Raw genomic sequence first — 144179 nt, 5'->3', positions numbered from 1 at the left:
CAATTGAAAACATTTGCGAAGTGGTTCAGAGCTAAATCTGGGTCAGGTATAGATGCAATACAATTAAAGTCACCAAAATATTATGTTGTTATTATCTATGCATAGTCACTTTAATAACTCTACCTACATGTACATATTACCTCAACTAACCGGTGCTCCCTGCACATTGCCTCTGTATCGGTACCTCCCTGTACATAGTTAGGATCACATACAATTCATCACGGCATGGACTCTACAAGGTGTCGAAAGTGTTCCACAGGGATGCTGGCCCATGTTGACTCCAATGCTTCCCACAAATGTGTCAAGTCGGCTGGATGTCCTTTGGGTGATGGACCATTTTTGATACAGATACAAAGTGTTGAGCGTGATAGACCCAGCAGCGTTGCAGTTCTTGACACAAACTGGTGTGCCTGGCACCTACCACCATACCCCGTTCAAAGGCACTTAAGATAAATGTTTTGTCTTGCCTATTTAACCTCTGAATGGCACACACACAATCCATATCTCAAATCTCAATTGTCTCAAGGCTTAAACATCCTTCTTTAACCTGTCTCTTTCCCTTCACCTACACTGACTGAAGTGGATTTATCAAGTGACATCAATCAGGGATCATAGCTTTCACCTACAGTCTTAATGTTTGTACACTCATTTTATAGGGAACACATTTGGGACATACCCTAACTCTCAGGAATATTGATAGTGATCTAAGGATTATTATGATGAAAACACATTACACTCCTTAGATACAGAATCAAGTATCACAGAATCATCAAGGTACTTCCTTGAGTGGAGATACTTCCTTGAGTGTATTAGTTTAAAAGCAGGCACCTGGTGCCTAACGATATCAGTAGGAACAGGAAGAGTACCTGACCAGGTGGACCAGGACGACTCGTTACTAGAACCATCATGGCACTCCAATGGGTGAAGCCGTGGATCGCTCTGGTCTTCGGACTATCTGCTGCACATTCTGAGACTGGTAAGAAAAGATATGATGAAATACATTTTAATATCACTTTAGGATAAGTCATGTAGCCTAGTTGAGGAACTAAAGAGGAGCTGGGTTAGAAGGAAAATAAGACTTGTTCCCTGTCTATTTCCAGTTATGATTCCAGTCATGACTTCCATTAGGAGTCAATATGATTACAAACTGCAAATCGTATCAGGTAATTTGTGTTGTTGAATATATGTCACCAAATACTCAAATATCTATATTCTACTCTACTGTTGTATTATACATCTTATATTCAGACATGAATGGTGCAACTATACTGTACATTTCCCCCCATGCAGCAGGAGTGAGTCCCACTCATAACGGGCAGGTCTGCAGCACATGGGGTAACTACCACTACAAAACCTACGATGGAGACCTCTTCCAGCTGCCCTACACCTGTAACTACGTGCTGTCGTCGTTGTGTAAGAGCAGCAGCGGCTACGAGGCCTTTAACATTCAGCTGCAGCGCGGGGAGGTAGATGGGCTGCCCACCATCACCAAGGTATTCCTTTGTGATCAGTCCTTTGATTGTTTTTAAATTTCACTATTGATGAATTGCTTTAAATTTCACTATTGATCAATTGTTCTTAAATTGCAGTATTGATTCATAGTTTGTATTGCTCTATGATCTTAATGTAAGGTGACCTTGAGGGTCCTGAAAGGCGTCTGTCAAATAAAACTACTATTATTATTATGAAGGTTTCTTTGAAGCTGGATGGAACCTTCGTGGAGCTGGCCAACGGTAACGTCAGTGTCAACGGATTACAGTGAGTTCCCAGTCTAGTCAACAATGGATCTCAGATGTGGAAAACCATTGGCTCTTAGATGTGTAAAATACATAGTAATACAGGAAGTAAATGATACGGGGGTTTGTAATCACTTAACTACATCCAATGAGATTTCATTTTATTCAGAGAGTTCACTTGCATTTATCATATGTAGGAAAAAAAGAATGGAAAGTATTTGATTTTTCACTTCATTCAGTTGCTACATTTGTGCGAAGACTTGAGGTAAAATTCATAACAAGTTTGATAAAAAATGCATTAATGTCATGGATGCAGTGTTGCATCATCATTAATCTCATCTTGAGATCAATCTTTTGCTGTTTTAACATAATCTACATGATGTCAGTTTCAACGGGCAACAGTGAGTTCATCAGTGATCTAAAAGCATTCAGAGGTCAAACTCTTATTCTGAAGTTCAGTTGATGTGCATTTACAGATGAAAGTTACCAAGCTGAAATGCCATTTGATGAAATCCTATACAGACATTATTACCTGGTACAGTCTCAACAGGGGAGGAAGAAAAATACAAAGAAAATACTGTAAAGGACCATTTTGACCCTTGTTGGAATACAGACTCTCCTCTCTGATGAACACTATTGTTTTGTCCCTCTAGGGTCACCATACCGTTTGGTCAGTCTAACGTCTTCATTGAGAGGACTGTTTCCTATGTGAAGATCACAGCCAAGCTGGGGTTAGTCATCATGTGGAATGAAGATGACTCCCTCTGGGTATGTGTTTAGTTTGCTTACTCATTTCCATACGTCTTCTGTTACACTACAGTTAAATGTGGTTCACTCTGGATGAGAGTGTCTGCTAAATGTCAAATGTAAATGTGATGCTTTAATGCAATATTCTGGTCCAGATGAAAATGGTCTGTAGTTAGCTAGTGACTTTAGGGAACACCAGTGTTAGGGGAACTGTTGGGATAAGAGTGGGAACATCAGTGTTAACCTCTGATGGGATAAGAGTGGGAACATCAGTGTTTGGGGAACTGTTGGGATAAGAGTGGGAACATCAGTGTTAGGGGAACTGTTGGGATAAGAGTGGGAACATCAGTGTTAGGGGAACTGTTGGGATAAGAGTGGGAACATCAGTGTTAGGGGAACTGTTGGGATAAGAGTGGGAACATCAGTGTTAGGGGAACTGTTGGGATAAGAGTGGGAACATCAGTGTTAGTGGAACTGTTGGGATAAGAGTGGGAATATCAGTGTTAACCTCTGATGGGACAGGACAGACCAATAATCAATGTATATTTCTGCACGGTTACATACAGCATTGCCTCACTATCTATTGACATTGTAGTGAGTAAATACTGTATGTATTATCGTTCACCTTCGTGTGTACGTAAATTACCCCAGTGTACTCAGACATCATAACCTCAGACTGAAACTAACTTGCAAAGCAGACAGACCAGTTTTCAGACAACTCACATTCAGTTTAATGATGAAAACATCATCAATATGATGCTTCATTTTGTTATTTTCCAAGAATGCACACAAGAAAATACAAAACATTATGATGAGAGTTTAAACGGTTTTAACAAAAAGATGAGAGTTTAAAAGATTTTTTTTATTTAACCTTTATTTAACAAGTCAGTTAAGAACAAATGATTATTTACAATGATGGCCTACCCTGGCCAAACCTGGATGACGCTGGACCAATTGTGCGCTGCCCTATGGGACTCCCAATCACGGCCGGGTGTGATACAACCTGGAAACACGATGAGAGTTTAAAAGTTTTTAACAACATGATGAGAGTTTAAATGGTTTTAACAAAAAGATGAGAGTTTAAAATGTTTTAAAGGGAAGAGTGCATGTGCAGGAGAGGTAAAAAACAGAGGGGATTGTAAGAAACCTCCCCCTGTCAGATGTTTATAAAACACAAACCAACAAAAAATGAAATCCTGATTATAAAGACAGAGAAACAAATAGTGATATGTACCCTTTAAAAAAAATGTAGGTATCTAATGCTCAGTTTTGATCCTATCTGTACATTCCTAGCCTGAAAAACACTGCCTTTTGTGCTAACATCACACTCCTTGTACTCAGTGTCATTCTATTGGTCGCACACATATTTAGCAGATGTTATTGCGGAAGTAGCGAAATGCTTGTAGCACAGGGGGTGGAATGTTATTATTAACAGACTGGTACCGAGGCTAGAACAAGGAGTGGAATGTTAGCATAAAGAGACTGGTACCAAGGCTAGAACAAGGAGTGGAATGTTAGCATAAGGAGACTGGTAACCAGGCTAGAACAAGGAGTGGAATGTTAGCATAAGGAGACTGGTACCAAGGCTAGAACAAGGAGTGGAATGTTAGCTTAAACAGACTGGTAACCAGGCTAGAACAAGGAGTGGAATGTTAGCTTAAACAGACTGGTACCCAGGCTAGAACAAGGAGCGGAATGTTAGCATAAAGAGACTGGTACCAAGGCTAGAACAAGGAGCGGAATGTTAGCATAAAGAGACTGGTACCAAGGCTAGAACAAGGAGTGGAATGTTAGCATAAACAGACTGGTACCCAGGCTAGAACAAGGAGTGGAATGTTAGCATAAGGAGACTGGTACCCAGGCTAGAACAAGGAGTGGAATGTTAGCATAAACAGACTGGTACCGAGGCTAGAACAAGGAGTGGAATGTTAGCATAAACAGACTGGTACCCAGGCTAGAACAAGGAGTGGAATGTTAGCATAAACAGACTGGTACCAAGGCTAGAACAAGGAGTGGAATGTTAGCTTAAACAGACTGGTACCAAGGCTAGAACAGACTCATCTCAGGATGAAGAATGTGAAATGTCAGTACATGTGAACTGCTGTAGGCACATGGCCAGCTAGCTGTATGTGAAATGTACATATATATAAACTGCTGTAGGTGTATGGCCAGCTAGCTGTATGTGAAATGTACATATATATAAACTGCTGTAGGTGCATGGCCAGCTAGCTGTATGTGAAATGTACATATATATAAACTGCTGTAGGTGTATGGCCAGCTAGCTGTATGTGAAATGTACATATATATGAACTGCTGTAGGCAGCTAGCTTGCAATGCATTAACCCTCAGTCATGTTCCATTGGTTTTATAGGTGGAGCTGGACTCAAAGTTCCAGAATCATACATGTGGGCTGTGTGGAGACTTCAACAGAGTCCAGAACGAGTTCAATAGGAATGGTAAACAAAATCACCAAATGTCTTAGAGGGGCGGATTACGCTCCTGTTCTGTTTATGAATGTGAGGGTTCAATCTATGGGTTAGGAAGGGGTTATAAAGTATTTTTCTAGGTACCATTTTAAGAAAGGGTTATCAAAAACACAAAACACATGATGACAGAGGCTGTTTGTAAGGGGAAATAAACAGGTAAGATAAAACTATGTTTCTTTTCCCACAGATGATTATCTGAAGATAATCGACTATGCTGATATTTGGAAGATGAATGGCCCAACAGAAACCTGTACAGAAATCCCTGTTCACACTGAGCAGTGTGAAGACCAGGTATTTACAAGTCTAGAGCTGAGCTGAACATTTAAGATTTCTTATTCATTACATTTAAACATGACTGTTAGTTTAAAATATCACTATGGCTGACATTTGATCAGTACAGTCCCTCTGTTGCCTCTAGTAATTCTTCTTCTTCTTCATCCTTTCAGACCAAACTTTGTAAACAGCTTCTCACCAATCCTGCCTTCAGTAGCTGTAAGGACCTGATTGCCACAGACTCCTTCATCAAGGCCTGTGCAGAAGACATGTGTCACTGTGGCAACAGCAGCAGCAGTGTCACCTGCGCCTGTCCCACCATGTCAGAGTACTCCCGCCAGTGTGCTCACGCAGGGGGGAAACCCCAGGAGTGGAAGACCGACCAGTTCTGCTGTAAGGGAACATTATTTGCATTACACATCCTTTTTGTTTTGATACTGGATTGTTTGTTTGTATTGCTCTGTTGGTAGTTTGGATGTGGGTATAAAACAACCTCAGCCACAGTTATGTTGTAACTCAAAGTAAACACGTTTGATATGCAATAATGCTTTGCCTTAGGTAATCTATAGTGTCTTCTTCTTTGACATGCTTGTATTTACATTTATGTGACTGAAAACTGAGGAGCAAATCCCAATTTTCACTTCCAATGATATGAATAGAAGAATATGTGAAAATGTGAAGTAATGAAGCCTCAGAAACAGATCTGTGACTCTGGTTATTTGTGTTGAGCAGTGGAGACGTGTCCTTTAAGCATGCAGTACCAGGAGTGTGGTAGTCCCTGCACTGATACCTGCTCCAACCCAAAGAGGAACCAGCATTGTGAGGAACACTGCACCGACGGATGCTTCTGCCCTGCTGGTACATGCACTCATTACTGAATACAACATCATATATCAGCTATGTAACCATTTTAAAGTAGCTGAATACAACATCATATATCAGCTATGTAACCATTTTAAAGTAGCTGAATACAACATCATATATCAGCTATGTAACTATGTTAAAGTAGCTGAATACAACATCATATATCAGCTATGTAACTATTTTAAAGTAGCTGAATACAACATCATATATCAGCTATGTAACTATTTTAAAGTAGCTGACTACACCATAACAGGCTGCCTAAGTATGATTCCCAATCAGAGACAACGATAGACAGCTGTCCCTGATTGAGAACCATATCCGTCCAAAACATAGAAACAGAAAACATAGAAATAAAGAAACTAGGATGCCCACCCTAGTCACACCCTGGCCTAACCAAAACAGAGAATTAAAGCCTCTCTATGGCCAGGGTGTGACAGCAATGCTCTTAACCAATAAGCTACCTGCCGCCTAGGTATTCAGATATTTTCGAAACAGGTCACATGGTTTTAAAGAAATTCTGGAAAAAATCCTGACCCTTGGGTGGATGAAAAACCTGTCAAACTTCAGCAACCTATTTTAAATCTTCTTTCCTGTACACAGACACAACCACAGTGATTGGACAACAGAACTCACAGGGCTGAGCTTAGCATCATATAGGCCTATACAACTGCAATTAAAAATGGACTCACACGGTCCATTTATGTAATCAGTTCTGTGTTGTTTGATTCATTTCAGTTAATCATTCTGGATTGAAAAGGTCAAGGTAGCCTAGCCAGCCAGACCAAGTTTGAATATAGCCTTAACCACATTACCATGTGGTTTACCCTGGTCAGAAGGGACAGGGCGCATTGGCTGTAGACTATGCAGCTCCAGGCAGCGGTTGTTATCAGTAGCATAGTCAGACTGAGAAATCCTCTAGTTTTCTTCCCAGACAGTTTAAGTGTAGGCTGCTGAAACATTTCCGTGAAGAGTTCTTGCTTGGGTATGTCAGGAGTTATGTGTTATCATGTTTGCTAAATACATACCGGAGGAAAGCGGAGCAGAGTTTTGCTAGATTTTGTGATTTGCGCCTGACCTGCGCAACCTGTGATTTCTGTGAATCTGATTGGTCAAGACACAGTACAAAACGCACAAAACCTGCAGCACTTTGATTAAAATAATAGATAGGTTTACATGCGCAAGGTGACAAATTGAGTCATACAGCTGCCCTTGTGAATTGATCGCCCCCCATCTAGCTTCAGAGTTCGTTCAGTTCGGTGACCTAAACTGGGATATGCTTAATTAACACCCCGGCAGTCCTGCAATCTAAGCTAGATGCCCTCAATCTCACACAAATCATCAAGGAACCCACCAGGTACAACCCTAAATCCGTAAACCTGGGCACCCTCATAGACATTATCCTGTCCAACTTGCCCTCCAAATACAACTCCGCTGTTTTCAATCAGGATCTCAGCGATCACTGTCTCATTGCCTGTATCTGCAATGGGTCCGCGGTCAAACGACCACCCATCATCACTATCAAATGCTCCCTAAAACACGTCTGCGAGCAGGCCTTTCTAATCGACCTGGCCCAGGTATCCTGGAAGGATATTGACCTCATCCCGTCAGTCGAGGATGCCTGGTCATTCTTTAAAAGTTATTTCCTCTCCATCTTAAATAAGCATGCCCCTTTCAAAAAATGAAGAATTAAGAACAGATACAGCCCTTGGTTCACTCCAGACCTGACTGCCCTCGACCAGCACAAAAACATCCTGTGGCGGACTGCAATAGCATCGAATAGTCCCCGCGATATGCAACTGTTCAGGTAAGTCAGGAGCCAATACACGCTGTCAGTCAGGAAACTCTACTCTACAGCTACTCGCCCAAGCTTCCCCAGCTTCTCCTTCACCCAAATCCAGACAGAGCTGGTAAACCTGAACCCGTACAAATCAGCTGGGCTAGGGGCGGCAGGGTAGCCTAGTGGTAAGAGCGTTGGACTAGTAACCGGAAGGTAGCAACTTCAAACCCCCGAGCTGACAAGGTACAAATCTGTCATTCTGCCCCTGAACAGGCAGTTAACCCACTGTTCCTAGGCCATCATTAAAAATAAGAATTTGTTCTTCACTGACTTGCCTAGTTAAATAAAGGTAAAATAAAATAAAATATCTGGACCCTCTCTTTCTAAAACTATCCGCCGCCATTGTTGCAACCCCTATTACTAGCCTGTTCAATCTCTCTTTCGTATCGTCTGAGATACCTAAAGATTGGAAAATGCCGCGGTCATCCCCCTTTTCAAAGGGGGTGACACCCTAGACCCAAATTGTTACAGCTATATCCATCCTGCCCTGCCTATCTAAAGTCTTTGAAAGCCAAGTTAATAAACAGATCACTGACCATTTAGAATTCCACCGTACCTTCTCCGCTGTGCAATCCGGTTTCTGAGCCGGTCACGGGTGCACCTCAGCCACGCTCAAGGTACTGAACGATATCATAATCCATCGATAAAAGATAAAAGTACTGTGCAGCCGTCTTCATCGACCTGGCCAAGGATTTCGACTCTGTCAATCACCACAATCTTATCGGCAGACTCAATAGCCTTAATTTTTCTAATGACTGCCTCGCCTGGTTCACCAACTACTTTGCAGACAGCGTTCCGTGTGTCCGGACCTCTGGCAGTCTCTATGGGGGTACCACAGGGTTCAATTCTTGGGCCGACTCTTTTCTCTGTATATATCAATGATGTCTCTCTTGCTGCGGGTGATTCCCTGATCCACCTCTATGGAGACGAAACCATTCTGTATAGATCTGGCCCTTCTTTGGACACTGTGCTAACTAACCTCCAAACGAGCTTCAATGCCATACAACACTCCTTCTGTGTTCTCCAACTGCTCTTAAACGCTCGTAAAACCAAATGCATGCTTTTCAACCGTTCGCTGCCCGCACCCGCCCGCCCGACTAGCATCACCACCCTGGACGGTTCCGACCTAGAATATGTGGACAACTATAAATACCTAGGTGTCTGGTTAGACTGTAAACTCTCCTTCCAGACTCATATTAAACATCTCCAATCCAAAATCAAATCTAGAATCGGCTTTCTACTTCGCAACAAAGCCTCCTTCAGTCACACTGCCAAACTTACCTGAGTAAAACGGACTATCCTACCGATCCTCGACTTTGGCGATGTCATCTACAAAATAGCTTCCAATACTCTACTCAGCAAACTGGATGCAGTCTATCACAGTGCCATCCGTTTTGTTACCAAATCACCTTATACCACCCACCACTGCGACCTGTATGCTCTAGTCGGCTGGCCCTCGTTACATATTTGTCGCCAGACCCACTGGCTCCAGGTCATCTATAAGTCTATGCTAGGTAAAGCTCCACCTTATCTCAGTTCACTGGTCACGATAACAACACCCACCCGTAGCACACGTTCCAGCAGGTATATCTCATTGATCATCCCCAAAGCCAACACCTCATTTGGCCACCTTTCCTTCCAGTTCTCTGCTACCAGTGACTGGAACGAATTGCAAAAATCACAGAAGTTGGAGACTTTTTTTCCCCTCACCAACTTTAAACATCAACTATCTGAGCAGCTAACCGATCGCTGCAGCTGTACATAGTTCATCTGTAAATAGCCCACCCAATCTTCCTACCTCATCTCCATACTGTTTTTATTTTATTTACTTTTCTGCTCTTTTACACCCCAGTATCTCTACTTGCACATCATCATCTGCTCATTTATCACTCCAGTGTTAATCTGATAAATTGTAATAATTTATTCCTATGGCCTATTTATTGTCTCCTCATGCCTTTTGCACACGCTATAAATATACTTCATTTTTTCTACTGTGTCATTGACTTGTTTATTGTGTTATTGGCTTGTTTGTTGTTTACTCCATGTGTAACTCTGTGTAGTTGTCTGTGTCACACTGCTATGCTTTATCTTGGCCAGGTCGCAGTTGTAAATGAGAACTTGTTCTCAACTAGCCTACCTGGTTAAATAAAGGTTAAATAAAATAAAGATACTTTTTTGTCAAGTCTCAAATTGCAAGTCACATGACTGGAGTCCACGTCCCTGTATTTTAAACCAGGAAGACTGAATTAAACCTCATGTCAGATATGTTCTGCAGGAAGTAGGGGTGTCCTGCAGCACCCCCTAAAAAATCATAATTTAATTTTTTTTTTTTTTTAAATGTACACTGGGCCTTTAATATAACATATTACATTTATTAGTAATGTCATTTATGGGATCAGGTGACTAAATGTATTGCTTTTAATGTAATTTACGGAATCAGTTGACTAAATGTGTTGAATGTAATTTAAGTGGTTTTAGTTGACTAAATGTAATGTTTTTAATGTAAGTCATGGGATCAGCTGGCTAAATGTGTTGAATGTCATTATGGAACCAGGTGACTAAATGTAATGTATTGAATGTAAGTCATGGGATCAGCTGGCTAAATGTGTTGAATGTCATTATGGAACCAGGTGACTCAATGTAATGTCTTGAATGTAAGTCATGGGATCAGCTGGCTAAATGTTTTGAATGTCTTTCTCATAGGAACCGTGTTTGATGACATCACTCAGACTGGCTGTATAGCTGTGAACCAGTGCTCTTGTCTCCACAACGGACAATCTTACCAGCCTGGACAATCATTCTCAAGAACATGCCACAAATGGTAAGAGCTGCATTGCGTTTATATTCACTGAATTGTTGTGTGTGTTGATCCGGGTGTGATGAGGCTAAACTGACTGTCTCTCTCCGTTAGTACCTGTATCCAAGGCCAGTGGAGCCAGATGTGTTGAGGCTAAACTGACTGTCTCTCTCCGTTAGTACCTGTATCCAAGGCCAGTGGAGCCAGATGTGTTGAGGCTAAACTGACTGTCTCTCTCCGTTAGTACCTGTATCCAAGGCCAGTGGAGTCAGATGTGTTGAGGCTAAACTGACTGTCTCTCTCCGTTAGTACCTGTATCCAAGGCCAGTGGAGTCAGATGTGTTGAGGCTAAACTGACTGTCTCTCTCCGTTAGTACCTGTATCCAAGGCCTGTGGAGTTGTATGTGTTGAGGCTAAACTGACTGTCTCTCTCCGTTAGTACCTGTATCTAAGGCCAGTGGAGCCAGATGTGTTGAGGCTAAACTGACTGTCTCTCTCCGTTAGTACCTGTATCCAAGGCCAGTGGAGCCAGATGTGTTGAGGCTAAACTGACTGTCTCTCTCCGTTAGTACCTGTATCCAAGGCCAGTGGAGCCAGATGTGTTGAGGCTAAACTGACTGTCTCTCTCCGTTAGTACCTGTATCCAAGGCCAGTGGAGTTGTATGTGTTGAGGCTAAACTGACTGTCTCTCTCCGTTAGTACCTGTATCCAAGGCCAGTGGAGTTGTATGGATCTAGATTGCCCTGCTACCTGCTCCATAGTGGGAGGTTCCCACATCACCACTTACGATGGGAAAGCCTACACTTTCCATGGCGACTGCTCATATGTCCTGTCCAAGGTAGGGATCTAACCTACTGTATGGAGACTGCTCATATGTCCTGTCCAAGGTAGGGATCTAACCTACTGTATGGAGACTGCGCATATGTCCTGTCCAAGGTAGGGATCTAACCTACTGTATTTAGTGGTATTAGTGCCAACAGAAATATTGAATAAAAATGTGGTCTCTTTCATACAAATTCAAAGTGAATCAATTCAGATTCCATGTCATTTGGCACTAATATCTCCATGATGCCTCCATGATGACTGTATGTTTAGTAGATTTAACTCCTAAATCGCTAGCGAACATGTAGATTGCAGCCGACAGCTTGCATTGGAGGTGTTTATACATACCATTAGCATCACTATCCATATTAATCTCATAAATACTTTTCAATCAAGTTGAACCATAATATACAGTGCCTTCAGAAGGTATTTACAAAATATTTTAAAAAATTAAACATTTTAAAAAAACTACAAATGGCTTTAAAAGATAAATCAAAAAATGTTGAGTCAATAGGTATTCAACCCCTTTGTTATGACAAGCTTTATGTTCAGGAGTAAACATTGGCTTGACAAATCACATAATACATTGCGTGGACTCGCTTTGTGTCCACTTACAGTCTTTAACATGACTTTTGAATGACTACCTCATGTCCACACGTAAAATTATCTCTAAGGTCCGTCGAGTCGAGCAATGAATTTCACAAACAGATTCAACCACAAAGACCAGAAAGTTTTTCCAATGACTCGCAAAGAAGGGCACCGATTGGTAGATTGGTAAAACGTTTAAAAAGCAGACACTGAATACCCCTTTGAACATGGTGAAGTTATTAATTACACTTTGGATGGTGTATCATTACACCCAGTCACAACAAAGATACAAGTATCCTTCCTAACTCAGTAACCAGACAGGAAGGAAACTGATCGGGGATTTCACCAATGGTGACTTTAAAACAGTTACAGAGTTTAATGGCTGTGATAGGACAAAACTGAGGATGGATCAACAACATTGTAGTTACTCCACAATATTAACCTAATTGACAAGTGAAAAGAAGGAATCCTGAACAGAATAAAAAACATTCCAAAACATGCATCCTGTTTGCAACAAGGCACTAAAGTAATACTGCAAAAAATGTGGCAAAGAAATTGACTTTTTGTTCTGAATACAAAGTGGACCTCTGGCAGTCTCTATGAGGGTGCCACGGGGTTAAATTCTTGGGCTGACTCTATTCTCTGTATACATCAATGATGTCGCTCTTGTTGCTGGTGATCCTCTGATCCACCTCTACGCAGATGACACCATTCTGTATACTTCTGGCCCTTCTTTGGACACTGTGTTAACTAACCTCCAGACGAGCATCAATGACATACAACTCTCCTTCCTTGGCCTCCAACTACTCTTAAATGCAAGTTACTCTTAAATGCATGCTATTCAATCGATCACTGCCCGCTCCTGCACGCCCGTCCAGCATCACTACTCTGGACGGTTCTGACAAAGAAAACGTGGACAACTTCAAATACCTATGTGTCTGGTTAGACTGTAAACTCTCCTTCCAGACTCACATTAAGCATCTCCAATCCAAAATTAAATCTAGAATTGGCTTACTATATCGCAGCGAAGTATTCTTCACTCATGCTGCCAAACATACCCTCGTAAAACGGACCCTCCTACCGATCCTCGACTTCGGCGATGTCATCTATAAAATAGCCTCCAACACTCTGCCCTCGCTTCATACTCGTCGCCAAACCTACTGACTACAGGTTATCTACAAGTCTCTGCTAAGTAAAGCCCCGCCTTATCTCAGCTCACTGGTCACCATAGCATCACCCACTCATAGCACGCGATCCAGCAGGCATATTTCACTGGTCACCCCCAAAGCCAATTCCTCCTTTGGTCGCATTTCCTTCCAGTTCTCTGCTGCCAATGACTGTAACGAACTGCAAAAATCACTGAAGCTGGAGACTCATATCTCCCTCACTAGCTTTAAGCACCAGCTGTCAGAGCAGCTCACAGATCACTGCACCTGTACATAGCCCACCTGTAAACAGCCCATCTATCTACCTCATCCCCATACTGTATTTATTTATTTATCTTGCTCCTTTACACCCGTGTCTCTACTTGCACATTCATCTTCTGCACATCTATCACTCCAGTGTTTAATTGCTATATTGTAATTAATTACTCCATAACTTTACTGTCATACCTTAACTTTACTGTCATACCTTGACTTTACTGTCATACCTTAACTTTACTGTCATACCTGTTGCCGATTGTCCCCAGCAAACCAACAAGACTGCTTTCACAGTCCTGGGTGACATAGTGAAATGTGGGAAGACGGACATTGAGACCTGCCTAAGATCTGTAACCCTGGTGACTCCAGAGTCCAAGGTAAGTTAGCCAGTCAGTGACTCGTATCACCACTTCAGGGTTGGAGTAAATTACATTTCATTTCCAGTCAATTCAGGCAGTCCACTGAATTCCAATTCCAATGCTCTTCATTGTTTTTCAGTGAGGAACATTTGGAATTGGAATTAGGTTTTCTTTCTGAATTGACTGGAATTGACTCCAACCCTGTTCCACACTCCTTATCACCAGGGGAGTCGCTTTAACTCAAGTTGTAATTTGTCACTTGCAGATGATCGTCATCGATGCCAGTGGAAGGGTCTTTGTCAACAAGATGTTTTCTCAGATGCCACTTTTCATGGGTGAGTGACTGATTGATGGCTGCTTGAGAAAAGAGATACAGAGATGTGACATCTGTCTATTTTTGTAGTCATTGATCAGTATAAATGTATGTTTGAAACCCTTCCCATGCAGTACATTCTGTACCAGAAGTTGTCTCTTTCTTTCCTCTTTCTTTCCTTGTCTAGCAGCATGTAACACCATAAGCATCCCATAATAGGGAAGTGGGAGGTAAAAGTTCATGGTAAACCAGATTGTAACTAGAACTTGTGTATATTTTCCACAGCTGATGTAAGCATCTTTCAGCCCTCTACGTTCTACATCGTTGTGCATACCTCTTATGGGCTCCGTCTAGAGGTCCAGCTAACACCTATAATGCAGGTCTACATCGTAGCTAGCAGTTCACACAAAGAAAAAACCCAGGGTATGTTTCCCTCTGCTCATTTAACGTCTTTGTGAAAAGATAAGCGTTTTTGGGTTGTTGAGAAGCGCTATATAAATCTCATGCATTGTTATTATAAAAGCTGATTGGTTATCAAACTACTGTTAATGTAACGTGTGTCACTATACCGCTTGTTTGAGGGGTTCGGTCAAACCTCACCTGAAACAATTATTAATAAACTAATGATACTTGATGCATTGCATCTTCAGTCAATGTTAGTTCAAAACACCTGTTATAATGTTTTGTACCTCTTATCCAGGTCTTTGCGGAGACTTTAACAGCGTCCGCACTGACGACTTCAGAACCATCAATGGACTGGTGGAAGGAACCGCTGTGACATTCGCCAACACTTGGAAGACCAAAGCAAGCTGTCCTGATGTGGCACAGAGCTTTGAGATCCCATGCAGTCTGAGTGTGGAGAACGGTACTCCTTCAACCTCTTTAAAAGCACTAACATATGTCTAATGCAGTAGTTCTCAAACTAGGGGTCACTACCCCACGTAGGGTCACTTTATATGAAAATGGGGTCACGGGAGAATTTCCAAAATACCAAATAATATATACACAAATTTGTTTACATCCCTGTTAGTTAGCATTTTGCCTTTGCCAAGACAATCCATCTATCTGACAGGTGTGGCAGATCAAGAAGCTGATTTAACACTATGACAATTACACAGGTGCACCATGTGCTAGGGTAAAAAGAAGGCCACTCTAAAATGTGAGGTTTTTGTCACACAACTCAATGCTACAGATGTCTTAATTTTGAGGGCGCATGCAATTGACTGCAGGATTCACCAGATCTGTAGCCAGGGAATTGAATGTTAATTTCTCTACCATAAGCCATCTTCAACGTCATTTTAGAGAATTTGGCAGAACATCCATCCGGCCTCACAACCGCAGCTGATGTTGTGAACAAAATGTCCCATGGTGGCGGTGGGGTTATGGTACGGGGCTGGCATAAGCTACAGACAATGAACACTCTTAAATTGCATTTTATCAATGGCAATTTGAATACACAGAGACACCGTGACAAGATCCTGAGGCCTATTGTCATGCCATTCATCCACCGCCATTACCTCGTGTTTCAACATGATAATGCACGGCCCCATGTCGCAAGGATCTGTACACAATTCTTGGACGCCGAAATTGTCCCAGTTCTTCCATGGCCGCACTTGACCGTTGCACTTGAATCATTCCCACGTTGAACGGCTAGTTCCACTACGGAATGAAACCACACACTATTACAGAGACTTTGATATTACCGTCCGCAATCGATGTGGAGGAATAGAGGCACATGTTAAACAAAGAATCTATGCTATTTCTCGCAATCAAGAGGAAACTCTGACTGAACGACTCACAAACTCCCCAGCTTTTTATGGGACTGAAAGGTGGACTCGCACAAATGGGGCAAATCTATTGTGGGACAGCGGGCAGGCCTCTTCACCAGTCTAAATGGGGTCGTGGGCCAAAAAGGTTTGGGAACCCCTGGTCTAATGAAACAATACCCAAATGCGCTTCAGCCCAGCTTGAACAAAAAGGGAATCAGGTGCTCGACTGAGGGACTTGATAATACCAAAACTATTCCTTACTAGTAGTAGAAAAAGGATCCTCTGTATAGATTTTCTAACTAACTTTTATAATTAAACTGTTTCATTATGTTTCGAGAGCCTTTATCAGAGCCTTGGAATACTTTTTGGAGATTACATTTACATATGTCTACTGAGATGCACAGTAAAGCCTAGATTAAAACTCTTTGTACTTTGTGAAATGTTGCTAATATCTCATATGTTTTACAGAGAGATATGCCAAGCACTGGTGCTCAATGCTGTCAGATAGTGAAGGAATATTTTCCCAATGCCACACTGAGATCAACCCAAATTACTACAAGGAAGTAAGTATGATGATATTAACTTCTCAAATGCTCTTTAATTACAGAGTTATCCCAAAGCTCTAAGAATATATATTTATTTAAACAATCATTTAAGACGTTCTATATCAAATAATTAATATAACATTATTTTAATTTATCTCAAAACATCTAATCAGATTTTTGTAGTACTATTGTCCTGTGCTTGTGTGTGATTTCAGAAAACAGAATATTTCTTCATTAACACATCTCATAACTGAACGTTCTTCTTCTACTGTTTCTTCTTCTCTCCCTGTAGATCTGCGTATTTGACAGTTGTAACTGTGAGAGGAGTGAGGAGTGCATGTGTGCTGCGGTCTCCTCCTACGTCCATGCATGTGCTGCTGCAGGCGTCCTGCTCAGTGGATGGAGAAACACCACCTGTGGTAAGATAAACATCAGAGATACTGAATGTATTTATTAATTAATTAATGAAGGGTTCCCCTCCTATTAACCCACGTTGTCCAGGGTTTACCCTCCTATTAACCCACGTTGTCCAGGGTTTACCCTCCTATTAACCCACGGTGTTCAGCCTTTACCCTCCTATTAACCCACAGTGTCCAGGGTTTACCCTCCTATTTACCCACAGTGTCCAGGGTTCACCCTCCTATTAACCCACGGTGTTCAGCCTTTACCCTCCTATTAACCCACAGTGTCCAGGGTTTACCCTCCTATTTACCCACGGTGTCCAGGGTTCCCCTCCTATTTACCCACAGTGTCCAGGGTTCACCCTCCTATTAACCCACGGTGTCCAGGGTTTACCCTCCTATTAACCCACAGTGTCCAGGGTTTACCCTCCTATTAACCCACAGTGTCCAGGGTTTACCCTCCTATTAACCCACGGTGTCCAGGGTTTACCCTCCTATTAACCCATGGTGTCCAGGGTTTACCCTCCTATTTACCCACAGTGTCCAGGGTTTACCCTCCTATTAACCCACGGTGTCCAGGGTTTACCCTCCTATTAACCCACGGTCCAGGGTTTACCCTCCTTTTAACCCACAGTGTCCAGGGTTTACCCTCCTATTAACCCACAGTGTCCAGTGTTTCCCCTCCATTAACCCACAGTGTCCAGGGTTTACCCTCCTATTAACCCATGGTGTCCAGGGTTTACCCTCCTATTAACCCACGGTCCAGGGTTTACCCTCCTATTAACCCACAGTGTCCAGGGTTTACCCTCCTATTAACCCACAGTGTCCAGGGTTTACCCTCCTATTTACCCACAGTGTCCAGGGTTTATCCTCCTATTAACCCACGGTGTTCAGGGTTAACCTTCTTATTTAAAAACAAAATACCCCAAAACATGTCATTAAATGTTGAATCACGATACTGTTTTCCACAGGGAAGTACTCCTCCAGCTGCCCTGACACGATGGTCTATGACTACACCATGACCAGCTGTGACCGCACCTGTCGTTCACTGAGCCAGACAGACTTCACCTGCCAGGTACATTTACATGGACATCTCATTTCTATTCACGTTACTTATTTAATATTATTTTTATTCTCATAATTATTGTTATTATTATTCATTTTTTAAATGTTTTGTGGTCTATGACGAGTTTATGATGATGTGAATGGTTGTGTGTGGTATTGTCATTGTGATGTGGGTGTGTTTTGTTGTTGTGTAGGCTGTTGTTGTCTTGTTGTTGTTGTGTAAGTTGTACAACCGAATGCCTAAACTGAAATGTGTCTTCCGCGTTTAACCCAAACCCTCTGAATCAGAGAGGGTGCTGCCATAATCGACATTCACATCTTCGGCGCCCGGGGAACAGTGGGTTAACTGCCTTGCTCAGGGCCCGGGGAACAGTGGGTTAACTGCCTTGCTCAGGGCCCGGGGAACAGTGGGTTAACTGCCTTGCTCAGGGCCCGGGGAACAGTGGGTTAACTGCCTTGCTCAGGGCCCGGGGAACAGTGGGTTAACTGCCTTGCTCAGGGCCCGGGGAACAGTGGGTTAACTGCCTTGCTCAGGGCCCGGGGAACAGTGGGTTAACTGCCTTGCTCAGGGCCCGGGGAACAGTGGGTTAACTGCCTTGCTCAGGGCCCGGGGAACAGTGGGTTAACTGCCTTGCTCAGGGGCAGAACGACAGATTATTACGTTGTCAGCTCGGGCATTCGATCCAGCAATCAATGCTCTAACCAATAGGCTACCAGAGCCCCAATATATAGTTGTTGTCTTGTTGCTGTTGTCTTGTTGTTGTTGTTGTCTTGTTGTTGTTGTTGTTGTTGTCTTGTTGTTGTTGTCTTGTTGTTGTTGTGGATGTTGTTGTCTTGTTGTTTCTGTTTTGTTCTTGTTGTGGATGTTGTTGTTGTTGCAGACATGCCCAAAGTAATTTCCCCTCATGGAAAAAAATGTTTTAATTGAATTGAACAGTTAGACCATGTGTCTGTGGACGGCTGTGGCTGTGCCGAGGGAACCTACCTGAATGACCAGGGAGAGTGTGTCCCTGCCTCACGCTGCTCCTGCTACAATAAGGGCACAGTAGTACCCCCTGGAGAGGTCACCAGGATCTATGGGGCTACATGGTGAGGACTTGGTTGGCATGTGAAAGAAAATCTCTGAAAATCTGATGGTCTTCTCTGTTGTGGCTCTATTAAAATATTTATAAATCGACTGTCTTCTTCAGAAATCTTGTTTTACTGCAAGAGGCATGCTAAACCATGCTTAACCCCCCCCCCTCTTATACCCCTCTTAACCACCCAGCTCTTGCAGACAAGGGAAATTAAGCTGTACTGGAGAACCACAACATTTATGTGAGTACTCTGAAATTCAGAACACATAGTTATTTGCCAAATATAGCAAATCACTTCACAACCAAGACTCTGTAGTTTAATCCCTACTAACCTATAAAGCCTACTTTTGTTCCCTACAGCCTGTGAAGAACCAATGGGTTTCTTCAACTGTTCTAGTGCAGGGCCCGGAGCCAAGGGCTCAGAGTGCCAGAAGAGCTGTCAAACACTAGACAGTCACTGTGTAAGTCTACAATGGGACATGCCTTACAACACGTTAATAAAACATGCCTTACAACACGTTAATATAAACATGCCTTACAACACGTTAATAAAACATGCCTTACAACACGTTAATATAAAACATGCCTTACAACACGTTAATAAAACATGCCTTACAACACGTTAATAAAAACATGCCTTACAACACGTTAATAAAAACATGCCTTACAACACGTTAATAAAAACATGCCTTACAAACGTTAAAAACATGCCTTACAACACGTTAATAAAAACATGCCTTACAACACGTTAATAAAAACATGCCTTACAACACGTTAATAAAAACATGCCTTACAACACGTTAATAAAAACATGCCTTACAACACGTTAATAAAAACATGCCTTACATTACGTTAATATAAATATGAAAATGCCTCACAACATGTTTTAATTTAAGATGTGGACATACAGCCAAATAATGTCCACATCTTATACACTGGAGGGTGGAGGGACATTCAGGCACATAATGTCCACAACTTATATCCTGGAGGGTGGAGGGACAAACAGGCACATAATGTCCACATCTTATATTCTGGAGGGTGGAGGGACAAACAGGCACATAATGTCCACATCTTATATTCTGGAGGGTGGAGGGACAAACAGGAACATAATGTCCACATCTTACACCCTGAGGGTGGAGGGACATTCAGGCACATAAAGTCCAAGTTAAATTCATGTCAGTCCTTCCCTGATTCATTGTGTTATAGATCAGTGCAGAGTGTGTGTCAGGCTGTGTATGTCCTGATGGTCTGCTGTCTGATGGAAACGGAGGATGCATCAAGGAAGACCTATGTCCCTGTTCTCACAATGGAGTCTATTACCAACCTGGACATGTGCTCAAAGCAGACTGCAATACCTGGTAAAATCATCTTCTATCCTTCTTCTTCTTCTTCTTCTTTGGATATGTCAAATGCTTCCCTCTAAAATCTTCCCATGTGATTATGTTTGCATCATTGTAGCACTTGCGAAGGCAGAAAATGGCAGTGTACCAATAAGCAGTGTGATGGGATGTGTGCCATATATGGAGATGGGCATTTCATCACTTTTGATGAGGAAAGGTTTACTTTCAATGGAGATTGTGAATACATTCTTACTCAGGTAGGGCAATAATCATTTGCATTCATGATTTTCTCTGTATTTTTATTAAAACCCCTACCTTATGTATGATGCACATATTTTCTCATTTTGATTAAGATGAGGTAATAATAATAATAACTAAGATGTTTTCTGATTGTGAATTTGAAAACATCCTGCAGGACTACTGCAGCAACAATCCAAAAGGTACCTTTAGAGTGATCACAGAGAACATTCCCTGTGGAACCACCGGCACCACCTGTTCCAAGGCCATCAAGCTCTTCTTGGGGGTAGGAACTACTGTTCATAAACGGCTTCATAAGTGAATTAAAGGTACAATAGACAAGTCTGGACATTTGGCACAATGTCGACGCCGGTGGCAGTGAGCGGAATTGCATGCTGAACTCTGGATTGCGCTTATCTCGTCCCCCCCATGCATTTAGCTACAAAACCTACAGTCTTCTCATGCATCTCCCAGTCGAGGACGGTAGGAGTATTGTACCAGCATCTGTTGCAACACAGCTTGCTAAACAGTGTCTTAGACCATTGTGCCACTTAGGCGCTGTACAACGTGACTGGTCGAGAGTAGCCTACAGTACTACAGTAATACCAAAACAATCCTAACAAAATGAAATAATAAAAACCTGTGTAACAACAGTTTTAGTAAGTAATACTGAAGTCGTGCACAATTATCAGTTTCTATTTAGGTTTATGTCACCCATTCATTGTCAGTTAGAGACACAGTTGGAACCAAAATCATAATCATTGCTCTAACTCCCCCTTGTGGTGGTCTGGAGCAATGAAGTGGTGACACAGGGTACCGGTATCTAAATCCCGCAGCATAATCACAACAATATTAGTGGAGCAACCACTGTAGCTAGATTGACAGGGCTGTCTGATGGAATGCCTGCTTAGAATTCTCTATGAGCAGAATTGATAGCAGGACCCCCCCCTTGTTTTTGGGTTAGGGAAGAGATGAGTCTTCAGTAAAGACTTAAAGGTTGAGGCTGAATTTGAGTCTCTCACATGGGTAGGCAGACCAATCCATAAAATGGAGCTCTATAGGAGAAAGCCCTGCCTCCAGCTGTTTGCTTAGAAATTCTAGGGACAATTAGGAGGCCTGCGTCTTGTGACCGTAGCGTACGTGTAGGTATGTACGGCAAGACCAAATCAGAGAGATAGGTAGGAGCAAGCCCATGTAATGCTTTTTAGGTTCGCAATAAAACCTTGAAATCAGCCCTTGACTTGACAGGAAGCCAGTGTAGGGAGGCTAGCACTGGAGTAATATGATAAAAATTGTTGGTTCTAGTCAGGATTCTAGCAGCCGTATTCAGCACTAACTGAAGTTTATTTAGAGCATTGCAATAGTTTAACCTAGAAGTGACAAAAGCATGGATGAATTTTTCTGCATCATTTTTGGACAGAAAGTTTCTGATTTTTGCAATGTTACGTAGATGGAAAAAAGCTGTCCTTGAAACAGTCTTGATATGTTCTTCAAAAGAGAGATCAGGGTCCAGAGTAACGCAGAGGGCCTTCACAGTTTTATTTGAGACGACTGTACAACCATTAACTTCTTGCGTCGAGCCATCCCGGATTCGGTATCGTGACTACAGCGTCAAGCTCATTACCATAACGCAACGTTAACTATTCATGAGAATCGCAAATGAAATGAAATTAATCTTTTGTTAACAACACTGTCATCTCAGATTTTCAAAATATGCTTCTCAACCATTGCAAAACAAACATTTGTGTAACAGTATTGATTGCTAGCGTAGCATTTAGCGTAGCATTTAGCGTTAGCATTCAGCAGGCAACATTTTCACAAAAACCAGAAAAGGATTCAAATAAAATCATTTACCTTTGAACAACTTCAGATGTTTTCAATGAGGAGACTCTCAGTTAGATAGCAAATGTTCAGTTTTTACAAAAAATATTATTTGTGTTGACAAATTGGTCCGTTTTCTGCGTCACGCTTAGCTACGAAAAAAAACTGTATCCAGGATTGTGTAAATCTATCCGCACGCTCATTAGCATAACACAACGTTAACTATTCATGAAAATCGCAAATGAAATGAAATTAATCTATTTGCTCTCAAGCTTAGCCTTTTGTTAACAACACTGTCATCTCAGATTTTCAAAATATGCTTTTGAACCATAGCTAAACAAGCATTTGTCTAACAGTATTGATAGCCTAGCATAGTATTATGCCTCTTTCACCATGCAACATTTTCCACAAAAACCAGAAAAGAATTCAAATAAAAGCATTTACCTTTGAAGAACTTCAGATGTTTTCAATGAGGAGACTCTGTTAGATAGCAAATGTTCCGTTTTTACAAAAAATATTATTTGTGTCGACTAATCGCTCCGTTTTGTTCATCACGTTTGGGTAAGAAAAAGGGCAATTTTGGGGCTTCACCATGTTTCATTGAAATGTACAGCTGTGTGTCATCCGCATAGCAGTGAAAGTTAACATGATGTATTAGAATGACATCCCCAAGAGGTAAAATATATAGTGAAAACTATAGTGGTCCTAAAACGGAACCTTGAGGAACACCGAAATTTACAGTTGATTTGTCAGAGGACAAATCATTCACAGAGACAAACTGATATCTTTCCGACAGATAAGATCTAAACCAGGCCAGAACTTGTCCGTGTAGACCAATTTGGGTTTCCAATCTCTCCAAAAGAATGTGGTGATCGATGGTATCAAAAGCAGCACTAACGTCTAGGAGCACGAGGACAGATGCAGAGCCTCGGTCTGATGCCATTAAAAGGTCATTTACCACCTTCACAAGTGCAGTCTCAATGCTATGATGGGGTCTAAAGCCAGACTGAAGCATTTTGTATACATTGTTTGTCTTCAGGAAGGCAGTGAGTTGCTGCGCAACAGCCTTTTCAAAAAATTTGAGAGGAATGGAAGATTCGATATAGGCCAATAGTTTTTTATATTTTCTGGGTCAAGGTTTGGCTTTTTCAAGAGATGCTTCACTACTGCCACTTTTAGTGTACATACTGGATAGTGTAAAACTCAGCACCACCCCAGTGTAACCCTGGATGGTGTAAAAGCCAGCACCAACACAGTGTAATAGCCAGCACCACCACAGTGTTACCCTGGATAGTGTTAAATCCAGCACCACCACAGTGTAAACCTGTCTACTAGTATTACATTAGCAATGAACACTTTCTGTTTCTGTCTTACAGAACAATGAGATCATACTAGCAGATGAATCTGTAAAAGTGATCAAACAAGAGAACGGGGTGGACGTACCATACCAGGTCCACTCTATCGGTCTCTATGTTGTTGTTGAGGCTGAAAATGGCCTGATCCTCATGTGGGACAAGAAGAATAGCCTGTTCATCAAACTCAGCTCTACCTTCCAGGTGAGTGACTAGAATAGGACATTTTGAACCACTGATGGCACTGTATCTTTGTTTAGCATTTGCATTGGCTTACAAAACAATGTGATGTTTGATTATCTACTTCGAGTTATTATTTTTAAATGTTTAATTTCCTTCCAGGGCCAAGTGTGTGGTCTGTGTGGTAACTACGACGGTAATGGAAAGAACGACTTCACGTCCAGAAACCAGGAAGTGGTTGTTGAAGCTCTGGAGTTTGGGAACAGCTGGAAAGTGTCACCCAGTTGCCCCAACGCTGATGTCATAAAAAACCCATGCACTTCAAGATCATACAGGCAGTCCTGGTCTCTGAAACGCTGCAGCATCATCACCAGTAACGTTTTCTCAGCCTGCCACTCACAGGTACAGTACACAGCAGATACTATTCAATGTAGATTCAATACCAAAGTTGTTAGGAAGTCGTATACATATACGTATGTACTAGTCAATGTACATTCAATAGAGACTACAGCAGATACATTCAATAGAGACTACAGCAGATACATTCAATAGAGACTACAGCAGATACATTCAATAGAGACTACAGCAGATACATTCAATAGAGACTACAGCAGATACATTCATTAGATACATTCAGACTACAGCAGATACATTCAATAGATACATTCAATAGATACTACAGCAGATACATTCAATAGACAGTACAGCAGATACATTCAATAGATACTACAGCAGATACATTCAATACAGCAGATACATTCAATAGAGACTACAGCAGATACATTCAATAGACAGTACAGCAGATACATTCAATAGATACTACAGCAGATACATTCAATAGATACTACAGCAGATACATTCAATAGACAGTACAGCAGATACATTCAATAGATACTACAGCAGATACATTCAATAGAGACTACAGCAGATACATTCAATAGACAGTACAGCAGATACATTCAATAGACAGTACAGCAGATACATTCAATAGAGACTACAGCAGATACATTCAATAGATACTACAGCAGATACATTCATTAGACAGTACAGCAGATACATTCAATAGACAGTACAGCAGATACATTCAATAGACAGTACAGCAGATACATGCAGTCGGCAGGTTAAAACAAGCTGTCTGTACAAAGGCTATGACTTGTGTATCTTGGCTATGTTGGTAATTACATTTGGTGAAAATGGTCCATTTCGGTTAAAAGCCGTTGAGGGAGTTACATATGGAATGGTTTTCAGATGGTCATACAGTGCCATTTAGCATTTAGCTATTACATTTGGAATTTTAGGACACCTTTAGGTTTCAAAAATATATCCCCCCAACGATATTTTATAAGATATTAAATGTGGCCTTTACTGCTATAACATAACAACACATTCATAAATGGCAAAACAGACAGTCAACAATAAATCATAAGGAATAGGATGTTGAAGTGTCTGTTGTATATTTAGGAGATATTTAACTTTTTTTGGACACATACTTAATCCCTTATTTTTGTTGGCACAAAGCTACCTCCATACTTCCTGAGCTACCTCCATACTTCCTGAGCTACCTCCATACTTCCTGAGCTACCTCCATACTTCCTGAGCTACCTCCATACTTCCTGAGCTTCCTCCATACTTCCTGAGCTACCTCCATACTTCCTGAGCTACCTCCATACTTCCTGAGCTTTCTTAAAGAAGCAGTAAAAAACCTGATATCGCTTAAATTGACAGATTGTGAGGGGGATTTTTTGGTGATGTTACTTAGATCAACGCACAGGGTGCATCAATGTACTCTTTAAGTATTAATAGCCTCAATCACTCTGGTTGTTGGAGCTATCTGCTGTATGGGAAACTTGACCTTCATCAAGGTTTATTTGTGAGTAAATCTGGCTTTGAAAATAACCCGTTGTTACCCAGCCACTGACCTCTCTGCACCTCACTGCAGTACAGGTCGTAGAAAAGTTCATCTGTAATATAAATAAGGACCTGAGATGTGGGGGATCAACTCTAAAAGGCTAGATTCCCATACTCATCTCTTCCCATCATTCTAGTACAAGTTGATCCTTGTCTCATCTGTCCATAGGATGTTGTTACAGAACTTTACAGGCTTTTTAAGATGTTGTTTGGCAAACTTTAATCTGGTCTTCCTTTTTTACTCTGTATTTACTCTGGTTGAGTCTTCTCTTGATTGTTGACTTTGGCACAGATAATCCTACCTCCTGGAGGGTGTTCTTGACCAGCTGTTGTAAAGGGGTTGTTTTTCACCAGGGAATTCTTCCGTCATCCACCACAGTTGTTTTCCGTGGTCTTCCGGGCCTTTTGGTGTCCCTGAGCTCACCAGTGCGTTCTTTCTTTTAAGAAAGTACCAAATATTTGATTTGGCCACACCTACTGTTTTTGCTGTCTCTCTGATGGGTTTGTTTTCATTTTTCAGCCTAATGATGGCTTGCTTCACTGGCAGTGGACTTCAAGTGTAAATGCCACACTTGCCACACTTGCCAATAAACTCTAGGCATTTTATCTGCTTACTTGTAAATGAAGTAATGAGGGAATAACACACACCTGGCCATGGAACAGCTGAGCAGGCAATTGTCCAATTACTTTTGATCCCTTAAAAAAAGGGGGGCGGCATATATAAAAAAGTCCTGTAATTCCTACACAATTCATCCGATTTGGATGTAAATACCCTCAAAATAATGCTGAAGTCTGCACTTTTTAATGTCAACTCCAATATGCTAAAATAATAATAACTTAGTCAATGTCCAAATATTTATGGCCCTGACTGTAGTTTTAATGTAGGCCATATCAGATTGGCGCATTAACACTGATGTAGATTCTGAAGTAACAGATGCAATGCTCATTTCCTGTCCTTTACATTTTTGGGTGGTTGTCATGGTAATGGCAGGTCATGTGCCCCCCAAAAAAATTTAGAGCAAAAACATCAGATCTGAGCATCCAGACAGAGATCACACGGAGAATTGGGTTTGAATCAGGATTGAGATCCACATATGGAAGTGGTATAAATCAGAGCTCAAAAGATCAGATTCCATTTTTGTTGTTGTTGCTGTTTATACATTAAGGGCAATATCAATTGGTGTCAGATATGCAAATAACTGGTGAATGATCTGAATTGGACTGCCTGTGTAAACACAGCCAAAGTGGCACTGCATAAGTGCAATAATATGGTTAATGCTTCAACAAGAGTTCATTTACCTCACAGCCTCAGGGTCAATAAGGTTAAGGCTTCAACAAGAGTTAATTTACCTCACAGCCTCAGGGTCAATAAGGTTAAGGCTTCAACAAGAGTTCATTTACCTCACAGCCTCAGAGTCAATAAGGTTAAGGCTTCAACAAGAGTTAATTTACCTCACAGCCTCAGGGTCAATAAGGTTAAGGCTTCAACAAGAGTTCATTTACCTCACAGCCTCAGAGTCAATAAGGTTAAGGCTTCAACAAGAGTTAATTTACCACACAGCCTCAGGGTCAATAAGGTTAAGGCTTCAACAAGAGTTCATTTATCTCACAGCCTCAGGGTCAATAAGGTTAAGGCTTCAACAAGAGTTAATTTACCACACAGCCTCAGGGTCAATAAGGTTAAGGCTTCAACAAGAGTTCATTTATCTCACAGCCTCAGGGTCAATAAGGTTAAGGCTTCAACAATAGTTAATTTACCTCACAGCTTCAGGGTCAATAAGGTTAAGGCTACAACAAGAGTTAATTTACCTCACAGCCTCAGGGTCAAAGTTATTGTGGAATTTATAACAACCGATAATTTTGTAGCACAAGTCTTGGGCTAACAGGTTTCCTATAAGGTACACAATGACAAGCAGAGTTGCATGATGGTACATGGCAATCTTTTGAATACAATCGGTTTGTCAATAATCATGTGAATGACACCAAAAACATCCACCAACGAAAGTAGGAATAAAAAGATAACAAAAACATGAAGTCAGCCATCCAACCCAATAATACTCATTGTCAATAATTCATCTGTAGTCTCTTCAACAAGCTGAGCAATGCATGAATAAATAAATGATGGCTTAATGCATCTTCCTAAAAGGTGGACCCCACGCCATTCCATGATGCCTGTGTGAGGGACTCGTGTGCCTGTGACACTGGGGGAGACTGCGAGTGTTTCTGTACAGCTGTAGCAGCCTACGCCCAGGCCTGTAACGAGGCAGGGGCTTGTATCAAGTGGAGAACACCAGATATCTGCCGTGAGTCATTTGCTTTGAGTGGGACAATTGATTGATGGATAGGTGGGATTGTTTAGCTATCGGGACAAAATACCAATTTATGATTTCAATGTGTAACTGTTCAATCAATCCTCTTTTAGAACCCTGGTTCAGTTAAAATGTGACATGTTTTAATTTCACCAGCTCTGTTCTGTGATTTCTACAACCCTATTGGTGAGTGTGAGTGGCATTATAATCCGTGTGGATACCCCTGTATGAAGACCTGCAAGAATCCCTCAGGAACATGCTCCAGTCAGATCCCTGCACTGGAAGGTAACTAAGAGCCCTTCATAACAGCTTGGCCGTTTGATTTGGACAATTTACAATCCAAGTTGTTAAACAATGTACAGTATAAAATATGTAATAACTCCTCCCTCCCTTGTTCATCTACACTGAAAACTAAATACAAATATTGAAATATCATATCCATTACAGCTTTGGTGTTAGAACTAGATACCATGAGGATGATCTAATCTGTGCAGGTGTCCTGGATTAAATTGACAGTTTCTATCTTAAAGGTTGCTATCCAAAATGTCCTTCGGCCCAGCCTTATTTGGAAGAAAGTACCATGAAGTGTGTCAGTAAGAAGGACTGTGGTTGCTACGATGGAGATGGAACTCATTACAACGATGGAGAGGTTATACCTTCCAAGGAGAACTGTCAGACATGGTATGTCTTCCGATCAACATTTTGATAAATTTATAGATACTGTATTTACTTTACATAGGATTTAATACGGTTGGTATAAGCCTTAAGGTAGCCTGTATTTCTGGTCAGATAAGGCATGGTCAATAGTACACCTACAAAGAGGCTTTCCTACCATTCAATTGATTTTGATTTTCAAAGATTGGGATTTGACCTGTTAATACCTTATTGGGATTTGACCTGTTAATACCTTATTGGGATTTGACCTGTTAATACCTTATTGGGATTTGACCTGTTAATACCTTATTGTGATTTGACCTGTTAATACCTTATTGTGAATATAACATATAACATTGTTTTGTACTTCATAGCAAATAGCTCTTCATATTTTATTTGACTTTGAAAGGTACTGTAACCTCCTTCTTTCTTTTTCAAGTCGTTGCTCATCAACTGAGGTCAGATGCAGCTATGATGTCCAAGGTAAGGAAAACCACTACAAACTGAAACATCAGCCTACATTATTACCAAGAAGTAACATGACAAGATGATTACATGATAATAACTGAAACATTAGCCTACATTATTACCAAGAAGTAACATGACAAGATGATTACATGATAATAACTGAAACATTTGCCTACATTATTACCAAGAAGTAACATGATAAGATTATTACATGATAATAACTGAAACATTTGCCTACATTATTACCAGGAAGGTAACATGACAAGATGATTACATGATAATAACTTGTGTTCCTTGTGAAAATCCTATTGCAGCTTGTTATTGTTTCTACAACGGCAGAACATACCCGTATGGAGCGACCATATATCACACATCTGACGGTGACGGGACCTGTATTACTGCCACCTGCAAAGAGAATGGAACTATTGTCCGGATTATGAACCCCTGTCCCAGCACCCCAACTCCAACAACTACACCAAGTGTTACAACAACACAGATTTACACTCAAGCACCAACCACAACAGTATTTGTTTTCTCATCTCCTACCACAACCACAACCCATACCCCTACCCCCACAACAACCCCGACTTCACCAACACCCACTTCACCCACTACTACTCCACACTGCCTGACCAAGACTGTCTGTGAATGGTCAGACTGGATTAGCAAATACTATCCCTCTGTTGGACCAGAAGGAGGAGATTATGAAACCATAGAAAATATAAGGAAATCTGGTATGGATATTTGTAGCAAACCTAAGGATGTAGAATGCAGAGCCAAAGACAACATCCATGTTCCTTTGTCCGAACTAGGTCAAAATGTTGAATGCAATCCCTCAGTTGGACTGATATGCCGCAACAAGGATCAAGGCATCCTACCAATATGCTACAACTACGAGATCAGAGTCAGATGTTGTGTTGATGTTGTTGATGTTTGTAGCAATGGGACAACTACCACCTCAGTTAGGCCCACAACAACCATTACAACAACAACTGCTACCACTACCCCAACATCAAAACCAACAACTACCCCAACAACTACCACAACTACCCAAACAACTACCACAACTACCCCAACAACAAAACCTTCCACTACCCCAACAACTACCCCTACCTCTACCCCAACCACAATCCCTACCACTGCCCTCACAACAACCCCTATTTCACCAACAACCACTTCACCCACTACTACTCCACACTGCCTGACCAAGATTGTCTGTGAATGGTCAGACTGGATTGACAATCACTATCCTACTCAAGAAACAGGAGGAGATTATGAAACCATAGAAAATATAAAGAAATATAGAAATGATATTTGTAGCCAACCTAAGGATGTAGAATGCAGAGCCAAAGACAACATCTATGTTCCTTTGGCCGAACTAGGTCAAAATGTTGAATGCAATCCCTCAGTTGGACTGATATGCCACAACAAGGATCAAGGCATCCCACCAATATGCTACAACTACGAGATCAGAGTCAGATGTTGTGTTGATGTTGTTGATGTTTGTAGCAATGGGACAACTACCACCTCAGTTAGGCCCACAACAACCATTACAACAACAACTGCCACCACTACCCCAACATCAAAACCAACAACTACCCCAACAACTACCACAACTACCCCAACTACCCCAACAACAAAACCTTCCACTACCCCAACAACTACCCCAACAACTACCACAACTACCCCAACAACAAAACCTTCCACTACCCCAACAACTACCCCAACTACCCCAACATCTAAACCTACCCTACCCCAACAACAACTCATACCACTACCCCAACAACTACTACAACTACTTCAACAACTAAACCTACAACTACCCCAACAACAACTCCTACCACTACCCCAACAACAACTCATACCACTACCCCAACAACTACTACAACTACTTCAACAACTAAACCAACCACTACCCCTGCAACTACTTCAACTACTTCAACAACTAAACCTACCAGTACCCCAACCACTCAAAACTAAACCTCAACAACTAAACCTACCCCACTCTCCCTTCAACAACAACTCCTACCAATACCCCAACAAACTACCCCCAACCACTTTAACAACTAACTACCCCAACAATCAAAACCTACCACTACCCCAATCACTTCAACAACTAAACCTACCACTTCCCCAACAACAACTCCTACCAATACCCCAACAACTGCTACAACTACCCCAACATCAAAACCTACCACTAGCTCCCCAACACTAAACAACAACAAAACCCACTACCACAACTACCAACCTACCACTACACCAACCAACTTCAACAACCTAAAACTTACACAACCCCAACATCAAAACCACAACCCCAAAAACATCAAAACCTACAACCCAACAACAGCTACCAACATCAAAACCTACCACTACCCCAACATCTACTACAACTACTTCAACAACTAAAACTAAACCTCCTACCACTACCCCAACAACTACTCCTACCACTACCCCAACATCAAAACCTACCACTACCCCAACATCTACTACAACACTTCAACAAAAACCTACCACTACCCAACAACAACTCCTACCACTTTAACAACTAAACCTACCACCACCCCAACAACAAACCACTACCCCAACATCAAAACCTACCAACCCCAACATCTACTACAACTACTTCAACAACTAAAACCACCCAACAACAACTCCTACCACCCCCCAAAACAACTCCTACCACCACCTCAACAACAACTCCTACCAACCCCAACATCAAAACCTACCACTACCCCAACATCTACTACAACTACTTCAACAACTAAACCTACCACTACCCAACAACTCCTACCACTACCCCAACAACAACTCCTACCACTACCCAACAACAACTCCTACCACTACCCCAACATCAAAACCTACCCCAACATCTACTACAACCTTCAACAACTAAACCTACCACTACCCAACAACAACTCCTACCACTACCCCAAAAACAACTCCTACCAACATCAACAAAACCTACCACTACCCCAACAAACCTCACTTCAACAACTAAACCTACCACTTACCCAACAACAACTCCTACCACTACCCCAAAAACAACTCCTACCACCACCTCAACAACAACTCCTACCACTACTAAAACACTACTCAACATCAAAACCTACCACTACCCCAACATCTACTACAACTACTTCAACAACTAAACCTACCACTATACCCAACAACAACTCCTACCACTACCCCAAAACAACTCCTACCACCACCTCAACAACAACTCCTACCACTACCCCAACATCAAAACCTACCAAAACCTACCACTCAACAACAAACCTACCACTACCCCAACATCTACTACAACTACTTCAACAACTAAACCTACCACTTACCCAACAACAACTCCTACCACTACCCCAAAAACAACTCCTACAACATCAACAACAAACTCCTACCACTACCCCAACAACAAAAACCTACCACTACCCCAACAACTACTACTACTACCCCAACATCAAAACCTACCACTACCCCAACATCTACTACAACTACTTCAACAACTAAACCTACCACTTACCCAACAACAAACAAAACAACTACCACCACCACAACAACAACTCCTACCACTACCCCAAACAAAACCTAAACCACCACTACCCAACAACAACTACCACTACCCAACAACAACTCCTACCCCACTACCCCAAAAACAACTCCTACCACCACCACAACAACTAAACAATACCACTACCCCAACATCAAAACCTACCACTACCCCAACATCTACTACAACTACTTCAACAACTAAACCTACCACTTACCCAACAACAACTCCTACCACTACCCCAAAAACAACTCCTACCACCACCTCAACAACAACAACAACAACTAAACCTACCACTACCCCCCAACATCAAAAACCTACCACTACCCCAACATCTACTACAACTACTTCAACAACTAAACCTACCACTACCCCAACAACAACTCCTACCACTACCCCAAAAACAACTCCTACCACTACCCAACAAAAACACTACCCAACAACCTACCCCAACACCACCACCAACAACAACAACTCCTACCACTACCCCACCCCAACAACAAAACCTACCACTACCCAACAACAACTACTACCACTACCCAAACAAAACCTACCAAACCTACCACAACAACAAACCTACCACTACCCCAAACAAACTCCTACAACTACCACTACCCCAACATCTACCACTACAACTACTTCAACAACTAAACCTACCATACCCAACAACAACCTACCACTACCCCAAAAAAACAACTACCACCACCTCTCAACTACAACTACCCCTACATCTACTCAACAACTAAACCTACCACTACCCCAACAACAACTCTACTACCCCAACATCAAAACCTACCACTACCCCAAAACCTACCACCCCAACAACATCAAAACCTACCACTACCCCAACATCTACTACTTCAACAACTAAACCTACCACTTACCCAACAACAACTCCTACCACTACCCCAAAAACAACTCCTACCACCACCTCAACAAAACTCCTACCACTACCCCAACATCAAAACCTACCACTACCCCAACATCTACTACAACTACTTCAACAACTAAACCTACCACTTACCCAACAACAACTCCTACCACTACCCCAAAAACAACTCCTACCACCACCTCAACAACAACTCCTACCACTACCCCAACAACAAAACCTACCACTACCCCAACAACTATTACAACTACTTCAACAACAAAACCTACCACTACGCCAACATCTACTACAACTACTTCAACAACTAAACCTACCACTACCCCAACAACAACTACTACATCTACCCCAACATCAAAACCTACCACTACCCCAACATCTACTACAACTACTTCAACAACTAAACCTACCACTTACCCAACAACAACTCCTACCACTACCCCAAAAACAACTCCTACCACCACCTCAACAACAACTCCTACCACTACCCCAACATCAAAACCTACCACTACCCCAACATCTACTACAACTACTTCAACAACTAAACCTACCACTTACCCAACAACAACTCCTACCACTACCCCAAAAAAAACCTCCTACCCCAACATCTACTACAACTACTTCAACAACTAAACTACCCTACCACTACCACCCAAAACAACCACCACCTCAACAAAACCTACCACTACCCCAACATCAAAACCTACCACTACCCCAACATCTACAACTACTTCAACAACAAAACCTACCACCCCAACACATCAAAACCTACCACTACCCCAACAACAACTCCCCACTACCCCAACATCAAAACCTACCACTACCCCAACATCTACTAACTACTTCAACAACTAAACCTACCACTTACCCAACAACAACTCCTACCACTACCCCAACATCAAAAAAACAACTCCTACCACCACCTCAACAACAACTACCACTACCTACCACTACCCAACAACAACATCAAATCAAAACCTACCACCTACCACCCCAACAATCTACTACAACTACTTCAACAACTAAACCTACCCAACAACAACTCCTACCACTACCCAACAAACCCCAACAACAACTCCCACTACCCCAAAAACCAACAACATCCTACAACACCAACAACTAAACCAACACTACCCCAACACAAAACCTACCACTACCCCCCAAAAACTCTACTACAACTACTTCAACAACAAAACCTACCACTACAACTACTTCAACAACTAAACCTACCACTACCCCAAAAACAACTCCTACCACCACCCAACAACAACTCCAACATCTACTACAACCCAACAACATCTACCCCAACAACAAAACCCCAACAACACCTACCCCCAACATCTACTACAACTACTTCAACAACTAAACCTACCACTACCCCTTACCCAACATCTACAACATCAAAACCTACCACTACCCCAAAAACAAACTCAACCTAAACCACCACCCCAACAACAACTCCTACCACTACCCCAAAAACAACCCCAACATCAAAAACATACCCCAACCACTACCACCAACAACTACTACAACTATTTCAACATCAAAACCTACTACTAACCCAACATCAACTGCAACTACTTCAACAACTAAACCTACCACTACACCAACAACACAACCTACCACTACCCCAACATTTACTACCACCACTACCACTACTCCAACATCTACTTCAATTACTTCAACAACTAAACCTACCAGTAACCCAACATCTACTACAACTACCCCAACATCAAAACCTGCCACTACCCCAACGTCTACTACAACTACTCCCACAACTAAACCTACCACCTCCCCAACAACAAAACATTTGACAACAGTATCTACCACAACAACAGACTTCAATGTAGTCACAAATCCCCCATATACATCGCAGTCACCCGCACCTCAAGTGCAAAATACAACTTTGACCATACAGACAGAAAAAACTATGACATCAAACCCTACCACAACCCCTATCACTACCCCAACAACAACCCCTACCACCACCCCAACAACAACCCCTACCACTACCCCCAAAATAACCCATATCACTAGCCCAACGCCCCCTACCACTAGCTCAACCACAAGCCCTACCACATTATGTTTTTGCACATATAAAAATCTAAATTTCCCTGCTGGTAAGTGAAAGCTTCCTTCATTAAAATGATTAATTCTGACTACATATTGCATTCATACACTTCATTTAATATCTATTTATTACTAATATTATGTTTATGTTTAGGTTCCTTGATATATAATGAGACTGATGGGGCAGGCTGGTGTTTCACATCCTACTGTAACTCAAGTTGTGTTGTTGAGAAACAAGCCAGACCATGTCCCTCTACGACCCCAGCTACAGTCAGCACTGTCTCAACTACAGTCAGCACTGTCTCAACAACAACAGAAGCTACACATTCTACAACATCTACATTGTCCCCGACTACACCTTACAAGGGCTGTGAATATGTCATTCCACCAAGAAAGGTAATGAAATAAAATAAACAGAATTATTGTGTTTCTTAGTTCGTAGTGTTGTGTAGTTTATATAGTTGTGTAGTTCGCAGTGTTGTGTAGTTTATAGTGTTGTGTAGTTCATAGTGCTGTCTAGTTTATAGTGTTGTGTAGTGCATAGTGTTGTGTAGCTCATAGTGTTGTGTAGTTCATAGTGTTGTGTAGTTTATAGTGTTGTGTAGTTTATAGTGTTGTGTAGTTCATAGTGTTGTGTAGTTCATAGTGTTGTGTAGTTCATAGTGTTGTGTAGTTCATAGTGTTGTGTAGTTTATAGTGTTGTGTAGTTCATAGTGTTGTGTAGCTCATAGTGTTGTGTAGTTCATAGTGTTGTGTAGTTCATAGTGTTGTGTAGTTTATAGTGTTGTGTAGTTCATAGTGTTGTGTAGTTCATAGTGTTGTGTAGTTCATAGTGTTGTGTAGTTCATAGTGTTGTGTAGCTCATAGTGTTGTGTAGTTTATAGTGTTGTGTAGTTCGTTGTGTAGTTTATAGTGTTGTGTAGTTCATAGTATTGTGTAGTTTATAGTGTTGTGTAGTACGTAGTGTGTTTACTTTCAGGACTAAAACATACATTTTCAACTTTAGGATGGTGAGACTTGGAAGACAGACAACTGCACTACTCAGACTTGCCACAGGGGTGTAATTACCACAACGTTTGTGGTTTGTAAGCCTGTAGAAAAGCCTGTGTGTGAAAATGGATTCCCACCAGTGAAAGTCTATGACGAATCAGGTTGCTGCTATCACTACGAATGTGAATGTAAGTTCAAAACGTAATGTTTTTAATTATCTTCTGTTCTCACCTTCTACAAATACGTATTACCCCCAATTTACTTGTTTTAAAGACGTCTTTTCAGTGATTTTTTAACTTTTCCTGTTGAAAGTGATATCCCAAGTATAAATACAGTAAAGTACACAAACTAAAGGGTAAAGAAATACAATATGTTTTTTTTTTTACACAACTGCAAACTTCAAGGAGTTGTCTGGTCCAGTGGCGCAACTTTGGTTTTAGAAGTGTGGGGGGGACATAATCATTATCATTATTATTTGTATCCAGTCGCATAAACACTCCAAACAGCCTACTGGACCACACAGAGACGTCCGCATGGTCCTAAAGCGCAGCGTTGCCTTGTTTTGTATCACATTACACTGATACAACTGGGGGGGAACAAAACTGCAATTTCAGAAAGTGGGGGAGACATGCCCCCGTCCACCCCCCGTCCCCAGTGAAAGTTGCACCCTTGGTCTGATCTGATAGTGACATTGTGATGTTATCAGCTTGTGCCATTTCATGAGGATACCTAGACCAGCTGCTGTGTTCAGTAAATCAGGTGTTAAATGAGGTGAAAAGGAGACTGGAGTAGGACTTTAAACTCTTGTATTGATGAGAGATCTATCTATTTGTTACCTTCTTCTGTTCTATCTCTCAGGTATATGCTATGGATGGGGAGACCCTCATTACGTCACATTTGATGGCCAATATTACAGTTTCCAGGAAAACTGCACCTACGTTTTGATTAAAGAAATAGTTCCTCTACAGAACTTCAGTGTCATCATCGACAACTATAACTGCGATCCGTCTGGACATGCGACCTGCCCTCAGTCTCTGATTGTCAATTACAAGTCTTACAAAATCGTTCTTACTCCGAAGAGATTAAATGTGACAACAAATATGGTAATTATAACTCTGCTATTGTAAACATTTATACACTTTAAAAAGTGCACTTTGATGTAGACATTCTTTGATACAGACATTATTTGATACAGACATTCTTTGTTATAGATATTATTTGATACAGACATTCTTTGTTATAGATATTATTTGATACAGACATTATTTGATATAGATATTCTTTGAAATAGACATTATCATACCACTTTAAGACTTAAAATAATCTAGCTTCATATTTTATAATCTATTATTTACTTATTTACTTTTTGTAATGTGGTGGTATTGATTAATAAGGAGATCTGATCTTGCCGACTACAGCAAATGTAATTTGCAGTACTACACTACAGTAGTTACAAATAGTTATTTAGCAACATTACATATTGGTTAACCACTTTGATGATGCCATCACATTAACTCAACACCATCATCAAGGTATCTGAAACATTCCCATGACATTTCAAAGAATTTCATTATATTGACAAATTATTAACAGACTACCAACTCTTCTTGTGACTTCATTTAGTTCTGGAAACTGTTCATATCTTAGTTACATTATTGTAATGTTATTCTGTTCTCTATTCTCATTCGTAATGTAATGTTTTTCCTTATCATTCACCAGGTTTATATCAATGGAAATCAGATCTTCCCGACCTTTTCTAATGAAGACCTCATGATCACCAGCACTGGGGTAGAGTTACTGTTGAAGATCCCTGCCATTAAAGCAACAGTGATGTTTAAGTCCCTTATGTTCAGTGTAACCCTGCCAAACTCCCTATTCCACAACAACACAGAGGGGCAGTGTGGTAAGTATGTAGGCTTTTCTGCATCCCAAATGGGACACTGTTCCCAATGTAGTGCACTCCTTTTAACCAGGGGGAATAGGATCCCATTGTAGTGCACTCCTTTTAACTAGGAGGAATAGGGTCCCATTGTAGTGCACTCCTTTTAACCAGGGGGAATAGGGTCCCATTGTAGTGCACTCCTTTTAACCAGGGGGATAGGGTCCCATTGTAGTGCACTCCTTTTAACCAGGGGGAATAGGGTCCCATTTGGGATGCATCCATTGTGTAGACCAAAAACACATTAAGCATGATTCAGATGAACAGCTTGTAGTACTCTGTGAGTAAACGGAACATTTGTTGCAATGATTTAATGTTATTTTGTTGCGTGTTATTGCATTTCTATGGCCTTAAAGAGTTCACTGTACAGTTACAATGATAGCATTACCAATTAAAATATACTGTAGGTAGGCTTAAAGTTATGAGCAGCTGTTTCTGACATAAAATAACTTGTTTTTTCTCATTCCCATATTTATTGTAATAAAAAGGTACCTGTGACAATATCAGGAAAAACGATTGCAGATTACCGAATGGAAAGATTGACCCATCATGTCCTGGGATGGCTCATGAATGGAAGATTCCTGATGTTAAAAAACCCTACTGTGAATGGCAACCCCCTACCCTACCTATCCCTACGCCTCCAACCTGCCCGTCAGGAAAGACATCAATCTGTGACATCATACTTAGCCCGTAAGACGTGTAACCTTGTAATAACACAAAGAGACAGCTATATTACAAAGACAAGGGAATCTGATTGAGGTTGCTGTGACACTGTTTACATACAAGTCTGTAAACTCTCCGGTAAAGGCAAGGGTTGTTGTTCCATAACTTAGAACCAAACTTATCTTACAGACTGTTTATGCCGTATAAAATATGTCATATTCATAAGAACTAGATGCTTCACAAATCATTTAGCGTGTAAGGCATACAGTAATCAATATTTGTAAGTGATCTGTTGTGACATGTTAAATGCCCCTTTTGGTTTATAATAACTTAAATGGGTTCTTTATTTTGGAAGGGTCTTTAAGCATTGCCATGACGTTATCCCACAACAACCCTTCTTCGAGGCCTGTAAGTTTGATGTCTGCAACATGCCAAATATCTCAATCGGCTGCTCCAGCATGGAAGCCTACGCCGTGAGGTGTGCAGCAGCTGGAGTCTGTATCGACTGGAGGAAATCAACTAATGGAACATGTGGTAGGGAAGGACTTTCATATCCAATAAGGATCTGTGTCCCCAATGGGATCCTATTCCCTACATAGTGCACTGCTTTTGACCAGGCTCCGGCCATAAGTAGTGATCTAAGTAGGGAATAGGATCCAATTTCGGATGCAGGATAGATGTTAACACGGATTTAAATAATTCTAATAACTTTATGATTTACATTAATTATTTGTATTTTGACAACCTGCATTTACAAATTGTGTACATACTGTTTTGTCTTTCATTCCATCTTGACCATAATATAGATCTGACATGCCCTAAGACCAAAGTGTATAAGGCATGTGGCTCTACTATCCAGCCAACATGCAATTCAAGGTATCCATCTCATTCCCATCTCATCTCATTCTCATCTCATTCCCATCTCATCTCATTCTCATCTCATTCCCATCTCATCTCATTCTCTTCTCATCTCATTCCCATCTCATCTCATTCTCTTCTCATCTCATTCCCATCTCATCTCATTCTCTTCTCATGTCATTCCCATCCCATCTCATTCTCATTCCCATCTCATTCTCATCTCATTCTCATTCCCATCTCATTCCCATCTAATTTCATTCTCATCTCATCTCATTCCAATCTCATTCTCAATCCCATCTCATTTCATTCCCATCTCATATCATTCTCATCTCATCTCATTCCCATCTCATCTCATTCCCATCTCATCTCAATCTCATTCCCATCTCATTTCATTCACATCTCATTCCCATCTCATCTCATTCCCATCTCATTCTCATCTCATTCCCAACTCATTCCCATCTCATTCTCATTCCCATCTCATTCCCATCTCATCTCATTCTTATTCTCATTCCGATCTCATCTCATTCTCATCTCATTCCCATCTCATCTCATTCTCATCTCATTCCAATCTAATTCTCATCTCATTTCAATCTCATTTTCATTTTCATCTTATTCTCATCTCAACTCATTCCCATCTAATTTCATTCCCATCTCTTTCTCAATCCCATCTCATTCTCATTCCCATCTCATCTAATTCCCATCTCATCTCATTCCCATCTCATCTCATCTCATTCTCATCTCATTCTCATCTCATCTCATTCCCATCTCATTCTCATTCCCATCTCATTTTCATCTTATTCTCATCTCATCTCATTCCCATCTCATTTCATTCTCATCTCATCTCATTCCAATCTCATTCTCATCTCATTTCATTCCCATCTCATATCATTCTCATCTCATCTCATTCCCATCTAATTCTCATTCCCATCTCTTTCTCAATCCCATCTCATTCTCATTCCCATCTCATCTAATTCCCATCTCATCTCATTCCCATCTCATCTCATCTCATTCTCATCTCATTCTCATCTCATCTCATTCCCATCTAATTCTCATCCCCATCTCATTCTCATTCCCATCTCATCTCATCTCATTCTCATCTCTTCTCATCTCATTCCCATCTCATCTCATCTCATTCTCATCTCTTCTCATCTCATTCCCATCTCATTCTCATCTAATTCTCATTCCCATCTCACCTCATTCCCATCTCATTATCATCTAATTCTCATTCCCATCTCATTACTTTGCACTTGTAAATACACCACTTGTTTCCATTATATTCCAAAGTTTCTAGTCTGTAATTAATTGTTTTTTCTTATCTTAGATACAATGACAAATATGTACATTCATGTCAGGGAGCACAAATGACCCGTGACATTGTATGTGACTCATTCATGGAGGGCTGTTTCTGCCCTGAGGGTACTATCTTGTTCAACACATTCTCTGACACCTGTGTTCGTGACTGTGGTAAGGATGTGTCAGTTTAAGGAATACATTGTTTAATTGTGTCTCAAAGTACCAGCATGTATGACCTAAGATCTTATTTTCCCTTCAAGGATGCACAGGACCTGATGGAAAACCCAAACAGGTAATAATGTGGATGTATACCACAATGAATCTGTCAGAAGAAATGGTTCAACAGCTCACTTCACATTATGGCCCACAAAAAGGTTCTGTATAGAACCCCCATTATTTTAATCAGTTTACTAGTTTCATTGGGGATTGTAAGTTGTCCAGCCCTGAAGAGGCTGGAGCCCTATTGTTATAATAATCAATCAAATGTATTTGATAAAGCCCTTTTTTCATCAGCAGCAGCAACAAAGCCTTTACACATACTCAGCCTAAAACCTCAAAGAGCAAGAAATGCAGAGGCAGAAAGACAGTGGCTAGGAAAAACTCCCTAGAAGGCAGAAACCTAGGAATAAACCAAGAGAGGAACCAGGCTCTGAGGGGTGGCCAGTCCTCGTCTTAATAAATTTGAAGTCTCTGCTAACAGTGTTTGTTTTCTCCCAACACAGTTTGGTGAGACTTGGTACAGTAACTGCCAGAAGTGCACGTGTAATGCTGACACACTGAGTGTCCAGTGTGAACCAGTGAAATGTCCGCCCCAAGAAATTGTTACCTGTAAGAAGTACGGTGAGGTGTTGGTCAACGAGACGGTGGACTGCTGTCAGAAAAATACATGTGGTGAGTAGAGACAGGATAGAGAGGCACCTTAACGTGCTACCAGGTAACCTGGGTACAAGTCTGCTTGTGCTAAATGTTTGGCATATGACAAGGAGTGGAATGTTAGCACCAAACAGCTCTTCATTCTAGCTACTTCATAAAGCCTTCATAGGCACTACATAAATGTGTTACAAAGCATCTATAACGTGCTTTATAAAGGGTTCATAAATGTGCCATAACTCTGTGACATAATCACCAGACTGTGATTAGTGTAGCTTGTCCCTGAGCTGGTGGACCAATGGTTTCTTACCTCTCTTTCTGCTGGAGGTTCTGCATGTTGATTCCAAACTTAAAAGTAACAACAAAGAAAACTCATAGAAGACCCTGTCATTGGACCCTGTCATTGGACCCTGTCAATGGACCCTGTCATTGGACCATTTCACTTGACCATGTCATTGGACAATGTCATTGGACCATGTCATTGGACCATGTCATTGGACCATTTCACTTGACCATGTCATTGGACCATTTCACTTGACCATGTCATTGGACCATTTCACTTGACCCTGTCAATGGACCCTGTCACTGGACCCTGTCACTGGACCCTGTCACTGGACCATGTCATTGGACCATGTCAGTGGACCATGTCATTGGACCATGTCAGTGGACCATGTCATTGGACCATTTCACTTGACCCTGTCATTGGACCATTTCACTTGACCCTGTCACTGGACCATTTCACTTGACCCTGTCACTGGACCATGTTATTGGACCATGTCACTGGACCATGTTATTGGACCCTGTCAGTGGACCATGTTATTGGACCCTGTCAGTGGACCATGTTATTGGACCCTGTCAGTGGACCATGTTATTGGACCCTGTCAGTGGACCATGTTATTGGACCCTGTCATTGGACCATGTTATTGGACCATGTCACTGGACCATGTTATTGGACCCTGTCAGTGGACCATGTTATTGGACCCTGTCAGTGGACCATGTTATTGGACCCTGTCATTGGACCATGTTATTGGACCCTGTCACTGGACCATGTTATTGGACCCTGTCACTGGACCATCATGCACCATAATTTAAAAACTTTGTAAAGTGATAAAACAGTGACTTCATATTTCTATTCCAAGAACGTGGAAAGGCACAGCGCTCGCTCAAACATATCATGTACTTAGACTTTAACTTCAACCTGGAGCTAATTATTAAGCCCAGGATGAATGTAAATATTATCATGAACATGGTGCAGGTGTCATGATGGTAACATGGTGCAGCTGACATGATGGTAACATGGTGCAGGTGTCATGATGGTAACATGGTGCAGGTGTCATGATGGTAACATGGTGCAGGTGTCATGATGGCAACATGGTGCAGGTGTCATGATGGTAACATGGTGCAGATGTCATGATGGTAACATGGTGCAGGTGTCATGATGGTAACATGGTGCAGGTGTCATGATGGTAACATGGTGCAGGTGTCATGATGGTAACATGGTGCAGGTGTCATGATGGTAACATGGTGCAGGTGTCATGATGGTAACATGGTGCAGGAATTGTGACTAACTTAACCGTTCAACAACTGTTATGTCTCAACCATTGTCTGACCCTTTTATTGTGTGTTCTTTCAGTGGCCAAACCTGTTTGTGTCCACAACAATACTGAATACACGGTGAGAAGTGACACTTCTTTGCAGGCAGAATAGAGCAATATTACAATAAATCATTTGTACATTTTGCATGAAATAAACCTAAATATTGATTCCATAATGAGAACATATAAATGCTTAAAAATGTTCATAAAAATGCATCATAAATGATCATAAATGTTAAAGATGTAAATGCTTAAGAATTGTAATGCTTGTTTACATTTTTGAATAATGATGTACATATTTCTAAAAGGTTTATAAATGATTTATCAACGCTTATTTATTGAAGTTTTTATAACGTACAGTATTAAATTAGCAACATTACTTGTTTTGCTACTTGACAGCTTGGGAAGTTTTGGTCACCCCCTAGTGACCGCTGTGTGAAGTATGAATGCACAAAGACAAACAGCCAGTTCATCGTTGTGGAATCCAAATTGAAATGCCCAGTGTTCCGTCCAGAGGACTGTGTCCCTGTAAGTAGATGAGGAAACTGGTTGAATGTGTTTGTTTGAAGTAAAGTAACTATACCTAAATATACTGCTTGCTTCATTTGATAGTAACTTGGAGGTCATATTGAATTTACACCCGAGTAACATATTCATAGATGATCATAGTTTTCCATTATAACATCTATACTGTGTTCTCTAGCTCAATAGACTGTAACTAGTCATATCCAAATTGAGCTGTACACTATTCTTTTTCACAGGGAACTGAGAAAACTGATGCAAATGGATGTTGCACAACCTGTAAGTTAAAACAATATAATGATTCATTTATAAATATTCATGATGTATTTTTCGTTTATATGTCAGATCTACGAGTCAAACATATGAACCTGAACTCTTATGAACATAACCTCTTATGAACCTGAACTCTTATGAACCTGAACTCTTATGAACCTGAACTCTTATGAACCTGACCTCTTATGAACCTGACCTCTTATGAACCTGACCACTTATGAACCTGACCTCTTATGAACATAACCTCTTATGAACCTGACCTCTTATGAACATAACCTCTTATGAGCCTGACCTCTTATGAACATAACCTCTTATGAGCCTGACCTCTTATGAACATAACCTCTTATGAGCCTGACCCTGAACCTCTATACCTGAACATAACCTCTTATGAACCTGACCTCTTATGAACATAACCTCTTATGAACCTGACCTCTTATGAACATAACCTCTTATGAACCTGACCTCTTATGAACATAACCTCTTATGAACATAACCTCTTATGAACCTGACCTCTTATGAACATAACCTCTTATGAGCCTGACCTCTTATGAACATAACCTCTTATGAACATAACCTCTTATGAACCTGACCTCTTATGAACATAACCTCTTATGAACATAACCTCTTATGAACCTGACCTCTTATGAACCTGACCTCTTATGAACCTGACCTCTTATGAACATAACCTCTTATGAACCTGACCTCTTATGAACATAACCTCTTATGAGCCTGACCTCTTATGAACATAACCTCTTATGAGCCTGACCTCTTATGAACATAACCTCTTATGAGCCTGACCTCTTATGAACATAACCTCTTATGAGCCTGACCTCTTATGAACATAACCTCTTATGAGCCTGACCTCTTATGAACATAACCTCTTATGAACATAACCTCTTATGAGCCTGACCTCTTATGAACATAACCTCTTATGAGCCTGACCTCTTATGAACATAACCTCTTATGAGCCTGACCTCTTATGAACATAACCTCTTATGAACATAACCTCTTATGAGCCTGACCTCTTATGACACAATAAATTAATGTTGTGTTACTGTAGATGAAACTGAATACAGATGTGATGTACTTTTTCAAGTTGCTCATCTTTAGTCCATCTTTACATCACTTTAAAATGTCCTCCTTAACTCTGTCTACCTCCACAGGCACTTTAATCAGTCACTGTGATGTGAAGAACACCACCACCTACCTAGAGGTGAATAACTGCAGGTCCTCTGTGCCGGTGGAAATCTCAGCCTGCGGGGGATCCTGTGGAACATCTTCTATGTGAGTACAAACTCTAAATAAGAACACACACACATGCCAAAAAAGCACACAGAAACAAACGCAACATGCATTTGGGTCTTTTTAGAAATGTGTACGGGGGGAATTGGATTGAAGGGTGAGAATTCAATGGGGGTTGACCTATAGCAGAATAAATGTGGTACTGTTTCTAACAGTGTTGTTTGTGTGTCCTGTTTGCTAGATACTCTGCAGAGAAAAACACCCTGATGCATTCCTGCTCCTGCTGTCAAGAGATGTCTACCAGTGAGAGGAAGGTGGAGATGGTCTGCCCTGATGGGAAGAAGATCATGCAGTCCTACATTTACATTGATAAGTGTGGCTGCCATGACTCTGAGTGTGACAAGAACAACCACGTAGAATAGGCCTTGAAGAATGAAGTCTTTTGAAGTGTTCTTATTTACCTGCATGGAATATTCAATAGTTTTATCTAAAGGGAACCAATAGGGTCTGTCTCATTGTCATATAGGCTACTTTCATGAACTGCATGTCCTTTCTCTCTACACTATCATAGACATTATGCAAACCTATTAAACTGATGAAGAAGCATGAAGTCATTATCTTTCTTGTTTTATTTCATATTGTCAAGTGCGACATTGTGTGACTAGGGAAACAGTACACATAGTATTTAATAAAGAACGTATTCATTACATAACGGTTACTATTAAAAGGGGCAGTCTGCAATTCAAACAATAACAAAGTGGCCACCCTGCCAGTGTTTTGGCAAAAAGCTGAAGAATGGGGCTGGAGAAATGTAACCACTCTCAAGTTCATAGACAGGCCATGGATGTAAGAACTGACCGGCCATGATATAAAAAAATGACAGTTTTAATCATGTTTTGAGGCTATAGAGTTTTTGTTAACAATTATGTTGTTTACCAACAATGGAATAAAACAATCTTATATTTTGGGTTGTGATGGGCTACGACAGTTGAACTCAGCTCATTAGGCATTTATAAGTGATATTCTTCAAGAATCAATGGGTATCATCAATTTACAAGTCCAGAAATATATGTAGCGATCACAGATTAGCCACTGAAATCTGCAACACTGATTACCTATTCTTATTTATTGATGTCAAAATGTCACAAGAGCCACACATTTTGTTTTGCCAATTCTATCTCAATGAATGTGTTTGTCATTACAAGATGTAGCTAATATTCACCTAGATATATGTGTTTATTTATTGACAGTTAGATGGCAATTATAGCCGGAGACAAAGTTTATAGCAAGTTGAACATTTTATTTAATGGTGTTCTGTAAGGATATGGAGCAGAGAGATGAGAGCTTGTTGGTATTCTATGAGGTGTTCTATAAGGACCTGCGACACAACCTGGAATCGAACTCAGGCCTGTAGTGATGCCAGAGCACTGTGATGCTGTGCCATTCGAGAGGCCAATTTTGCATTTCTATTAGGATATTGATTTTATTTATTTCTAACGCATGTTGTGACGTGACTCTCATTAACCTCTCTGCGATATGATATAAGCCAGTGAAAATTGCAGAGCGCCAAATTCAAATAAATTACTATAAAAATCCAACTTTCATGAAAACACACATACAATATAGCAAATTAAAGCTGCACTTGTTGTGAATCCAACCAACATGTCAGATTTCAAAAAGGCTTTTCGGCGAAAGCAAACGATGCTAATATCTGAGGATAGCACCATAGAAAACAAGGAGAGAAACGTATATTTGAACCCAGAAAGGAGCGACACAAGACGCAGAAATAAAAATATAATTCATGCCTTACCTTTGACAAGCTTCTTTTGTTGGCACTCCAATATGTCCCATAAACATCACAAATGGTCCTTTTGTTCGATTAATTCTGTCGATATATATCTAAAATGTCCATTTATGGAGCGTTTGATCCAGAAAAACACTGATTCCAACTTGCGCAACCTGACTACAAAATATCTCAAAAGTTACCTGTAAACTTTGCCAAAACATTTCAAACTACTTTTGTAATGCAACTTTAGGTATTTTTCAACGTAAATAATTGATAAAATTGAAGACGGGATGATCTGTGTTCTATACAGGAGGAAAACAAACTGTAGCTTTCTGGACATGCGCCTCTATCTAACTGTACGCTTCAAGTGACCCTCGTTCAAGATGGCCGTACTTCTTCATTACACAAAGGAATAACCTCAACCAGTTTCTAAAGACTGTTGACATCCAGTGGAAGCGATAAGAACTGCAAGAAGGTGTTAGTGGAATTCTAAATTCCTATATGTTTTGTAGCCAAAACCAAATTCACACTCTTTCTATTTCATTAATGAGTTGTAAAATCATTAATTATGCATGAAATAGATCGAGACCAGTCTTAAAAGTCAGGTAACAGCGTTTATTACAAGAGAGTACTGAAGCGGATTACAAAGAACCTTACATTTTAAAGAGACAACATAAAATGACATCATCAGTTTCTCACACCCTCTCCGATCCACACAATAGCGCAGTGTCTTCAGTTCTGGAGATCTTCTTCTACTCCCCTCATAAAACAACATTCCAATCTGTCTAAAAGATATACTTTTCTCCACTAATGGAACACAAAACAAACATTCTCATCTGTCTGAAAAGATATATCATCCCCCTCCCTTAAACCCGCAAGGTACAGACAATTAATTTGTTTTTACTTACATTTTCAGTAACAGCTTAACCAAGAACCCATACATTTCATACCATAACATAATAGTATCAGAATAAATGGTTCTAATTAAAAATGTATACATAATTAATCATTTCAACTATAATTTCCTCCAACAATCCTCCCTTTGATTAAATATTATACATTCAAATCTACATCTAGTTTTATCAAACATAAAAAAGAAAAATATGAATAAACTTCCACTAACCTTATTATAAAGGTTCATCAGATTTATCATATGAATAGACTTACAATTAACCTTATTATGAAGGTTTATCAGAATCTTCACCCATCATTAATCAAGTCTAACCTTAACCTTAATCTAACCTTTAAACCTACATCAGAATTATAACTCTTCTTATCAAGGATTTTCCGTTACAATCTTTATTAAAAAACAGTCTAATCATTGAAACAAAGTACAATCTAATTCCTCTTCATCTCAAAAATAGTCTCATCAAACATAAATTCCCCAATGATGAAAGATCCGGATTCATCCCCTTGTTCAGTAGTCCCACATTCCACATCCCACGGATCAGAACTTGGAATCTGCTCATATCTCACCATCTGAATCTTCATTGATTTCTCCAGAGTCCTGGAAATGATAACTTTCATACATACACGCAATCAACCACGTCCGTACAAAACTAACACAGACACACAGGTGAATGTAGTCCATAACACAGTAGTCATAACATTTTTCCATGTTTCAAACACACTGTCAACCCAATTTAGTCAGAGAAGTATGCACCCCTGAGTTTATTTCCAACTCGTGAACTAGGGTGTGTAAACCAGACAAGGCCTTGGTCACTGATCCATCCTAACTGTATATCCTGGAGTCAAACTACCTATACACCCCACCCTCTTCAGCCAGCAAACATCCAAGACTATTCTATTCTGCCAAGTCATTCATTACATCTCTAAAATAATTGGTGAAGCACTGTGGATTTTTAATAGATATAATTGATCCAATCCACATTCTCATTGAGAGTGGACCACCAAAAAATACTTGACTCTAATCCTGCCAGGATCTAATTTGTAGCTTTGATCTCATCTGCCACCCTTGGATCCACAATGTTATTAATACAAACCCTATCATCAAAAGACCCAGTCGGAGTACCTCTTTTCTCCCGTTTAGTCAACACCATGTCATGGTGTTGAATGAGCGTAAAAGGCATTCTCAAAATGTTTCAGTACACATACCTCTGTTCAATTAGCCAGTAATACTCCGCCATCCTGTCATTCTCCCACACATTCAACAGATGTGAGCCCTGAGCCTCCTTATCTTACTGAAATCCCCAGATCTCAACCAGTCTGCCAAATCACTCATCACCCCATCAGTAGTAATATTCTCTGTCACCTTGCAGGTACTGACTTCCCCTACATATTTCCCATAAGCACTATACCGGGCCAGACAGTAATAATCTCCTCTTGTCACTGTGAAAGGAGGAAGCCTAGATTTCAGAGGAACATGTGGATATGAATAGTGCAAATCCACACAACTGTTGTTATCTGGCTTTCCTGCTTTCATGAATAGCTTTACTATACAGGCTGTTCCCTTAGGTGAATAATTCAATTTCTGAACTATCCACACCGGCTCTTGGCTCTGGACAACTCCACAGCCAGTATCTGCTTTGTCAGGGACTATGCTTGTATTCTGCTGCCTATAGAGCAACCAGCTGCTCTAACTTTTTCTACCTGGAATGCACTAGGTTATCAACTGAAACCCTTACTTTCACTAAACTCCATCTCCTTCCATGCTGGGTATGTAGATTTATGTAGCCTTCTCACATGATGTGAGCTATAACTTGTTTCCATGAACTACAGAGACTTGCATATATGTCTTCCATAATAGCTACTCTTAGTCCTGAACTGCCAAGGAGTCAGACACCACTTGGTTTACATAGAACTCCACTGAGACATCCCTCCCTATCCTACTCTCACTTCCTGTTTATCCAGATCAAGTGATCTCTTATGCTTGGTTAATACTAATTTCTCGTTTAATTATGTCCATATTACCCTCTAGCCTTCTCGGGTTCATGTTGTAGGAATAAGATCTCCAACCATACAGTTTAGGATGGACAGCTCACCTATAAAGCCCCACCCTCTTCCAGAAAACAAATCATTAGCAAGAGTCAGACACATTTTCACTTCTATGAACAAGAACAGTGAGGAAAGGACAGGTAAGGTATTTTTCATTCGAGAGATGGCCCCCAGAATTCTGTTAATTCCAGTTCTCCTCTCGAACTCTGTTAATGTTCGACAGGGTCATTGTGTCTTACCCTCCCGCAGTGTGATATGAATCCGGGTAGTTCTTTCTGCTAGCTGTCACCAGGAGTCCTTGGTATGGTCCCCCCAACAGGCCTCAGGGACTGGATTGAGTGACTTCACCTGTAATTCACCTGTAGTGCATAAAATATTGGACATACAGGTTTGGTTAACAAACCGTTTCTCATTTGTTCTGTTTATTAGCTATAACATTTTTTTTATTAGTTAATTATCCCGTAGGTCACATTAGTTAATTATCCCGTAGGTCACATCCTATCCTAAAACACAATTTACCCATCCCCCCTTTGTTACCTGGCTCTGCCCAGGTAACAACCTTGTCTACTCTTAAACAATGACTTAGGTAAGATTTTGTGAATTATCCTTATGTCCAACATCATCATGTAGGAGCCCCTTTTTATGTTCCACATGTCCAATTCTCCCTTGGGCGTCCATTCATGTCAATCCTGTAACAATACTCTCTCAAGTTTCTTATCTACTTTAAAGAACTATCTGTGCTACTTATATATTTTCTTAAATATATATATTCCGATAACCCTTTTCTCTCATATCTCTCAAATTCCACTAAGCTTCTAACTGTTTGACTTTATCTACAATCATTGATTTTTAGAAAAAAACATGTCTATGAGCGGCTTTTCTCTAAAGTCCTTACATTTCCTTAACAATCTTAATCCAAACAATAATCCTAAATCATCACAGATGTCCTATATTCCTGTTAAATGTAATACTATTTAAAAACTTATAATAATCAAACAAAGTCTAATAAATGCTAACCATATTAAAATCCTTCCTACACTAACAAGCCCTCTCCTTCGGGGACCCTCAGTATTCTATCTGACAATAACATGGATTTAATATGTGTTGCAAAGTGTGGAATACCTTATCTACAGTCATTTATCACCCCTAAAAAACTGCAACTTATTTTTCTATGTAATTCCCTGCCGTATTGGCTTAATCTATTTTATCTTCCCCTATTTATTCTCAATGATAAATATGACTTTTTCTGTGTTACAATACCAAATCATTAATAGCCCATTCAAAAACTTCACAGCTAATGTTGTAAAACAGAATCCTGAACCACTTTCTCATTTGCGGTTCAAACAATAATTCTAACCCCCCAACCAAAACTCCATTATAATGAATTTACCTTAAAACTAGTAATTCAATATGACCACATTCATTATACAAATGACTCTCCCCTGAGGCTGATCAGACCTCAGAAGACAGTCACGATAAGATCAATAGGTCATAAAAATAAAAAAAATTCACTTGTATAATTAAAACTCAACGTGCCTCTTTAAAATACCTTTGCACTAAAACAAATAGTCCTAACAATGGTTTTATTTGTATATACTTGCAGACCTGTTTTAATTTGGTCGTTTATAGCCTCATTCTCCCCAAGATTATAATCCCAGGAAACATCTAAAATTGAGACACCTGAACATCAATTTTCCCAGAAGAACACAACACTCCTAACTAGCATTTACTATGCTAATCCTACCTGATTCAGAAACTCACCACGTGCTCTCAAAGTGAACTATAAACTAAACCTAATGATGATTCCCCTTTAACTCAAATCATTGATCATAAGTTTTAAACAACGTCAATGTATATGTTTAAGAACTCCTAAATGAACATGTTACCCATTAGATACAATTAACCGTCTGGATTATAACATTATTGTATCAACCTTCCCAAGTTTTTCCCCTCTCCGCTCTCTCCACTGGCTTCCAAATCGCATCCGCTACAAGACCATTTCTCAGTGTAAGCACCTCAAAGGCTCTGATCAGGCCCTACACCCAAACAAATTTAATCCCCCACGATAATTAATAAATATGCATTCAGGCATTCTCCCACCTTCCGGAGCTCCTTTAATTGACTTATTTTAGATAACTTCCATCCGTATATGTTTACTTAAATGAACCTTAGATACAATTAACCCGATAACATTATTGTATTACTTTTTTCCCCTCTGCCGCAAATGTTTGGGAATGCATTCTCCCATGGCTCCTTTAATTGACTTATTTTAGATAGAAGAATCCTACTTAAGCACGCATGTCTACGTATCAGGGGAAAAGTTTGAATAACCAAATTCAACCAAGCTTACTTCCCGAAACATATGCAGTTATGTTTTTCTATAGAGGTTGCTTTTCAAACTTTAAATACCCTAACATGGTTCCACACCATTGAAAGTGCTCAAATTCACTGGTGTTACATAAACAATCAAACCTGGAATCACAACCATGGAATCCATTACCACGATGTTTCACTGGTGTTAATCATACATCCAGTCTCTCTCTCCCTAACATGGTTCAATCCAAACAAACGCCACAAACCTTGATGCCTACCTAGGTATCAGCTGATAGTTTTTAACATCTTTCCTGACTATCCTGCCAACTCTCAAATTACTGTTAAAAATGTATTTTGTAATTTATATCAACTTCTGAAAAGTTACTCGAAACACCAATACACACACTAACAGACAAACAATTTTCTCCGTTATCCCCAGTCCCTGGCGACAAAAGTGCCTCGCTAGTGACGTCATCATCAAGCGCTCAACCTCAGCCCAATTCTTAGTGACTTTAAATGAATTGTAAATAATTCTTGTTCGATTAACCAAACCTAATTTATCACATCTGTTCAAATCCTGAATTATAATTTACCACCCCATATGTGAGTGTACACCTTTAAAATACCTTGTCACTGGGAACAGGGAAATCCCCTTAACCCAAACTTTTACTACTACAACGACACCCAATAATTCTGATAATCCCTTCACATAGTTTGTTTTAAATCTCTTGATGTTTCATGTAACTTATTTTTCTATCTTCAAATTGTCGTCCCACAATATTTTTTACTTTTCAGACTATCTTTACGATACTTCTCCTTTTTAAAAGAAATGTATTTGGAACTTCTGGCCGCTTTTGAAAAGTAACTCTAAGCTATAATGCACGCATTTTCCCTCTAAATGCCACAACCCCTTTTCTCTGTTTAAATTTGAGGAACGATGTTGTTCAACGTGAAACGTCATCACACATCTGCCTGCCTCTGTAAAATATATATTCCCTATTCAGATTGCGTTCAGTTTTAAATTCTAATCATCAAAGTAAAACCAACCCAACTTCTCAACTTACCATACCCTAACATTTAAACGTACCATGTTTTGTGCTAAACTTATCATATGTCAGTCGATTCATAAATAGCTATAACGTCCGGATAGCATGAAATTGTATCGTATTTCTCCGTTATTCCCTACATTTAACTTTAGGTGACTTTCTCTTCTATGATACATTTATTTAAATACGACTCCCATATCAATACATTATTATTATAATTGTCCGTAGTCGCAAAACTTCGACACCAGGAATTCCCAGAAAATCGTCCTAATTTAAAACCCTTCCTATTCGTAATATCAGCTTCCATTCAGGTTCTTTGTCTGAGTCAGATTTTGGACGCCTCCCTTCCATTCTCTTTGTTCTCCTATTACGGTAATCTCACTTCTTTTGAGGAATTTCTAAACAATCCTTCCTTTTCTGTCTGACTATTTGCGTGTCTCTTTTATGGAAATCTTATCAATAGCTTTGACTTTTGAATCAGATATTAGGTCTTACCTTACAACTATAAGCCCAGGGTTTGTAAAGCCCTAGTTAATATCTTATTTTCCGGTTGTGTCAGAGGGCTTTCAAAGAACGCTAATAATCGTTATCTCACGCCACTAATTGTTAGACTCCCCTCTCGCATGGAACTATCCTGTCTATAGATTAGGCTTTTATCTCATTTATTTAGATTTAAGTTCCCTCTCCTCCTTATTTGGATATTTTCCGTAGTATTAGTTGAATCGGAACGATGATCAATACTGCCACTATTCAAATGACCAATCCAGTTATCTTGCGCATTCTTGCCGTCTCCCCACGCCCAGTATTTTTACAAGATCACCGTCCTATCCCCCAGTACCTATTTAATATCCCGTCTTAATCTCGGGCGGGTGTGCCTCTCATGATTAAGTTTAGTTTATTTACGGTAGTGCACATTACCACAGGTTATTTTCGAACCTGCTTCAGTGTATATTGGTTATACAAAACCCAGTGTATGATGGTCATACAAACCCTGTGGGAATAGCAAAGCTCCCATTATTGATGAATTCTCAAAATTTTTAGAACATCAATTAAAGAACTCAAATCCCCCCAAAATCGAGAATAAAGGCTACTTTACCTGGCTGCCGACTGGGAATGCATTGTTCGTTTGAATCTGTCACCTTCCCTGTACTCCGTGATAATAGGCAGGCCTGAATTTTAACCTCAATTCAGAGGTCAGGTCTTTAGTAAAACGAGTCAAAAACTCGTCCGTGCACGATTTTCAGCGTACTACCTCCAGATAACAGGGAGGGGTATTTAGATCCGGGATCGAAGGACCAATTGTTAGTGGAATTCTAAATTCCTGATATGTTTTGTAGCCAAAACCAAATTCGCACTCTTTCTATTTCATTAATGAGTTGTAAATTCATTAATTATGCATGAAATAGATCGAGACCAGTTTTAAAAGTCAGGTAACAGCGTTTATTACAAGAGAGTACTGAAGCGAAATACAAAGAACCTTACATTTTAAAGAGACAACATAAAATGACATCATCAGTTTCTCACACCCTCTCCGATCCACACAATAGCGCAGTGTCTTCAGTTCTGGAGATCTTCTTCTACTCCCCTCATAAAACAACATTCCAATCTGTCTAAAATATATACTTTTCTCCACTAATGGAACACAAAACAAACATTCTCATCTGTCTGAAAAGATATATCATCCCCCTCCCTTAAGCTTAGGGCTTAGGGCTTACTTTTTCGAACATTCTGTTAAAAATCGCGCAACATTTCAGCGCCTGCTACTCATGCCAGGAATATCGAAACTCAGGCCTGTAGTGATGCCAGAGCACTGTGATGCTGTGCCATTCGAGAGGCCAATTTTGCATTTCTATTAGGATATTGATTTTATTTATTTCTAACGCATGTTGTGACGTGACTCTCATTAACCTCTCTGCGATATGATATAAGCCAGTGAAAATTGCAGAGCGCCAAATTCAAATAAATTACTATAAAAATCCAACTTTCATGAAATCACACATACAATATAGCAAATTAAAGCTGCACTTGTTGTGAATCCAGCCAACATGTCAGATTTCAAAAAGGCTTTTCGGCGAAAGCAAACGATGCTAATATCTGAGGATAGCACCATAGTAAACAAGGAGAGAAAAGCATATTTGAACCCTGCAGGCGCAACACAAAACGCAGAAATAAAAATATAATTCATGCCTTACCTTTGACGAGCTTCATCTGTTGGCACTCCAATATGTCCCATAAACATCACAAATGGTCCTTTTGTTCGATTAATTCCGTCGATATATATCTAAAATGTCCATTTATTTGGAGCGATTGATCCAGAAAAACACTGGTTCCAACTTGCGCAACGTGACTACAAAATATCTCAAAAGTTACCTGTAAACTTTGCCAAAACATTTCAAACTACTTTTGTAATGCAACTTTAGGTATTTTTCAACCTAAATAATTGATAAAATTGAAGACGGGATGATCTGTGTTCTATACAGGAGGAAAACAAACTGTAGCTTTCTGGACATGCGCCTCTATCTAACTGTACGCTTCAAGTGACCCTCGTTCAAGATGGCCGTACTTCTTCATTACACAAAGGAATAACCTCAACCAGTTTCTAAAGACTGTTGACATCCAGTGGAAGCGATAAGAACTGCAAGAAGGTCCCTTAGAAATCTGGATTCCCAATGAAATCGTATTGAAAAGAGAGTGACCTCAAAAAAACCAAATCTGAATGGTTTGTCCTCGGGGTTTCGCCTGCTAAATAAGTTATGTAATACTCACAGACGTGATTCAAACAGTTTTAGAAACTTCAGAGTGTTTACTACCCAAATATACGAATACTATGCATATTTTATCTTCTGGGGATGAGTAGCAGGCAGTTGAATTTGGGCATTTCATCCAGACTTGAAAATACTGACCCCTGTCACCAAGAAGTTAACATAAAACATCAATAATGTTCCAACCGGAGAATTCCTTTGTCCTCAGAAATGCACTGGAACGAGAGGTAACTCTGTCGGGAACACGCGTCATGAGACCAAGGATCTCTGCCAGACCACTGACTCAAAGAGGTCTCATGAGCCCTTCCTTTATAGCAGAATCCTCATTCAAGTTTCTAAAGACGGTTGACACCTAGTGGACGCCGTAGGAAGTGCAACTTTATCCATATCTCAATGTGTATTCGGTAGGCCAAGCTTTGAAAAACTACAAACCTCAGATGTCCCACTTCCTGGTTGGATTGTTCTCAGGTTTTTGCCTGCCATATGAGTTCTGTTATACTCACGGACATCATTCAAACAGTTTTAGAAACTTCAGAGTGTTTTCTATCCAATACTAATAATAATATGCATATATTAGCATCTGGGACAGAGTAGGAGGCAGTTCACTATGGGCATGCTATTCATCCAAAAGTGAAAATGCTGCCCCCTATCCCAAAAAGGTACAAATAGACAGCCCTAAACCTAATATGTGTGGAATAATACATTGCCCAATTTGTAAAGGGCCTTTGAAAAGCAGAGACGCTGAAGTGGTTCAGGAAGTGCCACACGAGTGTTATATTCAGCCCTTGGCTGAAGATGAACATTCAGAGAAATACGTGTTCTATGATTTGAGACAAATCAGCAATCAGGGGTTAATTTGCCTATTTTTGTATTTACCATGACTTTCAAGGGTGAAAAGTGGTCGGCAGAGGGACCCAATTGTGCACTGCTTTTTCTAAAACATTTTTAGAAAACCCCAGTACAGAAACTTCACGTTTATAGCGCACAATTCTAGTGCCTATGACTCCTACCTTCTTCTGAACCAATTGATACAGCAAGGCGTTGCACCCCAGTGTCATAGCTCAAGGTAGTAAAATCTTGTGTTTTGTAGACCCCGAATTCAACCAGAGATACATTGACAGTTTAAGCTTCTTACCCATGAGATTGGCTCAAATGCCAGAGGCCTTGCGTTTTGAAAACTCTGTGAAAGGCTGGTTTCCCCACTTCTTCACATCTGAGGAGAATCTACATTATGTCGGATCATATCCCAGCCCCGAAATGTACGGGTGTGATCAAATGTCTCCCAAACAGCGTGAGAGATTCATGATGTGGTACGAGACAGTAAGACATATCACCTTTGATTTCCATAAAGAGATGGAATCATACTGTGACAATGATGTGGTTATAGTGCGTGACGGATGCCTCAGATTCAGAGAAGAGGTAATCAAAGATGCAGGCATTGACCCCTGGAGTTGTACAACTATTGCATCGGCATGCATGAAAACCTATCGTACACACTTTCTACCTACAGCATCTATAGCTATGCCCTCACCTGACAACTACCGACGCCAATTCAAATCATACCCTAGTGGGTCCATTCAATGGTTGGAGTACTTGGCCCAGGATAAAGACATTTTTATTCAACATGCTTTGAATAGGGGTGAGAAGGCGTTTGGGTCTTATCATTGAGATGGATGCACACAGATTGACAGGGTTGAGACCGTGTTAGAGTACAACGGTTGTTTCTTCCATGGTTGTAAATCTTGCTTTGTGCCCCAGGCCATGTGTGTCCTAACCCGAAATACTTTTGGGGAAATGTACCAAGAGTTTCAAGACAAATACGATTCTTTAAAGAGTACATCAAGACCTTCTTGAGATGCAAGCAAATGGCTTCAGGCTATCCTGCATCGGTCACAGATCAAGAGAGCAAAGACAAGTACATTCAAGACTATCACAACAGAGAAGGCATACTGACAGAATAGAGGTCAACAAAACCAAAATAAATGTGTCGAAATTGTACTTGAACTCGCTTTGGGGCAAGCTTTTGCAGAGATGCAATATGCTAACAACGCCGATCATTAAAGACCCCGAAGAATTGTGGGAATTTGTTTTTTCGGGCCAATACAACATTTCTAATTTTTCATTCTTGAGTCAAGACATTGCCCTGGTGCAATGGAGGCGTAACAAGAAGTGGGTTCTACCCTCGGGTAATGTAAATGTGTTTCTTGCAGCATTTAGCACGGCCTATGGCCGACTTAAACTGTACACCCTCATGGAGCAGCTTCAGAGGCGGGTTCTTTACCACGACATAGACTCTGTGGTCTATGTAAGCAAACAGGGTGATTGGAACCCCCCCACTTAGCAAATATCTGGGTGGTTTTTCTCGAAGATGGTGACCATATCACAGAATGGTCCTCCTGTGGTCCCAAAAGCAAACGTTTTGGGACCACAGGAGGCAATCACATGGTGATTCACAGGAGGCAATCACATCACGTGACAATCACGTGGTGTTGAAAGCCAAAGGCTTGACTCAAAAACTATGAGAATGCCCCGCGTGTCAACTTGGAATCAATCACACGCTTGGTCGAGGGGTTCATAAACGACCGAAATAGTGCCTTGGAGATGTTGAGCTCCTACAAAAAAATTGTTAGGGATAAAAGGAATGCCCCACTTACTAAAAGATTCAGGGTAGTCTATAACAAGAGACTGCTTTTGCCTGACGGGGCCACATTGCCCTTTGGCTACTGACTTATGCTACAAGCCCCAGTGTGTCTTAAAGCTTAAGATATAATGACTGCTGAATAAGTTTTTGACCCTCGGTTGCAACTACCATAATCGGCCTTAATCGCAGGCCCCTCCAATAGTGGTAAAACTTGTTTTGTAAAAAGTATTTTAGAGAATTCTGAACATGTGTTATCTCAAAAGCCTGATAATATTGTGTGGTGTTATTCGTGTTATCAACCTCTGTATGATGAATTGTTGAAGAAAATAAAAATTAAGTTTGTTGAAGGAAAACCTGAATCCCTGTCTGATGATGAACTCCTCCCTCCTCATAAAAACAATCTGCTGGTTTTGAACTATATGCTATTTGCAGGTAGCGAACATCCCGAAATTGCACAAGCTTTTACCCAATATATTCATCATAGAAACCTGTCCGTGCTTTACTTGTTGCAGAATGTCTTTCACCAAGGTAAAAATAGCCGCACCATCAGTTTGAACACCAATTACATGGTTTTGTTCAAAAATCATAGAAACAAACTACAAATTAATACTCTAACTCAGCAGATGTACCCGGGAAGGAAATCCTACTTTATGGAGAGCTACGAGGACGCTACCAAAGCGCCATTTATTTAATCGTGGATTTAAAAGCAAATACTCCAGAACACCTGAGGCTACGAACCGGTCTGTTCCCGTGGGAGTGGCCGGCTGCGTACATTCCTAAAAAGTAAACGCTATGTCTCTGCGTTGAAAAAGTAACCTGCCCCTCTTGAGAAGCCTAGTTGGGAATACAGCTAAAGAAGGGAAGGCCATCTTGGGTCACTGTTCTTCAGATCTCATATTAGCCCTATGTGAGATTGCTTTGAATCTTCTCAAAGGACGCATTCCCCTCACCCTGACAGCATACAACAGTCTGGCGGTTTTCTTCTACCTTTCCTAAGTATAGCCGTGCCCTTCATCACCAGCCGTATTGCTGCCAGACGTGGGGGTTGAACACAGAGTTTGATGGCCAATAAAATGTACCTGGTGTTTCAACAAGAGTTGGATAGACTTAAAAAAACAAATGCAGGGTCCTGAAAATATCAGACAAACAGCGGAAAATGATTTGGATACGCCCATGAAGGATATTTTGAACCGAAAAGGCTGGAGCCCCTATGATAAGGTCCAAAAATACACAAACCTATTGCAAAGATATTTGGCCTTGGTAAACCAAGGTGAGAGAGAGAGACCAACCATTTAACGCTTTCCCTGCCGGACCCTGTAAAAGATGACGAGCCTAGCGAGAGCCAAGCCGCTGTAATGCCTGTACCTGCGATCTTACCGGCTGAAGATCAAATACCTATTGAAGATAAAGTTATGCATGACATGTTGACACATGTTCCGGCACGTAACAGGAAAAATGTTAGATACATTATGAACAAGATAAAAGACTCAAAGGGGACCGCTACTTGGAATGACAAAGGAGAGTTTATCCTTCAGGGCTCTGTTGTCAGGGGTTCTCATATGCTTGACTTGCTTAAAAGTACCACGGCTGCCCACAAGGTTGCTGATGACAGAAGACCTGGCGTCAGTTTCTTAAGGCCCTGGCAATCCTCAACATTCCCCTCTTGGTGGTACCCAACTATAAGCTTCGTCTACAGATTCAAACTTTAAAACAAAAAGGGATGATGATAACTCATGTACCCCCCTGAACGTCTCTGGACCTTTTCCTAATCCCGATCTCTCTGGGTGGTTAGACTTTTGAATGACTTTTGAATGACTACGATTAAATTCAATCAATTTTATTTGAAAAATTAATCAATTTAACATTTGTGGCATTCTTGAAACATTTGACGTGAGCATACGCCTTGATTACACGGTCTTAAAGGACACAAATTTGAACACTTTTGATATTTTCTAACGAAACAAGCTACAACGTTATCATTACTTCTTAAATGACCATTATAAAGAGACATAACATCTTCAAAAGAAACTCCCCAGGCTTTTTGGCATAGGTAGAATACACAGTGGTGACCCATGTAGTAGAAAGGTTATCTTGTTTAATGCTGTAGTATATCTTTGATCCCTTTTTGGTCAAATATTATTGAATATATTTGAGGAAATGTGAAAAACCGGGGGAAAAGCCGTAGGAGTTTATATTTTTCTTCTTCCCTCTTTCCTCTTCTAATGTCACAGCCAATGTTCACCCGGCATGTGTTTAGGACGGGTTTTGACAATAAACATGGCCGCTCCGGCCATTATAGCTTCAGAGGACATGCGGTGTAGAAGAGCCATGTTGCTTGTTCTTTTGGAAAATACTTCAGAGTATTCTTTTTGTCGTTTTTGGTCCAGACCTCCTCACTTCACCACGTCTTTGACTTACTGAGTTTCTTTTAACTGTTAACCTCCGCTTTTTAGGGGCAAGCCTGCGCCTTATACCCGGAGGTCTCTTTTTTGGTCTTTGAGACAACATCATCAGCCCCGAGCCTTCTTGATGCTCGACATCTGGTGACGCCCTTCTGGTCTGCATTGGCTACAACCTCAATTACTATATTTTTAGACGCTGATTTTAAATGTGGTTTGGCTATTCTGAGGCCTCTCTTCATAAACGGTAAAACCATCCTAAAGAGGTTACGAAATATACCGCCTATCCCCGAACCGTACATGGTTTGGGATCCATAATAGCCGGGTAACCCATTACCCACTTGAGCAACATAGTATGAGACATAGCGGTTAGGGTCGAGATGCTGGTGGTCCATAACCCTTTTAATTTATTTGTATTATATTTATAAAAATATATAATACGAATATTATATTCTATATGTAGAGAGATTTTGGTGGGTCTAAAGTGGAGTTTTACAATCGTTTTACCATAAGTAAATTCAATGTTTTCGTTCTGATCCGTTTTAAGCTCAACCAGAATGTTTTCAATATATTTCTTGCTTACAGGTACATAGTGTGGCTTGTCGTAGTTGACAGTGACTATATCGTCGTCCTTTCCGTCTATATGAACTGTTCTCAGGAGGGACACACAGCTGTCTCCTACCCTTTGATAGGGTATGATGTTGGTATACACAAATATGTTGTAAAATCCTGCATGTATATCCGCAGGGATTGGGAATAATTTATCTTTCACATACGTCCATTTATTGGGACCCATCCCCAACATGTAGGCTAAATTACCACGGGTCTTCATACCCCCATCAGCATCCCCTGAGATTTGTACACGTTTATGTATAGGGTTGTATTTCCATATTGTTCAGGGTTTGGAGTTCATTCAACTCTGAGACGATCCTGTCGACGGTTCTATAGAACCCTTTTTAAGGGTCAATAAGTTTCGTAGGTTCCGATATCCTTTTGCAATAAAAATCACGGTCCTTATCTTTGATATTATACCAACTATGGGGGTATGTAATCTTGCTGAGACCTACTTCCCAGGGCTCTGATAACTCTATAGGCTTTGGAAAATTGGTTGTATAATTCAAACTCTGATTATTACAATATATATGATATATAATATATCACTATCCACTTTAAACAATGCTACCTAATATAATGTTTACATACCCTACCTTATTCATCTCATATGTATACGTATATACTGTACTCTATATCATCTACTGCATCCTTATGTAATACATGTATCACTAGCCACTTTAACTATGCCACTTTGTTTACATACTCATCTCATATGTATATACTGTACTCGATACTATCTACTGTATCTTGCCTATGCTGCTCTGTACCATCACTCATTCATATATCTTTATGTACATATTCTTTATCCCCTTATACTGTGTATAAGACAGTAGTTTTGGAATTGTTAGTTAGATTACTTGTTGGTTATTACTGCATTGTCGGACTAGAAGGACAAGCATTTCGCTACACTCGCATTAACATCTGCTAACCATGTGTATGTGACAAATAACATTTGATTTGAATATTTTAACCATACCACGTGGTTAAACTCTTAGACTATCGATACCGACAGAATAAGAACAAGTCTTTGATATTAATTACTAGTCTGCAGCTAGGAATTCGGTATCATTGAACGCGAAGAACGACAACTGCTGAAACATCCATTCTATAATGAATGAATGAATGTCACTCTGAACAATCCACTCTAACCTCAACAGAGAGAACGTGGGAGAGAGACGGACAATTCTACAAAAGAAACAACTTTTCAACAGCGATCAAGACGACACACTGAGCGTAAATATATATATTGATTGCAATTGTTCCCGAAATGAGTGAGTGTTCACGTGGAAAGGATTAGCATTTCAATTGTTATAATTATTAACTCTGTAGTGACTTCTCAGTCGACCCCCACTTCCCTTTTGTCCACCAAGCCGCCATGCCGGTTTAGCCCACTAGGGCACATTCTCCTATCATTTCTTGTAACCATATTTACTGTTTGTTTATGCATTTCTGTGAATTACTTAGTTAGTAATAAATGAATGATTTAAGACAATTGATGTATGGATTACTCAAAGTGAAGACTGGGTTCGTGCAGATAATCAACAATTTACGACGTTTGGGATGAGACTAACGTGAGGTAAAGTAAATAATTCATTAATCAGAAGACTTTGGATCAGATAGATATGAAAATATCTGAAAGGTTCTATTCGGAATTATAACTTTGTAATCTGAATATTTTCCTTGGTGCCCCGACTTTCTAGTTAATTACAGTTACATGATTAATCAGTTTGATCGCATAATACTAATTACAGAGGGTCTTTGATTAAACTAAGTCTTCAATTTAATGATAGTAAAGACATGACGGGTGTTGCGTATTTCTTTGAGTTTCTCGTGGATGTAGATCTCCTCCTTCAGTTCCTGTAGTTAAGCCTCAGTTACATCCACATGGAAGTCCATTCTTTCTTTGTATTTTCACCCTATGAAATACTCTTCCTGAGGAGTCAGGGGCACCTTCCCAATGGGTCTCGTAGCTAGTGAACACGCTATACCCCTTTGTGATAACTCTCAGTTCGGGAAATACAACCTTGCAAAAAAACGACCAGTCTTCAAGCCTGTAGTCCACTTCTAAAGCCTGGTCTGTATATTCTTCTCCTTCGGCTACGGTATAGTTTCTCTCTACAGGCCAGGTAATCAAACTGATACTCCCATTGCTGTCCATTAGACATCAGCACTTGATCTTTCAGCGCACTTGTGGGCGGTATTTTGGTTCTATACACACTTAGAAACCGCTTTTTTGTCGCATCGTATATTGTGGCTTTATACTTGGCCCTTTCTCTATGTTTCAGCCGAGGTCCTGCTTCCTTTGTTACAGTCATCACTGCTTTGCAAAATCCATGTTTATTTTTAAAATCTTGTTTAGTGTTCTGGGGCCGCATGTCTTGTTTTGGGATTTATTTATAATTCGTCTGCCGCAAATACAACCCCCCCGGACATTCCTACTTCATAGATAACAACGCTAAGGGCAATAAAATAGGGTGGGTGTGGGGTCACCCTCTTTGAAATGTTCAAACACATTCCCCCCAGTTCAACCAGGTCCCTACACATCAATCATCACGACAACTTCAAAGGAATAGATGCAATATAGATATAAAATAACACACCTTCTAACACATGACAACAGGAACAGGATGTCCGAGCCAGATACCCATATTTGGGCACGTACGCGTCATCCGGACATAGGGTCATAAATCAGAATTTTGACCCGTGCCGTCTACTTTATTCTCTCTTCTGTTCTATTTTAAGTATCACTACTCTGTTCTATCTGAAGTATCACTACTCTATCTGAAGTATCACTACTCTGTTCTATCTGAAGTATCACTACTCTGTTCTATCTGAAATATCACAACTCTATCTGAAGTATCACTTATCTGTCCTATCTAAAGTATCACTGCTCTACCTGAAGTCTCACTACTCTGTTCTATCTGAAGTATCACTTATCTGTCCTATCTAAAGTATCACTGCTCTACCTGAAGTACCATTACTTTGTTATATTTTAAGTATCACTACTCTATTTTATCTGAAGTATCATTACTCTGTTCAATCTGAAGTATCACTACACTGTTCTATCTGAAGTATCACTACTCTGTTCTATCTGAAGTATCACTACTCTATCTGAAGTATCACTACTCTGTTCTATCTGAAGTATCACTACTCTTTCTGAAGTATCACTACTCTGTTCTGTCTGAAGTATCACTACTCTGTTCTATCTGAAGTATCACTACACTGTTCTGTCTGAAGTATCACTACACTGTTCTATCTGAAGTATCACTACTCTGTTCTGTCTGAAGTATCACTACTCTGTTCTCTCTGAAGTATCACTACTCTATCTGAAGTATCACTACTCTATCTGAAGTATCACTACTCTGTACTATCTGAAGTATCACTACTCTGTTCTATCTGAAGTATCACTACTCTGTTCTATCTGAAGTATCACTACTCTATCTGAAGTATCACTACTTTGTTCTATCTGAAGTATCACTACTCTGTTCTATCTGAAATATCACTACTCTGTTCTATCTGAAGTATCACTACTCTATCTGAAGTATCACTACTCTGTTCTATCTGAAGTATCACTACTCTATCTGAAGTATCACTACTCTGTTCTATCTGAAGTATCACTACTCTGTTCTATCTGAAATATCACTACTCTGTTCTATCTGAAGTATCACTACTCTATCTGAAGTATCACTACTCTGTTCTATCTGAAGTATCACTACTCTGTTCTATCTGAAGTATCACTACTCTATCTGAAGTATCACTACTCTGTTCTATCTGAAGTATCACTACTCTGTTCTGTCTGAAGTATCACTACTCTGTTCTGTCTGAAGTATCACTACTCTGTTCTATCTGAAGTATCACTACTCTGTTCTATCTGAAGTATCACCACTCTGTCTGAAATATAACTACTGTGTTCTAACACAACAGCCATCCTGTTAGTACAAGTATAGTCCTGAAATATTTCAGTGAATTAAAATTGATCTGAGCTTGACACCTCATCTTCTATTGCGTGACTGTGTAGTGTGTTCACCAAAAGCTGATGATGAATTGTAAATAAGTTGCTAAGTCAATATTTGGTCATGTTCTTTTAATGGTTCATTAGAGATCTGAGTACTTAGAAATGATTGAGTGGTGGAGTTGGTGATGATACGCTTCCTCCAACCAAAAACAAATCAACTGTAGACACACCCCAGAGCTTGAACAACTGTAGGACATCTATGAATGCGTCCCAAATGGCACCCTTTTCCCTATGTAGTGCACTACTTCTGACCAGAGCCCTAGGAGGTAGGGTGCTATTTGGGATTGATCCTACAACTTTGCGGTCCAGTGGTGAGTCCTGGCTGTGAAGCAGACTGTGTCCATAATAAGACTAACACAAACGTTCATCCCTCTTCTCCAATAACAGGCAATGAAACATGACAATTTAAGTTTTTCACACTGAAGTTCAAACAAGTTAATCCCATCAGGTTTTAAAGGTTTATTTGAACATCTTTGTAAATATGCAGAACATACATAACATTTGATGTCATGCAATATATTAAAAACCAGGTAAAACCATAAAAAACAGCATAAACAGATGGACAGCGCATCATCCATTAGTCATTAAAAGGCCCACTCCTTCATTTGAAAAATAACTAAACGGCAGCCCCATCACTTGGTTTGCTATAAAAGCTGAGGGATAGGGCTGGAGAAATGTAACCACTCAAACATAAATGGCTAAGTGGCATAAATGGCTGTAAATATCACAGACTGGCCCTTTAAAGATTAATGAAACAATCTAAGATTCTGTAGAATGTTGATGAGTCTGTCCATTCATCACCGTTTAGATAAGGGTTTACTGTAATCAATATGTGCCCAAATGGCTCCCTATACCCTATACCATACACGAGGACTCTGTTCACTATACACTGAATGTACAAAACATTCCTAATATTGAGTTGCCTGTCACCCTTTCGCTTTCAGAACAGCCTCAATTCGTCAGGCCATGGACTCTACAGGGTGTTGAAAGCGTTCCACAGGGATGCTGGCCCATGTCGATCCCAATGCTTCCAACAGTTGTGTCAAGTTGGCTGGATGTCCTTTGGGTGATGGACAATTCTTGATACACACGGGAAACTGTTAAGTGTGAAAAACCCAGCAGCATTGCAGTTCGTGACACAAGCCGGTGCCCTGGCACCTACTACCAAACCCCTTTCATAGGCACTTAAATCTTTTGTCTTGCCCATTCATCCTCTGAATAGCAGACATACACAATCCATGTCTCAATTGTCTCAAGGCTTAAACATCTTTCTTTAACCTTCCCTTCATCTACACTGATTGAAGTGGATTTAACAGGTGACATCAATCAGGGATCACAGCTTTCACCTGGAGTCTTATTGTTATGTACACTCATTGTATAGGGAATAGGGAACACTTTTGGGATGTACGCTACTTATCAGGAATATCGATAGTTACCTAGGGATTATTATAATTAATACATTACACAATGTCAATTACAGTAAAGGTAATCCTACCTCAGACAGACAGACAAACAGAACAATGTTAACACCTAAAGTTTGATCAGTCCCCTCCTTAGATACAGAATAAACTATCCCAGCATCATCAAGGTACTTCCTTGAGTGTAGTAGTTTAAAAGCAGGCACCTGGTGCCTCACGGTATCAGTAGGAACAGGAAGAGTACCTGTTCAGGTGGAACAGGACGACTCGTTAGAAGAACCATCATGGCACTGCAATGGGTGAAGCCGTGGATCGCTCTGCTCTTTGGACTATCTGCTGCACATTCTGAGACTGGTAAGAAAAGATAAGACAAGATATGATGAAATACATTTTAATATCACTTTAGGATAAGTCATGTAGCCTAGTTGAGGAACTAAAGAGGAGCTGGGTTAGAAGGAAAATAAGACTTGTTCCCTGTCTATTTCCAGTTATGATTCCAGACATGACTTCCATTGGGAGTCTATATGATTCCAAACTGCAAATCGTATCAGGTAATTTGTGTTGTTGAATATATGTCACCAAATACTCAAATATCTATATTCTACTCTACTGTTATATTATACATCTTATATTCAGACATGAATGGTGCAACTATACTGTACATTTCCCCCCATGCAGCAGGAGTAAGTCCCACTCATAACGGGCAGGTCTGCAGCACATGGGGTAACTACCACTACAAAACCTACGATGGAGACCTCTTCCAGCTGCCCTACACCTGTAACTACGTGCTGTCGTCGTTGTGTAAGAGCAGCAGCGGCTACGAGGCCTTTAACATTCAGCTGCAGCGCGGGGAGGTAGATGGGCTGCCCACCATCACCAAGGTATTCCTTTGTGATGAGTCCTTTGATTGTTTTACATTTCACTATTGATTAATTGCTTTTAAATTGCACTATTGATTAATTGTTTTTAAATTGCACTATTGATTAATTGCTTTTAAATTGCACTATTGATTAATTGTTTTTAAATTGCACTATTGATTAATTGTTTTACATTTTACTATTGATTAATTGTTCTTAAATTGCAGTATTGATGAATAGTTTTTATTGCTCTATGATCTTAATGTAAGGTGACCTTGAGGGTCCTGAAAGGCGTCTGTCAAATAAAACTACTATTATTATTATGAAGGTTTCTTTGAAGCTGGATGGAACCTTCGTGGAGCTGGCCAACGGTAACGTCAGTGTCAACGGATTACAGTGAGTTCCCAGTCTAGTCAACAATGGATCTCAGATGTGGAAAACCATTGGCTCTTAGATGTGTAAAATACATAGTAATACAGGAAGTAAATGATACGGGGGTTTGTAATCACTTAACTACATCCAATGGGATTCATTTTATTCAGAGATCAATCTTTTTTTAGCTTAGTTTAAAAGATTGGAACAAATTTTATTTTCACTTCACCTGCATTCAGTTGCTACTTTTGTGTGAAGACTTGAGGTAAAATTCATCATTTATCTCATCTTGAGATCAATCTTTTGCTGTTTTAACATAATCTACATGATGTCAGTTTCAACGGGCAACAGTGAGTTCATCAGTGATCTAAAAGCATTGAGAGGTCAAACTCTTATTCTGAAGTTCAGTTGATGTGCATTTACAGATGAAAGTTACCAAGCTGAAATGCCATTTGATGAAATCCTATACAGACATTATTACCTGGTACAGTCTCAACAGGGGAGGAAGAAAAATACAAAGAAAATACTTTAAAGGACAATTTTGACCCTTGTTGGAATACAGACTCTCCTCTCTGATGAACACTATTGTTTTGTCCCTCTAGGGTCACCATACCGTTTGGTCAGTTTAACGTCTTCATTGAGAGGACCGTTTCCTATGTGAAGATCACAGCCAAGCTGGGGTTAGTCATCATGTGGAATGAAGATGATTCCCTCTGGGTATGTGTTTAGTTTGCTTACTCATTTCCATACGTCTTCTGTTACACTACAGTGAAATGTGGTTGTTTCACCTACATTGGTTCAATACACTGATTGTAAATCACCCTGGACGAGAGTCTCTGCTAAATGTCAAATGTAAATGTGATGCTTTTCTGCAATATTCTGGTGCTGGTGAAAATGGTCTGTAGTTAGCTAGTGACTGTAGGGAACATCAGTGTTAGTGGAACTGTTGGGATAAGAGTGGGAACATCAGTGTTAGGGGAACTGTTGGGATAAGAGTGGGAACATCAGTGTTAGGGGAACTGTTGGGATAAGAGTGGGAACATCAGTGTTAGGGGAACTGTTGGGATAAGAGTGGGAACATCAGTGTTAGGGGAACTGTTGGGATAAGAGTGGGAACATCAGTGTTAGGGGAACTGTTGGGATAAGAGTGGGAACATCAGTGTTAGGGGAACTGTTGGGATAAGAGTGGGAACATCAGTGTTAGGGGAACTGTTGGGATAAGAGTGGGAACATCAGTGTTTGGGGAACTGTTGGGATAAGAGTGGGAACATCAGTGTTAACCTCTGATGGGATAAGAGTGGGAACAGAGTGTTAACATCTGATGGGACAGGACAGACCAATAATCAATCTATATTTCTGCACGGTTACATACTACTTACTACTTTTATATAGGCCTCTACAGGACATTGGGTGCCATTTGGGGGTGACAGTATGGAAGAACTTATCAGTTTAATCAGTTCACATTGGTTTTGTAGGTGGAGCTGGACTCAAAGTTCCAGAGTGTGGTTAGATCAGAAGACACAATATTGTCTCAATATCTATTGACATTGTAGAGAGTAAATACTGTATGTATCATCGTTCCCCTTCGTGTGTACATAAATAATCCCAGTGTACTCAAATATCATAATCTCAGACTGATACTAACTTGCAAAGCAGACAGACCAGTTTTCAGGCAACTCACATTCAATTTAATGACGAAAACATAATAAATATGATGTTTAATTTAATTTAATTTTTCAAATGCATGCGAGAAAATAGAAAACAACATGGTGAGAGTTTAAAAGGTTTTAACAACATGATGGGAGTTTAAAAGGTTTTAAAGGGAAGAGTGCATGTGCAGGAGAGGTAAAAAACAGAGGGGATTGTAAGACACCTCCCCCTGTCAGATGTTTATAAAACACAAACCAACAAAAAATGTAATCCTGATTATTAAAACAGAGAAACAATTAGTTGAGAGGAGTCATACAGTGAATGTATTTGGTATTGTTGTTCAGATCCAATCCATTTCATATCAGACCAGAATAAAACTACAGTTAAACAGGTTTCCTATTGTAGATATATTGTAGACATGATCCCTAATCCGCATAATTCACATTAATGAATAACCACTTGGGTATACAGTAAATTAAACAATAAACAATATTAGCAAAGTCCTGTGCACACTTTTGTGTTTTTCTAGGAGGCCTAATGCTCTGTATTGATCCGATCTGTATGTACCCAACCTGAAGTACAGCGCCTGTTTTGTGTTAACATCCCACTTCTTGTTCTCAGCGTCATATGCCAAACTTAGGGATATCAAATCAAATGCTATTGGTGTGTGAAATGTACATATATATGAACTGCTGTAGGTGTATGGCCAGCTAGCTGTATGTGAAATGTACATATATATGAACTGATGTAGGTGTATGGCCAGCTAGCTGTATGTGAAATGTACATATATATGAACTGCTGTAGGTGCATGGCCAGCTAGCTGTATGTGAAATGTACATATATATGAACTGCTGTAGGCGCCTCAACAGCTAGCTGTATGTGAAATGTACATATATATGAACTGCTGTAGGCGCCTCAACAGCTAGCTTGCAATGCATTAACCCTCAGTCATCTTCCATTGGTTTTATAGGTGGAGCTGGACTCAAAGTTCCAGAATCAGACATGTGGGCTGTGTGGAGACTTCAACGGAGTCCAGAACGAGTTCAATAGGAATGGTAAACAAAATCACCAAATGTCTTAGAGGGGCGGATTACGCTCCTGTTCTGTTTATGAATGTGAGGGTTCAATCTATGGGTTAGGAAGGGGTTATAAAGTATTTTTCTAGGTACCATTTTAAGAAAGGGTTATCAAAAACACAAAACACATGATGACAGAGACTGTTTGTAAGGGGAAATAAACAGGTAAGATAAAACTATGTTTCTTTTCCCACAGATGATTATCTGAAGATAATCGACTATGCTGATATTTGGAAGATGAATGGCCCAACAGAAACCTGTACAGAAATCCCTGTTCACACTGAGCAGTGTGAAGACCAGGTATTTACAAGTCTAGAGTTGAGCTGAATTTTTTTAAATGCAATTTTATTTCACCTCTTTTAACCAGGTAGGCTAGTTGAGAACAAGTTCTCAGTTGCAACTGCGACCAGGCCAAGATAAAGCATAGCAGTGTGACACAGACAACACAGAGTTACACATGGAGTAAACAATTAACAATAAACAAGTCAATAACATAGTAGAAAAAAAATAATCTATATACATTGTGTGCAAAAGGCATGAGGAGGTAGGCAATAAATAGGCCATAGGATCGAATAATTACAATTTAGTAGATTAACACTGGAGTGATAACTGATCAGATGAATATGTGCAGGTAGAGATACTGGTGTGCAAAAGAGCAGAAAAGTAAATAAAATAAAAACAATATGGGGATGAGGTAGGTAAATTGGGTGGGCTATTTACCGATGGACTATGTACAGCTGCAGCGATCGGTTAGCTGCTCAGATAGCAGATGTTTAAAGTTGTTGAGGGAGATAAAAGTCTACAACTTCAGAGATTTTTGCAATTCGTTCCAGTCGCAGGCAGCAGAGAACTGGAAGGAAAGGCGGCCAAATGAGGTTTTGGCTTTAGGGATGATCAGTGAGATACACCTGCTGGAGCGTGTGCTACGGGTGGGTGTTGCCATCGTGACCAGTGAACTGAGATAAGGCGGAGCTTTACCTAGCATAGACTTGTAGATGACCTGGAGCCAGTGGGTCTGGCGACAAACATGTAGCGAGGGCCAGCCGACTAGAGCATACAGGTCGCAGTGGTGGGTGGTATAAGGTGCTTTAGTAACAAAACGGAGGGCACTGTGATAAACTGCATCCAGTTTGCTGAGTACAGTATTGGAAGCTATTTTGTAGATGACATCGCCGAAGTCGAGGATCGGTAGGATAGTCAGTTTTACTAGGGTAAGTTTGGCAGCGTGAGTGAAGGAGGCTTTTTTGCGAAATAGAAAGCCGACTCTAGATTTGACTTTGGATTGGAGATGTTCGATATGAGTCTGGAAGGAGAGGTTGCAGTCTAGCCAGACACCTAAGTACTTATTCGGGGCGGCACGGTAGCCTAGTGGTTAGAGCGTTGGACTAGTAACTGGAAGGTTGCAAGGTTCTGTCATTCTGCCCCTGAACAAGGCAGTTAACGCACTGTTCCTAGGCCATCATTGAAAATAAGAATTTGTTCTTAACTGACTTGCCTAGTTAAATAAAGGTAAAATAAAAAAATTAAAAACAAATATAGATGTCCACATATTCTAGGTCGGAACCATCCAGGGTGGTGATGCTAGTCGGGCGTGCGGGTGCAGGCAGCGAACGGTTGAAAAGCATGCATTTGGTTTTACTAGCGTTTAAGAGCAGTTGGAGGCCACGGAAGGAGTGCTGTATGGCATTTAAGATTTCTTATTCATTACATTTAAACATGACTGTTAGTTTAAAATACCAATATCATCATCATCATGGCTGACATTTGATCAGTACATCATTTTATTTTAATTTTGTATTTGTATTTCACCTTTATTTAACCAGGTAGGTTAGTTGAGAACACCTTTATTTAACCAGGTAGGTTAGTTGAGAACAAGTTTTCATTTACAACTGCGACCTGGACAAGATAAAGCAAAGCAGTGTGACACAAACACCAACACAGAGTTACACAGGGAATAAAGAAACATACAGTCAATAACACAATAGATAAAAAAGTTTATATACAGGCAATAAATAGGCCATAGTGGTGAAGTAATTACAATTTAACAATTAAACACTGGAGTGATAGATGTGCAGAAGATGAATGTGCAAGTAGAGATACTGGGGTGCAAAGGAGAAAAACATTTAAATAACAGTATGGGGAGGAGGTAGTTGGATGGGCTATTTACAGATTGGCTATGTACAGATCACGGTGGTGGGTAGTATATGGGGCTTTGGTGACAAAATGGATGGCACTGTGATAGACTGCATCCAATTTGCTGAGTGTTGGAGGCTATTTTGTAAATGACATCGCAGAAGTCAAGGATTGGTAGGATAGTCAGTTTTACGAAGGTATGTTTGGCAGGATGAGTAAATGATGCTTTGTTGCAAAATAGGAAGCCGATTCTAGATTTAATTTTGAAGTGGAGATGCTTAATGTGAGTCTGGAAGGAGAGTTTAGAGTCTAGCGAGACACCTAGGTATTTGTCTCGCTAGACATATTCTAAGTCAGAGCCGTCCAGAGTAGTGATCAGTTGAAGAGCATGCATTTAGTTTTATTTGCATTTAATAGCAGTTGGAGGCCACGGAAGGAGAGTTGTATGGAGTTGAAGCTCATCTGGAGGTTAGTTAACACAGTGTCCAAAGAAGGGCCAGAAGTATACAGAATGGTGTCATCTGCGTAGAGGTGGATCAGAGAATCAAACCGTCTGATGCCTCTAGTAATTATTCTTCTTTATCCTTTCAGACCAAACTTTGTGAGCAGCTTCTCACCAGTCCTGCCTTCAGTAGCTGTAAGGACCTGATTGCCACAGACTCCTTCATCAAGGCCTGTGCAGAAGACATGTGTCACTGTGGCAACAGCAGCAGCAGTGTCACCTGCGCCTGTCCCACCATGTCAGAGTACTCCCGCCAGTGTGCTCACGCAGGGGGGAAACCCCAGGAGTGGAAGACCGACCAGTTCTGCTGTAAGGGAACATTATTTGCATTACACATCCTTTTTGTTTTGATACTGGATTGTTTGTTTGTATTGCTCTGTTGGTAGTTTGGATGTGGGTAAAAAACAACCTCAGCCACAGTTATGTTGTAACTCAAAGTAAACACTTTTGATATACAATAATGCTTTGCCTTAGGTAATCTATAGTGTCTTCTTCTTTGACATGCATGTATTTACATTTATGTGACTGAAAACTGAGGAGCAAATCCCAATTTTCACTTCCAATGATGTCAATAGAAGAATACGTGAAAATGTGAAGTAATGAAGCCTCAGAAACAGATCTGTGACTCTGGTTATTTGTGTTGAGCAGTGGAGACGTGTCCTTTAAGCATGCAGTACCAGGAGTGTGGTAGTCCCTGCACTGATACCTGCTCCAACCCAAAGAGGAACCAGCATTGTGAGGAACACTGCACCGACGGATGCTTCTGCCCTGCTGGTACATGCACTCATTACTGAATACAACATCATATATCAGCTATGTAACCATTTTAAAATAGCTGAATACAACATATATCAGCTATGTAACCATTTTAAAGTAGCTGAATACAACATCATATATCAGCTATGTAACTATTTTAAAGTAGCTGAATACAACATCATATATCAGCTATGTAACCATTTTAAAGTAGCTGAATACAACATCATATATCAGCTATGTAACCATTTTAAAGTAGCTGAATACAACATTATATGTCAGCTATGTAACTATTTTAAAGTAGCTGAATACAACCGATGATGCCCTGATACAGAGGTAGCACCACAGGTCCCAGAGTGGTGGGGAAAATTGTTTTTCCCGGGGCCCGGAGCTTTTCCTAATCTGGTAACCTAACCCAGGTATACATCACGACCCTATAGGATCTGAATGTGATTAATTAGTAGTTGTGAAAAGGTATTTTTATGGGCAATGATAGGAGTGGGACCAGATTTACATATTTAGCAGATGCTCTTATCCAGAGCGATTTACAGGAACAGTTAGGGTAAGTGCCTTGCTCAAAGGCACACTGACAGAATTTTCACCGAGTCAGGCCAGGGATTCAAACCATTGACCTTTCAGTTACTAGCCCAATGCTCTTAACCAATAGGCTACCTGCCGCCTAGGTATACAGATATATATTTTCTAAACAGGTCACAGGGTTTTAAAGAAATTCTGGAAAATATCCTGGCTTTTTTAATTTCTTTTAATTAAAACTCATATCAGTTATGTGGCTATTTAAACCAGGAAAACTGTATTAAAACCCATATCAGTTATGTGGCTATTTAAACCAGGAAAACTGTATTAAAACCCATATCAGTTATGTGGCTATTTATACCAGGTAGACTGTATATAACCCTGATAACAGTTATGTGGCTATTTAAACCAGGAAGACTGTATTAAAACTCATATCAGTTATGTGGCTATTTAAACCAGGTAGACTGTATTAAAACTCATATCAGTTATGTGGCTAAACCAGGTAGACTGTATATAACCCTGATAACAGTTATGTGGCTATTTAAACCAGGTAGACTGTATTAAAACTCATGTCAGTTATGTGGCTATTTAAACCAGGTAGACTGTATTAAACCTCATGTTGGTTATGTGGCTATTCAAACCAGGAAAACTGTATTAAAACCCATATCAGTTATGTGGCTATTCAAACCAGGAAAACTGTATTAAAACTCATAACAGTTATGTGGCTATTTAAACCAGGTAGACTGTATATAACCCTGATAACAGTTATGTGGCTATTTATACCAGGAAAAGGTTCAAAGTTACATAGATTGGAAGAGTAGCCTTATTGTGGGACTGGAAGAGTAGCCTTATTGTGGGACTGGAAGAGTAGCCTTATTGTGGGACTGGAAGAGTAGCCTTATTGTGGGACTGGAAGAGTAGCCTTATTGTGGGACTGGAAGAGTAGCCTTATTGTGGGACTGGAAGATTGTGGGTAGCCTTATTGTGGGACTGGAAGAGTAGCCTTATTTGGGATGGAAGGACTTATTGTGGAAGAGTAGCCTTATTGTGGGACTGGATGGAAGAGTAGCCTTATTGTGGGACTGGAAGAGTAGCCTTATTGTGGGACTGGAAGAGTAGCCTTATTGTGGGACTGGAAGAGTAGCCTTATTGTGGGGGACTGGAAGAGTAGCCTTATTGTGGGACTGGAAGAGTAGCCTTATTGTGGGACTGGAAGAGTAGCCTTATTGTGGGACTGGAAGAGTAGCCTTATTGTGGGACTGGAAGAGTAGCCTTATTGTGGGACTGGAAGAGTAGCCTTATTGTGGGACTGGAAGAGTAGCCTTATTGTGGGACTGGAAGAGTAGCCTTATTGTGGGACTGGAAATAGCCTTATTGTGGGACTGGAAGAGTAGCCTTATTGTGGGACTGGAAGAGTAGCCTTATTGTGGGACTGGAAGAGTAGCCTTATTGTGGGACTGGAAGAGTAGCCTTATTGTGGGACTGGAAGAGTAGCCTTATTGTGGGACTGGAGATTTCGTTATTTGATCAAAGTTCTGCAACAGATGTACCGTAGTAATTAAGACACTGATCTACATGGATCAATGCATTTTATGAGATCAGGAAGGACGAAATATATTTAATGTCATTATGGAACCAGCTGACTAAATATATTTAATGTCATTTATGAGATCAGGAAGGACGAAATATATTTAATGTCATTTATGAGATCAGGAAGGACGAAATATATTTAATGTCATTTATGGGATCAGCTGACTAAATATATTTAATGTAATTTATGGGATCAGCTGACTAAATATATTTAATGTAATTTATGAGATCAGGAAGGACTAAATGTATTTAATGTAATTTATGGGATCAGCTGGCTAAATGTATTGAATGTCATTATGGAACCAGCTGACTAAATGTAATGTATTGAATGTAAGTCATGGAACCAGCTGACTAAATGTAATGTATTGAATGTAAGTCATGGGATCAGCTGGCTAAATGTTTTGAATGTCTTTCTCATAGGAACCGTGTTTGATGACATCACTCAGACTGGCTGTGTAGCTGTGAACCAGTGCTCTTGTCTCCACAACGGACAATCTTACCAGCCTGGACAATCATTCTCAAGAACATGCCACAAATGGTAAGAGCTGCAATGCGTTTATATTCACTGAATTGTTGTGTGTGTTGATCCGGGTGTGATGAGTCAGATGTGTTGAGGCTAAACTGACTGTCTCTCTCCGTTAGTACCTGTATCCAAGGCCAGTGGAGTTGTATGGATCTAGATTGCCCTGCTACCTGCTCCATAGTGGGAGGTTCCCACATCACCACCTACGATGGGAAAGCCTACACCTTCCATGGAGACTGCTCATATGTCCTGTCCAAGGTAGGGATCTAACCTACTGTATGGAGACTGCTCATATGTCCTGTCCAAGGTACGGATCTAACCTACTGTATGGAGACTGCTCATATGTCCTGTCCAAGGTAGGGATCTAACCTACTGTACGGAGTGATATTAGTGTCAACAGAAAATATTGAATAAAAATGTGATTTCTTCATACAAAGTGATTCAATGTCAGGTGGCACTAATATGACTCCATGCTGACACATACTGTATGTTTAGTAGATTTAACTCCTAACTCGCTAGCGAACATATACTGGCCCACGAACAGGCCACATTTTTATTTATTTTTTATTTTTTTTACCTTTATTTAACCAGGCAAGTCAGTTAAGAACATTTTATTTTCAATGACAGCCTGGGAACAGTGGGTTAACTGTCTGTTCAGGGGCAGAATGACAGATTTGTACCTTGTCAGCTCGGGGGTTTGAACTCGCAACCTTCACGGTTACTAGTCCAACGCTCTAACCACTAGGCTACCCTGCCGCCTCTACACTCTAACCACTAGGCTACCCTGCCGCCTCTACACTCTAACCACTAGGCTACCCTGCCTCCTCTACGCTCTAACCACTAGGCTACCTACCTCCTCTACACTCTAACCACTAGGCTACCTACCTCCTCTACACTCTAACCACTAGGCTACGCTGCCGCCCCAGAAATCTCATAATCCGGCATAGATTGCTGCCGACACTTGCATTGGAAGTGCTTATACATACCATTAGCATCACTATCCATATTAATCTCATAAATACTTTTCAATCAAGTTGAACCATAATATACAGTGCCTTCAAAAGGTATTCACACCCAATAATGGCTGTGATAGGAGAAAACTGAGGATGGATCAACAACATTGTAGTTACTCCACAATACTAACCTAATTGACAGAGTTTAATGGCTCTGATAGGAGAAAACTGAGGCTGGATCAACAACATTGTAGTTACTCCACAATACTAACCTAATTGACAAGTGAAAAGAAGGAATCCTGTACAGAAGAAAAACATTCCAAAACATGCATCCTGTTTGCAACAAGGTACTAAAGTCATCCTGCAAAAAATGTGGCAAAGCAATTCACTTTTTTGTCATCAATAGAAAGTGTTATGTTTGGTGCAAATACAATACAACACATTACTGAGTACCACTCTTCATATTCAAGCATAGTGGTGACTGCACCATGTTATGGCTGCATCATGTTTTGGGTATGCTTGTAATCGTTAAGGACTGGGGAGTTGTTCAGTATAAAAGATAAATGGAATGGAGTTAAGCACAGGAACAATCCTAGAGGAAAACCGGGTTCAGTCTGCTTTCCACCAGACACTGGGAGACAAATTCACCATTCAGCTGGATGATAAAACACAAGGCCAAGTATACACTGGAGTTGCTTACCAAGATGACATTGAATGTTCCTGAGTGGCCTAATTACAGTTTTGACTTAAATCGGTTTTAAAATTTATGGCAAGACTTGAAAATGGCTGTCTATCAATGATCAACATCCAACTTGACAGAGCTTGAAGAATGTACAAAAATAAATAATTGCAAATATTGTACAATCCAGGTGTGCAAAGCTCTTTGCAACTTACCCAGAAACACTCACAGCTGTAATCGCTGCCAAAGTTGATTCTAACATGTATTGACTCAGGGGTGTGAATACTAATGTAAATAAGATATTTCTGTATATCATTTTCAATATATTAGCAAACGTTTCTAAAAACATGTTTTCACGTTGTCATTATTGTGTGAAAAAAACAATATTGAATCCAATTTAAATTCAGGCTGTAACACAACAACATGTGGAATAAGTCAAGGGGAGTGAATACTTCCTGAAGGAAATGTAATTCCCTAGGACCAAAAGTAGGCAAGAAGTAAGTAGTGTGTTAAAAAAAATGTGTTCCCTTAACTTTACTGTCATACCTAAACTTTACTATCATACCATAACCTGTCTAGGACCCCGTTCCGCTAGCGGAACCCCTCGCCAACAGCCAATGAAATTGCAGGGCGCCAAATTCAATCAACAGAAATCTCATAATTCAATTTTCTCAAACATACAAGTATTAGACACCATTTTAAAGATAACATTTTCGTTAATGTGACCACAGTGTCCGGTTTCAATAAAGCATAATATATCGTTATGTTAGGTCAGCAACTAGTCACAGAAAGCAGAATATATCATTATGTTAGGTCAGCAACTAGTCACAGAAAGCATACAGCAGAATATATCGTTATGTTAGGTCAGCAACTAGTCACAGAAAGCAGAATTTATCGTTATGTTAGGTCAGCAACTAGTCACAGAAAGCAGAATATATCGTTATGTTAGGTCAGCAACTAGTCACAGAAAGCAGAATATATCGTTATGTTAGGTCAGCAACTAGTCACAGAAAGCAGAATATATCGTTATGTTAGGTCAGCAACTAGTCACAGAAAGCAGAATATATCGTTATGTTAGGTCAGCAACTAGTCACAGAAAGCAGAATATATCGTTATGTTAGGTCAGCAACTAGTCACAGAAAGCATAAAGCAGAATATATCGTTATGTTAGGTCAGCAACTAGTCACAGAAAGCATACAGCAGAATATATCGTTATGTTAGGTCAGCAACTAGTCACAGAAAGCATACAGCGATTTTCCAAACAAAGTGAGGAGTCACAAAAAGCAGAAATAGAAATAAAAATGAATAACTGACCTTTGATATTCTTCATCAGATGACACTCCCGGGACAACATGTATGTTTTGTTCGATCAAGTTCATATTTATATCCAAAAACCTCAGTTTACATTTAGCTTTGCCTCCAAAACATCCCGTGAATTTGCACAGAGCCACATCAATTTACAGAAATACTCATAATAAACTTTGATAAAAGATACAAGTGTTATTCACAGATTTAAATATATACTTCTCCATAATGCAACCGCTGTAACAGATTTCAAACCATAATCTGAGTACGGCGCTCAGAGACCAACACAACCCAAGAAGATATCCACCATGTTGGAGTCAACATAAGTCAGAAATAGCATTATAAATATTCACTTACCTTTGATGATCTTCATCAGAATGCACTCCAAGGAATCCCAGTTCCACAATAAATGTTTGATTTGTTCCATAAAGTCCATCATTTATGTCCAAATTACTCCTTTTGGTTCACATGTTCAGTACACAATCTAAATTCACGAGGCGCGGGCAGGTCCAGGCAAACGTTCAGACGAAAAGTCATATTACAGTCCGTAGAAACATGTCAAACGAAGTATAGAATCAATCTTTAGGATGTTTTTAACATAAATCTTCAATCATGTTCCAACCGGAGAAATCCTTTGTCTTCAGAAAAGCAATTCGCTCTCACTTGAACGTGCATGGTCAACGCATGTTCAGCTCATGGCACTCTGGGAGAGACCTTACTCAATCCCCTCTCATTCAGCACCACTTCACAGTTGAAGCATCATATAAGGTTCTAATGTCTGTTGACGTCTAGTGGAAGCCTTAGGAAGTGCAACATGACCAATATCCCACTGTGTCTTCAATAGGGAATGAGTTGAAAAACGACCAACCTCAGATTTCCCACTTCCTGGTTGGATTTTTTTCTCAGGTTTTTGCCTGCCATATGAGTTCTGTTATACTCACAGACATCATTCAAACAGTTTTAGAAACTTCAGAGTGTTTCCCATCAAAATCTACTAATAATATGCATATATTAGCAACTGGGACTGAGTGGCAGGCAGTTTACTCTGGGAACGCTTTTCATCCAAATGTGAAAATGCTGCCCCCTATCCATAAAAAGATAACTTAACTGTCATACCTTGTACCAATTGTCCCCAGCAAACCAACGAGACTGCTTTCACAGTCCTGGGTGACATAGTGAAATGTGGGAAGACGGACATTGAGACCTGCCTAAGATCTGTAACCCTGGTCACTCCAGAGTCCACGGTAAGTTAGCCAGTCAGTGACTCGTATCACCACTTCAGGGTTGGAGTAAATTACATTTCATTTCCAGTCAATTCAGGCAGTCCACTGAATTCCAATTCCAATGCTCTTCATTGTTTTTCAATGAGGAACATTTGGAATTGGAATTAGGTTTTCTTTCTGAATTGACTGGAATTGACTTCAACCCTGTTCCACACTCCTTATCACCAGGGGAGTTGCTTTAACTCAAGTTGTAATTTGTCACTTGCAGATGATCGTCATCGATGCCAGTGGAAGGGTCTTTGTCAACAAGATGTTTTCTCAGATGCCGCTTTTCATGGGTGAGTGACTGATTGATGGCTGCTTGAGAAAAGGGATACAGAGATGTGATATCTGTCTATTTTTTGTAGTCGTTGATCAGTATAAATGTATGTTTGAAACCCTTCCCATGCAGTACATTCTGTACCAGAAGTTGTCTCTTACTTTCCTCTTTCTTTCCTTGTCTAGCAGCATGTAACACCATAAGCATCCCACAATAGGGAAGTGGGAGCTAAAAGTTCATGGTAAACCAGATTGTAACTAGAACTTGTGTATATTTTCCACAGCTGATGTAAGGGTCTTTCAGCCCTCTACGTTCTACATCGTTGTGCATAGCTCTTATGGGCTCCGTCTAGAGGTCCAGCTAACACCTATAATGCAGGTCTACATCGTAGCTAGCAGTTCACACAAAGAAAAAACCCAGGGTATGTTTCTCTCTGCTCATTTAAAGTCTGTGGAAAGATAAGCATTTTTGGTCTTTGAAAAGCACTTTATAAATCTCAAAGCTTATTGGTTATCATACTACTGTTAATGTAACATGTGTCACTATACCACTTGTTTGAGGGGTTCGGTCAAACCTCACCTGAAACAATTATTAATAAACTAATGATACTTGATGCATTGCATCTTCAGTCAATGTTAGTTCAAACCACCTGTTATAATGTTTTTTACCTCTTATCCAGGTCTCTGCGGAGACTTTAACGGTGTCCAAGCTGACGACTTCAGAACCATCAATGGACTCGTGGAAGGAACCGCTGTGACGTTCGCCGACACGTGGAAGACCAAAGCAAGCTGTCCTGATGCGGCACAGAACTTTGAGATCCCATGCAGTCTGAGTGTAGAGAACGGTACTCATTCAACCTCTTTAAAAACACTAACATATGTCTAATGCAGCGGTTCTCAAACTAGGGGTCACGACCCCATGTGGGGTCACTTTCTATGAAAATGTGGTCACGGGAGAATTTCCAAAATACCAAATAATATATATACAAATTTGTTTACATCCCTGTTAGTTAGCATTTAGCCTTTGCCAAGACAATCCATCTATCTGACAGGTGTGGCAGATCAAGAAGCTGATTAAACAGCATGACAATTACACAGGTGCACCATGTGCTAGGGTAAAAAAAAAGGCCACTCTAAAATGTGAGGTTTTTGTCACACAACTCAATGCTACAGATGTCTTACGTTTTGACGGTGCATGCAATTGGCATGCTGACTGCAGGATCCACCAGATCTGTAGCCAGATAATTCAATGTTCATTTCTCTACCATAAGCCGCCTTCAACGTCATTTTAGAGAATTTGGCAGTACATCCATCCAGCCTCACAACCGCAGCTGATGTTGTGAACAAAATGTCCCATGGTGCCGGTGGGGTTATGGTACGAGGCTGGCATAAGCTACAGACAATGAACACTCTTGCATTTTATCAATGGCAATTTGAATACACAGAGATACCGTGACAAGATCCTGAGGCCTATTGTCATGCCATTCATACACCGCCATCACCTCATGTTTCAACATGATAATGCACGGCCCCATGTCGCAAGGATCTGTACACAATTCCGGGACGTTGAAATTGTCCCAGTTCTTCCATGGCCGCACTTGACCATTGCACTTGAATCATTCCCACGTTGAATGGCTAGTTCCACTACGGAATGAAACCACACACTATTGCAGAGACTTTGATATTACCGTCCGCAATCGATGTGACGGGATAGAGGCACATGTTAAACAAAGAATTTATGTTATTTCTCGCAATCAAGAGGAAACTCTGACTGAACGACTCACAAACTCCCCAGTTTATGCTCTCCAAATGGACGTTAGCTGTGGAGGCCGAGATGCCCCATGCATTGAATTTTGTTCGCTATACATATCGGGGGATGCTATTCATGAGAACATATTGTTCTGTCTCACGATTTCTGAGCATGACAAGGCACAGGGGACAAAAACAGATTCCATGTGATTGAAAGGTGGACTCTTGCACAAATGGGGCAAATGGTGGGACAGCGGGCAGGCCTCTTCACTAAATGGGGTCATGGGCCAATAAGGTTTGGGAACCCCTGGTCTAATGATACAATACCCAAATGCGCTTCAGCCCAGCTTGAACAAAAAGGGAATCAGGTGTTCGACTGAGGGACTTGATAATACCAAAACTATTCCTTACTAGTAGTAGAAAAAGGATCATTCTGTGCATAGATCTGAGTTTATTTTCCAACTAACCATTTAAACTCTTTCATTATGTTTTGGCGTAGAGAGCCTTTATCAGAGCCTTTGAATACTTCTTGGGGATTACATTTACATATCTACTGAGATGCACAGTAAAGCCTAGATTAAAACTCTTTGTACTTTGTGAAATTTTGCTAATATCTCATATGTTTTACAGAGAGATATGCCAAGCACTGGTGCTCAATGCTGTCAGATAGTGAAGGAATATTTTCCCAATGCCACACTGAGATCAACCCAAATTACTACAAGGAAGTAAGTATGATGATATTAACTTCTCAAATGCTCTTTAATTACAGAGTTATCCCAAAGCTCTATGAATACATATATTTTTAAACGATCATTTAAGACGTTCTATATCAAAATTATCTATTTATCTAATCAGATTTTTGTATTACTATTGTCCTGTGCTCGTGTGTGATTTCAGAAAACAGAAGATTTCTTCATTAACACATCTCATAACTGAACGTTCTTCTTCTTCTGTTTCTTCTTTTCTCCTTGTAGATCTGCCTATATGACAGTTGTAACTGTGAGAGGAGTGAGGAGTGCATGTGTGCTGCGGTCTCCTCCTACGTCCATGCATGTGCTGCTGCAGGCGTCCTGCTCAGTGGATGGAGAAACACCACCTGTGGTAAGATAAACATCAGAGATACTGAATGTATTTATTTATTAATTAATTAAGGGTTCCCCTCCTATTAACCCACGGTGTCCAGGGTTTACCCTCCTATTAACCCACGGTGTCCAGGGTTTGCCCTCCTATTAACCCACAGTGTCCAGGGTTTACCCTCCTATTAACCCACAGTGTCCAGTGTTTACCCTCCTATTAACCCACAGTGTCCAGGGTTTACCCTCCTATTAACCCATGGTGTCCAGGGTTTGCCCTCCTATTAACCCACGGTGTCCAGGGTTTACCCTCCTATTAACCCACAGTGTCCAGGGTTTGCCCTCCTATTAACCCACGGTGTCCAGGGTTTACCCTCCTATTAACCCACAGTGTCCAGGGTTTACCCTCCTATTAACCCACAGTGTCCAGGGTTTACCCTCCTATTAACCCATGGTGTCCAGGGTTCCCCTCCTATTAACCCATGGTGTCCAGGGTTTACCCTCCTATTAACCCACGGTGTCCAGGGTTTACCCTCCTATTAACCCACGGTGTCCAGGGTTTACCCTCCTATTAACCCACAGTGTCCAGGGTTTACCCTCCTATTAACCCACAGTGTCCAGGGTTTACCCTCCTATTAACCCATGGTGTCCAGGGTTCCCCTCCTATTAACCCACGGTGTCCAGGATTTACCTTCTTATTTAAAACAAAATACCCCAAAACATGTCATTAAATGTTGAATCACCATACTGTTTTCCACAGGGAAGTACTCCTCCAGCTGCCCTGACACGATGGTCTATGACTACACCATGACCAGCTGTGACCGCACCTGTCGTTCACTGAGCCAGACAGACTTCACCTGCCAGGTACATTTACATGGACATCTCATTTCTATTGTATGTGTTTGCTATTATTATTATTGTTCATTTTATTAATGTCTTGTTGTTGTTGTTGTTGTCTTGTTGTTGTGTATCTTCTTGTTGTTGTGGATGTTGTTGTTGCTGCAGACATGCCCAAAGTAATTTCCCCTCGTGGATAAAACACTTTTAATTGAATTGAACAGTTAGACCATGTGTCTGTGGACGGCTGTGGCTGTGCCGAGGGAACCTACCTGAATGACCAGGGAGAGTGTGTCCCTGCCTCACGCTGCTCCTGCTACAATGGAGGCACAGTAGTACCCCCTGGAGAGGTCACCAGGATCTATGGGGCTACATGGTGAGGACTTGGTTGGCATGTGAAAGAACATCTCTGAAAATCTGATGGTCTTCTCTTTTGTGGCACTATTAAAATATTTATAAATCGACTGTCTTCTTCTGAAGTCTTGTTTTACTGCAAGAGGCATGCTAAACCATGCTTAACCCCCTCCTCTTATACCCCTCTTAACCACCCAGCTCTTGCAGACAAGGGAAATTAAGCTGTACTGGAGAACAACAACATTTATGTGAGTCCTCTGAAATTCAGAACACATCTTTAATTAATCTTTAATTGTCAAATATAGCAAATCACTTCACAGCCAAGACTCTGTAGTTTAATCCCTACTAACCCATAAAGCCTACTTTTCTTCCCTACAGCCTGTGAAGAACCAATGGGTTTCTTCAACTGTTCTAGTGCAGGGCCCGGAGCCAAGGGCTCAGAGTGCCAGAAGAGCTGTCAAACACTAGACAGTCACTGTGTAAGTCTACAATGGGACATGCCTTACAACACGTTAATAAAAACATGCCTTACAACACGTTAATAAAAACATGCCTTACAACACGTTAATAAAAACACGCCTTACAACACGTTAATAAAAACATGCCTTACAACACGTTAATAAAAACATGTCTTACAACACGTTAATAAAAACATGCCTTACAACACGTTAATAAAACATGCCTTACAACACGTTAATAAAACATGTCTTACAACATGTTAATAAAAACATGCCTTACAACACGTTAATAATAACATGCCTTACAACACGTTAATAAAAACATGCCTTACAACACGTTAATAAAACATGTCTTACAACATGTTAATAAAAACATGCCTTACAACACGTTAATAAAAACATGCCTTAAAACACGTTAATAAAAACATGTCTTACAACACGTTAATAAAAACATGTCTTACAACATGTTAATAAAAACATGCCTTACAACATGCCTTACAACATGCCTTACAACATGCCTTACAACATGCCTTACAACACGTTAATAAAAACATGTCTTACAACACGTTAATAAAAACATGTCTTACAACACGTTAATAAAAACATGCCTTACAACACGTTAATAAAAACATGCCTTACAACACGTTAATAAAAACATGCCTTACAACACGTTAATAAAACATGCCTTACAACACGTTAATAAAAACATGCCTTACAACACGTTAATAAAAACACGTCTTACAACACGTTAATAAACACATGTCTTAAAACACGTTAATAAAAACATGTCTTACAACACGTTAATAAAAACATGCCTTACAACACGTTAATAAAAACATGCCTTACAACACGTTAATAAAAACATGCCTTACAACACGTTAATAAAAACATGCCTTACAACACGTTAATAAAAACACGTCTTACAACACGTTAATAAACACATGTCTTAAAACACGTTAATAAAAACATGTCTTACAACACGTTAATAAAAACATGCCTTACAACACGTTAATAAAAACATGCCTTACAACACGTTAATAAAAACATGCCTTACAACACGTTAATAAACACATGTCTTAAAACACGTTAATAAAAACATGTCTTACAACACGTTAATAAAAACATGCCTTACAACACGTTAATAAAAACATGCCTTACATTACGTTAATAAAAACATGTCTTACAACACGTTAATAAAAACATGTCTTACAACACGTTAATAAACACATGTCTTAAAACACGTTAATAAAAACATGTCTTACAACACGTTAATAAAAACATATATTGCAACACATTTTAATAAAAAGGACAATGTTATGTTAACACAGTGACAGATTGATCAAATGATTTCTTACCTTGGACAAAGCTAGGCCCAGGATCCAAACGATATCCTCCGATGAGATTGACTTTTTATAGGGTTTCTGTTTGAGCAGACTGTAACGTTTATAGAGAACCTGATCTCCATGAACATCAAGGAGATCATCTTTAAAAGTCATCCTTGTGTCTTTTCAAACACTTGATCAATTGATCCATTTGACAAATAATGTCCCCATCTTATACCCTGGAGGGTGGAGGGACATTCAGGCACATAATGTCCACATCTTATACACTGGAGGGTGGAGGGACAAACAGGCACATAATGTCCACATCTTATACCCTGGAGGGTGGAGGGACATTCAGGTACATAATGTCCACATCTTATACCCTGGAGGGTGGAGGGACATTCAGGCACATAATGTCCACATCTTATACACTGGAGGGTGGAGGGACAAACAGGCACATAATGTCCACATCTTATACCCTGAGGGTGGAGGGACATTCAGGCACATAATGTCCACATCTTATACCCTGGTGGGAGGAGGGACATTCAGGCACATAATGTCCACATCTTATACCCTGGAGGGAGGAGGGACATTCAGGCACATAAAGTCCAAGTTAAATTCATGTCAGTCCTTCCCTGATTCATTGTGTTATAGATCAGTGCAGAGTGTGTGTCAGGCTGTGTATGTCCTGATGGTCTGCTGTCTGATGGAAACGGAGGATGCATCAAGGAAGACCTATGTCCCTGTTCTCACAATGGAGTCTACTACCAACCTGGACATGTGCTCAAAGTAGACTGCAATACCTGGTAAAATCATCTTCTATCCTTCTTCTTCTTCTTCTTTGGATATGTCAAATGCTTCCCTCTAAAATCTTCCCATGTGATTATGTTTGCATCATTGTAGCACTTGCGAAGGCAGAAAATGGCAGTGTACCAATAAGCAGTGTGATGGGATGTGTGCCATATATGGAGATGGGCATTTCATCACTTTTGATGAGAAAAGGTTCACTTTCAATGGAGATTGTGAATACATTCTTACTCAGGTAGGGCAATAATCATTTATATTTATTTAGGATTTTCTTTGTATTTTTATTAAAACCCCTACTTTATGTATGATGCACATATTTTCTAATTATGATTCAATTGAAGTAATGATTATAACTAAGAGGTTTTCTGATTGTGTATTTGAATACATCCTGCAGGACTACTGCAGCAACAATCCAAACGGTACCTTTAGACTGATCACAGAGAACATTCCCTGTGGAACCACCGGCACCACCTGTTCCAAGGCCATCAAGCTCTTCTTGGGGGTAGGATCTACTGTTCATAAATGGCTTCAGACATGCATTAAAGGTACAATAGACAAGTCTGAACATTTGACTCAATGTCGACACCGGTGACTTTGAGTGTAATTGCATGCTGAACTCTGGATGCACTTATCTCGTCCCCTCCATGTGTTTTGTTAGCACACTAGATTGACAAGGCTGAATTATTGTCGGGCAGATTTGATAGCAGCACAAAAATCTGCCAGCAGCATACCACCGTTGGCTTGCTTCTGAAGCTAAGCAGGGTTGGTCCTGGTCAGTTCCTGAATGGGAGACTAAATGCTGCTGGAAGTGGTGTTGGAGGGCCAGTAGGAGGCACTCTTCCCTCTGGTCTAAAAAATAAATCCCAATCCCAATGGACACTGCCCTGTGTAGGGTGCTGTCTTTCGGATGGGACGTTAAACGGGTGTCCTGACTCTCTGAGGTCATTAAAGATCCCATGGAATTTATCGTAAGAGTAGGGGTGTTAACCCTGGTGTCCTGGCTAAATTCCCAATCTGGCCCTCATACCATCACGGTCACCTAATAATCCCCAGTTTACAATTGGCTCATTCATCCAACTCCTCTCCCCTGTAACTATTCCCCAGGTTGTTGCTGCAAATGAGAACGTGTTCTCAGTCAATTTACCTGGTAAAATAACAGTTAAATAAAATGTAAATAAAAAATCACCCCTATGTATTTGGGATAGGGTTAGCTATGTATTAGGGTTAGGGTTAGCTATGTATTAGGGTTAGGATTAGCTATGTATTAGGGTTAGCTATGTATTAGGGTTAGGGTTACCTATGTATTAGGGTTAGGGTAAGCTATGTATTAGGGTTAGCTATGTATTAGGGTTAGGGTTAGCTATGTATTAGGGTTAGGGTTAGCTATGTATTAGGGTTAGGATTAGCTATGTATTAGGGTTAGCTATGTATTAGGGTTACGGTTAGCTATGTATTAGGGTTAGGGTTAGCTATGTATTAGGGTTAGGGTTAGCTATGTATCAGGGTTAGGATTAGCTATGTATTAGGATTAGCTATGTATTAGGGTTAGGATTAGCTATGTATTAGGGTTAGGGTTAGCTATGTATTAGGGTTAGGATTAGCTATGTATTAGGGTTAGGGTTAGCTATGCTTTAGGGTTAGGGTTAGGGTTAGCTATGTATTAGGGTTAGGGTTAGCTATGTATTTGGGTTAGGGTTAGCTATGTATTAGGGTTAGGATTAGCTATGTATTAGGGTTAGATATGTATTAGGGTTAGGGTTAGCTATGTATTAGGGTTAGGGTTAGCTATGTATCAGGGTTAGTGTTAGCTATGTATTTGGGTTATGGTTAGCTATGTATTAGGGTTAGGTTAGCTATGTATTAGGGTTAGGGTTAGCTATGTATTAGGGTTAGCTATGTATTAGGGTTAGCTATGTATTAGGGTTAGCTATGTATTAGGGTTTAGCTATGTATTAGGGTTAGGGTTAGCTATGTATTAGGGTTAGGGTTAGCTATGTATTAGGGTTAGGGTTAGCTATGTGTTAGGGTTAGGGTTAGCTATGTATTATGGTTAGGGTTTGCTATGTATTAGGGTTAGCTATGTATTAGGGTTAGCTATGTATTAGGGTTAGGGTTAGCTATGTATTAGGGTTAGCTATGTGTTTGGGTTAGGGTTAGCTATGTATTAGGGTTAGGGTTCAAATCAAATCAAATCAAATTTTATTTGTCACATACACATGGTTAGCAGATGTTAATGCAAGTGTAGTGAAATGCTTGTGCTTCTAGTTCCGACAATGCAGTGATAACCAACAAGTAATCTAACTAACAATTCTAAAACTACTGTCTTATACACAGTGTAAGGGGATAAAGAATATGTACATAAGGATATATGAGTGAGTGATGGTACAGAGCAGCATACAGTAGATGGTATCGAGTACAGTATATACATATGAGATGAGTATGTAGACAAAGTAAACAAAGTGGCATAGTTAAAGTGGCTAGTGATACATGTATTACATAAGGATGCAGTCGATGATGTAGAGTACAGTATATACGTATGCATATGAGATGAATAATGTAGGGTAAGTAACATTATATAAGGTAGCATTGTTTTGGCTGGCTGATATATTTACATCATTTCCCATCAATTCCCATTATTAAAGTGGCTGGAGTTGGGTCAGTGTCAATGACAGTGTGTTGGCAGCAGCCACTCAATGGTGGCTGTTTAACAGTCTGATAGCCTTGAAAAAGAAGCTGTTTTTCAGTCTCTCAGTCCCAGCTTTGATGCACCTGTACTGACCTCGCCTTCTGGATGATAGCGGGGTGAACAGGCAGTGGTTCGGGTGGTTGATGTCCTTGATGGTCTTTATGGCCTTCCTGTAACATCGGGTGGTGTAGGTGTCCTGGAGGGCAGGTAGTTTGCCCCCGGTGATGCGTTGTGCAGACCTCACTACCCTCTGGAGAGCCTTACGGTTGAGGGCAGAGCAGTTGCCGTACCAGGCGGTGATACAGCCCGCCAGGATGCTCTCGATTGTGCATCTGTAGAAGTTTGTGAGTGCTTTTGGTGACAAGCCGAATTTCTTCAGCCTCCTGAGGTTGAAGAGGCGCTGCTGCGCCTTCTTCACGACGCTGTCAGTGTGAGTGGACCAATTCAGTTTGTCTGTGATGTGTATGCCGAGGAACTTAAAACTTGCTACCCTCTCCACTACTGTTCCATCGATGTGGATAGGGGGTGTTCCCTCTGCTGTTTCCTGAAGTCCACAATCATCTCCTTAGTTTTGTTGACGTTGAGTGTGAGGTTATTTTCCTGACACCACACTCCGAGGGCCCTCACCTCCTCCCTGTAGGCCGTCTCGTCGTTGTTGGTAATCAAGCCTACCACTGTTGTGTCGTCCGCAAACTTGATGATTGAGTTGGAGGCGTGCGTGGCCACGCAGTCGTGGGTGAACAGGGAGTACAGGAGAGGGCTCAGAACGCACCCTTGTGGGGCCCCGTGTTGAGGATCAGCGGGAGGAGATGTTGTTGCCTACCCTCACCACCTGGGGGCGGCCCGTCAGGAAGTCCAGTACCCAGTTGCACAGGGCGGGGTCGAGACCCAGGGTCTCGAGCTTGATGACGAGCTTGGAGGGTACTATGGTGTTGAATGCCGAGCTGTAGTCGATGAACAGCATTCTCACATAGGTATTCCTCTTGTCCAGGTGGGTTAGGGCAGTGTGCAGTGTGGTTGAGATTGCATCGTCTGTGGACCTATTTGGGCGGTAAGCAAATTGGAGTGGGTCTAGGGTGTCAGGTAGGGTGGAGGTGATATGGTCCTTGACTAGTCTCTCAAAGCACTTCATGATGACGGAAGTGAGTGCTACGGGGCGGTAGTCGTTTAGCTCAGTTACCTTAGCTTTCTTGGGAGTGGGTTAGCTATGTATTAGTGTTAGGGTTAGCTATGTATTAGGGTTAGGGTTAGCTATGTATCAGGGTTAGGATTAGCTATGTATTAGGGTTAGGATTAGCTATGTATTAGGGTTAGGGTTAGGGTTAGCTATTTATTAGGGTTAGGGTTAGCTATGTATTTGGCTTAGGGTTAGCTATGTATTAGGGTTAGGATCAGCTATGTATTAGGGTTAGGGTTAGCTATGTATTAGGGTTAGGATCAGCTATGTATTAGGGTTAGGGTTAGCTATGCTTTAGGGTTAGGGTTAGGGTTAGCTATGTATTAGGGTTAGGGTTAGCTATGTATTTGGGTTAGGGTTAGCTATGTATTAGGGTTAGGATTAGCTATGTATTAGGGTTAGATATGTATTAGGGTTAGGGTTAGGGTTAGCTATGACTGAGATGGCCGCCTCGCTTCGCGTTCCTAGGAAACTATGCAGTTTTTTGTTTTTTTACGTGTTATTTCTTACATTAGTACCCCAGGTCATCTTAGGTTTCATTACATACAGTCGAGAAGAACTACTGAATATAAGATCAGCGCCAACTCACCATCAGTACGACCAAGAATATGTTTTCCGCGACGCGGATCCGGTGTTCTGCCTTACGAACAGGACAACGGAATGGATCGCATGCAGCGACCCAAGGAAACGACTCCGAAAAAGAGGGAAACGAGGCGGTGTTCTGGTCAGACTCCGAAAAAGGGCACATCGCGCACCACTCCGCAGCATTCTTCTTGCCAATGTCCAGTCTCTTGACAACAAGGTTGACGAAATCCGAGCAAGGGTAGCATTCCAGAGGGACATCAGAGACTGCAACGTTCTCTGCTTCACAGAAACATGGCTTACTGGGAAGACGCTATCCGAGGCGGTGCAGCCAACGGGTTTCTCCACGCATCGCGCCGACAGAAACAAACATCTTTCTGGTAAGAAGAGTGGCGGGGGCGTATGCCTCATGACTAACGAGACATGGTGTGATGAAGGAAACATACAGGAACTCAAATCCTTCTGTTCACCTGATTTAGAATTCCTCACAATCAAATGTAGACCGCATTATCTTCCAAGAGAATTCTCCTCGATTATAATCACAGCCGTATATATCCCCCCCAAGAAGACACATCGATGGCTCTGAACGAACTTTATTTAACTCTTTGCAAACTGGAAACCATTTATCCGGAGGCTGCATTCATTGTAGCTGGGGATTTTAACAAAGCTAATCTGAAAACAAGACTCCCTAAATTTTACCAGCATATCGATTGCGCAACCAGGGGTGGTAAAACCTTGGATCATTGTTACTCTAACTTCCGCTACGCATATAAGGCCAGGCCCCGCCCCCCTTTCGGAAAAGCTGACCACGACTCCATTTTGCTGATCCCTGCCTACAGGCAGAAACTAAAACAAGAGGCTCCCACGCTGAGGTCTGTCCAACGCTGGTCAGACCAAGCTGACTCCACACTCCAAGACTGCTTCCATCACGTGGACTGGGACATGTTTCGTATTGCGTCAGATGGAAATATTGACGAATACGCTGATTCGGTGTGCGAGTTCATTAGAACGTGCGTCGAAGATGTCGTTCCCATAGCAACGATAAAAACATTCCCAAACCAGAAACCGTGGATTGATGGCAGCATTCGCGTGAAACTGAAAGCGCGAACCACTGCTTTTAATCAGGGCAAGGTGTCTGGTAATATGTCAGAATATAAACAATGCAGCTATTCCCTCCGCAAGGCTATTAAACAAGCTAAGCGTCAGTACAGAGACAAAGTGGAATCTCAATTCAATGGCTCAGACACAAGAGGCATGTGGCAGGGTCTACAGTCAATCACGGACTACAAGAAGAAACCCAGCCCAGTCACGGACCAGGATGTCTTGCTCCCAGGCAGACTAAATCACTTTTTGCCCGCTTTGAGGACAATACAGTGCCACTGACACGGCCTGCAACGAAAACATGCGGTCTCTCCTTCACTGCAGCCGAGGTGAGTAAGACATTTAAACGTGTTAACCCTCGCAAGGCTGCAGGCCCAGACGGCATCCCCAGCCGCGCCCTCAGAGCATGCGCAGACCAGCTGGCCGGTGTGTTTACGGACATATTCAATCAATCCCTATACCAGTCTGCTGTTCCCACATGCTTCAAGAGGGCCACCATTGTTCCTGTTCCCAAGAAAGCTAAGGTAACTGAGCTAAACGACTACCGCCCCGTAGCACTCACTTCCGTCATCATGAAGTGCTTTGAGAGACTAGTCAAGGACCATATCACCTCCACCCTACCTGACACCCTAGACCCACTCCAATTTGCTTACCGCCCAAATAGGTCCACAGACGATGCAATCTCAACCACACTGCACACTGCCCTAACCCACCTGGACAAGAGGAATACCTATGTGAGAATGCTGTTCATCGACTACAGCTCGGCATTCAATACCATAGTACCCTCCAAGCTCGTCATCAAGCTCGAGACCCTGGGTCTCGACCCCGCCCTGTGCAACTGGGTACTGGACTTCCTGACGGGCCGCCCACAGGTGGTGAGGGTAGGCAACAACATCTCCTCCCCGCTGATCCTCAACACGGGGCCCCACAAGGGTGCGTTCTGAGCCCTCTCCTGTACTCCCTGTTCACCCACGACTGCGTGGCCACGCACGCCTCCAACTCAATCATCAAGTTTGCGGACGACACAACAGTGGTAGGCTTGATTACCAACAACGACGAGACGGCCTACAGGGAGGAGGTGAGGGCCCTCGGAGTGTGGTGTCAGGAAAATAACCTCACACTCAACGTCAACAAAACTAAGGAGATGATTGTGGACTTCAGGAAACAGCAGAGGGAACACCCCCTATCCACATCGATGGATCAGTAGTGGAGAGGGTAGCAAGTTTTAAGTTCCTCGGCATACACATCACAGACAAACTGAATTGGTCCACTCACACTGACAGCGTCGTGAAGAAGGCGCAGCAGCGCCTCTTCAACCTCAGGAGGCTGAAGAAATTCGGCTTGTCACCAAAAGCACTCACAAACTTCTACAGATGCACAATCGAGAGCATCCTGGCGGGCTGTATCACCGCCTGGTACGGCAACTGCTCCGCCCTCAACCGTAAGGCTCTCCAGAGGGTAGTGAGGTCTGCACAACGCATCACCGGGGCAAACTACCTGCCCTCCAGGACACCTACACCACCCGATGTTACAGGAAGGCCATAAAGATCATCAAGGACATCAACCACCCGAACCACTGCCTGTTCACCCCGCTATCATCCAGAAGGCGAGGTCAGTACAGGTGCATCAAAGCTGGGACCGAGAGACTGAAAAACAGCTTCTATCTCAAGGCCATCAGACTGTTAAACAGCAATCACTAACATTGAGTGGCTGCTGCCAACACACTGTCATTGACACTGACCCAACTCCAGCCACTTCAATAATGGGAATTGATGGGAAATGATGTAAATATATCACTAGCCACTTTAAACAATGCTACCTTATATAATGTTACTTACCCTACATTATTCATCTCATATGCATATGTATATACTGTACTCTAGATCATCGACTGCATTCTTATGTCACTAGCCACTTTAACTATGCCACTTTGTTTACTTTGTCTACATACTCATCTCATATGTATATACTGTACTCGATACCATCTACTGTATGCTGCTCTGTACCATCACTCATTCATATATCCTTATGTACATATTCCTTATCCCCTTACACTGTGTATAAGACAGTAGTTTTGGAATTGTTAGTTAGATTACTTGTTGGTTATCACTGCATTGTCGGAACTAGAAGCACTAGCATTTCGCTCCACTCGCATTAACATCTGCTAACCATGTGTATGTGACAAATAAAATTCGATTTGATTTGATTTGATTTGATATTAGGGTTAAGGTTAGGTTTAGCTGTGTATTAGGGTTAGGGTTAGATATGTATTTGGGTTAGGGTTAGCTATGTATTAGGGTTAGGGTTAGCTATGTATTAGGGTTAGGGTTAGCTATGTATTTGGGATAGGGTTAGCTATGTATTAGGGTTAGGGTTAGCTATGTATTAGGGTTAGGGTTAGCTATGTATTAGGGTTAGGGTTAGCTATGTATTAGGGTTAGGGTTAGGGTTAGGGTAAGCTATGTATTAGACTTAGGGTTAGGGTTAGGGTAAGCTATGTATTAGACTTAGGGTTAGCTATGTATTAGGGTTAAGGTTAGGGTTAGCTATGTATTAGGGTTAGGGTTAGCTATGTATTTGGGTTAGGGTTAGCTATGTATTTGGGTTAGGGTTAGCTATGTATCAGGGTTACGGTTAGTTATGTTAGTTAGGGTTAGTGTTAGATATGTATTTGGACAGTAGAATTTCAAATCATGTTATATCTGTGTACAAACTGGATTGTGTAAAACCCAACACCACCACAGTGTAAAACCCTGGATAGTGTAAAACCCAGCACCACCACAGTGTTAACCTGGGTAGTGTAAAACCCAGCACCACCACAGTGTAACCCTGGATAGTATAAAGCCCAGCACCACCACAGTGTTACCCTGGATGGTGTAAAACCCAGCACCACCACAGTGTTACCCTGGGTAGTGTAAAACCCAGCACCGACACTGTGTAAAACCCAGCACCACCACAGTGTAAAACCCAGCACCACCACAGTGTTACCCTGGGTAGTGTTAAATCCAGCACCACCACAGTTTAAAACCCAGCACCACCACAGTGTAAACCTGTCTACTAGTATTACATTAGCAATGAACACTTTCTGTTTCTGCCTTTCAGAGCAATGAGATCATACTAGCAGATGAATCTGTAAAAGTGATCAAACAAGAGAACGGGGTTGACGTACCATACCAGGTCCACTCTATCGGTCTCTATGTTGTTGTTGAGGCTGAAAATGGCCTGATCCTCATGTGGGACAAGAAGAATAGCCTGTTCATCAAACTCAGCTCTACCTTCCAGGTGAGTGACTAGAATAGGACATTTTGAACCACTGATGCCACTGTATCTTTGTTTAGCATTTGCATTGGCTTACAAAACAATGTGATGTTTGATTATCTACTTCGGGTATTATTTTTAAATGTTTAATTTCCTTCCAGGGCCAAGTGTGTGGTCTGTGTGGTAACTACGACGGTAATGGAAAGAACGACTTCACGTCCAGAAACCAGGAAGTGGTTGTTGAAGCTCTGGAGTTTGGGAACAGCTGGAAAGTGTCACCCAGTTGCCCCAACGCTGATGTCATAAAAAACCCATGCACTTTAAGATCATACAGGCAGTCCTGGTCTCTGAAACGCTGCAGCATCATCACCAGTAACGTTTTCTCAGCCTGCCACTCACAGGTACAGTACACAGCAGATACTATTCAATATAGATTCAATACTTTCTTGCCATACCAACCGAAGTTGTTAGGAAGTCGACGTAGTGCAGCTGATATAAACTAAGACATATAGGCACACGTATAAACACCTGCATTTCCATAACCTATACATTCAATAGAGACTACAGCAGATACATTCAATAGATACTACAGCAGATACATTCAATAGATACTACAGCAGATACATTCAATAGAGACTACAGCAGATACATTCAATAGATACTACAGCAGATACATTCAATAGAGACTACAGCAGATACATTCAATAGATACTACAGCAGATACATTCAATAGAGACTACAGCAGATACATTCAATAGATACTACAGCAGATACATTCAATAGAGACTACAGCAGATACATTCAATAGAGACTACAGCAGATACATTCAATAGACAGTACAGCAGATACATTCAATAGAGACTACAGCAGATACATTCATTAGAGACTACAGCAGATACATTCAATAGATACTACAGCAGATACATTCAATAGATACTACAGCAGATACATTCAATAGATACTACAGCAGAAACATTCAATAGATACTACAGCAGATACATTCAATAGAGACTACAGCAGATACATTCAATAGAGAGTACAGCAGATACATTCAATAGACAGTACAGCAGATACATTCAATAGACAGTACAGCAGATACATTCAATAGAGACTACAGCAGATACATTCAATAGAGACTACAGCAGATACATTCAGTAGACAGTACAGCAGATACATTCAATAGACAGTACAGCAGAAACATTCAATAGACAGTACAGCAGATACATTCAGTAGACAGTACAGCAGATACATTCAATAGAGACTACAGCAGATACATTCAATAGAGACTACAGCAGATACATTCAATAGAGACTACAGCAGATACATTCAATAGAGACTACAGCAGATACATTCAATAGAGACTACAGCAGATACATTCAATAGAGACTACAGCAGATACATTCAATAGAGACTACAGCAGATACATTCAATAGAGACTACAGCAGATACATTCAATAGAGACTACAGCAGATACATTCAATAGAGACTACAGCAGATACATTCAATAGAGACTACAGCAGATACATTCAATAGAGACTACAGCAGATACATTCAATAGAGACTACAGCAGATACATTCAATAGAGACTACAGCAGATACATTCAATAGACAGTACAGCAGATACATTCAATAGACAGTACAGCAGATACATTCAGTAGACAGTACAGCAGATACATTCAATAGACAGTACAGCAGAAACATTCAATAGACAGTACAGCAGATACATTCAGTAGACAGTACAGCAGATACATTCAATAGAGACTACAGCAGATACATTCAATAGAGACTACAGCAGATACATTCAATAGAGACTACAGCAGATACATTCAATAGAGACTACAGCAGATACATTCAATAGAGACTACAGCAGATACATTCAATAGAGACTACAGCAGATACATTCAATAGAGACTACAGCAGATACATTCAATAGAGACTACAGCAGATACATTCAATAGAGACTACAGCAGATACATTCAATAGACAGTACAGCAGATACATTCAATAGACAGTACAGCAGATACATTCAATAGAGACTACAGCAGATACATTCAATAGACAGTACAGCAGATACATTCAATAGAGACTACAGCAGATACATTCAATAGATACTACAGCAGATACATTCAGTAGACAGTACAGCAGATACATTCAATAGACAGTACAGCAGATACATTCAATAGAGACTACAGCAGATACATTCAATAGACAGTACAGCAGATACATTCAGTAGACAGTACAGCAGATACATGCAGTCGGCAGGTTAAAACAAGCTGTCTGTACAAAGGCTATGACTTGTGCATCTTGGCTACATTGGTATTTACATTTGGTGAAAATTGTAATTTTCTGTTAAAAGTCTACACCGTTGGGGGGGGGGGTTACATATGGAATTGTTTTAAAATAGTAATACTATGGATCATTTAGATATTTCATTTTGAATTGTAGGACCCCTTTATGTTTCAAAAATATATATTTCGAAAGAAAACATTTAAAATATTAAATTTGGCCTTTACTACTACAAACCTTAACAACACATTCATGAATGGCAAAAACAGACAGTCAACAATAAATCATAAGGAATAAGATGTTGAAGTGTCTGTTGTATATTTAGGAGATTTAAGAAAGCTCAGGAATAAAACCATTTTTTTGGGGGGGGATGCATATTTTTTAACCCCTTATTTTTAGTTAGTTTTAGTTACCACAAAAACAACCTCCATACTTCCATTCGTTTGTGTGGCTTACCTTCACCATCTTGTTCACAGGAGTCTCCCCTTTCCATAGAGTCGTTTCTTTGGCATCATTAAAACTGAAGATTTATTTATCAAATATCTCTCTGTAATTATTATTACGCGATTAAACTGATTAATCATGGAACTGTAATTAACTAGGAAGTCGGGGCACCAAGGAAAATATTCAGATTACAAAGTTATAATTTTCCTAATATAACTTTCAGATATTTTTATATCTGATCAGTCTTCAAATTGATTAATTATTCTTTACCTCGTGTTAGTCTCATTCCAAACGTCATAAATTGTTGGTTATCTGCAGGAACCCAGTCTTCTCTCTGAGTCATTATTACATCAATTGTCTTAAATAATTTATTTACAAACTAAGTAATTCACAGAAATGCACAAACAAACAGTAGATATGGTTACAAGGAAACAACAGTGTAATGTGCCCTAGTGGGCTAAACCGGCATCGCAGCTTGGTGGACAAAAGGGAAGTGGGGGTCGACTGAGATGAGAAACTACAAGGTTGATAATTATAACAATTGAAATGCTAATCCTTTGCACCTGAACGCTCACTCATTCGGGAATGATTGCAATCAATATATATATATTTACGCTCAGTATGTTGTCAGGATCTCTGTTGAAAAGTTTGTTTCTGTTGGAGAGTTAGTCCGCCCTCTCTCTCGCTCTGCCGTGGTTAGAAAGGATAGTTCAGAGTAACATTCATTCGTTATAGATTAGATGTGTCGGCAGTTGTCGGTCTTCGTATTCAATGATACCGAATTCCTAGCTGCAGACTAGTAATTAGTATCAAAGACTTGTTCTTATTCTGTCAGTATCGATAGTCTTAGAGTTTCAACAACCATTACAGCTTATACTCAGGTTTTATGGAAAAATCTTTCCAATAAAATTGGTTTGTCAATAATCGTGTGAATGTCCACACAGTCACCATAATAGACAACAACAAAAGTAGTACAAAACAGGTAACAAAAACATAAAGTCAGCCATCCAACCCAATAATAATCATCGTCAATAGTTCATCTGTAGTCTCTTCAACAAGCTGAGCAATGCATGAATAAATAAATGATGGCTTAATGCATCTTCCTATAAGGTGGACCCCACGCCATTCCATGATGCCTGTGTGAGGGACTCGTGTGCCTGTGACACTGGGGGAGACTGCGAGTGTTTCTGTACAGCTGTAGCAGCCTACGCCCAGGCCTGTAACGAGGCAGGGGCTTGTATCAAGTGGAGGACACCAGATATCTGCCGTGAGTCATTTGCTTTGAGTGGGACAATTGATTGATGGATAGGTGGGATTGTTTAGCTATCGGGACAAAATACCAATTTATGATTTCAATGTGTAACTGTTCAATCAATCTTTTAGGACCCTGGTTCAGTTAAAATGTGACATGTTTTTATTTCACCAGCTCTGTTCTGTGATTTCTACAACCCTATTGGTGAGTGTGAGTGGCATTATAATCCGTGTGGATACCCCTGTATGAAGACCTGCAAGAATCCCTCAGGAACATGCTCCAGTCAGATCCCTGCACTGGAAGGTAACTAAGAGCCCTTCATAACAGCTTGGCCGTTTGATTTGGACAATTTACATTCCAAGTTGTTAAACAAATGTACAGTATAAAATATGTAATAACTCCTCCCTCCCTTGTTCATCTATACTGAAAACTAAATACAAATATTGAAATATCATATCCATTACAGCTTTGGTGTTAGAACTAGATACCATGAGGATGATCTAATCTGTGCAGGTGTCCTGGATTAAATCGACTGTTTTTATCTTAAAGGTTGCTATCCAAAATGTCCTTCGGCCCAGCCTTATTTGGAAGAAAGTACCATGAAGTGTGTCAGTAAGAAGGACTGTGGTTGCTACGATGGAGATGGAACTCATTACAACGATGGAGAGGTTATACCTTCCAAGGAGAACTGTCAGACATGGTATGCTTTCAGATCAACATTTTGATAAATACATAGATACTGTATTTACATTACATAGGATTTAATACAGTTGGTATAAGCCTTAAGGTAACCTGTATCTCTGGTCAGATAAGGCAATGTCAATAGTCCACCTACAAAGAGGCTTTCCTACTATTTAATTGATTATGATTTTCAAAGATTGGGATTTGTCCTGTTAATACCTTATTGGGATTTGACCTGTTAATACCTTATTGGGATTTGACCTGTTAATACCTTATTGTGATTTGACCTGTTAATACCTTATTGTGAATATAACATATAACATTGTTTTGTACTTCATAACAAATAGCTCTTCATATTTTATTCGACTTTGAAAGGTACTGTAACCTCCCTCTTTCTTTTTCAAGTCGTTGTTCATCAACTGAGGTCAGTTGCAGCTATGATGTCCAAGGTAAGGAAAACCACTACAAACTGAAACATCAGCCTACATTATTACCAAGAAGTAACATGACAAGATGATTACATGATAATAAATGAAACATTAGCCTACATTATTACCAAGAAGGTAACATGACAAGATAATTACATGATAATAACTTGTGTTCCTTGTGAAAATCCTATTGCAGCTTGTTATTGTTTCTACGACGGCAGAACATACCCGTATGGAGCGACCATATATCACACATCTGACGGTGACGGGACCTGTATTACTGCCACCTGCAAAGAGAATGGAACTATTGTCCGGATTATGAACCCCTGTCCCAGCACCCCAACTCCAACAACTACACCAAGTGTTACAACAACACAGATATTCACTCAAGCACCGACCACAACAGTATTTGTTTTCTCATCTCCTACCACAACCACAACCCATACCCCTACCCCCACAACAACCCCGACTTCACCAACACCCACTTCACCCACTACTACTCCACACTGCCTGACCAAGACTGTCTGTGAATGGTCAGACTGGATTAGCAAATACTATCCCTCTGTTGGACCAGAAGGAGGAGATTTTGAAACCATAGAAAATATAAGGAAATCTGGAATTAATATTTGTAGCCAACCGAAGGAAGTAGAATGCAGAGCCAAAGACAACATCTATGTTCCTTTGGCCGAACTAGGTCAAAATGTTGAATGCAATCCCTCAATTGGACTGATATGCCGCAACAAGGATCAAGGCATCCCACCAATATGCTACAACTATGAGATCAGAGTCAGATGTTGTGTTGATGTTTGTGGCAATGAGACACCTCCCACCGCAGAAAGGCCCACAACAACCATTATAACATCAACAACTACCCCAACAACAAGAACAACAACAGAAAGTCAAACAACAACAGAACGTCCAACAACAACAACAGAAATTCCAACAACCACAACTAAGTCAACAACTCCATCCATAACAACAATAGTAACAGACGAAGTTACAACTGGTCCAGAATCAACAACACCTACCACCACAACAACAACAACAACCACCACAGAAAGTCCATCAACCACAACTACCCCAACAACAAGAACAACAACAGAAAGTCAAACAACAACAGAACGTCCAACAACAACAACAGAAATTACAACAACAACCACCACAGAAAGTCCATCAACCACAACAACAACTAAGACAACAACATATTCTCCAACAGGTGAAACAACAGAGGAAATTACGACTGGTCCTGAATCAACAACACCTACAACAACCCCTACTACTACCCAAATAACAACCCCTACCATTACCCCAATGACAACCCCTACCATTACCCCAACTACTACCACAACAACAATTCAGACGAGGACTACCTCTGAGGTTACAACAACAGCAACCACCAAAGCATCTACCACAACAACAGCCTTCACTGTAGTCACAAATCCACCATACACAAAACCAACAGAAAAGCAAATCTCAAACTTGACAACACAGACAGAAGAAACTACTACATCAAACCCAACCACCACCCCTACCATTACCCCAACAACAACCCCTACCATTACCCCAATGACAACCCCTACCATTACCCCAACGACAACCCCTACCATTACCCCAACAACAACAACAACAACAGAAAGTCCAACAACAACAACAGAAAGTCCAACAACAACAACAGAAAGTCCAACATCAACAACAACAACTATGTCAACAAAATATACCACAACAAGTGAAACAACAGAGGAAATTACAACTGGTCCAGAACCAACAACAACCACAACAACCACTACACCACCACCAACAACAACCACAACAACCACTACACCACCACCAACAACAACCACAACAACCATTACTTTGACAACAACCCCTTCCACTACGCCCTCAACAACCCCTACTTCACCAACACCCACTTCACCCACTACTACTCCACACTGCCTGACCAAGACTGTCTGTGAATGGTCAGACTGGATTAGCAAATACTATCCCTCTGTTGGACCAGAAGGAGGAGATTTTGAAACCATAGAAAATATAAGGAAATCTGGAATTAATATTTGTAGCCAACCGAAGGAAGTAGAATGCAGAGCCAAAGACAACATCTATGTTCCTTTGGCCGAACTAGGTCAAAATGTTGAATGCAATCCCTCAATTGGACTGATATGCCGCAACAAGGATCAAGGCATCCCACCAATATGCTACAACTATGAGATCAGAGTCAGATGTTGTGTTGATGTTTGTAGCAATGAGACACCTCCCACCGCAGAAAGGCCCACAACAACCATTATAACATCAACAACTACCCCAACAACAAGAACAACAACAGAAAGTCAAACAACAACTACCCCAACAACAACAACAACAGAAAGTCCAACAACAACAACTACCCCAACAACAACAACAACAACAACAGAAAGTCAAACAACAACAACTACCCCAACAACAACAACAACAACAACAGAAAGTCAAACAACAACAACTACCCCAACAACAAGAACAACAACAGAAAGTCCAACAACAACAACTACCCCAACAACAAGAACAACAACAGAAAGTCAAACAACAACAGAACGTCCAACAACAACAACAGAAATTCCAACAACCACAACTAAGTCAACAACTCCATCCATAACAACAATAGTAACAGAGGAAGTTACAACTGGTCCAGAATCAACAACACCTACCACCACAACCACAACAACAACCACCACAGAAAGCCCATCAACCACAACTACCCCAACAACAAGAACAACAACAGAAAGTCAAACAACAACAGAACGTCCAACTACAACAACAGAAATTCCAACAACCACAACTAAGTCAACAACTCCATCCATAACAACAATAGTAACAGAGGAAGTTACAACTGGTCCAGAATCAACAACACCTACCACCACAACCACAACAACAACAACCACCACAGAAAGCCCATCAACCACAACTACCCCAACAACAAGAAAAACAACAGAAAGTCCAACAACAACAACCACCACAGAAAGCCCATCAACCACAACAACAACTAAGACAACAACATATTCTCCAACAGGTGAAACAACAGAGGAAATTACAACTGGTCCTGAATCAACAACACCTACAACAACCCCTACTACTACCCAAATAACAACCCCTACCATTACCCCAATGACAACCCCAACTCCACCAACAACAACCCCTACTACTACCCCAACTACTACCACAACAACAAGTCAGACGAGGACTACCTCTGAGGTTACAACAACAGCAACCACCAAAGCATCTACCACAACAACAGCCTTCACTGTAGTCACAAATCCACCATACACAAAACCAACAGAAAAGCAAATCTCAAACTTGACAACACAGACAGAAGAAACTACTACATCAAACCCAACCACCACCCCTACCATTACCCCAATGACAACCCCTACCATTACCCCAACAACAACCTCTACCATTACCCCAATGACAACCCCTACCATTACCCCAATGACAACCCCTACCATTACCCCAACGACAACCCCTACCATTACCCCAACAACAACCCCTACCATTACCCCAACAACAACAACAGAAAGTCCAACAACAACAACAGAAAGTCCAACATCAACAACAACAACTATGTCAACAAAATATACCACAACAAGTGAAACAACGGAGGAAATTACAACTGGTCCAGAACCAACAACAACCACAACAACCACTACACCACCACCAACAACAACCACAACAACCACTACACCACCACCAACAACAACCACAACAACCATTACTCTGACAACAACCCCTTCCACTACGCCCTCAACAACCCCTACTTCACCAACACCCACTTCACCCACTACTACTCCACACTGCCTGACCAAGACTGTCTGTGAATGGTCAGACTGGATTAGCAAATACTATCCCTCTGTTGGACCAGAAGGAGGAGATTTTGAAACCATAGAAAATATAAGGAAATCTGGAATTAATATTTGTAGCCAACCGAAGGAAGTAGAATGCAGAGCCAAAGACAACATCTATGTTCCTTTGGCCGAACTAGGTCAAAATGTTGAATGCAATCCCTCAGTTGGACTGATATGCCGCAACAAGGATCAAGGCATCCCACCAATATGCTACAACTATGAGATCAGAGTCAGATGTTGTGTTGATGTTTGTAGCAATGAGACACCTCCCACCGCAGAAAGGCCCACAACAACCATTATAACATCAACAACTACCCCAACAACAAGAACAACAACAGAAAGTCAAACAACAACTACCCCAACAACAACAACAACAGAAAGTCCAACAACAACAACTACCCCAACAACAACAACAACAACAACAACAGAAAGTCAAACAACAACAACTACCCCAACAACAAGAACAACAACAGAAAGTCAAACAACAACTACCCCAACAACAAGAACAACAACAGAAAGTCAAACAACAACTACCCCAACAACAACAACAACAACAGAAATTCCAACAACCACAACTAAGTCAACGACTCCATCCATAACAACAATAGTAACAGAGGAAGTTACAACTGGTCCAGAATCAACAACACCTACCACCAAAACAACAACAACAACCACCACAGAAAGTCCATCAACCACAACAACATCTAAGACAACAACATATTCTCCAACAAGTGAAACAACAGAGGAAATTACAACTGGTCCAGAATCAACAACTCCCACAACAACCACTACACCAACAACCACCACAGAAATCCCATCAACCACAACAACAACTAAGTCAACGACTCCATCCATAACAACAAAAGTAACAGAGGAAGTTACAACTGGTCCAGAATCAACTGCACCTACTTCCACGACAACAACAACAACAACAACCACCACCACAGAAAATCCAACAACAACTACTGCAACAACAACAACCACAACAACAGAACCTCCAACAACAACAACAGAAAGTCCAACAACCACAACTACACCAACAATTCCATCCACAACAACAAAAGTAACAGAGGAAGTTACAACTGGTCCAGAATCAACAGCACCTACTACCACAACAACAACAACAACAACAACAACCACCACAGAAAGTCCAACAACAACTACAGCAACAAAATCAAACCCAACCACAACTCCTACCATTACCCCAGGCACTCTCCCTACCATTACCCCAACAACAACCCCTACCATTACCCCAACAACAACCCCTACCTTTACCCCAACAACAACCCCTACCATTACCCCAACAACAACCCCTACCATTACCCCAACAACAACAACCCCTACCATTACCCCAACAACAACCCCTACCATTACCCCAACAACAACCCCTACCATTACCCCAACAACAACCTCTACCATTACCCCAACAACAACCCCTACCATTACCCCAACAACAACCTCTACCATTACCCCAACAACAACCCCTACCTTTACCCCAACAACAACCCCTATCATTACCCCAACAACAACCCCTACCATTACCCCAACAACAACCCCTACCATTACCCCAACAACAACCTCTACCATTACCCCAACAACAACCCCTACCATTACCCCAACAACAACCATTACCCCAACAACAACCTCTACCATTACCCCAACAACAACCTCTACCATTACCCCAACAACCACCCCTACCATTACCCCAACAACAACCCCTACCATTACCCCAACAACAACCCCTACCATTACCCCAACAACAACCCCTACCATTACCCCAACAACAACCCCTATCATTACCCCAACGACAACCCCTACCACGACCACAAGCCCTACCACGTTATGTTTTTGCACATACAAAAATCTACATTTCCCTGCTGGTAAGTGAAAGCTTCCTTCATTAAAATGATTAATTCTGACTACATATTGCATTCATACACTTCATTTAATATCTATTTATTACTAATATTATGTTTATGTTTAGGTTCCTTGATATATAATGAGACTGATGGGGCAGGCTGGTGTTTCACATCCTACTGTAACTCAAGTTGTGTTGTTGAGAAACAAGCCAGACCATGTCCCTCTACGACCCCAGCTACAGTCAGCACTGTCTCAGCTACAGTCAGCACTGTCTCAACTACAGTCAGCACTGTCTCAACAACAACAGAAGCTACACATTCTACAACATCTACATTGTCCCCGACTACACCTTACAAGGGCTGTGAATATGTCATTCCACCAAGAAAGGTAATGAAATAAAATAAACAGAATTATTGTGTTTCTTAGTTCATAGTGTTGTCTAGTTCATAGTGTTGTGTAGTTCATAGTGTTGTGTAGTTCATAGTGTTGTCTAGTTCATAGTGTTGTCTAGTTCATAGTGTTGTGTAGTTCATAGTGTTGTGTAGTTCATAGTGTTGTGTAGTTTATAGTGTTGTGTAGTTCATAGTGTTGTCTAGTTCATAGTGTTGTGTAGTTCATAGTGTTGTCTAGTTCATAGTGTTGTGTAGTTCATAGTGTTGTGTAGTTTATAGTGTTGTGTAGTTCATAGTGTTGTGTAGTTTATAGTGTTGTGTAGTTCATAGTGTTGTGTAGTTCATAGTGTTGTGTAGTTCATAGTGTTGTGTAGCTCATAGTATTGTGTAGTTCATAGTGTTGTATAGTACGTAGTGTGTTTACTTTCAGGACTAAAACACACATTTTCAACTTTAGGATGGTGAGACTTGGAAGACAGACAACTGCACTACTCAGACTTGCCACAGGGGTGTAATTACCACAAAGTTTGTGGTTTGTGAGTCTGTCGAAAAGCCTGTGTGTGAAAATGGATACCCACCAGTGAAAGTCTATGACGAATCAGGTTGCTGCTATCACTACGAATGTGAATGTAAGTTCAAAACGTAATGTTTTTAATTATCTTCTGTTCCCACCTTCTACAAATACGTATTACTCCAAGTGTACTTGTTTTAAAAACATTTCCTGTTGGAAAGTGATATCCCAAGTATAAAACTTCAAGGAGTTGGTCTGATCCAGTGACGCAACTTTGGTTTTAGAAGTGGGGAGGGGGGGGGAGGCATAATCATTATCATTATTATTTGTCTCCAGTCGGATAAACACTCCAAACACCCTACTCGACCACTCAGAGGTGTCCGCATGGTCCTAAAGCGCAGCGTTGCCTTGTTTTGTATCACATTACAATGATTAAACTGGGGGGGAACAATAATGAAATTTCAGAAAGTGGGGGAGACATGCCCCCGTCCACCCCCCGTCCCCAGTGAAAGTTGCACCCTTGGTCTGATCTGATAGTGACATTGTGATGTTATCAGCTTGTGCCATTTCATGAGGATACCTCGACCAGCTGCTGTGTTCAGTAAATCAGGTGTTAAATGAGGTGAAAAGGAGACTGGAGTAGGACTTTAAACTCTTGTATTGATGAGAGATCTATCTATTTGTTTCCTTCTTCTGTTCTATCTCTCAGGTATATGCTATGGATGGGGAGACCCTCATTACGTCACATTTGATGGCCAATATTACAGTTTCCAGGAAAACTGCACCTACGTTTTGGTTAAAGAAATAGTTCCTCGACAGAACTTCAGTGTCATCATCGACAACTATAACTGCGATCCGTCTGGACATGCGACCTGCCCTCAGTCTCTGATTGTCAATTACAAGTCTTACAAAATCGTTCTTACTCCGAAGAGATTAAACGTGACAACAAATATGGTAATTATAACTGTGCTATTATTCACATTTATACACTTTAAAAAGTGCAATTTGATATAGATATTCTTTGATGTAGACATTCTTTGATACAGACATTCTTTGATACAGGCATTCTTTGATACAGGCATTCGTTGATACAGGCATTCTTTGATACAGACATTCTTTGATACAGGCATTCTTTGATACAGGCATTCTTTGATACAGACATTCTTTGATACAGACATTCTTTGATACAGGCATTCTTTGATACAGACATTCTTTGATACAGACATTCTTTGATACAGGCATTCTTTGATACAGACATTATTTGATACAGACATTCTTTGAAATAGACATTCTTTGATATAGACATTATCATACCACTTTAAGACTTAAAATAATCTAGCTTCATATTTTGAAATCTATTATTTACTTATTTACTTTTTGTAACGTGGGGGTATTGATTAATAGGGATATCTGAACTTGCCGACTACGACAAATGTAATTTGTACACTACAGTAGTTACAAATACTTATTTAGCAACATTACATATTGGTTAACCACTTTGATGATGCCATCACATTAACTCAAGACCATCATCAAGGTATCTGAAACATTCCCATGACATTTCAAAGAATTTCATTATATTGACAAATTATTAACAGACTACCAACTCTTCTTGTGACTTCATTTAGTTCTGGAAACTGTTCATATCTTATCTACATTATTGTAATGTTATTCTGTTCTCTATTCTCATTCGTAATGTAATGTTTTTCCTTATCATTCACCAGGTTTATATCAATGGAAATCAGATCTTCCCAACCTTTTCTAATGAAGACCTCATGATCACCAGCACTGGGGTAGAGTTACTGTTGAAGATCCCTGCCATTAAAGCAACAGTGATGTTTAAGTCCCTTATGTTCAGTGTAACCCTGCCAAACTCCCTATTCCACAACAACACAGAGGGGCAGTGTGGTAAGTATGTAGGCTTTACTGCATCCCAAATGGGACACTGTTCCCAATGTAGTGCAATCCTTTTAACCAGGGGGGATAGGGTCCCATTGTAGTGCACTCTTTTTATCCAGGGGGAATAGGGTCCCATTGTAGTGCACCCCTTTTAATCAGGTGGAATAGGGTCCCATTGTAGTGCACTCCTTTTAACCAGGGGGAATAGGGTCCCATTATAGTGCACTCCTTTTAACCAGGGGGAATAGGGTCCCATTGTAGTGCACTCCTTTTAACCAACTTTTAACCAGGGGGAATAGGGTCCCAATGTAGTTCACTCCTTTTAACCAGGGGGAATAGGGTCCCATTTGGGATGCATCCATTGTGTAGACCAAAAACACTTTAAGTATGAATCAGATGAACAGCTTGTAGTACTCTGTGAGTAAACTGAACGTTTGTTGCAATGATTTAACGTTATTTTGTTGCGTGTTATTGCATTTCTATGGCCTTAAAGAGTTCACTGTATAGTTACAATGATAGAAAAAAATATTAAAAGATACTGTAGGTAGGCTTAAAGTTATGAGCAGCTGTTTCTGACATAAAATAACTTGTGTTTTTTCTCATTCCCATATTTATTGTACCTTTATAAAGGTACCTGTGACAATATCAGGAAAAACGATTGCAGATTACCGAATGGAAAGATTGACCCATCATGTCCTGGGATGGCTCATGAATGGAAGATTCCTGATGTTAAAAAACCCTACTGTGAACGGCAACCCCCTACCCTACCTACCCCTAAGCCTCCAACCTGCCCGTCAGGAAAGACATCAATCTGTGACATCATACTTAGCCCGTAAGACGTGTAACCTTGTAATAACACAAAGAGACAGCTATATTACAAAGACAAGGGAATCTGATTGAGGTTGCTATGACACTGTTTACATACAAGTCTGTAAACTCTCCGGTAAAGCATGGGTTGTTGTTCCATAACTTAGACTGTTTATGCCGTCTAAAATATGTCATATTCATAGGAACTTCATAGATGCTTCACAAATAATTTAGCGTGTAAGGCATACAGTAATCAATATTTGTAAGAAATCTGTTGTGACATGTTAAATGCCCCATTTGGGTTAGTCCGATATAATAACTTAAATGGGTTTTTTATTTTGGAAGGGTCTTTAAGCAATGCCATGACGTTATCCCACAACAACCCTTCTTCGAGGCCTGTAAGTTTGATGTCTGCCACATGCCAAATATCTCAATCGGCTGCTCCAGCCTGGAAGCCTACGCTGTGAGGTGTGCAGGAGCTGGAGTCTGTATCGACTGGAGGAAATCAACTAATGGAACATGTGGTAGGGAAGGACTTTCATATCCAATAAGGATCTGTGTCCCCAATGGGATCCTATTCCCTACATAGTGCACTGCATTTGACCAGGCTCCTGCCATAAGTAGTGATCTAAGTAGGGAATAGTTTCCCATTTCGGATGCAGGATAGATGTTAATACGATTTTAAATAATTCTAATAACTTTACGATTTACATTAATTATTTGTATTTTGACAACCTGCATTTACAAATTGTGTACATACTGTTTTGCCTTTCATTCCATCTTGACCATAATATAGATCTGACATGCCCTAAGACCAAAGTGTATAAGGCATGTGGCTCTACTATCCAGCCAACATGCAATTCAAGGTATCCATCTCATTTCCATCTCATCTCATTCCCATCTAATCTGATACTCATCACATTCTCATTCCCATTCTCATCTCATTCCCATCTCATCTCATTCCCATCTTATCTCATGCCCATTTCATTCTCATCTAATTCTCATCTCATCTCATTACCATCTTATCTCATTCCCATTTCATTCTCATCTCATTCCCATCTCATCTGATTCTCATTACATTCTAATTCCCATCTCATGTCATTGCCATCACATTTCATTCCCATCTCATTCCCATTCTCATCTCATTCCCATCTCATCTCATTCCAATCTCATCTCATCTCATTCTCATCTAATTTCCATCTCATTCTCATTCCCATTTCATTCTCATTCCCATCTCATTCCCATCTCATCTCATTCTCTTTCTCATTAACATATCATCTCATTCTCATCTCATTCCCATCTCATCTCATTCTCATCTCATTCTCATTTCCATCTCATCTCATTCCCATTTCATTCCCATCTCGTCTCATTCCCATCGCATCTCATTCCCATCTCATTATTTTATACCTCTACCTAATGAACATGCATTCTTAAAGGTTTCCATTCTATACCAAGGTTTCTAGTCTGTAAAAAAATGTTTTTTCTTGTCTTAGATACAATGAAAAATATGTGCATCCATGTCAAGGAGCACAAATGGCCCGTGACGTTGTATGTGACTCATTCATGGAGGGCTGTTTCTGCCCTGAGGGTACCATCTTGTTCAACACATTCTCTGACACCTGTGTTCGTGACTGTGGTAAGGATGTGTCAGTTTAAGGAATACATTGTTTAATTGTGTCTCAAAGTACCAGCATGTATGACCTAAGATCTTATTTTCCCTTCAAGGATGCACAGGACCTGATGGAAAACCCAAACAGGTAATAATGTGGATGTATACCACAATGAATCTGTCAGAAGAAATGGTTCAACAGCTCACTTCACATTATGGCCCACAAAAAGGTTCTGTATAGAACCCCCATTATTTTAATCAGTTTACTAGTTTCATTGGGGATTGTAAGTTGTCCAGCCCTGAAGAGGCTGGAGCCCTATTGTTATAATAATCAATCAAATGTATTTGATAAAGCCCTTTTTTCATCAGCAGCAGCAACAAAGCCTTTACACATACTCAGCCTAAAACTTCAAAGAGCAAGAAATGCAGAGGCAGAAAGACAGTGGCTAGGAAAAACTCCCTAGAAGGCAGAAACCTAGGAATAAACCAAGAGAGGAACCAGGCTCTGACGGGTGGCCAGTCCTCGTCTTAATAAATTTGAAGTCTCTGCTAAAGGTGTTTGTTTTGTCCCAACACAGTTTGGTGAGACTTGGTACAGTAACTGCCAGAAGTGCACGTGTAATGCTGACACACTGAGTGTCCAGTGTGAACCAGTGAAATGTCCGCCCCAAGAAATTGTTACCTGTAAGAAGTACGGTGAGGTGTTGGTCAACGAGACGGTGGACTGCTGTCAGAAAAATACATGTGGTGAGTAGAGGCAGGATAGAGAGGCACCTTAACGTGCTACCAGGTAACCCGGGTACAAGTCTGCTTGTGCTAAATGTTTGGCATATGACAAGGAGTGTAATGTTAGCACCAAACAGCTCTTCATTCTAGCTACTTCATAAAGCCTTCATAGGCACTACATAAAGGTGTTACAAAGCATCTATAACATGCTTTATAAAGGGTTCATAAATGTGCCATAACTCTGTGACATAATCACCAGACTGTGATTAGTGTAGCTTGTCCCTGAGCTGGTGGACCAATGGTTTCTTACCTCTCTTTCTGCTGGAGGTTCTGCATGTTGATTCCAACCTTAAAAGTAACAACAAAGAAAACTCATAACCATGTCAATGGACCATGTTATTGGACCCTGTCACTGGACCATGTTATTGGACCATGTCAATGGACCATGTCAGTGGACCATGTCAATGGACCATGTTATTGGACCATGTCAATGGACCATGTCATTGGACCATGTCATTGGACCATGTCATTGGACCATGTTATTGGACCATGTTATTGGACCATGTCATTGGACCATGTCATTGGACCATGTCATTGGACCATGTCAATGGACCATGTCATTGGACCATGTCAATGGACCATGTTATTGGACCATGTCAATGGACCATGTCATTGGACCATGTCATTGGACCATGTTATTGGACCATGTTATTGGACCATGTTATTGGACCCTGCCATTGGACCATGTTAATGGACCATGTCATTGGACCATGTCATTGGACCATGTTATTGGACCATGTTATTGGACCATGTTATTGGACCCTGTCATTGGACTATGTCATTGGACCATGTTATTGGACCATGTCATTGGACTATGTCATTGGACCATGTTATTGGACCATGTCATTGGACCATGTCATTGGACCATCATGCACCATAATTTAAAAACTTTGTAAAGTGATAAAACAGTGACTTCATATTTCTATTCCATGAACGTGGAAAGGCACAGCGCTCGCTCAAACATATCATGTACTTTGACTTTAACTTCAACCTGGAGCTAATTATTAAGCCCAGGATTAATGTAAATATTATCATGAACATGGAGCAGGTGTCATGATGGCAACATGGTGCAGGTGTCATGATGGTAACATGGTGCAGGTGTCATGATGGTAACATGGTGCAGGTGTCATGATGGTAACATGGTGCAGGTGTCATGATGGTAACATGGTGCAGGTGTCATGATGGTAACATGGTGCAGGTGTCATGATGGCAACATGGTGCAGGTGTCATGATGGTAACATGGTGCAGGTGTCATGATGGTAACATGGTGCAGGTGTCATGATGGTAACATGGTGCAGGTGTCATGATGGTAACATGGTGCAGGTGTCATGATGGTAACATGGTGCAGGTGTCATGATGGTAACATGGTGCAGGTGTCATGATGGTAACATGGTGCAGGTGTCATGATGGCAACATGGTGCAGGTGTCATGATGGTAACATGGTGCAGGTGTCATGATGGTAACATGGTGCAGGTGTCATGATGGTAACATGGTGCAGGTGTCATGATGGTAACATGGTGCAGGTGTCATGATGGTAACATGGTGCAGGAATTGTGACTAACTTAACCGTTCAACAACTGTTATGTCTCAACCATTTTCTGACCCTTTTATTGTGTGTTCTTTCAGTGGCCAAACCTGTTTGTGTCCACAACAATACTGAATACACGGTGAGAAGTGAAACTTCTTTGATATCACTCAGAGCCATATGACAATAAATAATTTGTAAATGTTGTATAAAATAAACCTAAATATTGATGTACCAATTACAGATTGCCCTTTAAGTAATCCTGAGAGCCACTGTGGCCCCAGGCTGAATTGTTGCTTCAGTGCATGACACTAACTCTCATTCTCCAGCTTGGTGAAAATGTTCCCAACGGCACCTGTGAGGAGTGCAAGTGTGGTCCTAAAAAGGATCCAGTCTCCAAGCTATATGTTGTTGAGTGTGCCCAAATCAACTGTTACACCACCTGCCCAACGGTACTGTACTCGGGATAATTGCGAACTCGGTTTAACATAAGTGAACCATTTTACATGGTTGGCTATACAGTATAATATTCCAGGTTTATATGAAGGAAATCCCTAATGATGTCACCATGTTGATTCTCCTCCAGGGTTATGAGTATGAAGTCGCACCTGAGAAATGTTGTGGAACGTGTGTACAGAAGGACTGTGTTGTCGGTCTCCCAGATGCCACATCTCACATCATTCAGGTGACATTGATGAGATAATGCACCCAAATCAGATTATTTTTAATATCAGATATCTTTGTGAAATGTCAAAGGGACGAATGACATCAATAATGAGAACCTATAATTGCTTATAAATTCTCATAAATGTTAAAGGTGTAAATGCTTAAGAAGTTAATGTTTGTTTACATTTTTGAATAATGATGTAGATATTTCTGAAAAGTTTATAAATGATTTATCAACTCTTATTCATTTAAGTTTTTATAACGTACAGTATTAAATTACCAACATTTATTTTTTTGCTACTTGACAGCTTGGGAAGTTTTGGTCGCCCCCTAGTGACCGCTGTGTGAAGTATGAATGCACAAAGACAAACAGCCAGTTCATCGTTGTGGAATCCAAATTGAAATGCCCAGTGTTCCGTCCAGAGGACTGTGTCCCTGTAAGTAGATGAGGAAACTGGTTGAATGTGTTTGTTTGAAGTAAAGTAACTATACCTAAATATACTGCTTGCTTCATTTGATAGTAACTTGGAGGTTATATTGAATTTACACCCGAGTAACATATTCATAGATGATCATAGTTTTCCATTATAACATCTATACTGTGTTCTCTAGCTCAATAGACTGTAACTAGTCATATCCAAATTGAGCTGTACACTATTCTTTTTCACAGGGAACTGAGAAAACTGATGCAAATGGATGTTGCACAACCTGTAAGTTAAAACAATATAATGATTCATTTCTAAATATTCATGATGTGTTTTGTATTTTTCGTTTATATGTCAGATCTACTAGTCAAACATATGAACCTGAACTCTTATGAACATAACCTCTTATGAACCTGAACTCTTATGAACCTGAACTCTTATGAACCTGAACTCTTATGAACCTGAACTCTTATGAACATAACCTCTTATGAACCTGACCTCTTATGAACCTGAACTCTTATGAACCTGACCTCTTATGAACCTGACCTCTTATGAACCTGAACTCTTATGAACCTGACCTCTTATGAACCTGACCTCTTATGAACCTGACCACTTATGAACCTGACCACTTATGAACCTGACCTCTTATGAACATAACCTCTTATGAACCTGACCTCTTATGAACCTGACCACTTATGAACTTAACCTCTTATGAACATAACCTCTTATGAATATAACCTCTTATGAACATAACCTCTTATTAACATAACCTCTTATGAACCTGACCACTTATGAACTTAACCTCTTATGAACATAACCTCTTATGAATATAACCTCTTATGAACATAACCTCTTATGAACCTGACCTCTTATGAACCTGACCTCTTATGAGCCTGACCTCTTATGAACATAACCTCTTATGAACCTGACCTCTTATGAACCTGACCTCTTATGAACCTGACCTCTTATGAGCCTGACCTCTTATGAGCCTGACCTCTTATGAACATAACCTCTTATGAACATAACCTCTTATGAGCCTGACCTCTTATGACACAATAAATCAATGTTGAGTTACTGTAGATGAAACTGAATACAGATGTGATGTACTTTTTCAAGTTGCTCATCTTTAGTCCATCTTTACATAGTAAGGGGGAAACTCACCACTTTAAAATGTCCTCCTTAACTCTGTCTACCTCCACAGGCACTTTAATCAGTCACTGTGATGTGAAGAACACCACCACCTACCTAGAGGTGAATAACTGCAGGTCCTCTGTGCCGGTGGAAATCTCAGCCTGCGGGGGATCCTGTGGAACATCTTCTATGTGAGTACAAACTCTAAATAAGAACACACACACACACGCCAAAAAAGCAAACAGAAACAAACGCAACATGCATTTGGGTTTTGCAGAAATGTGTACGTGGGGAATTGGATTGAAGAGTAAGATTTCAATGGGAGGTGACCTATGTTTCTAACAGTGTTGTTTGTGTGTCCTGTTTGCTAGGTACTCTGCAGAGAAAAACACCCTGATGCACTCCTGCTCCTGCTGTCAAGAGATGTCTACCAGTGAGAGGAAGGTGGAGATGGTCTGCCCTGATGGGAAGAAGATCATGCAGTCCTACATTTACATTGATAAGTGTGGCTGCCATGACTCTGAGTGTGACAAGAAGAACCACTTAGATTAGGCCTTGACGAATTAAGTCTTTTAAAATGTTCTTATTTACCTTAACTGCATGGAATATGAAATAGTTTTATCTAGGGGAACCAATAGGGTCTGTCTCATTATCATATAGGCTACTTTCACGAACTGCATGTCCTTTCTCTCTACACTATCATAGACATTATGCAAACCTATTAAACTGATGAAGAAGCATGAAGTCATTATCTTTCTTGTTTTATTTCATATTGTCAAGTGCGTCATTGTGTGACTAGGGAAACAGTACACATAGTATTTAATAAAGAACGTATTCATTACATAACGGTTACTATTAAAAGGGGCAATCTGCAATTCAAACAATAACAAAGTGGTCACCCTGCCAGTGTTTTGGCAAAAAGCTGAAGAATGGGGCTGGAGAAATGTAACCACTCTCAGGTTCATAGACAGGCCATGGATTTAAGAACTGACCATCCATGATATCAAAATGATAGTTTTAATTATGTTTTGAGGCAATAGAGTTTTTGTTAACAATTATGTCGTTTACCAACAATGGAATAAAACAATCTTAAATTCTGGGTTCTGATGGGCTACGACAGTTGAACTCAGTTGATTAGTCATTTATAAGTTATATTCTTCAAAAAACAATGGGTATCATCAATTTAGAAGTCAAAAGGACATGGAGCAGAGAGATGGGAGCTTGTTGGTGTTCTATAAGGACATGGAGCAGAGAGATGGTTCTATAAGACTTGTTGGTGTTATATAAGGACATGGTGCAGAGAGATGGTAGCTTGTTGGTGTTCTATTAGGACATGATGCAGAGAGATGGTAGCTTGTTGGTGTTCTATAAGGACATTGTGCAGAGAGATGGGAGCTTGTTGGTGTTCTGTAAGGACATGGAGCAGAGAGATGGGAGCTTGTTGGTGTTATATAAGGACATGGTTCAGAGAGATGGGAGCTTGTTGGTGTTCTATAAGGACATGGTTCAGAGAGATGGGAGCTTGTTGGTGTTCTATAAGGACATTGTGCAGAGAGATGGTAGCTTGTTGGTGTTATATAAGGACATGGTGCAGAGAGATGGTAGCTTGTTGGTGTTCTATTAGGACATGATGCAGAGAGATGGTAGCTTGTTGGTGTTCTATAAGGACATTGTGCAGAGAGATGGGAGCTTGTTGGTGTTCTATAATGACATTGTGCAGAGAGATGGTAGCTTGTTGGTGTTCTATAAGGACATGGTGCAGAGAGATGGTAGCTTGTTGGTTTTCTGTAAGGACATGGAGCAGAGAGATAGGAGCTTGTTGGTGTTCTGTAAGGACATGGAGCAGAGAGATAACGCATGCATGCTCCTGGCCCACCAAAAAAGATTCGCTAGACCGCGATGGGACAAGGACATCCCGGCCGGCCAAACCCTCCTCTAACCCAGATGACACTAGGCCAATTGTGCGGCACCTCAATGGTCTACCGGTCGCAGCCGGATACGACACCGCCTGGGATCGAACCAGGATCTGTAGTGACGTCTCTTGCCCTGCGATGCAGTGCCTTAGACTGCTGCGCCACTCAGGAGGCCAATTTTGCATTTCTATTGGGATATTGAATTTGAATTTTAAAAAATTGCATTTGTAACGCACTAATTGAAGTCATAAACTTAACTTGTATTTCATGATTTGAAACGAATTTAGTGAAAATTGGATTTAGTTTTCAAATTTACTTTCAATATAATTGAATATTCAAATTCAATACTTGAATTCATTTTGAATATGGTAGATATTGCGTTAGAAGGGAGTGTCACAATTAGCCCTGTCATAGCTCTTCTAAGGATAGCCTTTCTGATCTATTTCATCTTGTTCTCGTGACTGACTGGGTTCGAACCAGGTCTCCTGCATCTCATAAGACTGTGCTTAGAATTAGAGGTTAGTAAGGCCCAGGTGAACAAGGAGACGGTTGTGGCTGTCTGTTTTGATGTGGAGAAAGCGTACGATATGATGTGGAAGGAGGGGTTGCTAATCAAGCTTGGTTTAATGGGGGTAGTTGGTAGAACGTATAACTGGATAAAGGACTTCCTGTTTGGAAGGTCTATCCAGGTGAGGGTGGGGAAGTCTATACGAGGCAGCTACCTGGCGGATACACTGCAGGGGAGCGTGATTGGCCTTCTTTAGTTTTTAATCATGATCAATGATATTTACTCTCAGGTACAGATGGATATTGGGAGGTGTTCATTTGCCTCAGATCCTCCAAAAGTCCTACAGCTGCACCGTTGAGAGCATCTTGACTGGCTGCATCACCGCTTGGTATGGCAACTGCTTGGCATCCGACCGCAAGGCACTACAGAGGGTAGTGCGTACGGCCCAGTCCATCGCTGGTGTCGAGCTGCCTGCCATCCAGGACCTCTGTACCAGGTGGTGTTGGTGGTGTCAGAGGAAGGCCCTAAAAATGGTCAAAGACTCCAGCCACACTAGTCATAGACTGTTCTCTCTGCTACCGTCTGGCAAGCGGTGCCGATGCAACAAGCCCCAAGCCATAAGACTGATAAATAGTTTGTTAAATAGCTACCTGGACTATCTGCATTTACCCTTAATGAACAAATTATTTTGACTCATCATATACACTGCTGTTACTGTTTATTATCTATCCTGTTGCCTAGTCACTTTATCCTTACCTAGACAATATACAAAGTATGTGGACACCCCTTCAAATTTGTGGATTCAGCTATTTCAGCCACACCCGTTGCTGACAGGTGTATAAAATCGAGCACACAGCCATGCAATCTCCATAGACAAACATTGGCAGTTAAACGGCCTTACTGAAAAGCTCAGTGACTTTTAACGTGGCACCGTCATCACATGCCACTTTTCCAACAAGTCAGTTTATTAATGCATGGAATAGGTCATTGGACCGAACAGTGTGTGTACCTCAAAACCGACTGCTTTTCCCTCACATCTTTTCTTTCAGGAGTGTGACAGGAGTCCACGTGGAGTGAGAATGGGGAGAAATCTATTCCAAACTTCTCTTATGTTGCTGGTATACTAGTTGATAAGTGGACAAGACATAATGGGTGAAAGAAAGTTAATACTAGAATTATAGGATAATTATACTGTATGTTAATATAAATGTACATTCTACCAATGTCAAAGTGTGTTAAATTGAGGGTTTTGAGTGATATTACCAATTTGAATCACTGAGCAATGTCATTCTACATTTTGGTTGGATAATTAATAGGGTTATGATTATGATTTCGAATCGGAAGGATTTTGAAAACTGATGGATTGATTTGAGTTTAGTATGCTAATAACACTTTGAGTGAAGCAATTCATGTATTATTGTCACGACTTCCGCCGAAGTCGGTCCCTCTCCTTGTTCGGGCGGCGTTCGGCGGTCCATTTGTTTTGTCTTAGTCTTACACACTTGGTTTCACTCACCCAATGACCTGTTTAGTATTTAACCCTCTGTTCCCCATGTTTGTTTGTGAGGGATTGTTCTTTGTAAATCGGTTTGTTATTGTGGGCTCGTATATTTGCCTTGTATTTTTGTATTTTGAGTAAAGTACGTAGATTACTCATCTCTGCTGTCCTGCACCTGACTGTCTACAACAGCTACACACAGGACCCCATTACTATTATGGATTGATTGTGTAACGCGGAATGACGCTGTTGAGAAGAAGCAGGTACGGGGAGTAAAACATATAATTATAATGGACAGAGGAGAGACAGGAACAGCGTCAAACAAATTCAAAGAGACACAAACAATGCAGCAGGGTTGGAACAGAGCTGGGGAACTGACAAATATAGGGGAGGACCTAACATGTGATAAGTGAGTCAAGGTGAGTCCAATAACACTGATGCGAGTGACGAGGGAGGGCAGGTGCAAAGATATTGTCTGTGAGTGCAACAGAACTGACGTTACAGGCGAAACCCAGATAAAAATCCAATCAGGAAGTGCCGCATTTTTTTAAACCGCCTCATGCCAATGACTCCTTATATGGCTGTGAATGAGCTACGAATGAGCTTACGTTTTCTACGTATTCCCCAAGGTGTCTACAGTATTGTGACGTCTTTTTACGCATTTATGTTGAAGAATAGCCATAAGGGATGACATTTGCAAGTGGTCACATGATGGCTCCGGCAGAAAATCTTGCATAAAGTACACAAGTAGCCATTTTTCCAATCGCTTCTTATGAGAAACCAATTGTCCCGACGGATCTATTATCGAATTGTTACGTGAAAAATACCTTGAGGATTGATTCTAAACCACGTTTGCCATGTTTCTGTCGATATTATGGAGCAAATTTGGAAAAAAGTTTGGCGTTGTAGTGACTGCATTTTCCGGTCGATTTCTCAGCCAAACGTGAAGAACAAATGGAGCTATTTCGCCTACAAAAATAATATTTTTGGAAAAAGGAACATTTGCTATCTAACTGGGAGTCTCCTGAGTGAAAATATCTGAAGTTCTTCAAAGGTAAATTATTTAATTTGATTGCTTTTCTTATTTTCGTGAAAATGTTGCCTGCTGGTAGCAGAGCCTAGCCATAGCATTATGCCATGATAAACTTACACAAATGCTTGTCTAGAGTTGGCTGTAAAGCATATTTTGAAAATCTGAGATGACAGTGTGATTAACAAAAGGCTAAGCTGTGTCTCAATATATTTCATTTGTGATTTTCATGAATAGGAAGATTTTCTAGGAAGATTTATGTCCGCTGCGTTATGCTAATTAGTTTGAGGCTATGGTTACGCTCCCGCATGCGGGTTTGAGAGTCATGAGAAGTTAAGAAACACCAGTCTGTTTAAGTATGTATCAAACTATGGAAGGAAATTAGGAGTAGTGACTTATGTGTTATGGGTTAGAAAACTGTGACTATATTGGGGATATGAGGGAGCTCATAAATTAAGGTTATGGGAGTGAAGGGGTGTTATTTCTAGAAATGATGTATATTATTAGAGGAGATAACTCACAGAAAAGGAAGGAAAGTTGGCCTTGTAAAAATATAGGGATATAAAATATAGGGACAATTATAAAGTAAATAGAACATTACACATACCTTGATTATGGTAAAAGTAATAAGTGGTGGCATTTTGAACACTAGAGCAAAAGTTTAAGAAACGTATGAGTTAGTTGTGTTAGGATTGTATATTCTTCCAACTGGAAGACACTTGGCTGATTACATGTTATTCTTACAGCAGTTGCTGTAGGGACCATAATTTGGCTATCATTATGAATATTACTGTGGCAGGAGGCCAGGTATTTGAGACAGAATGTTTACATAGGGCTGTTATTTAAAAATTAAGATTTAGTGATCTTGCTATAAGAAGAAAGTCTGTTGTCAGGAAATAACCCATGTGTTAGTGTGTATGTCCTCAGGAAATAACAGCACATAAGAGGCCGGATGGGAAGGGCATGGGCTGAATTCTGGAGACTGAGTGTACATCAAGATACACCAGGCTGGGGGTATACTTCTTACAGCACCTGCAGTGGTAAAGATGGTAAAGATCGTCATGTCTCTCTTTGGTGGGTGCATAAGTCTCACAAGAAGTAAGGTCCAGCTGAATAATGGGTGAGCTTGAAAACACCATGACAGAGGACGTGAAACAAAACAAAAGAGAGAAAGACTAGATTCCACTGTAGACATACTGGGTTGAGTTTGGGGGCTACTTGTTTTATTTGTTAATGCATCATGTGAAAAAGTATAGATGTTAGGGTAATTGTACTCTAAACAACATGTTGAAGGCTTGATGTGAAAGCATATACAGTGTTGAATTATTCCGAGAAGAGATAATGTTGATTAAGGTTATGCACATGCTTATCAGTTGAAATAGAGCAGATGGGAAACTAAGTAAAAAATCACATGATTTGGGAACTCCTCTCAGAACCTGGGGCCGAAAGGGGAAGACTGGGTGGAAGCACGAGGAAGCTTTTTAGGGCTTTTATTTTTGTGGAGTCCAGCAGAAAAGTATCCTGGAGGCATAGAGTCAGGTGAAGAGAGTGGGAATTATCATGGTGTCAGATTTCAGTTTTCATGAATATATTCATGCATAACACATAACATCGTCAATACTGTTATGTTTTGTCTTTTGCTTTCCAAGTCTTATGTTTAGGAAACCAGAAGGAGAAGGGTTTGCCAGCTTCAACTGGAATGTCAGTTTGTTGAGTGATGGAAGTAAGAGGATGTATGGTGTAACCATAGAACAGAGGCCATAAGTCTCTAAGTCTGAATGCCTCACAGAAAGAAGGCAGAACCCTGAAACAGGACGAGAGGTTCCACATCTGATGATCCAAGGGGACCAGATCTAGTCTATGTTGGAGTGTTCCGGAGGAAGTGGGATCAACCGAGGAGAGAAGGACCCCTACGAGGTGGCCGCAGCAACAAACACGGCCGTCCAAGTGAAAGGAAGCAAGACGTGGTACCATCTGAACCACTGCACCTGAGTCCCAACAGAAAGAAGGACACAACCATATAAAGATGAGGACACAGAGGATGCTGATTCATCAGGAGGGAGCCCGGAGGGAGCCGGAACAGCGAAAGCAATCGAGATGCCAGGGAGGAGCCAAGAGAACAGTAGACCGAGTGAAAGCCAAAATACGACAGGTGAATCGCCTAATGCACCCAGAAGAAGACGAAGGAGAGACAACACTGGAGAGAGAACCTACTGGTTGCAGAACAACCAGTATTCTCTCCTGAACATCCAGAAACTCTGGGGTTGGGGGAGAGTGACATGCCTGGTGTGGCAGACCTCCCTGACGGAAGCCCTCCACAGAGGGACCCCGAAGTACCACCTACAGAATGGGAACATCTCTCCCCTAAAATTGACACCCTTCCAGATGGAAGCCCAGTCCGGCCTGAGGAGGGAGCCTCGGGGGAAGAAAGAGGAGGAGAGGCCTCACAAGGAACAGAAGAAGAGACCCCACAAAGAGGAGGAAAAGTCCCGCAAGCTGAAGAAAATTGAGATTTCCCCACAATTGACTTTTCAGCTCTTGAATGGTCTCCTTAAGTTAAGAATTGACTGATCTACACAGGGTTGAATGCACTATGTCTATCAAACTGCAGGCAGTGTATGGATCAACACTGATAAGGTGATTTCAACCACTTCCGGTTGCTTCAGGAAGCTTAGAATTGGCACAGGTAGACCTCATAGTGGTCTGATGGACTGTCATAGAAGACAGGTTCATATATCGGACATTATGTGAAGGCCTATGTGAGGCGACCCCGAATCCCGAGTTTCGGCTCGATAGGTCCTTCGGTGCCCGAGTAAAACCCTAATTGGTGCTGAAAATCAATTTTTTTCCATGCCTTGCTATGGGGTCCTTGAATGAGCTATCGGACAGAAACGTTGGGGTCCGTCTCTATGGGCCGAGCCGGTTTCAATGCACCTAGTCTTGTTTCTCTGAGACTTTTCTAAATGTCGTCATTTTCGTAATGGTCAAAATGAATTGAAGTCATTGCAAATGTACGAGGCTGTTTCTCGGTTCGAGAACCTTCTAGAGCCACCTAACTCACCACGCACTATCGACCTGAGGTCAAGGACAGGTTTCTAAAGTTTCGAACTCTAGGTCTGACGGTTCTTTTTTAGCTCGAACAAAGCTAACTATTGGAGGCACTGGCTGTCTCTACATACCCCAATACGTCCCTCCTTCCAAGCTGTGAGTCTGTGTGATTTAGTTTTCCTTTGAAATGTTATCGGAAAAATGACTGATTTACAGTTCATGGGGGTTGCCTAATCACACATATGAAGTTTTGGACAGATCTGACTTTTTTAACCCCTCGAAACAGCCCCTGAGACACCAATTATGGCACTTCCGGTTGGCACAGGAAGCTATAAGTCAACACATATCCTCACTGGGGTATGCTTTTACAGAATCCTGAGTTTTAAGTCCTTACGTTAAGAACTGACTGATTTACACAGGGTTGAATGCACTATGTCTATCAAACTGCAGGCAGGGTATGGATAAACACTTTTAGGGTGATTTTAACCACTTCCGGTTGGTCCAGGAAGCTTAGAATCAACACAGGTAGACCTTTTTACCTTTGAAGGTTATGTACATCAAAACACCTTTTTGGTCAATTTAACCACTTCCGGTTGCTCCAGGAAGCTTAGAATCGACACAGGTAGACCTCATAGTTGTCTGATAGAAGACAGGTTCATAAGGCATTCATAACCCACATAGGCTTCAGGTTGAATTTAGAGGTGCAGGCAATGTATTCCTATGGGGAGAGAAGTCAATGCAAACTGTTTGATGTAAACACCTTCTTTTACGTGGTAAGGGTTAATGCCACACAGTCAAGGTTAGGCTTGCACGGATCTGGAGGACCTCAGGTACGTTCCTGAGGTCGAATTGTGCTTCTCACCTTAACGGTTCTCTCACTGTCACCCAAAAGCAAATGACATTGAGGGCCAGCCTTCATTTTGGGCCTACTTTTCTAATGGTCGCTGTGCTTAGACCGAGCGAGCTACGGTCAAGCGGGGCATCTTGTTGAACTTCGGCACGGCCTAGAGAATATGGAAATGCCATTGTAGGCTTTGTGTGTCTTTAAGCACCGCACTTTGTCACTCCATCCTTGCTGTGTGTGTGTTTCTGTGTGTGTGTGTGTGAGAGAGAGCTTTTCTTTGACATCTGTTGGGAGAAATGACTGACTTACAGTTTATGGGGGTTGCCTAATCACACATATGAAGTTTTGAAAAGATATGACCTTTTTAACCCTTGGAAACTGCCACTGTGACACCATTTAAGGCACTTCCGGTTGGCACAGGAAGCTATAAATAAACTCATATCATGATTGGGGTATGCCTTTACAGAATCCTGAGTTTTAAGTCTTTACGTTAAGAACTGAGTTATTTACAGAGGGTTTAGTGAGTGTGTGTTATTTCAAAAATCATAGAAAATCACAGAAATCAGCAGAGCTCCGCAGCACACTTTAAAAAGATTCGTAAGAACACCCTGCAACTGGATCTGTAACCGTTGAAAAAAAAAAAAAAAAACCTATCCGTGAACATCACCAATCTGTCGTTGTACGATTTCTCTTAAATGACGATAGATAAATGGCTGGTTCTTTTTTTATTGACACCGGAGGCTCCTTGACTTTGACGTGAAGTGGAAAAATAATTTCTCTATTTTCATTTTGGACCTTTAATCCCAGAGAAATGGCCATAACTCAAAACCGTTGAGGCCTAGACGCCATCTTGTTCGGGGCCAACTGCCCATTATGCCAAACCTACGCTCACCGAGTTTCGGCTTCAAATATTTTCAGTTTTCGAGATAAGGCCCCGTCGTGAATCGTGATGTTTTGTCCAATAGCAATATGATTGCTTATGCCCTCTTGTGGGATTTTCCGGGACAGCGGAAAAAGGACCAAAATCTTATTATTTTTGTAAAACGGAAACCGAATGTCCGACAAAGTTCATTTGATGACTTCCTGGTAGGTCCGGCCCTGCCGCTCGGCCCGACGCCGTCCGCGAATTTTAGAAAAGATTTCGGACGTCTAGTAAGGACCGTACATTTGCAATATGGACTTTCTCACTAACCATACAGCAACTGCCGAAATCTTCCCTTAAGGAATGTAAGGTACCGATGTAATTTACAAATAAGCCCCACTTGAGTCGTTTTGCATTAAAATGGCGGTTTCAATGGTGATAAAATGCGTGGAGGAAGTTGTTGTTAGCGTCAAAATGCGGAGAATAAACGTATAGGAAGGATTGCAGACATGGTGAAGGTGGTTGGAAGAAGAGCAAATTGTAGTGTATGGGTGTTTTCAATTTCTAAGGGTAGGATACAGATGGCCGAGCAGGGAGGAATTGTGCGTTCTGTGCATGGCTGGAGCTTTATCGCATGCTCGGGAAAAGTGAGGGGATTTTAGTATGTGTGGTACTGTTGGCTTGCTGATTTAGAGGGTGGCATGGTGAATGTTAACGAAATGTACATTTCTTTTCCAGAAAAAAGGGGTTACATTTTCAATGTTTTTTCCAGTTCAGTTTCAAATTGGGTATGCAGAAGGATGGAAATGTTTTTGAAAATGTATTTAAGCTGTTTCTAAAGAAAAAGAGTGAAAACATTATAATGGTGTCAAATGCCCTGATCCCAAAGAATTTCCCGTGAAGACTGATCAACTTCACTAGAAATTGTTGGAACAGGGGGGATCTAATTATAAAATGATTGAGACAACACCAGTCTCTATTCAAAGTGTACCATTACTTTGAAATTCCATTATTTCCTTGGGAAAAGATGAAGAGTTGTAATCTTGAATTGACTAGTTATTCAAATAGGTTTATTTTGATTTAACATGGGGTTATAGGAGAAAATATCAGTTCCTGGGGTTATGGTCTTTGGCTAAATACAAAATGTGCTTTGTTCATTCTACATATAAAATGGAAATATATGTAAACAAGGAATAAACAGAAAGCTCATGACAGAAAAACAGAGGCAAAAGGGTGCATGGTAAAATAGATATTACTGGTACTAAAAGTTTTTAGTATAATGTTCATTATTAAAGGGATGATGTATTAAACTGAGTAGATCAAATTTGAGTTAAAGACTGTTATCCTGAATATTGATTGACAATTTATAAACAACATTTAGTTATGTTTTGAATATAGGACTGTTTAAATTTACTAGGCTTAGGAAAAACTCTGGAAACTAATCCTGAGACAGGTTGATTGACAGAACTTGCAGAATATTAGATTAAAGGTTTTTTTAAATTTTATTTGACAATATCATTGTAATTGGAGTGATACATTGGAATGACATAAGTAATTGAATAAAAAGTATAGTCTGTTGTGTGATAACACCCAAGGATGAAGAAGACATTACAAATAGTGGTAATTTATTGCAAATATGCAGTTATTATAATTTACTTTACTATTTTTCTTGTTTGGTCAATTTATTTTTGTTTTGAGGAAAATCTGAGGTGAGACTGATATAAATTGACTAAAAATGATTTGAGAATATTTAAGTATGTATCAAACTATGGAAGGAAATTAGAGTTGTGACTTATGTGTTATGGGTTAGAAAACGGTAACTACATTGGGGGCTCATATGAAGGTTATGGTAACAAGGGGGTGTTATTTCTAGAAACAATGTATATTGATAGACAAGATAATTCACAGAAAAGGAAGGACAGTTGGTCTTGTAAAAATATAGGGACAATTCTAAAAGTAGATAGAACATTACACACACCTAGATCATGGTAAAAGTAATAAGTAGTGGCATTTTGAAGAAGCTTAGGACTTAGTTTTGTTAGGATTGGATATTCTTTCAACTGGAAGACACTTGACTGATTACAAGTTATTCTTACAGCAGTTGCTGTAGGGACCATAATTTGGCTATCATTATGAATATTTTTGTGGCAAGAGGCCAGGTATTTGAGACAGAATGTTTACATAACAGAATGTTTACATAGGGCTGTTATTTAAAAATTAAAATTTAGTGATCCTGCTATAAGGAGAAAGTCTGTTGTCAGGAAATAACCCATGTGTTAGTTGTGTATGTCCTCAGGAAAAGACAGCACATAAGACGCCAGATGGAAGGGCATGGGCTGAATTCTGAGACTGAGTGTACGTCAAGATACACCGGGCTGGGGACATACTTCTTACAGCACCTGCAGTGGTAAAGATCGTCATGGCTCTCTTTGATGGGTGCATAAGTTTCACAAGAAGTAAGGTCCAGCTGAATAATGGGTGAGCTTGAAAATACCATGACAGAGGACGTGAAACAAAACAAGAGAGAGAGAGAGAGAGAGAGAGAGAGAGACTAGATTCCAGTTTCTGTATGGAAGAAGAAACCTCTACCGGAGGAGCCACTCTGTGGATGGACACATCATATAACAAAGGGAGAAGTTATTTGGGACCCCAAAGGATGTGACCTGAGATTAACCAAATATGTGGAAGGCTGGGAGATTATCATGAACAAGATAACACCAGCAGAAGGTGAAGAATTTGTAGTTGAAATAACAAGAACAGGACTGAGTGAAGGAAACAGTTACAAATATGTTAAATTGGGTCCTACGCCAGCACCTGAACAAAACAGCTGGTGACAACCAAAGCAATGGCAACAACGGTGGCGGCTGCTGTGACGACCACAGTAACTACCACTAAGATGACATCAACTGCTCTTACCAAGCAGACCACGGTAATCACAAAGACACCTGACACATCAGAATCAAAAGGGTTCTTTAATGAGATTTTGATTTTTTTTACAAACTCTAATGACCTACCTCAAGACGAGAACATTGCAAAGATGACAGACATAGACATATCGGCCTCAGAACCACTCAAGGACTTCACACAGGAAGAAGAGGTGAAAACAAATGGTACAAATGGGCGAAGTATACGGCAAACAAACACAGAATGGACAATTGTATATTATGTAGTAAATCACCTTTGTCGGATCCCATAATAGTTCCTGAACCAGCATCATTTAAAAGACTGTGCAAATTGGAAAATGATCATTGTACCAACAGAAAGTATTCTATTCCCTTGTGTGACATAGAATGTAGGATTGCCCAAGGGAGCACTAGAGGAAGAACCATGTTGAACGTGACTGGGTTGGGAGACAAGGATTGTGCTGCCTATAACATTAAAACTGACTTAAATGGACCTCAATTAGACAGAAGTACTGTGATTAAAGGAAAATATGAATGTTTTTACAGTCACAACACCGAAGGGATTAATGTAGGAAACACCACTGTAGAATGTGATACTATTTGGGTACTAGAGACTGCAGGGGTTAGTAGAGATAAAGGGTCGATAACGAATAGTTTCTGGATGTGTGGTAAAAACAAACTGTTGAATGTACTGCCAGATGGATGGATAGTTTTTTTGTGCCTTAGTTAGAGCAATTCAACAGGTAACCATTATTAAATCACCACATGATGACTATGTTAACTCTATAGTTAAGAGGGCGTATGAGAAAGACACTGAGGTATACCTTGATGTAATTGGACAGCCTAGAGGAGTATCTTGGGAGTTCAAGGCAAGAGATGAAGTTAAATCTGGATTTGAATCTATATTTTTGTGGATAACACCAAATAAGAACTTAGAGTGGATTAATTATATATACTATAACCAACAGAGATTCATTAACTATACTGACTCGGCTCTAACGGTGTTGGGGGAACAGGTACAGGCTACCAGTAAAATGTCTTGGCAAAATAGACAGGCTCTCAATTGGCTTTTGGCAGAGAAGGGTGGAGTTTGTGTTATGTTCGGGGATGATTGTTGCACCTTTATTCCTAATAACGCTGCGCCTAATGGATCCTTTGCAATCGCTATGGCTAAACTTAAAGGGTTACGAGCAGAGGTTAAGGCAAATGCTGGGGTTGACTCTCATGTTTGGGATTGGTTGGATTTAGCATTGGGGAAATGGGGAGCTATGTTTGCTAGGATGGCCATTATGCTGGGCGGGGGGTTATTGGCTCTGGGTATTGTATTTTGTTGTGTTTTACCCTGGGTGAAATCACTTGTGATCCAGACAACGGTTAAACAGATGTCCATGAGTAGAGCTGACCCTCCGGTGATAGTTAATCCTGTGCCGGGTAGTCCAGGCCATTATACTGATGTAAATGGACAGTTATGCAATGCGGTTGGTGGACCCCTTGACTGCCCCTTTGGTAATCCAAACTGCCTGTATGGAGTGGTCCCTGGAGGTGGTTACGCTTGCCATGGTTTTCATAGGGATGATTTACCTATATATACTGCCATTCCGAATTTATAAGAAAGTCTACTGATACATATCTACAAAAAGGGTATTTTCGTTAGTAAATACAGGGGTACTATGTATGGTTTTAATATATCTATTTTTGCTTATGGCCTTGTGTTTGTGTATGTTTTGTTAAATGTTTTTGATAGGTATATCAATGAATATATCTGGTTTCTTTTAATTGAAAGTTGGTTTTGCCTTCTAAAGATTAGGTTAATTTCAAAACATGAAGGTAACAGTGGGATATCCCGGTTACAAGTGTCTATGGACCATGTCCTTAATCTTCTAACAGAGGTTGGTATCATGTTTGTTGGAGAGGTGTCTGAGAGGGAGGATCATGTTGACAGCTTAAATTTAGAATGATGTTGTGTCAATTTTATTTTGAATTATTTTTTCTTTTTCACATAACTGAGATAGCCTTGCATAAGACTATGTACTTACGTGCTCATGCTTCAACAAAATGTAATGTATTATTTTTATTGTTTCTATACTTAACTGGATCTTTTACTCTTATGAAATACTAGAGATGTTTGGTCTAGTTGGTATTATATATTTTACTCTGTTTTTATATTTTATTGTCTATCACAGGTATTCTCATTCACCGTCCTAGGGTTATATTTGTATTATTATGGGGCTATTTAGCCCCAGAGGGGGGATTTGTGGGTGCAAATATAACACATAGACAAATGCATAAGATGTATAGAATAGCTGAACACTAAAAACAGACTACATGAAGGAAAGGTGACATAGCTGCCAGGATAGCTGGACATACCAAGGCCAGAGGGATATACAAAGGAGGGGGTCAGTCAAATGACTAACTGATGACCAATTGACATAGTTCGCATATGTTTGAGCTAAGTGCAGAGCCAAAACATAGGGCTGTAAAATAGAGGAATGTATAGTATTTTAGTATAGCTGGACACGCTAGAAACTGAGGAGACACATAGTCTGCTGATCCTAGATAATACACAAACAAAAGAATGCATTTAGCTAAGTGCAGGAACAGCAAGGGTCTTGTCATCATTATAATCTGACGGAAAGCAGGTATGGGCGTTATTGAGCTGAACAAGCAGGATGCACGGATTGGAATGTAAACTCATTTTGCATGTGGGATGGGCTCATATGCAATATGTGGATAAATACTGGAGCCAGGGCTCTGGAAAAGGTGTGTGCTCCGCGGAGCACTCCGGCTTGCTATACTCTTGTATTAAAAGTCTATAATTGAATTCAAAGTTCTTCATTGTGTCATATTTGAACCGATTTTCTACTACACTCACAGATAATATCTTTGCAGTTCTGGAAACGTCAGAGTGTTTTCTTTCCAAAGCTGCCAATTATATGCATAGTCGAGCATCTTTTCGTGACAAAATATTGCGCGTAAAACGGGCACGTTTTTTTATCCAATAATGACATAGCGCCCCCATAGGTTGAAGAGGTTAAAAGTTCCAACAAGGTTAACTAATGCAGGCAGTGTATGTCTATACGCACGCCAATGGGTCCCTCCTTCCAAGCTGTGTGTGTGTGTGATTTAGTTTTCCTTTGAAATTTTATGGGAAGAATGACAGATTTACAGTCTATGTGACCCTAATCACATATATGAAGTTTTGGACAGATCTGACTGAGACACCAATTATGGCACTTCCGGTTGGCACAGGAAGCTATAAGTAAACACATATCCTCATTGGGGTATGCTTTACAGAATCCTGAGTTTTAAGTCTTTACGTTAAGAACTGACTGATTTACACAGGGTTAAATGCACTATATCTATCAAACTGCAGGCAGGGTATGGATATACACTTTTAGGGTGATTTTAACCACTTCCGGTTGGTACAGGAAGTTTAGAATCAACACAGGTAGACCTCGTAGTGGCCTGATGGACTCTCACCGAAGACAGGTTAATACGACATTCATAACCCACATAGGCTTCAGGTTGAATTTAGGGGTGCAGGCAATGTATTCCTATGGGGAGAGAAGTCAATGCAAACTGTTTGATGTAAACACCTTCTTTTAACTGTTAAGGGTTATAGCCACACAGTCAAGGTTAGGCTTGCACGGATCAGGAGGATGTTAGGAACGTACCCGAGGTCCAATTGTGCTTCTCACCCTAACGGTTCTCTCACTGTCACCCAAAAGCAAATGACGTTGTGGGGCAGGCTTAATTTTGGGCCTACTATTCTAATGGTCGCTGCGCTTAGACCGAGCGAGCTGCGGTCAAGCGGGATATCTCGTTGAACTAGGCACGGCCTAGGGATTATGGTAATGCCATTGCCTGCTCTCTGTGTCTTTAAGCACCACACTTTGTCACTCCATCCTTCCTGTGTGTGTGTGAGGGAGCTTTTCTTTGAGATCTGTTGGGAGAAATGACTGATTTACAGTTCAGGAGGGTTACCTAGTCACACATATGAAGTTTTAAATATATGTGACTTTTTAACTCCTTCAAAACAGACAGTGTGACCCAATTAAAGGAACTTCCGGTTGGCACAGGAAGCTTTATGTGAACACATGTCTTGATTGAGATAGCCACTTACAGAATCCTGAGTTTTAAGTCTTTAAGTTAAGAATTGACTGATCTACACAGGTTTGAATACAGTAATTTTCATGATGACAGGTTATGTGTTTCAAAACACTTTTAGGGTGATTTTAACCACTTCCGGTTGCTTCAGGAAAGCTTAGAATTGACACAGGTAGACCTCATAGTGGTCTGATGCACTGTCATAGAAGACAGGTTCATAAGGCATTCATAACCCACATAGGCTTCAGGTTGAATTTAGAGGAGCAGACAATGTATTCCTATGGGGAGAGAAGTCAATGCAAACTCTTTGAAGTAAACACCTTCTTTTAACTATTAAGGGTTAATGCCACATGGTCAAGGTTAGGCTTGCACGGATCGGGGGACCTTAGGAACGTACCTGAGGTCGAATTGTGCTTCTCACGGTTCTCTCACTGTCACCCAAAAGCAAATGACATTTAGGGCCAGGCTTCATTTTGGGCCTACTTTTTTTCACGGTTGCTGCACTCAGAGCGAGCTACGGTCAAGCGGGGCGTCTCGTTGAACTCGGCACAGTCTGGAGTCTATGGTGATGCCATTTTTTGTGTTGATTTCAGACTGACATTTTGGTGATGGTCCCTCTCCGTTCAAACATATTGCAAATGTACAAAAGTCAACTAGCAAGTCAGTGTCCATCAGAGCGAGCTACGGTCAAGCGGGCATCTCGTTGAACTCAGCACGGCCTAGAGAATATGGAAATGCCATTGCAGGCTCTGTGTGTCTTTAAGCACCGCACTTTGTCAATCCATCCTTGCTGTGTGTGTGTGTCTATGTGTGTGTGTGATAGAGAGCTTTTCTTTGACATCTGTTGGGAGATAAAACTGACTTAGAGTTCATGGGGTTGCCTAATCACACATATGAAGTTTTGAAAAGATCTGAACTTTTTAACCCTTGGAAACAGCCACTATGACACCATTTAAAGCACTTGCGGTTGGCACAGGAAGCTATAAATAAACTCATATCCTGATTGGGGTATGCCTTTACATAATCCTGAGTTTTAAGTCTTTACGTGAAGAACTGAGTTATTTACAGAGGGTTTAGTGAGTGTGTGTTATTTCAGAAAATCATAGAAAATCACAGAAATCTCGCAGAGCTCCGCAGCATACTTTAATAAGATTCGTATGAGCACCCTGCAACTGGATCTGTAACTGTTAAAAAAAAAAAAAACTATTTTTGAACATCACCAATTTGTCGTATGATTTCTCTTAAATGACAATAGATAAATGGCTGGTTCTTTTTTTATTGACACCGGAGGCTCATTGACTTTGACGTGAAGCGGAAAAATTATTTCTCTATTTTCTTTTTGGACCTTTAATCCCAGAGAAATGGCCATAACTCAAAAACCGTTGAGGCCTAGATGCCATCTTGTTCGGGGCCAACTGCCCATTATGCCAAACCTATGCTCACCAAGTTTCGGCTTCGAAATATTTTCAGTTTTGGAGATAAGGCCACGTCGTGATTCATGATGTTTTGTACAATTGCAATATGATTGCTTATGCCCTCTTGTGGGATTTTCCGGGACAGCGGAAAAATGACCAAAATTTGATTATTTTATAAAACGGAAACCGGATGTCCGAGAAAGTTCATTTGATGACTTCCCGGTAGGTCCGGCCATGCCGCTCGGCCCGACGCCGTCCGCAAATTTTTGAAACGTTTTCGGACGTCTAGTAAGGGACCGTACATTTGCAATATGGACTTTCTCACTAACCATACGGCAAATGTCAAAATGTTCCCTTAAGGTATGGAATGGACTCATATGCTGTGTGTATAAATACAGAGCCAGTGCTCTGGGAAAGTGTGTGTTCCGCGGACCATCTAGGCTTCTAATATGTTTGTATTAAAAGCCTATATTGAATTTACAAGTTCTTGTAAGTGTTATAGTTTGTAATGATTCTCCACGACACTAGTCACACATTGACGCACTTGACAATATGAAATAAAACAAGAAAGATAATGACTTCATGCTTCTTCATCAGTTTAATAGGTTTGCATAATGTCTATGATAGTGTAGAGAGAAAGGACATGCTGTTCGTGAAAGTAGCCTATATGATAATGAGACAGACCCTATTGGTTCCCTTTAGATAAAACTATTTCATATTCCATGCAGTTAAGGTAAATAAGAACATTTTAAAAGACTTAATTCGTCAAGGCCTAATCTAAGTGGTTCTTCTTGTCACACTCAGAGTCATGGCAGCCACACTTATCAATGTAAATGTAGGACTGCATGATCTTCTTCCCATCAGGGCAGACCATCTCCACCTTCCTCTCACTGGTAGACATCTCTCGACAGCAGGAGCAGGAGTGCATCAGGGTGTTTTTCTCTACAGAGTATCTAGCAAACAGGACACACAAACAACACTGTTAGAAACAGTATCACATTTATTCTGCTATAGGTCAACTCCCATTGAGTTCTCACCCTTCATTTCAATTCCCCACTTACAAATTTCTAAAAAGACCCAAATGCATGTTGCGTTTGTTTCTGTTTCCTTTTTCGGCGTGTGTGTGTGTGTTCTTATTTAGAGTTTGTACTCACATAGAAGATGTTCCACAGGATCCCCCGCAGGCTGAGATTTCCACCGGCACAGAGGACCTGCAGTTATTCACCTCTAGGTAGGTGGTGGTGTTCTTCACATCACAGTGACTGATTAAAGTGCCTGTGGAGGTAGACAGAGGTGAGTTTCCCCCCTACTATGTAAAGATGGACTTGAGCTACTTGAAAAAGTATATCACATCATATCTGTATTCAGTTTCATGTACAGTAACTCAACATTGATTTATTGTGTCATAAGATTTTAGGTTCATAGAGTTATGTTCATAAGAGGTCAGGTTCATAAGAGGTTATGTTCATAAGAGGTTATGTTCATAAGAGGTCATGTTCATAAGAGGTCATGTTCATAAGAGGTCAGTTCATAAGAGGTTATGTTCATAAGAGGTCATGTTCATAAGAGGTCAGATTCATAAGCCTTGGTTTCAAGTTTGTTTTACTTACTGCTTTAGCACACTCTGCCAACCAAGATGTCTTAGCCGTGTCTGAATACTGGCTTAGGAAAACCACCAAAAACCCTGAAATATCCATTGCTAACTATAACGTTTTCCGCCAAGATAGAACTGCCAAAGGGGACGGTGTTGCAATCTACTGCAAAGATAGAAAGTAATACAGAACTCTGCAGGCTAAGTCTGTACCCAAACAATTTGAGCTTCTACTTCTAAAAATGTACCTTTCCAGAAACAAGTCTCTCACTGTTGCCGCTTGCTTATAGACCTCCCTCTGCCCCCAGCTGTGCCCTCGATACTATATGTGAACTGATTGCCCTCCCCATCTATCTTCTGAGCTCGTGCTACTAGGTGACCTAAAATGGCATAGTTATGCATTAGGGGGCGCTATAAAAATTTTGGGATGAAAAACGTTCCCGTTTTAAACAAGATATTTTGTCACGAAAAGATGTTCGACTATGCATATAATTGACAGCTTTGGATGGAAAACACTCTGACGTTTCCAAAACTGCAAGGATATTGTCTGTGAGTGCCACAGAACTGATGTTACAGCCGTAACCCAGATAGAAATCCAACCAGGAAGTGCCGCAGTTTTTGAAACCGCCTCATGCTAATGATTCCTTATATGGCTGTGAATGAGCTACGAATGAGCTTACGTTTTCCACGTATTCCCCGAGGTGTCAACAGCATTGTGACGTCTGTTTACGCATTTCCATTGTAGAATAGCCGTAAGGGACCATATATTGCAAGTTGTCACATGGTGTCTCCCGCAGAAAATCTTGCGTAAAATACTGAGGTAGCCATTTTTCCAATCGATTCTTATGAGAAACCAATTGCCTCGACGGATATATTATCGAATGTATATGTTAGAAACACCTTGAGGATGGATCCTAAACAACGTTTGCCATGTTTCTGTCGATATTATGGAGCAAATTTTGAAAAAAGTTTGGCGTTATAGTTGTAGCATTTTCCGGTCAATTTCTCAGCCAAGCATGATGAACAAACGGGAGCTATTTCGCCTACAAAAATAATATTTTTGAAAAAAGGAACATTTGCTATCTAACTGGGAGTCTCCTGAGTGAAAGCATCTGAAGTTCTTCAAAGGTAAATTATTTTATTTGGTTGCTTTTCTTATTTTCGTGAAAATGTTGCCTGCTGCCAGCAGAGCCTAGCATAGCATTATGCCATGATAAACTTACACAAATGCTTGTCTAGCGTTGGCTGTAACGCATATTTTGAAAATCTGAGAAGACAGTGTTGTTAACAAAAGGCTAAGCTTGTGTTTGAATATATGTATTTCATTTAATTTGCGATTTTCATGAATAGGAAAAGTTTCTAGGGGTATTTATGTCCGCTGCGTTATGCTAATTTGTTTGAGTTTGTTTGATTGTTGACTACGATCCCGGATCCGGGATTGCTCATCGCAAGAGGTTCTGTCAGAAGAAATGGTTCAACAGCTCACTTCACATTAAGCTCAATTTGAGCTTCTATTTCTAAACATTCATCTTTCCAGAAACAAGTCTCTCACTGTTGCCGCTTGTTATAGACCTCCCTCTGCCCCCAGCTGTGCCCTCGATACCATATGTGAATTGATTGCCCCCCATCTATCTTCTGTGCTCGTGCCACGAGGTGACCTAAACTGGGACATGCTTAACACCCATCCTACAAACTAAGCTTGATGCCCTCAATCTCACACAAATGATGTGTGAACCTACCAGCTACAACCCCAAATCAGTAAACACGGGCACCCTCATAGATGTCATCCTAACTAATTCGCCCTCCAAATACACCTCTGCTGTTTTCAATCAAGATCTCAGCGATCACTGCCTCATTGCCTGCATCTGTAATGGGTCTGCGACCAAACGACCAACCCTCATCACTGTCAAACGCTCCCTGAAACACTTCTGCGAGCAGGCCTTTCTAATCAACCTGGCCGGGGTATCCTGGAATGACATTAACCTCATCCCGTCAGTAGACGATGCCTGGCTATTCTTTAAAAGTGCCTTCCTCACCAGCTTAAATAAGCATGCCCCTCTCAAAAAATGTAGAACTAGGAATAGATATAGTCCTTGGTTCACTCCAGACCTGTCTGCCCTTGACCAACACAAAAACATCCTGTGGTGTTCTGCATTAGCATCAAATAGCCCCCGTGATATGCAACTTTTCAGGGAAGTTAGGAACAAATATACACAGGCAGTTAGAAAAGCTAAGGCAAGCTTTTTCAAACAGAAATTTGCATCCTGTAGTACTAACTCAAAAAAGTTCTGGGACACTGTAAAGTCCATGGAGAATAAGAGCACCTGCTCCCAGCTGCCCACTGCTCTGAGGCTAGGAAACATTGTCACCACTGATAAATCCGCTATAATTGAGAATTTCAATAAGCCTTTCTCTATGGCTGGCCATGCTTTCCACATCGCTACCCCTACCCCGGTCAACTGCCCGGCACCCTCCACAGCAACCCGCCAAAGCCCTCACCATTTCTCCTTTACCCAAATCCAGATAGCCGATGTTCTGAAAGAGCTGCAAAATCTGGACCCCTACAAATCAGCCGGGCTAGACAATCTGGACCCTCTCTTTCTAAACTTATCTGCCGAAATTGTTGCAACCCCTATTACAAGCCTGTTCAACCTCTCTTTCGTATCGTCTGAGATTCCCAAAGATTGAAAGCTGCCGCGGTCATCCCCTCTTCAAAGGAGGTGACACTCTAGACCCAAACTGCTACAGACCTATATCTATCCTACCCTGTCTTTCTAAGGTCTTCGAAAGCCAAGTTAACAAACAGATTACTCACCATTTCGAATCCCACCATACCTTCTCCGCTATGCAATCTGGTTTCAGAGCTGGGTGCATCTCAGCCACACTCAACGTTCTAAACGACATAATAACCGCCATCGATAAGAGACATTACTCTGCAGCCATATTCATCGACCTGGCCAAGGCTTTCGACTCTGTCAATCACAACATTCTTATTGGCAGACTCGACAGCCTTGGATTCTCAAATGATTGCCTCGCCTGTTTACCAACTACTTCTCTGATAGAGTTCAGTTTGTCAAATCGGAGGGCCTGTTGTCTGGACCTCGGACAGTCTCTATGGGTGTGCCACAGGGTTCAATTCTCGGGACGACTCCCTTTTCTGTATACATCAATGATGTTGCTCTTGATGCTGGTGATTCTCTGATCCACCTCTATGCAGACGACACCATTCTGTATACTTCTGGCCCCTCCTTGGACACTGTGTTAACTAACCTCCAGACGAGCTTCAATGCCATACAACTCTCCTTCCGTGGCCTCCAACTGCTCTTAAAAGCAAGTCAAACTAAATGCATGCTTTTCAACAGATCGCTGCCCGCACCTGTTCGCCCGTCCAGCATCACTAGTCTGGACGGCTCTGACTTAGAATACGTGGACAACTACAAATACCTGGGTGTCTGGTTAGACTGTAAACTCTCCTTCCAGAACACATTAAGCATCTCCAATCCAAAATTACATCTAGAATCGGCTTCCTTTTTCACAACAAAGCATCCTTCACTAATGCTGCCAAACATACCCTCGTAAAACTGACCATCCCTACCGATCCTCGACTTCGGTGATGTCATCTATAAAATAGCCTCTAACACTCGACTCAACAAACTGGATGCAGTCTATCACAGTGCCATCTGTTTTGTCACCAAAGCCCCATACACTACCCACCATTGTGACCTGTATGCTCTCGTTGGTTGGCCCTCGCTTCATACTCGTCGCCAAACCCACTGGCTACAGGTTATCTACAAGTCTCTGCTAGGTAAAGCCCCGCCTTATCTCAGCTCACTGGTCACCATAGCAGCACCCACTGTAGCACGCGCTCCAGCAGGTATATCTCTGGTCACCCACAAAGCCAATTCCTCCTTTGGTCGTCTTTCCTTCCAGTTCTCTGCTGCCCATGACTGGAACGAATTGCAAAACTCTCTGAAGCTGGAGACTCACATCTCCCTCACTAGCTTTAAGCACCAGCTGTCAGAGCATTTTACAGATCACTGCACCTGTACTTAGCCTATCTGTAAACAGCCCATCTATCTACCTACCTCATCCCCATACTGGTATTTATTTATTTATTTTGCTCCTTTGCACCCCAGTATCTCTACCTACACATTCATCTTCTGCCGATCTACCATTCCAGTGTTTAATTGCTATATTGTAATTACTTCGCCACCATGGCCTATTTATTTCCTTAACTTACCTCATTTGGACTCACTGTATATAGACTTTTTGTTTTCTTTTGTTCTACTGTATTATTGACTGTATGTTTTGTTTATTCCATATGTAACTCTGTGTTGTTGTATGTGTCGAATTGCTATGCTTTATCTTGGCCAGGTCGCAGTTGCAAATGAGAACTTGTTCTCAACTAGCCTACCTATTTAAATAAAGGTCAAATAAGAAAAAAATAAAAATAAGAGGTCAGGTTCATAAGAGGTCAAGTTCATTAAAGGTCAGGTTCATAAGAGGTTATGTTCATAAGTGGTCACGTTCATAAGAGGTCAGGTTCAGAAGAGGTCAGGTTAAAGAGGTTATGCTCATTAGAGGTCAGGTTCATAAGAGGTCATGTTCATAAGAGGTCATGTTCATAAGAGGTCAGGTTCATAAGAGGTCGGGTTCATAAGAGGTCGGGTTCATAAGAGGTCAAGTTCATAAGAGGTCGGGTTCATAAGAGGTCAGGTTCATAAGAAGTTATGTTCATAAGAGGTCAAGATATGGAATGACCTTGGTCGTTACCCCCTTGCCTTGTTTTCTTTTTTCATTCAACTTTTTCACTCCGGAAGCTTTATCTGGACATGGTTCATCAGGACCTCCAACAGCCGAAGATAAGTAGTAACATTAACATGATGCCTTCTAATTGCAGTCGCTGTGCTCATAATATACAGGAGAACGATCGCCTCGTGAGGATGTGCTGCAAGCCCAGCTTCAGATGCAATTGTTAGGCAAGGGTAAGTTCATTGTAGGAAAGGATGTAACAGTGTTTGTGACACCAGTAAGTACAGATAGTAACGTTAGTATAAATCCCCGCACGGTCCCCGCAGCCGGACTTTCCCATGGCTTCTGGAGGCAAATGCTGTAGGAATGCGCAACCGGTGTCGCTCATTCAGCCGACAGAAACTTTCAACCGGTTTTCCCCATTAAGCAAGGGGTCGGAGTCTGAGGCCGAGCATCTCTTGTCTCTACTCCTCCGTTACGGGGTCTGAGACACCGAAGCCTCCCACCATTAGCTCTGACAAATTGAAAACCCTAGTCATTGGAGACTCCTTTACCCGCACGCAGTATTAGACTTAAAACGAATCATCCAGCGATCATACACTGTTTCCCAGGGGGCAGGGCTACCGACGTGAAGGCTAATCTGAAGATGGTGCTGGCTAAAGCTAAAACTGGCGTGTGTAGTGAATATAGAGATATTGTTATCCACCTCGGTACCAACAATGTTAGGATGAAAAGTCAGAGGTCACCAAGAGCAACATAGCTTCAGCGTGTAAATCAGCTAGAAAGATGTGTCGGCATCGAGTAATTGTCTCTGGTCCCCTCCCAGTTAGGGGAGTGATGAGCTCTACAGCAGTCTCACAACTCAATCGCTGGTTGAAAACTGTTTTCTGCCCCTCCCAAAAGATAGAATTTGTAGATAATTGGCCCTCTTTCTGGGACTCACCCACAAACAGGACCAGGCCTGGCCTGCTGAGGAGTGACAGACTCCATCCTAGCTGGAGGGTGCTCTCATCTTATCTTCCAACATAGACAGGGCTCTAACTCCTCTAGCTCCACAATGAAATAGGGTGTAGGCCAGGCAGCAGGCTGTTAGCCAGCCTGCCATCTTAGTGGAGTCTGCCACTAGCACAGTCAGTGCAGTCAGCTCAGCTATCCCCATTGAGACCGTGTCTGTGCCTCAATCTAGGTTGAGCAAAACT

General features: G+C 40.8%; 5 protein-coding genes, 1 long non-coding RNA gene and 1 pseudogene across 6 annotated transcripts; 6 read left to right on the top strand and 1 right to left on the bottom strand.

Annotated features, from left to right (window-relative positions):
- Positions 1 to 2112: 2112 nt before the first annotated feature.
- LOC115121657 (mucin-5AC-like) lies at positions 2113 to 31774 on the top strand. Its single transcript, XM_065022776.1, has 29 exons — positions 2113 to 2117; positions 2390 to 2504; positions 4855 to 4939; positions 5157 to 5260; positions 5416 to 5635; positions 5975 to 6100; positions 10647 to 10764; positions 11440 to 11584; positions 13850 to 13948; positions 14196 to 14265; positions 14529 to 14666; positions 14944 to 15108; positions 16481 to 16575; positions 16850 to 16976; positions 17930 to 18033; positions 18961 to 19112; positions 19291 to 19340; positions 19460 to 19560; positions 20306 to 20457; positions 20558 to 20696; positions 20855 to 20962; positions 23874 to 24053; positions 24192 to 24431; positions 28084 to 28240; positions 28403 to 28531; positions 28777 to 28927; positions 29340 to 29383; positions 29683 to 31288; positions 31570 to 31774. Exons 1-29 carry the CDS (start codon positions 2113 to 2115, stop codon positions 31772 to 31774), a joined length of 5130 nt encoding a protein of 1709 aa, XP_064878848.1.
- A 905-nt stretch (positions 31775 to 32679) lies between these two features.
- Positions 32680 to 33783, top strand: LOC135573445 (salivary glue protein Sgs-3-like; the record flags this gene model as incomplete). Its single annotated transcript, XM_065022775.1, has 3 exons — positions 32680 to 32744; positions 32792 to 32941; positions 33048 to 33783. Coding segments are annotated over 3 exons (951 nt in total), but the record flags the coding sequence as incomplete, so codon positions are not given.
- A 16-nt stretch (positions 33784 to 33799) lies between these two features.
- Positions 33800 to 34431, top strand: LOC135573444 (integumentary mucin C.1-like; annotated as a pseudogene).
- A 33872-nt stretch (positions 34432 to 68303) lies between these two features.
- On the top strand, positions 68304 to 72345 carry LOC135573443 (mucin-5AC-like). The gene is made up of 7 exons (XM_065022774.1): positions 68304 to 68417; positions 68552 to 68614; positions 68742 to 68944; positions 69249 to 69316; positions 69895 to 70009; positions 71913 to 71997; positions 72215 to 72345. Exons 1-7 carry the CDS (start codon positions 68348 to 68350, stop codon positions 72343 to 72345), a joined length of 735 nt encoding a protein of 244 aa, XP_064878846.1. The 5' UTR covers positions 68304 to 68347.
- Positions 72346 to 74750: 2405 nt separating this feature from the next.
- On the top strand, positions 74751 to 106452 carry LOC115117245 (mucin-2-like; the record flags this gene model as incomplete). The annotated part of the gene is made up of 24 exons (XM_065022772.1): positions 74751 to 74962; positions 75302 to 75427; positions 77951 to 78068; positions 78173 to 78311; positions 82127 to 82234; positions 82482 to 82551; positions 82816 to 82953; positions 83212 to 83376; positions 84911 to 85005; positions 85255 to 85381; positions 86114 to 86217; positions 86415 to 86566; positions 86743 to 86792; positions 86923 to 87023; positions 88979 to 89130; positions 89228 to 89366; positions 89526 to 89633; positions 97780 to 97959; positions 98097 to 98336; positions 101776 to 101932; positions 102092 to 102220; positions 102467 to 102617; positions 103004 to 103047; positions 103223 to 106452. Coding segments are annotated over exons 1-24 (6147 nt in total), but the record flags the coding sequence as incomplete, so codon positions are not given.
- A 44-nt stretch (positions 106453 to 106496) lies between these two features.
- LOC135573316 (mucin-2-like) lies at positions 106497 to 119253 on the top strand. Its single transcript, XM_065022215.1, has 18 exons — positions 106497 to 108778; positions 108883 to 109145; positions 109608 to 109779; positions 110371 to 110615; positions 111386 to 111569; positions 112191 to 112392; positions 112713 to 112891; positions 113164 to 113233; positions 113861 to 114003; positions 114093 to 114124; positions 114555 to 114723; positions 116389 to 116429; positions 116617 to 116739; positions 116874 to 116972; positions 117262 to 117390; positions 117624 to 117663; positions 118580 to 118700; positions 118881 to 119253. The coding sequence occupies exons 1-18, from the start codon at positions 106618 to 106620 to the stop codon at positions 119059 to 119061; spliced, it is 4554 nt and encodes a 1517-aa protein (XP_064878287.1). The 5' UTR covers positions 106497 to 106617; the 3' UTR covers positions 119062 to 119253.
- Positions 119254 to 137216: 17963 nt separating this feature from the next.
- On the bottom strand, positions 137217 to 137936 carry LOC135573318 (uncharacterized). The gene is made up of 2 exons (XR_010464655.1): positions 137792 to 137936; positions 137217 to 137590 (listed from the first exon to the last, which is right to left on the bottom strand). It is a non-coding gene; the product is annotated as an uncharacterized LOC135573318 (long non-coding RNA).
- Between the last annotated feature and the right edge of the window lie 6243 nt (positions 137937 to 144179).

The sequence above is a fragment of the Oncorhynchus nerka genome, linkage group LG9a (genome assembly GCF_034236695.1).
Source record: "Oncorhynchus nerka isolate Pitt River linkage group LG9a, Oner_Uvic_2.0, whole genome shotgun sequence".
Taxonomy (NCBI): domain Eukaryota; kingdom Metazoa; phylum Chordata; class Actinopteri; order Salmoniformes; family Salmonidae; genus Oncorhynchus; species Oncorhynchus nerka.
Note: the sequence above shows the minus strand (reverse complement) of the source record. Positions and strands in the feature narration are given on the sequence as shown.

What these genes read in the sequence shown, in the direction of transcription:
- LOC115121657 (XM_065022776.1), top strand. An exon ending in AGACAGACTTCACCTGCCAG is followed by an intron (nt 18,034 to 18,960) that starts GTACATTTACAT and finishes TGAATTGAACAG; the next exon opens with TTAGACCATGTGTCTGTGGA. An exon ending in CCATCAAGCTCTTCTTGGGG is followed by an intron (nt 20,963 to 23,873) that starts GTAGGAACTACT and finishes TCTGTCTTACAG; the next exon opens with AACAATGAGATCATACTAGC.
- LOC135573443 (XM_065022774.1), top strand. Translation starts at nt 68,348, where the DNA reads ATGGCACTGCAATGGGTGAAGCCGTGGATCGCTCTGCTCTTTGGACTA. An exon ending in TGCTGCACATTCTGAGACTG is followed by an intron (nt 68,418 to 68,551) that starts GTAAGAAAAGAT and finishes GTCTATTTCCAG; the next exon opens with TTATGATTCCAGACATGACT. An exon ending in GTCAGTGTCAACGGATTACA is followed by an intron (nt 69,317 to 69,894) that starts GTGAGTTCCCAG and finishes TTGTCCCTCTAG; the next exon opens with GGTCACCATACCGTTTGGTC.
- LOC135573316 (XM_065022215.1), top strand. Translation starts at nt 106,618, where the DNA reads ATGTCAACAAAATATACCACAACAAGTGAAACAACGGAGGAAATTACA. An exon ending in TGTGACATCATACTTAGCCC is followed by an intron (nt 112,393 to 112,712) that starts GTAAGACGTGTA and finishes TTATTTTGGAAG; the next exon opens with GGTCTTTAAGCAATGCCATG. An exon ending in CCACATCTCACATCATTCAG is followed by an intron (nt 116,973 to 117,261) that starts GTGACATTGATG and finishes GCTACTTGACAG; the next exon opens with CTTGGGAAGTTTTGGTCGCC.